Genomic DNA, 126,667 nt, shown 5'->3' with positions numbered 1-126,667 from the left:
ACAGAAGAAATTAATACATATAGTTTTGTAATGACATGAGGGTGAGTAAATAATACCAGACCTTTCATTTTTGGGTTAACTATTCCATTAACACCCAATGAAAGCCATTAGTCTTACAGAGCTTAGAGGACCTTTTTGACGACAGATGGATGGCATCCTTAGTGGTGCATATTAACACCAAATGATTTAAGATGGCAGGAATCTGACAGCCTTCCACCACACTTTTCACATCACACTGACCTGTACTGCTTGGCCCTGATGTCAAGTATAATTCAGAAAATAATGTCACAAATTTTTGTCTGACATTTTCTATTTTTTTACCACATCTGATTTAATCAGAACATATAAGTACCACCTAGTCGCATCAGTGTTCGTCTTTTTGTACATTTGCATCAAACAAGGAGTTAAATAGGGTGGCATGTTGAGGAAATGTGAAACTGCGGTTTCACAATACATGAATTACACTTACGAATAACAAATATATTTTTCTTACACTTGAAAGACGATTTACACTTTTACAAATCTTCTCTTGCGCATGCAAATTTAATTTACGCTTGCAATCTTATGTAGTTTCACAAATCCCTGCGCATGTAATTCTTCATAACATCATTTTACCTTCATAAAAGGCCCAGTTTTACGAGTGATTTGTATTTAATTGTTATTTAGGCCTTGTCCACACTAATACGTTTTAGTTTGAAAACATATTTTTTCTCTACGTTTTAGCCATTCGGCCACATTGAGATGTTTTTTTTTCAATGAAGACAGAGATTTTTGAAAACGCTCTCCCAAATGGATACATTTGAAAATGCTGTTTCGTGTGACGCATGTTTAGCCATGTGACGCATATTGTACCCGTAATATCAATGATTATATCGCCATTGTTGTGCCTGCTATTTTCTTTCATAGTCTTCTTAAAGGGATACTCCACTTTTTTTGGAAATAGGCTCATTTTACAACTCCCCCAGAGTTAAACAGTTGAGTTTTACCGTTTTCGAATCCATTCAGCCGAACTCCGGGTCTGGTGGTACCACTTTTAGCATAGATCATTGAATCGGACAGGACCATTAGCATCTCTCTCAAAAAAATGACCAAAGAGTTTAGATATTTTTCCTATTTAAAACTTGACTCTTCTGTAGTTACATCGTGTACTAAGACCGACGGAAAATGAAAAGTTGCGATTTTCTAGGCTGATATGGCTAAGAACTATACTCTCATTCCTGCGTAATAATCAAGAAACTTTGCTGCCATACCATGAGTCCAGCAGACGTAATGATATGACGCAGCGCCTGAAAATAGTCCCCAGCTCGGTAACTTCCAACGTGACCGGGACTAAGTTTGTCTAACCTATTAGACCTATTTTCAGGCAATTACAGAAAATACGTTACATTGTATCGACATTTTAATATAGAATTAACACAAACAAAATATGTGTGAAATGAGATACTAGTAACACTTTCACGGATATTGTAACAATCGATACAATGTAACGTATTTTTTCTGGCTCTTGTTTTAAATTATTTTGTTCCATTATTATGCTTGTTGTTGTCATCGGTTGACTTTGTACAAGCAGAATGTGGCGGTTGGTCGGTGTGGTATTAGTCCCGCCCCTCCTCCACTGTGATTGGACGGTTGGGTAAAAAGTGACAGTGATGAGCGCTGCGTTTTACCCAAAGTTGAACATTCTTCAACTCTTGACGACCTGTAAAAAACGCTGGACGCCCAGAGCTTCAGCATGAAAAAGACGCTCAGCGCTTCGTTACGCTCATGGCGTTTTAAAAATACAGTGCTCCCATTGAAAACAATTGAAAAAATACGCCAGCCAGGTGAAAAAACGCTTTAGTTGGGCTCTTGACCAGTGTCGGGGGTAACTCATTACCAGTAACTTGAGTTATGTAATCATAATCTAGAAAAGTAATGCATTACTTTTAAAATTTACAACAAAATTTTTAAAACATTTTCAAATAAGTAACGCAGGTTACTTTGTTTTCCCATTTATTGACTGACAGCTCTGTTGTGTTACCAGTCTAAAGTGTTACCAGTTTATGTTATCTTTTTAAGATCTTTAATACCAAGGTGTTTATTTGTGATCAGTTAAAAAAATTTTTTTTTATATTTTTAATGACACATTTGTATAATAAAAAGGAAGAGTTTTAGTTAATAATCGCTTATTGACCTGACCTATCAAGTTCTCCATTAAACAAGCCCAAGGATTTAATAATAGGCTACAACACATTTTATACAGACACTTCATATTTAATGGTATTAGATGATTTGTTAAATGCATTTGAAAGATTTTACTTTCAAGAAAGCGTTTGCAATGAGTTTGTAAAAGGTTGTTTTATGCATGTATGGCCTGAATTTCTGTTGCATTTCCACTGTTCTGACCAGCAGGGGTCAAAGCTTTTCAAAGTGATTCACTGTGGAAGCGTTCGAAACGCCACACGCTGGTGACCCCTGCTGGTCAGAACAGTGGAAATGCAACAAAAACTCAGGCCAAACATGCCTAAAACAACCTTTTACAAACCAATTGCCAACACTTTCTTGAAAGTACTTTTCAAGAAACTAACCTTAATTTTCTGGGTCGCTTTATCAGCAGCTTCCATGGTAAAGCCTGAGCTCATGCAAGGTGTTTGGCCGTGATAAAGAAAAAGCCTCCCCGTCGGGGAATCGAACCCCGGTCTTCCGCGTGACAGGCGGAGATACTGTCCACTATACTAACGAGGAGTGGCTGATACTTCAGTGTCTCTGAGCAGGTTTTGAATGCTCAACCGTTAAGAAGTCGCTTAATACTGGATATGCTTTCCATTATGGGAGTTAATATTATTTAAGCCTTTTATTTTGGCCAAGGGGGGCAGGAAGAGGAGCTCACCCTGTCCTATGGAGGAATCCACCTGCAATCCAAGGAGATGAAGGGTTTGTTTACTTAGCTTCCAGGGAGTTCATAAAAATCCCTTAGAGTTCCCTTAGAGCTGTAACTTCAACATTGCGTCAGCTATGACGCTGCGGGAACTTCTCCACTTTTGTTGAAATATTATAGGCTTACGCCAGCTTGGAACAGCTGGCCAATTGTTGCGAAGTATGCAAATACTAACAAGCTCGCGGGCAGTATAAAATGCATGGACAAATGCAATTGCGTCAGAATCTCTTTCTTCATGCAGTCATCGTTGAAGTTGCACCTGAGGACTAGTTACCTTTTTTTCCTCGCATCTGATAGATACCCTTTGCAGGATTTGTGTGGGCCCCATCGACCCGTCCGACACCTATGAGTACTGCGCCGCCTGCCTGGGCCTGGCCCACGCTGAGGCGGCCTTCTTGGACTCCACGTGCATGCACTGCGCCGACCTGCCGGTGTGCACTTGAGAACCAGGAGGGTTATTCGCAGCAAGCCACAAAACATCCTCTGCTTTTGAACAAACGCATGTAGCTCTGCTGTGAGCATAGCGTCCAAAATACCAGAAACTCACAAATGTTCCCCTCCATGGAAATCTTTAGTAAAAGGTGAAAGATTTATGCGTGGATGAAGAGAAACGTCTCCGGTTACTATCGTAACCTTGCTTTCCTGAGAGGCGGAAACGAGACATTGCATCAGCTATGAACACCTCCCTTCTCCACTTTTGTTGAAATCTTATAGGCTAACGCCAGCTTGGAACAGCTGGCCAATTGTCGAGAAGTATGCAGATACTGACAGGTTTGCGGGCAGTATAAAATGCATGGGTGCGACAATTGCGTCAGAATCACGACTGAATGCTTGCACAACTAATCGAACAGTGAGCACGACGGCTAATGCAATGTATCCTTCCCGCCTCTCAGGGAACCCAGGTTACGATAGTAACCGGAGACGTTCCCTTTCGAGAGCGGTAACTTCAACATTGCATCAGCTATGGCGCTGCGGGAACTGTATTAAATCCCACCGTGAGAGTAGTAAAGATAAGCCCAGAGAAAACAGGGCCAAGCTACACCAGCCATGGAAGAGAAAGACAGTCAGCCAATAGCCACGCCGCTAGGAGTGTTCGCATCTGATAGGCTCATCTATTCTAGACCAATGAAACATCAGCTCCAACCCATCAAACTTTGCATATTCAACACAATGAAAGCGAAGGCTGCACTGAAACCAGGGCAGACACAACACAATAAGCACTCAATGCATGAAAGTAAAACACAGTGTCAACAGCGGTAGCGGTAACAACTGTTTTAACATTAGCAGTAGGTCCCAATGTAAGTGAGGAACAAAGTATACACAGAGCCAACAGCAAAGCAGTAACAACTGTGTCAAACACTAGAACAGTTCTAAATAGAGTGAGGAAATCAACTCACCGAAGCACTTGAGACACCACAGATGGTACATTCAGCTTGTAAAATCTGGCGAAGGTGTTCAGAGAAGACCAACCAGCAGCAGCGCATATATTCTGAATAGACATACCTCTAGACCAGGGTGAGCTCCTCTTCCTGCCCCCCTTGGCCATAAAAGGCCTAAATAATATTAACTCTCGGTCTCAACGGTTGAGCATTCAAAACATGCTCAGAGACACTGAAGTAACAGCCAGTCCTCGTTAGTATAGTGGACAGTATCTCCGCCTGTCACGCGGAAGACCGGGGTTCGATTCCCCGACGGGGAGGCTTTTTCTTTTTCACGGCCAAACACCTTGCATGAGCTCAGGCTTTACCGTGGAAGCTGCTGATGAAGCGACCCAGAAAATTAAGGTTAGTTTCTTGAAAAGTACTTTCAAGAAAGTGTTGGCAATTGGTTTGTAAAAGGTTGTTTTAGGCATGTTTGGCCTTAGTTTTTGTTGCATTTCCACTGATCTGACCAGCAGGGGTCACCAGCGTGTGGCGTTTCAAACGCTTCCACGGTGAATCATTTTGCGAAGCAATTGGTTCAATTGATTCAAAGCTTTGAAAAGCTTTGTTTGCTTTGCAAAATGATTCACTTTTTCGAAGCGTTCTTAACGCCACACGCTGGTGACCCCTGCTGGTCAGAACAGTGGAAATGCAACAGAAACTCAGGCCAAACATGCCTAAAACAACCTTTTACAAACCCATTACAAACGCTTTCTTGAAAGTAAAATCTTTCAAATGCATTTAACAAATCATCTAATACCATTAAATATGAAGTGTCTGTATAAAATGTGTTGTAGCCTATTATTACATCGTTGGGCTTGTTTAATGGAGATCTTGATAGGTCAGGTCAATAAGCGATTATTAACTAAAACTATTTTAAAACAATCACAAATAAACACTTGGTATTAAACAAAGATCTTAAAAAGATAACATAAAATAAACTGGTAACACTTTACAATAAGGTTTAATCTGCTAACATTAATGTACTAACATTAACTAGCAATGAGCAATACATTTGTTACGGAATTTATTAATCTTTGTTAACATTAGTTAATAAAAATAAAAAGGTTCAACGTTTGTTCATGTTTGATCAGTGCATTAACTAAAGTTAACAAAATACAACATTTGATTTTAATAATGTTAGCAAATGTTAACTAAGATTAATAAATGCTGTAGAAGTATTGTTCATTCTTAGTTCATATTAATCGAGATGGAATCGCTAAAGAAGTTGTTAAAGTTAATTAAAAATAAAAATAATTAAATTTTGTTAAACTTCATGGAGAAATTCTTGATATTGTAATGTCCCCACTATGTTTACTAAATTCTACGAATCTTGAATGTCTAAATAGGAAAAATGAGGAAATATTTAGTTTTTTGTTTTATTATTAGTTTTATTTTATTTTTTATGACTTGTTAATTTGTTTAAAGGTTTGTAAATATTTGTCTTGTGAAGCATTGCTGTTGTATGCTGGTATGCTGGAATCAATGTTTTTGAGTCATTTATTTCAATAAATAAAAATAAAAAACCTCTTTTGTGTGTGTTCAGAAAACATTTTATTTGTGTTTTACTAAGATCCCTCAAAAAAAAAGAAAGAATACTGTTATAACTTTTTTTTTTTTTTACATTTTTGCTATTCATATAGGCCTACATGTATGTAAGTGTAACTACTAAATTAATAAATCAATCTAGAATAATCCTGTTCACCACAGTGGCACTGATCTCCAGATTCCCTCATCCTGCCTCATTTATTATAAAATACGATTTACACAGCTAAGAAGACTGTGAAGTCTTAAAGTAAAGTCTTAAAACTATGAAGTCTTAAAAGACTGAAAGAATAAGTTCCTTTCTATGTGATACGAATAGCACAGTCTCTTCTTCAGTGTTTCTGGTTGAAGGCTGTGGAAAGATGTGTCTACATTTATAGTTGATAAAACCCTTCCAGATTTTTTCATTGTTTATTTAAAGTATAATAACAGTATTAAAAAAGTAGGTGTATTTAAGTATTTGTATATCAACCTATAAGTTAAATTTCGCACAGTCTACATGCAAACTTTCCAACAAATAGGCTACCATTTTTTTTTCTGCAGCTTTCAAACAAATATAAAATTTGTATCTGTTATTAAGTTTAGTACAAATAGGTAAGCTATAAAGACCATTAGTTTATGGGAAACACTTTCATTAGCTACATTAGTTAAGAATAAATTACATTTAGGTATGCATTTTGCAAATTTCTGTTTATGAATGTAATATTTACCATGCAAGATGTAGAAGTTCACCACATATTCAAACATTTTGCTTCTGTGTGTGAAAGAACATATAACATCTTTTAGAGATAATTTATAATTCTAGTTGAGAGCTCCTGCCGCCTGTATCAAACATGTGACGTTATATCTGCGACTCTTCTCAGTGCGCATGCGCGGTGTCTGTCCGGCGCATGTCGATGATATTGAAACGACATGGCGGTGTTATTGGAAACAACGTTAGGAGATATCGTGATTGATTTATACACAGAAGAGAGACCGAAAGGTAATTAATAATAACATTAATGACAGGCGACGGGTGTAAACGTATTTGCACTGTAAGCAAGATTGCACTAAATGCTAGTTTTTTTAATACAATCAACAAAACGTCGTGATAAATATAAGACATCTCTGTAGGAACTTTTTAACGTTACTTGATAAACATGTTTATTTGCATGTACAACCAGAATTCTAGTTGTTATATTATTTAATGTTTCGCTAGAAGAGTACTAAACAACTACATGATAGCATGATATGTAATATATCTGATAACCAGAATTGTGCTTCTAATATTTCAGCCTCGCTGAACTTCCTGAAACTGTGCAAAATCAAATATTACAACTATTGTCTGATTCACAATGTTCAGGTAATGTATGTCTTACATTCTGTGTGCACTGAAGAGTGCATTTTGTGTGCGTTATTATATTGTTCAAAATGGTATTATCCTTAATGTCCATTTATATTTTTGTTTTATTTCCTATGAAACCATTAACGTTATAAGAAATGGAGACTGGTTGACTGGAGATTCAAAAAGCTTTCAGTTCTGAAAGTTACATTGTTTTCATAGAATCACATTTATCTCATAAATTCAAGGCAAAATTTTAATGATTACTGTAGGATATGCAAATTAATATTTCTACTGTAGTTATCACTGCTATTGACTGTTGGCAGTACATGTTGCATGTGTTCTTGACCCGCTCCAGAGAGACTTCATCGTTCAGACGGGAGACCCCACCGGCACGGGCCGAGGAGGAGAGTCTGTGTTCTGGTAAGAATCAGGTTCATGTTATTGTGTTTTTGTGCTGACCGAATACACGTGTTGTGTGATGGTGATGTCTGTGTGTTTGCAGTAAACTGTATGGCGATCAGGCACGCTTCTTTGAATCCGAGAAGGTGCCCAGGATCAAGCACAGAAAGAAAGGGACGGTGTCTATGGTGAACAACGGCACCGACCAGCATGGCTCTCAGGTTAATTGTGCACATATATCTAATACACAGTGTTATGTCAACATGTGGATATCATTGTCAGTGTTTGAGTGTGTGACCTTTTCTTTTGGCTCCCAGTTCCTGATCACCACAAGTGAGAATCTGGATTATTTGGATGGTGTTCACACTGTGTTTGGAGAGGTCACAGAGGGCATGGACGTGCTCTCTAAAATCAACGAGACCTTTGTTGACACTGACTTCATCCCCTTTCAGGACATCAGGTAGGACAAAGTGTTTTGAGAGAGAGAGAGAAAGACCACATTACCAAATATTTTTGTAAGTGTATGATAACCGGTGTGCAGAATCATCAATATTGAATAATTCAAGAGTGCAGCGTACAGCTGATGAGAACAAGTAATGTTTTCCCCATGTAAAGTCAAGTAGAGCAAGTCAGTAAGTGCGTTTACATGCGATTATAATGGGATTTTGGAAATATTGCATTTAAACATTACCTCACGTAAACACAATACTTTGAGTAAACGGTATGTGCGCATGTGCTTAGATGTACGCGGATGCCGTGTGTTTTTCACACAACTTCATGAACGAACTCTGTGACATTCTTCTGAAGTTTTCCCTCCACTCTTGAGTCGCTAAACTCTGTTGATGCAACTCGCAGTCTCTGCTCCGTTTCGTCATCCAGAGACTGTGAAGAAAGCAATGAAGCGTAGGCAAACCCAGTTACAGCGGCATTGCAGTGTTCATCACGCCGCAGAATAACCTTCCAGTACGTCAAATGTGTTTTGCATTTGATGAAAGTGGATTAAAACGAGGACCAGTAACACACCTACTGTATGTGAGTTCACCATTTGTAGAAAGGCAGTAAAAATAACCACACTTCTTAGTGAATAATCAGAATATAATGAAAATCGCATGTAAATGTGAGTGAAGAGTTTTGCTCGTGTCATTTATACATCTTACTGCGATTTAGTCCTTAAGTACCAGATTATTGGTGTACTTGTAAATGTAGTGGATGTTTTCCTGTTGGAAAATGCCAGGTTAGTGGCTTCAGATCTTTGGAAGATACTGAGTTTTAGGCGCTTAGCAGCAAGTTAACTAGTTATACTGAGAAATATCTGTGAAATAATTCAGATTAATTTGTTCCATTATTTTGGTATTATTTATTTTCTCCTCTAAATGACACAAGAAGTCAAAAACCAAACAAATGCTGCTTGATCGCTTTTCATTGCCGGTTAGCTGGTCTCTTCCAAGGTTGTTCTTGTCCAGAGTACAATTACAAATGTGATTTTAGTAAATTTAAACATATTAAATGACTAAAACAAGAAAGCAAAGACAAGTCACTTTGATTTAAAATGTAGCAATATTGTGCGCATCGGCAATGCCATTAGACTAGTTTTGCGAGTATAAGATAATAAGGATCTCTGATATAAACTTCAGTTGATGAAATGGTGTTTGAGTTGGTAAGTTTGTTTCTGTGAATCATTTAAAGTGTCTATTTCAGTGAAAGATTCAAAACCATGATTCAGCTATTTGTATGTGTCTTCACCCAAATTGGAAGAATCTGTGTGATGTTTTTCATGTATTAAAAAAATAAATAAAGCATTATCACATGAACAAGAATGCTTTTGTTCCGAGTATTAAACATGTTTCACAAGTTAGTCTTGGTTTTCAACCTACAGCATGAGTTTGAAATGTGACATTGCTTTTATATAGCAGTTCAATAAACGATATGTTAATATCGGGGAAGGTTTTATTTCATTATAAACACAATGTTGCATTTACTGTTTTTGCTCCAAGCAAATTAATGTTTTTTTTTTTACGAATTAAATGTTGCACAGGGTTCCCACGGGTCCTTGAAATCCTCGAAAGTTTGTGAATCTGAAAAAAAGGCCCTGGAAAGTTTTTGAACACAAACATAATAGATACAAAAGTGCTTGAATTTATTTTTATGCAAGTCCATATTATTCCCTCTGGTCTGCCAATGTGTTACTTCACCAACACTTCGTGGCCTATGCATACTAGCTTGCTCAATTTCGGTTAGTTACGGGCATTTACGCGTTACGTTAAAGGAGTAGTTCACTTTAAAATGAAAGTTAGCCCATGATTTACTCCCCCTCAAGTAGGGCTGCACAATATATCAAAATTATCAAAATATCGCAAATGTATATATCACGATATGCATATCGCAACTGGAGTCATGAACAAAAGACAGAGAAAATCAATCTCTCGGCTGAATAACTTTTATAGCTTTAATAATAATCAGTATATATGTAATTCATACAGTGAAAACTAAGCAGTGTTTTATTTTTTACATTTGATTATTCAGTTTCTGTTGTTAAATAAACCTGATGTAGGATAACCTGAAACCCTGTGGTTTACACTGATGTTAAAATTCACAAAAAGAATGTGAAACACGAATGTGAAAGCAAGCAAAGATTTAGAAGTTGCATTTCATGCATTTGTAACATCACGATTAGACTATTGCAACTCTCTTTATTGTGGTCTTCCTCAATCTCCACTATCTCGATTACAAATCGTTCAAAATGCAGCTGCGAGACTTTTGACTGGGTCTAGAAAGAGGGATCATATTTCTCCTGTTTTGGCATCGCTGCACTGGCTTCCCATTAAGTTTAGAGTTGATTTTAAGATCCTTATGTTTGTTTATAAGGCGTTGTCTGGCTGTGCACCAAGGTATATTTGTGATCTTATTGTGCCACACTGTCCTGCTAGGGCACTTAGATCTTCAAATCACTTGCTTTTAAATGTGTCACGATGTCGCTACAAATTAAAGGGTGATCGGGCCTTTTCTGTGGTTGGCCCAAGCTTTGGACTCGTCTCCCTTATCATGTGAGGTCTACGGAGCCCCTAAAGGGACGTGGTGGTGGAATTTTTTTTAGGATGGGAGATTTTTTGTTCCCACGCAAAACCTGTTTTGAGCTCGGACAGACACTTCCTGTTTAATGTCCCGCTGGCAGTGTTTCAGAGCTCCGTACGTTAATGGAGCGTTTCATAGTGTTTGAACTTGGACTCAAATATAAGAAATGCGGTCAGTGCTTATAAGGAGTTCAGTGAAGTTGGCAATATTCACATAGGCTATTCGAACTTCCCTATTCTTGAGCTAAACGTTGTTAAAACACAAACAACACCTATTTACAATCACAGTAACCTAGACAACGAGCTACAACCCAATTCTCATCAAGACGAGCTTTATATGCTAATATTCATTTCTCTAACCAGACGAATGAGAGACAAGTCCAAATAAGGGGCCGTCTGTAAAGGGCAAATCTCAAAACCCTTCTGCACATTTTATAGCCTATTATTAAACATATTCAATAGCTTCACTGTGACACACTGTACCTTTTTAGAAATAAATATTAAATAACTTCACACTGTGTGAAGTGTAGGCTTACATACAGTGTACAGTGTAATGCCATCAAATTCAGTAAGCAAATATAATGCAAAAGCTGCGTAGCCTACAGTACCAATATCATTTGTGTAAAGAATAGGCCTACTTATTTTTATGTGCAATTACTTCCCAAACTAACTGTTGCAACATTAGAGCAGTGATGTGTCATGTGTGAACTAAATTTGGTGTGTTACAGTGACGTTATTGAATATTTTTCATAATATAAAATGTGCAAAAGCAGTGTAGTATGACCAGTGGGTCACCATTGATGTGTAAACTGAATTGGGTGGCACTACAGTTTGTAACATTGAAGTTAATGACTATTTGACTGTGAGTTGATGCTGTAGTCGTTTTTGGGTTATATTGCATTTTGCAGACGGTCCCTCTCAGCCGCCTGCTCATAGAGATCAATTTAGCCTTATAAAGCTCGTCTTGATGAGAATCGGGTTGTAGCTCGTTGTCTAGGTTACTGTGATTGTAAATAGGTGTTGTTTGTGTTTTAACAACGTTTAGCTCAAGAATAGGGAAGTTCGAATAGCCTATGTGAATATTGCCAACTTCACTGAACTCCTTATAAGCACTGACCGCATTTCTTTATATTTGAGTCCAAGTTCAAACACTATGAAACGATCCATTAACGTACGGAGCTCTGAAACACTGCCAGCGGGACATTAAACAGGAAGTGTCTGTCCGAGCTCAAAACAGGTTTTGCGTGGGAACGCAAAGTTTCTCGGGGGAACGCAAAAGATTTTTTTTTTAAAAATATCTCCCAACCTAAAAAAATTTCCACCACCACGTCCCTTTAGGGGCTCCGTATAGGTCTGCTCCTTCATTGGACATTTTTAAATCTACTCTGAAAACACATTTTTATTCTTTAGCTTTTGGAAACTTGTAATTGTTGTTTTTTATAGTGTAGTCCTGCTATGCACTATGTACAGCACTTTGGATCAATTTGTATTGTGTTAAATGTGCTTTATAAATAAAGGTTGTTGTTGTTGTATGTTGGTTATAGAATTTTAAAGATATTTTAAAGATAATTTAAGTTTATTTTACACACTTTAAGCATTATCGTATCGCATATCGAATATTTCTTCAATATCGTGCAGCCCTCAAGCTATCCTAGCCTTTATATTGGGAGCTATACAGTTGCTTACAGGACATTACACAAGTTTTTATTTTTTTAACACCTCCAGATGCCACTTTTCACTTTTTCAAAAAATGGATTATAAAGGCCTTTACTCTATTTTAATGTGAAATATTGAATTTATTGGAAAAAATAATAAAATAAAACAATATATATTAGTTCTAATGGAAAAAAATAGCTCATAAAAATTGTATAAATATTGCATAGTATCATAAAATCCCTTTAAAATTCTAAATAATCAAAAAATATTATTGAACAAAAATATATTACATTGGTTTTCCTGGAAAAAAAAGAAGTTACATTTCAAGGCTTTGGTCACTTTTGACTGCGATGGAGCCAAGTGTGACCCCTAAATGAAGAGGACCAGAGGGTTAGGTCCTTGAATTTGAGGGTATTGGATCTGGAAAGTCCTTGAAAGGTCCTTGAATTTGAGGTTAACCAAGGTGTGGTTGCATGATGTCTCCAAACAACACGCAGTAGTGGCGTTCCAGAATGAATCAGTGTTTTTGAACAAATCAGTTGAATGCTTCAACGACTCAAAAGGACTTGTTGCCACCAACTAAAAATCCCTTTGACTGACCGTGTCTGGAAGGCACAAACATAGACAACTGGAGTGATGCCAACAATGAGAAGTCCCAAATGTTATATCAGCTGTTATTTCAGCACTCAGTACTGTGAGCAGAGCTGGAGTCTTCATGAAGAAGAAGCTCAATTATAAGAGTTTGTTTCACATGTTTTAGTCAGTACAAAACTTCCCACACTTTAGATTGCCTCAGTTCTGAGGTTTGGGTAGTTCAGATTCATAGACATAAGGGCTGTAGACTAAACATCAGTGTTTGTGCCTGCTAAGTTTGGGCTGCATTGTGGTTGCAGGATTAATCACACAGTGATTCTGGATGACCCGTTTGATGATCCCGCGGGCCTCCCGGTTCCAGACCGATCGCCTGAACCCACTAAAGAGCAGCTGGATGTGAGTGTCTTCATTCAAACTCACCAAATTACAATACTGCGAGGTGGCAGATTTATGCCAACTTAGTTTGTAAAAATGTTAATGATAAACTTAGCATGCAGAGTCCGCTATAAGTAAACAATGATTTCCCAGTTCAGTTAAATTTCAATCACAAGGTTTTGATTTGATTGCTTGATTTCCACAGTGCGTGACGTGACTGTAACATTCCGGGTTTAGTTTATTTTCATGTTTTTTACAATTATAAATATTTTTGGTCATCATAGGTTAGTTGTTGGTCTACCTCCTTCCCATGAATAATGAATACAGTTTGGAAATAAATTTATGTTTTTTATTTTGGGTATGAGCCACACTAAAAGAAAAGGATCATGTGTTTCAAAATAGCTTGATGATTCATTTTTTTTCCTCCCCAAAGTTTCAAAGATGAAAGAAAATGCTGATAAATAGCTATTGAACCGATTCTGAAGTGCATGAAACGAGTCAGTAATTCCAGTTTTACTTTTTCTGCTTGAACCTTCTACTTGGTAACAAATTTGCATAATGACAGCCTGTGGTCTTCATTGGCTGCCTGTGAACAACACCATCTGACCAATCAGAGCGGAGGAGGCTCTCCGTTCTCTCTCTAAACCCCTCCTTTCTGTTTCAGACACTGGGAGAAGAAATGTGACGCTGCAGTCAGTGAACATGATTAAATTATGATGATTATGATGAAATTTAAAGTGTTTTTTGACCTTGAATGCATGTAAACATGTTGTAGGAGACTCCAAAACAAAATGAGGAGCCTTTAAAATAACATAATAAAGACACTTTAAGTATTATAAAATAAGCAATGGGTTCAGTTCCTTGGAAATGCATGAACTGATTATTTAATTATGTAATTTTACTATGTGTAAAACATTTAAAATACTAGGTTGATTATTAAACTTCAGGTTAGATGTTCACTTCTAAACCCTTTAAATGTAGTGATTTAATGCCAATATAAAAATATGAATTATTATTATTGCAGTGTTAAGTGTGTGTGTGTGTGGGGGGTGCTATTCAAATCAGAAAGAGCAGGTGATGTGTTTTTGTTTTTTTAAATGTGCCTTGTTATTGATATTAGATTGAATAATCCATGCTTGTTCATGTTTTAGAGTGGTCGGATTGGAGCAGATGAGGCCATAAACGATGTTGACGGAGATGCTGAGCAGCTGGATGAACTGATAAAAGACAAGGAAGCAAAGACGCAAGCCATTTTACTAGAGATGGTAAAGTTCATCACTTCCACATGAACATGACTCACTCTAGACATCTTTTACTCATCACCTCACATGAAGATGCTGTTAACTATGTGAACATGTGAATGTTTGCTTGTTGAAAGGTGGGTGATCTGCCAGATGCAGAAGTTAAACCTCCAGAGAACGTGCTGTTTGTGTGTAAACTGAATCCTGTGACCACAGATGAAGATCTAGAGATCATCTTCTCACGTTTCGGCTCCATTAAATGGTGAGATAGTAGAATATTTTACTGCTGTATTAGTTCCAATGATAGTCAGACACTCGTCGTTGTGGTTAAACATTGTGAGTGAAGTTTAGGGCTGGGAACCGAAAGATTAAATTTTTGAACCTCTGCAAGGGTTGATCCAAGGACTTTTACCTTTTGAGCTCTTAAAGCACTTAACTAAGGTCTTAGCTAGTGGTGCTTTTCTTGTTTTACACATGAGTGATCTGTCATTAAAATTAAACCTTTTGTCTATATATAATATAAATATCGTAAATAATATTGGTCACACTTTAGATAAGGGTTCAATACTCACTATTAACAATGACTTTTAACTCATTAAACTCCTAATTACTACTTATTAATAGTTATTAAGGTAGTTAAGTAGTTTAGGTATTGGGTAGGATTAAGAGATGTAGAATATGGTCATGCAGAATAAGACATTAAAGGTATACTTCACCCAAAAATGAAAATTCTGTAAGACTTTTGTTCATCTTCGAGAAACACAAATGAAGATATTTTTTTTATGAAATCTGAGAGCTTTCTGTCGCTCCTATGACAGCTACGCAACTACCACTTTGACGCTTAAAAAAGTTAATTAAGAGATCATGAAACTAATCCATATGAATTGAGTGGTTTAGTCCAGATTTTCTGAAGAGACTCGATCGCTTTATATGATGAACAGATTGAATTTAGGCTTTTATTCACATATAAACATTCATCAACTCGCACAGCAGTTGTGGTAAACGGAAGCTCATGCAAGAACCAATGAGGTTCATTCATGTCAGTGCCCTGAAAAGTTGTCGTTAGCACCAGTTTGCTTTTCCAGACACAGTTTGATGAAAATATCCAGCTTGCCATCTGGGAGAGGGTTTGTTTTCATGTAGTCAAGACTGGTAAAACAGCTCTCAACTGCAGCAACAGCACTGAGGTCTGCTTTCTGTATAGTCTGGCTTAATGTGGCTTAATGTTCTCCTGCAGCACATCAGCCAGGAAATGACTAAATGCAACAAATGGGTTTTGAAAACCCTTTCCCCTCTGCCAGCAATGTCAGCATTGTGACTGGTTTGGGCCAAATTCTCCATGTGAATGGCAACAGCTGCGTACTGCCCATCTTGGCTTAGATCATATTTTTCTCTCAGGAAAACCTTCAGTGTAGGGGTGTGACGGTTAGTATATAACCGTGAGACTGACGGTTATAGTTGAACACCGTCATTAGAACTCTATAACCACCAAAACCATGTTATTAAAATATTTTTTAATAACATTTTTTATCATAGAGAATGTTTAAATACTAATTAAAAACAATTGTTAACAGTCTGTGTTATTATTGGTCTACGTCGTTTCCAACTGTATTGATTCTTTGCCAAGTACCCCCTGACCGACCGCCAATCATTTGAGATAGAAATAAAAGCTATGATATAGTGATGTGCCATCATTATGAGATTTATTAAACAAATGAAAAACATTTGCAATAATAAACATTAGCAATGAACATTTGCAATCGGGAGAAATGGTTTTTACCACTTAATGAAGTTTTGTTTTGTAAATCGTCAGACATGATTTTTACCACTTCATTAAGTTTTGCTTTGTAGAAAGCCTTTCTTTAAAGCGAATTTCGTTTTGTACAAATTGTATCTTAATTTTAATAAATGTTTCATCAACCAATTGCATGTATTTAATAAATAAAAAGCAAATATAGCAGACAATATAATAACCGTGACATGGAGGCGCCGGCGCGCCGCATTCACTTGCATTGCATTGCTAGAGCGCATCTCATCGTAAATGAATGAAACTCAGCGTAGGCCTATGCCTCATACATTAGCATTAAATATCTTTGCTGCATCCTTTCTAGAACAGACAAGGGCTTTCTTGCGGCTCGCATCAGCAGAGCATTGCATCGTCCATAGACCGCAAAACAATCAGCGGATGGCGGGCGGGTGCGGCTTTGAAATCTGGTCAAAAACGTTGGTGCGGATGATGAGTTTTGTGATGCGGTTGCGGATGAACTAATACCCCATCCGCATATCTCTATTGATAACAACATTGAACACTACACAAATATTAATTTTATTCAAACTAAGTTGCCCTATAACAGACGAACGTCGCAACCCCCCCCGATGACGGTTATGTTACGAACCGTCACATTTGACTCACGTCATAACCGCCATCACCAATTCTGAAAACGGCACACCCCGACTTCAGTGCGCTGTCTAAATGAGGCACCCAACATATTCCTTTCACTGGCTTTGGTTTGTAAGACGTAGATTCTTCACGAACTATCTTAAGTTCTCTTTTGCTCTTTGGGCTGAAATGGTAGGTTTTCCAAATCAAGTGCAAGGTGTCATTTACACGATTCACTTTGCCCACCTCTTTCAAAACCCCAAGTAGTGCCAGCTCCAGCCTGTGAGCCAAACAGTGAATGTCTATCAGTTTCGGATTGTCCACTCTCAGTTTTGCAACAACATCAGCTGTTTGGCCCATGTTCACGTTTGCACCATCAACACAAAATCCAACAAGCCTTTGCCCTCAGTCATCTAATCCAAATTTTGACTTTGAGGATTGAATGCAGTCAGTTACACCATCAGCATGAGCATGTGGCAGCTCTGTAACAGAGACATAAGCTAAATGATTTACTGGTAACCCATCATGTGAATACCTGAAATAGATAGTCACAGAAGAATCTGTTGCACCATCAATCATGACTCTTTCACTTTATTTGTCTCTATGTCCTGTAAATCTGCAGCAATGTTTGAAATGAGTTCAGCACAACGGACATCATTATCATACGTTGGGGAAATGTCCAGACCATTTTGTTTCTTCAGCAGAATCAGTGGCTTCATCTGAATGAAACTCAATTCCTCCTTTGCGATATAATATGCTGTATTAATTTTCACAGAAAGCTCTCATCTCTCTGCGTTGTCATTCTTTTTTATTTTCAGTTTGAAACCCTTTTGCGATCGCAGATTCCTCGGGGTCTTTGCTTAAAGCCATGATCATACTATCACAACAAGCTGCATGTCGTTTGCTGTTTGAGTGCGCTGTAAGCTTTTGACGTTTGAAACTGCGAGACCCTGATACAAAGTCCGTTTGACCTGCTAAGCTAGGTTTCGCATCCTCCTCCTCTTCATACAAAAGCCAATCAAAGTCCGACAGCCTCTGAGTCTCGAATTTTCGCTTTTCCGTGACACTTTTTGATTCTTTGAGTCTTTTCCGCCATATTTGACGTGCTTAGCTGGGGTTCTCCAGCGCATTCGCCGTCCTCTGTCTCTTTAATTTTCTTTGAAGAAAAAAAATTATCAAGCGTTTTCTGCTGAGACTGGAATTTTTTGGATCCATTTGCATCCATGGTACAACAAAGAAAGACCATTTTCAAACGCAGCACGTTTGAGCTTCCTCAAGAACCAATGAGGTTCATTCTCGTGTTACGCAGCACGTTTGAGCTTCAGCTTCAGGTTTGTTCTTGCACTTCAAGGAGATTTGGTTGAGCTTCTGTTTGTTCACTGATCAATGTTTATATGTGGATTAAATTGTTATTGTATAAAGCAATTGTGTCTCTTAAGAAAATTTGGACTAAACCGCTCAATTCATATGGATTTAGTTTTAATGAACTTTTTGAAGCATCAAAGTGGTAGTTGTTTAGGTAATGGAGGGACAGAAAGCTCTCCGATTTCATCAAAAAGATCTTCATTTCTGTTCTGAAGATGAACGAAAGTCTTATGGGTTTGGAACGACATGACGGTGACTAATTAATGACAGAATTTTCATTTTTGGGTGAACTATTCCTTTAATTTGTGCTTTATAAGTACTAATAAACAGGCAATATCCTAGTAATATCCATGATAATAAGAAACTAGTTAATAGTGAGTATTAACTATGTGTTTGCATAACTTTGCTATTACAGATTTGAAGTGAATAAACACAGTAAAAGTCTTTGTTTTATTTTGACTATGCCATGTGTTTATGTATTTCTATTTTTTTTTATATACAGTGAGGAAAATAAGTATTTGAACACCCTGCTATTTTGCAAGTTCTCCCACTTGGAAATCATGGAGGGGTCTGAAATTGTCATCGTAGGTGCATGTCCACTGTGAGAGACATAATCTAAAAAATAAATTAAAAAAATCACAATGTATGATTTTTTAACTATTTATTTGTATGATACAGCTGCAAATAAGTATTTGAACACCTGTCTATCAGCTAGAATTCTGACCCTCAAAGACCTGTTAGTCTGCCTTTAAAATGTCCACCTCCACTCCATTTATTATCCTAAATTAGATGCACCTGTTTGAGGTCGTTAGCTGCATAAAGACAGCTGTCCACCCCATACAATCAGTAAGAATCCAACTACTAACATGGCCAAGACCAAAGAGCTGTCCAAAGACACTAGAGACAAAATTGTACACCTCCACAAGGCTGGAAAGGGCTACGGGGAAATTGCCAAGCAGCTTGGTGAAAAAAGGTCCACTGTTGGAGCAATCATTAGAAAATGGAAGAAGCTAAACATGACTGTCAATCTCCCTCGGATCTCACCAAGCTCCATGCAAGATCTCACCTCGTGGGGTCTCAATGATCCTAAGAAAGGTGAGAAATCAGCCCAGAACTACACGGGAGGAGCTGGTCAATGACCTGAAAAGAGCTGGGACCACCGTTTCCAAGGTTACTGTTGGTAATACACTAAGACGTCATGGTTTGAAATCATGCATGGCACGGAAGGTTCCCCTGCTTAAACCAGCACATGTCAAGGCCCGTCTTAAGTTTGCCAATGACCATTTGGATGATCCAGAGGAGTCATGGGAGAAAGTCATGTGGTCAGATGAGACCAAAATAGAACTTTTTGGTCATAATTCCACTAAACGTGTTTGGAGGAAGAAGAATGATGAGTACCATCCCAAGAACACCATCCCTACTGTGAAGCATGGGGGTGGTAGCATCATGCTTTGGGGGTGTTTTTCTGCACATGGGACAGGGCGACTGCACTGTATTAAGGAGAGGATGACCGGGGCCATGTATTGCGAGATTTTGGGGAACAACCTCCTTCCCTCAGTTAGAGCATTGAAGATGGGTCGAGGCTGGGTCTTCCAACATGACAATGACCCGAAGCACACAGCCAGGATAACCAAGGAGTGGCTCTGTAAGAAGCATATCAAGGTTCTGCCGTGGCCTAGTCAGTCTCCAGACCTAAACCCAATAGAGAATCTTTGGAGGGAGCTCAAACTCCGTGTTTCTCAGCGACAGCCCAGAAACCTGACTGATCTAGAGAAGATCTGTGTGGAGGAGTGGGCCAAAATCCCTCCTGCAGTGTGTGCAAACCTGGTGAAAAACTACAGGAAACGTTTGACCTCTGTAATTGCAAACAAAGGCTACTGTACCAAATATTAACATTGATTTTCTCAGGTCTTCAAATACTTATTTGCAGCTGTATCATACAAATAAATAGTTAAAAAATCATACATTGTGATTTCTGGATTTTTTTTTTTAGATTATGTCTCTCACAGTGGACATGCACCTACGATGACAATTTCAGACCCCTCCATGATTTCTAAGTGGGAGAACTTGCAAAATAGAAGGGTGTTCAAATACTTATTTTCCTCACTGTATATATATATATATATTTTAATTATGTACATAATTTTTCTTTTTTCTTTTGATTGAGAGGGGGCTGAGGGTTAAGCCTGCAATACATTCATCTAGGACTATTTTAGCAGCAGGCAGTATGTATAGCACACACAGTATTTTCTGTATGCAGGGAATGCGCAAATGTGCGTTATGCAACCTAGCACACTGTGAAAACAAAACCACTAATGTAACATCCTCTGCTGTTTGAAGTGCTTATCTTTGCGTATTGGTTCACATAATTGTTTTATAGTCGGATATCCTGTGTGAAATTAACAGTATGCTAGTATTCAGTTCCGACCATAGCCTGGGCCTGAATCTTACTGTAATGCTGTTCAGGGGCATCAGTGTGTGAAAGTCATAAGGACAAATCAAAGTTCTAGTCTCTTCTGTTAGGCAAATATGTGTGTAGATGCATGTACTGTATGTTATCTGATTTGATCTAACATGGTAATGTTTATTTGCAGTTGTGAGATCATCAGAGACTGGAAAACAGGAGAATCTCTGTGCTATGCATTCATCGAGTTTGACAAGGTTTGTAAAGTTTCTAATGAAATCAAGTTAGATTAAATCATGTGTACGCGATGTCTACACTGAACAAGATCCAAATGACTTTGCTGTCTCTCTCATCGCGCCCTGTCCAGTGTAGACAGTACCACTGATTATAATGGGTTCTCTTTGATTTTGTTGTGTTGTCACACCACTCACATCCGCTGTAGATACGATATAAACATCTCAGAATTTGTGCGGTTGTTTTGACTCGAGGTTGCTTCATCAATGAATAGTCCTCCACAGCTACTGTACACTTTTAAGCAAACTTAAAAGGTCTCTGTTCTGTAAATCTGCCATATCTTTGCTTTTTAAGAAGTTGAGTCTTGAATCACTCTTAAAAGGGTTTATTGTGTGTCGAATGGCCTTGTAAATGAATTAAGTGAGTTTCTCAGGGAGGTCATCAAAATGTTCATTCAGGGCATTTACATTGCGAGCCATTTTGGAATAATCAATGCATTTGTGTATTATTTGATAAGGAGGAGGACTGTGAAAAAGCGTACTTCAAAATGGACAACGTCCTGATAGATGACCGTCGCATTCATGTGGACTTCAGCCAGTCTGTGTCTAAAATCAAATGGAAAGGCAAAGGTAAGTCTGTCCCTGCTTATTAAACGCATACCCTGTTAAATAATAGAAATGTAATTATTTGCTATGTTTCCATTTAAAGTTGTGCAAAATTGGAATATCGCATCAAACATTTTCCATCATAGTTTGTCTTATCGGATAAAAAATAAATAAATAAATAAATTAACATGTACCGCGTTAGACTAAACTGAGAAGGGTCATAGCACTTGCATATTGTTGTCATACTGTTAGTTTCACTGCTTCTATTGTTCTCATTTGTAAGTCGCTTTGGATAAAAGCGTCTGCTAAATTAATAAATGTAAATGTAATTTAATAAAAAATATATCCGCCTGTTTTTTTGATATGCACTTTTTTTTTTTGTGGTGCTGCTCAGTTATTGTTGTTTATCTGCAATGTTAAATGTCCATGTTAATAAATGCAAAACAATGAATACAACTAAACTGAAGTAATATACACAGTATATGATATATTTATTGTCAGCATGTTTCATTTCTAGGTGGGAAGTACACCAAAGATGACTTTAAGGCCTATGAGAAAGACCTGGACAACAAATCCAAACTGGCTTTGAAAGACAAAGTCAAAAGCAAGCAGGAGTATCCTTCTGATAATCTCTGGACACTTAAATCATGCTTGGACAATTGTATTTCACTCTTTGGATTTTATGCAAACTCTCCAAAAGAGGTTTACAGTAGATCCAGTGCAGAGATGGTTTGGCTTGAATCACGGGTTTAGTCATCAGAACATCACACTCTGACAAGTGTGAGCTCATGTTATTGATTTAACCGTTACACATTAATGACTATAAAGGGCGGCTGTAATCTTCTGGTTTTAACCTCTTAACCTGCTTTTCTTATAGCAGTAGCTTAAAACTGTGCAAAAAATTCAACATGTTGTGTAAATGCATTACAAAGACCTTTTCACTGGACTAAAATGCACTTGGTTTTAAGTTATTGAAAAATAGATAGGAAATCTTCCCACAAGTAAGTAGTTCTTAACTGTTTTCTAAAGCTCCCGTTATGAGCTTCTCTTGGACGAAGAGGAGGACGACAGGCGGAAGGACGACAGAGAGAAGCGAGACCGGAAACGACACTCAGACAACGAAAGGACCAAGGATAAAAAATCAAAGGTACGATGCTGTGGATTTGAATAGTTGAGTGGTTCTCAGTTGTTTTTTCTTCAGACTCTGCCTCTATAATCTTTACTTTTTTTATACAACAAAGTCAGTACTTCTATCAGCCCAAGAGCAGACAGAGGCAGGACACGAGAAGGAGGCAGGAGATGAAGTGATGGTAAACATGAGCAGATTTTATTGAATAATCTTTGTTGTGTCTTCATCTGCCCTGCACAAAATCAACAACGCAAAGACAAGCTCGAGACCTTGAGATGGAGACAGGCTCGTATCTGCTGCACACAACATGAGATTAAACGGCAATAGGAAAAATAATATAAAATGAAACATTTTTAAATGTGTCCTATATAAACGTTTATTAGATTGCATGTGTGAAGCAGCTGATTGATGCAGGTCTGCAGTATCTTAATTGATATTACTTTGCAAAAATAAAAAATAAAGGGACAGTTGCAATATTTAAAATAATATTTTCACTCTGTTTAAACGTATTATGTTATTATTATTGCACTGTTCATTTGCAGTGACTTATTGGTGTCTGGATTCCTTTGCCTGGCCCATAATCCTTATCATTTATAAATATAAGTAATATATCATTGCTCTTTTTTGGCTTGGCTAGTAATTTGTTGCACTGAACTCGTGGTCAGCACAAACCATGTTATGTTTAACCTGTATTTGTTGTAGTGGCTCTCTAGAGAATGAGGGCATGTCATGCAATTTGGCAATATACAAAAATACTGTAGACGTTGTTTGATGTTGAAAAGATACAGTGTTTTCTCCTAAATCAAATTTGATAAGCTTATTTTAGTTTGCTATTGCAATTATACATGATTATGAAGTTAGTTATGTGTGATTATTATGGGATTTTCCCTGCTACACACCAAACATGTGAACCACTGTTGCTTTAACAAATTAAGGACAGGAATGTTAGTGTTCATCTATATTTTTTATGGACTTGAGCTGCGTCTGAAATGGCGTACTGTATTGTAGGCACTGCACACATTTGGTGTGAAACGTACTTTGTGACCGTTCAAAAAGTATGTTCTGTATATTATGAATGTGTGTATGAATGCAAATCGGAGATGCTAGATCTGCCATGTTGTCATTATCATGTGACCTACCAACTTCAGCTGTGTCGCTTCACCTCCATTCACAATCCTGTCCATCGGATGCGCACTTCAGAAAGTTTCATTACTGCTGTGAATTCAGACATGCTACTCGGCTAACATACTTTTTTTTTCGCCTGCTATATAATAAGGAATTAAGACATATTTGGACACAGCGTGTTAATCTCGGGGGGAATTGACCGTTTTTTGACTAGCTGTCGAATCGGTACTGAATGAAATCTGTCTTTGTCACTTTATTCTCTTCCGTGCCTCATTATTTGTTTTTGTTTTTTCTCCTGTTTTCTAGGATCGCGATGAGAGTCGTAGAGAAAAAGATAAAGGCAGACAGCGGTCGCGTTCAAGAGACAGAGAGAGACCAAAGGACAAGGAAAGAGAGAAGGAAAAACAGAGAGACCGAGGCAGAGAGCGAGACGGCGATCACAAACGCCACAGACGAGATCGCAGTCGCAGCCCTAAGAGATCCAAGTATCACAGCTGACCAGCAGAACTGTTGCCGTTTCCGTACAACTTCCTGATCCCAGCGGAGGAAGGAGAAAACTAACCACATTTTATGATTTATTTCTCACATGTCAACAAAAAAGTCAACATGTTTGTACTTTTTGAAGATTGCTATTTCATGGAATGTTAGTAAAGTCAAAGTTCTGAAAATCTAAAATGTTTGTTTATGCAAATGTATGGATTTATAGTTCATGAGTGTTAGCATGAACACTCAGATGAGCTTTCCGTTCTCAACAAAAACTTCTGATCATTTCTGGTTTTGGAGCCTTACTCTGGCACTTCACTGTATTTAGCAAGGTCAAAAGGAAAAAATATAAAAATACACTTTGGAAATTTCTCATCAAACCCATTATTAAGCCTCATTTTCCTTGTTGGAATCATTGTTGGTATTTGAAATCAACCCAAACAAACACACCCTTGATTGCTCCGCCCCCATAATGCAAGAGTGGATGTCTGTATCATAGCATAAGCGAAGCTAAATAAAGCTTCTCGAAAAATAAAGTGAAGATAGCGAACGAATGACAAGGAAGATCACCGTACACAAGAGTATATACAAGCAAAGAGTTGGTTGTTAGTCGCCAGCAACACACTCAAAATCAACATTACTTGTGTATGGGGGAGAAACCGATCCACTTTCAACAGCGTTTTTCAGAAATCTCTTACTGCACCTTTAAAGAGAGGCGCGAGTTGGTGTCAGAGTAGTTTGTGGTTTGCTTGGGCTGTCATGCAATTAAGTTATTACAAATTGACTCATTTCTGTCTTGTTGGTTAGGATGTTTCAACAGAAATATTTCAGCGGCTATTACTGAACTTCAGTGATGAGATGCTGCCACTTTACAAACCCTACTGTGGTGAAGGCTTAGCTCATGCATATTACGCGCATGCCAACGTCTGCCCGGGGAGGGATCATCACTGGCACATGACATGAGCTAAAGAGCTGCATGCATTTACTTTAAATAGTCCCTCAAACTTGCACATGGACGTACATATTGAGGCAATCATTCATCATAGTTGCACAGAGCGGCACTGGTCTAATCCTTCATCGCAGATTTTTCAAACCAAAGATAAAACAAGGAACACGCAAACTTTTGGTGTTTGGGGAAGTGTAGGTAATCAATACCCTATTGAAAATTTTCAATTGTGCCGTAATACAGCAAATAAAAAAACTCCACACTTATTATTGGCGACTCAATTCTAATCGTAATTATAAGCTGTTGAAATGGCTTCTATGAGCAAAAATTATTAATTTTATATAGTTTTATTAATTCATAGTTCACAGAATCTATTTCTGTCTGTGGATTGTTCATAAATGTTATCGTGGGTGATAAATAGGACTTGTTAGCTAGTTTGAACCCATTATTTGACATCACACTCTTACTTATTGATATACGCCAATATATGGTCAAAAAATTAAGAAACCATTTTTATAATTTCTAAATGATAAATTCTTTGAAAGGTAAAAAAAGTAACTTGAGAAATGCAAAAAAAAATTTAAGCAAATTTTTTTAATACCTATAAATTTGAATTATGTACCATAAAATGTTAATGTAATTCGTTTTAAATTGAGTATACTCAAACCTGCCCAATATAATGTGCAGCAGTGCACTCTAGGTGATGAAACACTTTATAAAAGGATTCTTTTGCTAAAATTCGATAAAGAAATTCACAAGTACACAGTTAATAGTTATTACCTTTATTGAAAGCATCAAGCTCTTAGTACAGATATATATAGCACATCTTGACCAACCAAGGAAATAGCAAGAGAATTGGAACAGCAAAGTTTCCCCTTCCCAACTTCCCGTGACATTCCCGCAACTGAACCCTTTCTACAGAGGTCCCTTATCAACCTACACCGGCTGGGAAGAACTGGTAAAAAGATGAAAAAGGTCCAAAACATTTGAAAAGTTCACTCCCCACCTCAGAATAGGGCCAGAAAAAAAGAAAAGGTAAAGTATATAAATATAAATATATACTTGGTCCGCAACATCAATGTATAATGTGTATATGTAGAAATCCCACGTATAAAGGCCAGAAAAATGTTTAAACTACCAACCCTTCACACAAAAAGTGCTAGGTGTGATATGTGATCATGCTCGTGTTAGTTCTCCAAGCAGTGACACCTGTTGCGTCTGAACTACTACTGTAAACACCCAGAGACATTCATTACTAGACTGGCATTTTGTAGGGAGATTTCTCTAGCTAAAGATGTTTCACGAACCGATCTGCCAGCATGAAGGAGACATAACAGAAACACACACCAGCTGCACACTTCAGGTTCTCCGTCTAAATAAATACCGTACCCACTGCGCATCACACTCGGGACCAGTAAACCAAGCTGGTTACATTGTACGAACAGAAATTAAACTGGTTAACGTTACAAAGGGCTGAAGCAGAGACACTGCACAGTAAACATCCCGCTAGTCGCATGCACTGGCAAACAGACACACACACACAAAAAAAAAAAATCTTTCCCTCGATGCACAAAGAGGGCATGAACTGGAGAGGTGGACAAACCTACTGCAAAAAAAGAAGAAAATTAATAAAACTGCAGTTTCTGCAGCCGTGGGGTGTGGAATGATCCGGGTCGACCCTGACATGCTCAGATCAGTGCGCGCCTATTGTGTGCTAGCCAGCTTCTGTAGAGAAAAAGAGAGAGAACTCATTTTGTTTGGAAAAAGGAAAATGCTTTGCTGTGCGATCGGCACACGAAAGCAAAGTGTCTGCCCAACTGTTTCAATTCACCAGCGGGCCGGACAGCCCTAGGGTCCTTCACAATGACGGACCGCTCTTTCTCCCATGGCTTCTGCTACATGATTCAGAAAAATCCTTCTTTTTCAGTTCACATCGTCACCTTTCAGCTAACTAATGTTTTTTTGTTTTTTTACACTCAATACATTCACGAGAAAGGCCTTTTGAGGAAAGGAAGACGGCAGTTGAATTTCACCATAATGGTTATATATTGCAGATTATATGATGTTGTTATTATTATATAAGGCAACTGTTAAGCAACTCATCTTTTGAAACATTCACTTCCCCAGTGCTTTGAATAACGACAAAACCTGGAAAGCTAAGAAAATAAGCTAAGAAAATCAGATGAACGTGTGTATTTTTAATTTTTTTTTTGTATCTTCAAACAGAAATAGAAATATTAGCTACCTGTGCAAAGTTCAGCTCAATGCTAACGTTGCGTTTTCACTAGCCGACGTTAGACGTCTTGAGCTAAAACCAGAGCAGGCTGTCGACACTGAAGGCGACGGTTAAGTTACTCAAACTTCTACAACATTCACTTCTCTAAGTACACTGAATAAACACGACTGTCTGCAAGGTTGAAGAAAAAGATTTTTTTTTTTTTGGATATCTTCACAGAAACGTTAGCTAGCTATACAGTAGTGAGTTGCGTATATTTAAAAAACGTCATATGTATCAAACCGAAGTCAAGAGAAATTAAACGTAAATCAAAACCCCCGTTTTACAGACGGATATAAAACACGGTGGTGTGTATTGGTGGATTGGTCTGAGCACGTCAGGGTCCTTGCCTAGTGGGGCCGGAAACCCTGTCTGTGGGGGATGCGAGGGGACACTTGCAGGAAGGGAAGGGAGCGTTGCATGTATTGGGACGGTGTGACATGCCTCACACACACCACCAAGTTCAAGAACTCTACATGCACTTCAAGATCACAGCAAGAGTGGGCTAGAATATCTACAGGGACACGAGCAGAGCTTTCATGCACGATATCTACGTCATAGGTACAAGAATGCGTAAATGTTAAACTCAGGGAAGATCTACAGCCAGAAGACTCCACACACCGACACCGTCTCTCCGCCACAAGACTACACCGATCCTCGCAGCCGCACAATTTCTTCTTACGCTTCTTCATTTCAGAGGTTCAGCTCTGGTTCTGCGGCCGATTCTTGGCGTAACTGGTGAAGACGAAATTGTAGTCGTTGAAGTGGGCCAACTGGCGGTCAAGGCGGCGGAAGCCCTCGATTTTCTGAGCTGGAGAGAAAACACTGCGACATTTGGAGCTCTGTTGGGAACGAGACGAGACAAATGAGAGCGAGTTTGATCACTCAGAATCACAGCGTCAGCTGATGCCAACGGTGAAGATATTGAAGCTGCACGTCACCTCTGAATGTTCACTAACAATGGACCTTGTAAACTCCAGGCTTGACTGCAGTAACAACAGTGTAACGGAAAAAATACAATCAAACAGTGATCGAGTTATTTTTATTAAATGAAATTTATACCACATACACACTGATATTGCTACAACGGCATTGCACTGCAATTAGAAATCCAGAAACATTCAATGCATCGGTCAGGCGGTTGCGTAAATATATTCACAAGTAATATAATATTTATGAATATAATAATTGGTTACAGTTTATTGTACGGTGTCCGTGTTACAGTATTTGAGTACTGAGTAATGTTAAGTAACTAAATGTAATTACTAGGGTTAGTTGCATGTAATTACGCACAATTTATAGTAATTACTATAGTGACTACATAACAAGGACACTGTACAATAAAGTGTTACCAAAGAATTTTATTAGAGATGGATGAGGAAAATAAAGTTCCTGAAATAACTGTTCGGTTTGTCTGAAATAGAAACTGGCGTCCCTCAGCTGAAGGTGTATTACTACGACAAACATATTCAATGCGCATACAGCTCTGGAGCCGTGTTCACAAAACATCTCATCTTACTAAGAGTTCTCAGTAAAAGTTCTTGGTAGGGCTGCACGATATTGAAGAAATATTCGATATGCGATAACTCATTAAATAATGCAATATTCGATATGCGATAACTCATTAAATAATGCAATATTCGATATGCGATACGATAGTTAAAGTGTGTAAAATAAACTTAAATTATCTTTAAAATATATTTACAATTATATAACTAACATACTTTAGTTTCACATTCTTTTTGTGACAAGAAAACATCCCTATAACTTCTGAAAGTGAACATCAGTGTTTTACTGTAGTGTAAGAAGTGTTACTTCAGTGTAAACCACAGGGTTTCAGGTTATCCTACATCAGGTTTATTTAACAACAGAAACTGAATAATCAAATGTAAAAAATAAAACACTGCTTAGTTTTCACTGTATGAATTACATATATACTGATTATTATTAAAGCTACAAAAGTTATTCAGCCGAGAGCAGCGAGTGATTTTCTCTGTCTTTTGTTCATGACCCCAGTTGCGATATATCGCGATATATGCATTTGCGATATTTCGATATATTGTGCAGCCCAAGTTCTTCGGTAAGAGTTTCCTCTTAAAACCCATTCACAAAGCTGCTGAGACCAACTTTACGAAGATGTTCTGTGAATACGGCCCCTGATGTATAATCATAATACTAGCGGTCTAATGTTGTAACGTTTCTGATGCGTCACTGCGTTGCATAATGTACCTGATTGACGAAAAGCGTTGTCACAAATTTCCCTGGATTGAAGACATCCACGACCTTGCGGATAATCTCATCATAGGATGTCTGGGAGAGGTTGGTTTCAAAGCTGACATAAGAGAACTCTGGTTCAGGGGTGATGTGAATCGTCCAGTAAGTTCCCTAGAAAGAGAACCGATCTTAATCAAAACAGAGCCACTTTAGATGACGTTTCTCATGAAGAAACACAGCCTTAAATGTCTCCTTACATCCGTTTTCATTCCATTCATGGAGTATCCACAAGGGTTGAACATTGTGGCATCAATCACTGAACCTGGAATCAGGTCACGAATTCCACTCATCTGTGGAGACACCAAAGACAACATTCAAGTAGGGCTGGGCGATAAAACGAGAACCACACCAATGTCTTTTTCCTCGATCCAAGTATAACACAAGTTTGATATAATGTTAATGCACCAAAAGCGGAACGAAACAGCGCTACTCATTTGAGCCGCGCCACACAGAGCATTTATCAAACCGCAGCGAGAGATCGGTCTCGATCACATGACCACTAAACAGCGATCCAGTGAGAAACACTTATTCAGCAAGAACTCGAATGTCTCTGTGATTTAAACTAGTTCAAAGCCAGCGTTGACAAACCAGAAAGATTGTGCCATGAACGAACCAGTTAGAAGGCTTTTCAATCTACAAAATCACCATCATTTACCATGGATTTACTGTAGTGACACTCACTGGCAGGCCCACACTGTACAGGGAAAACTCCACAGTGGTTTTGTAGCAGAAATGTGGTATATTCATATCGGATTATTATTGTATTATTAATGTAGAAATGTTTTTAAAGTAGTAATGGAATGGAATTTAATGAAAGTAAAGTCCCAACTCAAACAGTCAGAGTATTTTACCCTATGCTGGTTTCATTTTTAATAGATGTTACTGTTTTTGTTAATCAACATAAATTTAAATCTGCATCCAAACTCAAGCTACTGTCAAATATGCATTTCTAAGAGACGACGCACGGAATATTAATATTGCAGCCGCCACTGCAAACTGTGCTGAAGAAACACGTCAAAGTCAGGAAACACAAACCCGATTCACGACTTTAACAATATCACCCGTTAGCACATGCAGAAACTAAGAAATAGTTTTTTCTATTGCAATATTTATTTTGATAAGAAAAAAAAGATTGAAAAAGGATTTTCCTTAAGTTAACTTGTGCATATTTTGATCATTATGAATGTTCTACCTCAGATTTGTGAGATGTTCACCTGTTTGGCAAGTGCTTGTCATGTTCTGACGATAAAGAGTCGGTTAAAGTTAGTCTGGTTTCTAGAACTGTCACTCGGGAGCAAAAAACTGCACAAATCGTGACAATTATTGATATCGATTGATAATTTTACTGTTTTACTTTTATAAGCACTGGGTCGTGCGTCCATAAACCGTGGCATTTACATGGTACTTCGATTATGATCAAAGTTCTACCATGGTCTTTGTTTGAACATTATGTGCTTTTTGAAATGTTCATAGTAAATGTTGATTTAACTAACGGACCAGTCGCTCGCCAATAAAAGAGAACGAATGACAGTGCGGAGCAGAAGTGAACCGTACACGAGTGACATCATTAGCAGAAACACCGTCTTTCATGTAGAACTGGTCCATCACAGCTGGGTCAAGGTCACTCATCAGAACTTCTAGTGTCTGGTCCGCCTGCTTATTCTCCCAGTATTCCGGCAGCTCCAGCGTAAACAAGTACCTTCAGGACACAGAGGACCAGAACACCATGTCAAATCCAAACGGATGTCAGTTTTGTGGTTTGGTTTTAGGAACAGCCAAATACTCCACTAATCTAAACTTTCCAATGCTAAAATTTGGCCTCATAGTTCCAGTGCAACACTGAACCTTTGGTAATAACGGTTTATCTGCAGTCAGATAAGATTGTGAAGTGTAGATGATGTAGAAGCTCACCAGCAGTCTGAGTTCAGACGCCCCATACAGTAGGCTGCTCCATCTGTGCACGGACAAGAAGAAAAAAAATACATCAAGATCCATTTATTACTCAATAATACTCCCTTATCACCATTTCATACACAGTTTGCTGCGTCTCATTTTCACGAAACCATACTTGGAAAAATCTGGCTGAGAAACTCGACTTCCTCCTGGAAGTTGCGGTGAGGGAACTCTTGATGGGTGGGCTTCATAAAGTTTTTACGAGAATAGAAGAAATTCTGAAATGGAAAATAAAAAGATGATCAAGTCACGTTTTCATAAAGACACGTTGTACAAACACACATGCTTACGGAGCCCCTAAAGGGACATGCTGATGGAAAACATGAGATGGGAGGAACACTTATAGTCCATGTCTGCGTCTGAAACACTCGAGTAGGTACTCCAGTAACTCACAACCGCTAAAATAAGATCTATATAGTATGAGTGTAATACGGACGTACAGTGGCCTCATGGGATAGTAAAGTGTCCATCGTACGCACACTTCAGAATCCCAGAAGGAGAAGTAGGTCATCCGGGGACTTTTCCCTACTCTTTTATTAGTACTGTGAATTCAGACACACGTCTTTTGTCACACAGTTGAAGTCTAAACTCAAAACCTATTTGTTTAACCAGAATTATCATTCATAACATGTTTTTCTTAAACATTTTCCATAACTGTACTACAGTCATAATGTTTCCTGCAGTACCATTAGTCTTCTGCATCTGACCCTTGCTTCAGCTGGCCACCTCCTGTCTGTAAACAGCGTTGTGTTTTTTCTTTGTTCCCCGTTACAGTGTCTGTTTGTATTCGACTGGAATGCGATATGCAATCGCTCATGTCTTGGACTGGGCAAATGTCTACTGTCCATTTATGATGCATGAACTGACTGTTCCTTACTGTTATTGTTAAGTGTCCTTGAGTTTGGGAAAGGCGCTATATAAATTAAACATATTACACAGTTTTTCACAACTATACAGCAGGGATTAAAGTATACGATTTGAGACGCAGCCAATGAGTTCGCGTTCCCCTGAAATATTTGAGAAGGTTTGCGATGCAACGCAAACGCATTGACACAACGTTTCCTCCTATATCATTTTATTTATTTTTTAATCACCATGTCCCTTCAGCGACATCCTGAATACCGTATTTTCCGGACTATAAGTCACACTTTTTTTCATAGTTTGGCTGGTCCTGCGACTTATATTCAGGTGCGACTTATATATTAAAATTAATTCAGACTGAGATGAACCAAGAGATGACACCAAGGATGAAGAAAATGATGTGGAATGAGATCGCGGGAGCTTGTGAACTTGTTTACTGGTAACTTGCTTGTTAGACTCGCTGGCTTATGTTAATTTAGCCTATTCAGCCTCCCAGGTATATGTTCTTTATGCTATTGTGTAGCTGAATAACTGTTAATGTGTTGCATTAACATACCGGACACCTACTCAGCCTGTTGTTCTGTGTGCTACTGTGTAGTTGAATAACTTGCCTTTCCAGATTAAATGTCTGTTCTTGGTCTTGGATTTTCTGAAAAAAAATTCTAAATAAATGCGACTTATAGTCCAGTGCGACTTATATATGTTTTTTTCCTCTTCATGACACATTTTTTGACTGATGCGACTTATACTCCGGAGCGACTTATAGTCCGGAAAATACGGTACTACCAATGACTAATTTTTATGACATCACATGCAAATTGACTCATTTGAATCTCACTCTCTTCAGTGTGACTGTAATCTCACGGGAACTCATAAACCTGATGCGTTGCGAGCGGAAATTCTTAAGTGTGTTATCACCTCGCATTACTGTGGTTGGAGATGGTGTGCAGTAAATTCCCTTCCCCAAACATAAACCTGAGTGTGTGTGTGTGTACCTCGATGGCATCAAAGCCGCAGTACTCGCGAGCCAGTTCCAGCAGTGGCACCAGTGCCTGCAGTAAGAGGGTGGTTCCGCATGTCTTCAAAATGAAACGTCTCTTGGAGACAAACATGCTACTCTCACTGACAGAGAAAGAGAGACGAGTAGGACTGGGTTACAATAATATAAAAAGATAAACAATGTGAACATCAATGATTTGAATGCACTTTTCCACACCCACTACAACCCACAACAAAAATGCCAATAGAGTTGGGAAGTTTAATTCATTTTTAGATTTTAGAATTTTGGTTATACTAAACTGATGCATACAATTATGCTAATGATTAAATATTCTTCCTTTGTTATTTATTTTTTTCAGCAAAAATACATAAACGCCAAAATCTAAAGCACTTTCTTTCGGACAGCTATGAATAGCTTTGAGCCGAACGCTCCCTTTGACCCTTCTGTCTCTCAGACCTAATAAATGGCTTAGCTTACGCTTAGCAGGACGCATTTACAACACTGCCTCTGAATCACACACCCCATGACCTGGTGAATGTCACACAGATGCCATTCATACTGGTCTTATCTCGCAGCTGAAACACTACGGTCTGCTTATCAGCGGTGACCGAGGTCAGTGTGTATTCGCATGTATCGGCGTCGAGATATAAACATTCAGTGCTTGCAGGAACACCGAGGCTTTATGCGTCCATCCAGCAACGAGCCAGTGAAATCTGTCATTAAAGTAAACGCCTTTACTTAAATAAAGCATTTGAAACATATTTAACTTAACTGAACAATATTCACGTAAGAAAAAGTCATTTTATCTTTATATCGGTTTGAGCAGTAATGTCTCACATAACCTGTTCAGACACTGGATTTATTGCACTTCTCAGTGGCGAGAAATCTTAATTTCATGTTGATTTTAAGGTGTTGGTCAATGAAAGGACAGCAGTTTTGAAACGGGCTGACGGATTAGTGCGTCATCACAATCCTGTCGTCTGACCTCAGACGGACACACAACAATGTCAAAAGCTCACCTGAGTATATAAGCTTCCTGCTTGTCAGTCTTTGTCACACTTATAATCAAACAATGCACATTCTCCAGAAGTTTGTCCCACTCAAATCTGAAAAAGCACACAGAAAGAGAAAAATTAAGACCTCACTTATTATTAGGAAACAATATTTTATTTTCTACATGAATCCGAGTAGGTAAGCTACTTTTTATATTTGAAAAATTTCACGTTTCAAACATTGCAGCAATGGCAAATATTTCCAAAGTTAGACATTTTGTAAAAAAAAAGAAAAAGAAAGAAGAAACTGATGCAGCTCATTTAGGTGAACTCGTGCGCTAGAGATCTCATCTTACACACATTTGGCTCAAGCTCAGGTGATGTTTTTTTTATTCATTCAAATGCAACATTTTACATAGACTACAGCAAAAAACATGTCAGAACGTCTAGTGAATTACATGTTATTTTATCAGTTCAGAATCATAGGAGAATCACGCAGCTCTAAAACTAGAGATGCACCGATATTAAAATATTTGCCCGATACCGATAATTCTTTATATTTGAAAGCCGATATATTGGCCGATAAATCTAATATCCAAATTTGTATATAATTTTTGAGAGCCTGATTATAAACGCAAGGCTCACCATTAAAAGCCATGACCCAAGCACACAATTATAACGCTCTCATTATAATTTTATGAAGCTTATATGAAAGACTTGCACTGCACATGTTGCACTTTACTGTATTTCCCCCTCTTCCAATCATATTTCAAGCAATTAAAAACCATCATGGCGAACAGTGCGCATCTAAAGTGTCTAAGCTGAAATAAATTTATTGGGTTTAATACATCGGCCGAATTTTCTTATCAGGCCGATACCGATATATCGACACATCGTGCATCCCTAATTAAAACTGGAACACTTTCAATCTCAAAATATAAAAATACATAATTTAAACCTTACATAATTTGAACCGTGAATAGAATATTTTAAATGAAGATTACTAATGCATAACATATTACGTGTACTTGTTGATATGAAATATGAGCCGTGATGTGAGAAGAAAACCAAGATAAAGGATTTTATCTTGATTTTAAATCAAGCTGCAATTGTCAAAACAAACAAAAACTGTGAAAATGTTATTTGACCGTGTGTATTTGTGACACATTAATCCAGCGCCAGCTCTGAAATGAGTCACTGGAGAAAGTGCTTCCTCATGCTGTAGGAAGAGGAGGGGCAGCTCCTGCTCCACGTCCTCCCGACTTATCTGTGCTCCGACACTAATGATCCTCTTTCTAGTGTCTCGGAGAGGGTTAACCAACGCTTTCCCGGAAGTAAACTAATACCCTCATCAGTCATTCAGACAGCCGTAGCCAGAGAAACCGCAGAGATCATCTTTCAGCACTTCAGAGAAACTGAAGGGACAGCTTTACGCCAGGATACTACACACACATCCGGGGAACTGATGTCCTCATTCATAATGTACACACTTATTGTCTAAATGAGCTGAAACTCTTTTATTTTAAGGTTATTAATACATTATGGCGTACTGAACCGTATAAAAAAGCACAAGAATGGTGTAAATATAAAATACACTATGAAAAATAAACTATGTTTTTGGAAACTTGTTGCTTTGTTATTTTACAACCCTTTTTTGGTAGCATCATTGTATCTTTTTATTGTTAATATGATTCATGGTATCACTACCGGATGTTTATGTAGTAATAGATTAATCTGCCAATATTTTGAGAATATCAGTACTGGCCAATAATCATGTTCATTAACAAACAATATACTTATTTATCCATTTACTAAATATCTATCTATCTATCTATCCCTGCCGACTGTAATGCACACATATTTTTAGTGAACGTAAAATAAATCTATTAGATAAAAAGTGTTTATTTTTCAGCAATTTTATTTTATGCATCTCTAATTTGTATTAAAAACACTAATTTAGCCTTGCAGACATCAAGACAAATGTTCCACCATTCCTCGATGTTGTGTTAGTGCTTAAAGCGACGATGTTGTTGTGTGTCTGCATTAATTCAGCAGTTCACAGTCATTGATCTGCAGCTGTCGAGCGCTAATGCGCACTAGAAATCAACCAATGAGCGAGCGGAACTCTCGGCCAATCACAGCGCGGGGCGGACCTTACAGCGTGTGACGAAGCCACGTGACTTTCACATGCAGGCTCTGCGGCGCAGGATCAACCGCCATGATAGTTCCCAAAAATAGAGCCCATGCAGTCATTGACATACGCATGTGTTCACATCTCTGCGATTCAAAATGTTCAGAGAGGAGTTAATTTTAAAAGTTATTGAAGAAATGAACATTTAATCCTTATATCAGGTGGTCAACAGAATAAATCCATTCATTTAAGTGCACAGATACAGCAGATAAGACGGTGTTTGAGGAGGTGTGTTTGCTATGGCGCCATATATACAAATATCAGCTAGCGGTAGCCACTAGCTAATCAATTGATCAACATTCACTCAAGCTAAAGCGCGTCAATGTCGGATTCAGACAGAAGCAGAGCTGATCCTAAAGCTTCAATCTAACCGAGTGACGACTCAAACGACAGCTGAAAATCGCAGAGCGATGATAATGGATATCAACAGATCCAGCCTAATGTTGAAAGATGCATCAAGATATTGGTAAACATGTTGTTGATGTTGGAATAATTTAAGTACGCGCTGCAGAAAAAGCTAATCGGGGCTCGAGGTTCAGCTCCAGTCATGACAGCACAAATGAATGGGTGAAAAGGGGGATGGTGTGTCAAAAATGGCCAAACCGACTGATCCACATGTCAGAGCCACATGCCACTCACCACTCTCGTTCCCGCAGAACTATTAGCTATTATATTAACATTCCTAACATCATTGTCATGTTTTAGGCAGGGTTTAATAGGCAGGGTGTGAATCAGACCAGTAAATCGGGCTCGGTTAAATCCAGCCTGATACGGATTCACCCACCTGGGGATAGTGCGCAGATCCCCGGTCCCTTTGGCCTCGTCCTGCCGGGAGAACCAGACCTCCAGGAGCTTCTCGGTCCCCTCGAAGAAGTGTGCACCGTTGTCCTCTTCCATCGTGAGACAAACAGACTCCAACAACAGAAATTAAAGCGCCGGATGGAATCCCAATTTAATTAGTCCTTTATTGGTGGTTATAATTTATTAGCTTAGTTACAGTCCTTGAGCAGTCCAGATGTAGTTGCCTTGTTTTTTTTTACCGTCTTCCCTTTTGCAGAGAATACCGTGAGCGAGTGCTAGCTAATATCGCCGGCCATACTGTGTAAGCGCAGAATGGCAGTCTGCGCGGAGCTTTTATTACCTACTAACCAACGTCATCATCGTTGTGGCCAATCACGGCCAAGAGGCGGTGCTCGTCTCGGCAGCGATTGGCTGTAACTGTTGTCAATCAAATGAGATGTTGCGTAAAGGTATGAATTCACGCGGCACATGCCCTTGTATAGACGAGTTCACATTTATAACGCTGCGCCAGTGCATAGACATAAAAAAGTAATTAGTGTCCGTTTATTCACTAGTTTACTGAAGGAAAAAGGGAGGTTTGCTCGTGTATTTTACACATTGTATTCATACTGCGTCACATTTTGAGAACAAGAGTTATTGTACTCATGCTGCAATCACAGCTAATGTTTAAACATACTAACAACCAGAAAAATGCATTTTTGAAAGGGAATGTAACGACGGTAGGAACGACGTCCACGTCGCGATTTGCGCGTTGTAGTTTTACACACGTCCTATCGTCATTAACTCAAACCGACGGGTTGATCTGAGAACACTACATTTCCCAGAAGGCCATCCGCGACAATAAATTGCGTCACCGAACATGTGACCATTAAGCGGAGCCGACCAAAATCCCAAACAAGGAAATGGTGGGGTAATAAAACGATCGGATCATTTAATTAATGCATGTAATAATTAATATTTTATTTTATTGTAAATTAAGAAATATTTATGGGTTAAAATGGACTACGACTTCAAAACGAAGCTCGCCGCCGAGAGGGAGAAGGTGGAAGATCTGTTTGAATATGAAGGTTGTAAAGTGGGTCGCGGCACATACGGGCATGTTTATAAAGCGAAGCGTAAAGACGGGTAAGAGACACGCGATTGATCGACGCGTTTCACTCACTGCACGCGCTTCTGCTGTCACTGTGTGTGTATGTGTGTGTGCGCGGGATGCTCTTGTGTATCGGGGGAATTACGCTGTAATCTCTACCCTGTGTGATTGTTTTTGTTTTCATGGACGCACTTCAACGGTCCACCCCCCAAACCAACGTGATATGTGTTTCACGTGTTTATATATCTGAATGCGCAGTAGTTCATGCGTTAATTTTTTTTATAAGTGCAGTTTTTCGTTTGTGCAGGAGTTCACATGTTCATTTGTGCAGTTCTGAATTCACCTTGATTTGTGCAGAAGTCCACACTTTCCTAAAAGGTGGAGTTCGCGTGTTTTCATGAATTTATGTTTATATAGTGTGCAGAAGTTCTAACGTGCTAGAGTTTATACAGCATGTACATTTTCGTGGGAGTTCAAATGTCCATCCGTATATGTGTTCATCATTCATGTGTTGTGCAGAAGTCACATGACGAGTTACTGGACTCATAGCGGGTTCAGCAAGTTCCACCTAGAACCAATAACCGGTGATTATGCCAGATCAAAATGGTGTTATTGTGACGTATGTGAAAATACTCTCGTGACAGCGAGGTGGCCTCGGGTTTTTAGGAAGGCCCTGCAGTGGCTCATATTATCCTCCGACTGCACAAACTGCAAGCAACATGAGAAACGACTTCATGGTGGCGCAGCTTAAAGTCCCCATGAAAACAAAAATTTATTTTTTTGGCTTCTAGTATGAATATGTTAGCCTTAAGGTTACCTAGTGTGCTTCAAAACAATGACAACATTCGCATTTAGAAGAAATAAGCGTTCCAATATGGATCAGTGATTTTGATGACATCACTCTGCACTTCAGCGTCTCATCAGATTTTCTGTCCAATCAAAAGCTCGCTTGAATCTGAAGCCCCGCCCCCAAATAGTAACTGACGCTGAAATCGGTCACTTGTTTACACATTTACCATTTTCTAAATAGTGATTGGCAGATAGTGCACTATATAGTGGATAGGGAACGATTCAGACAATGTAAATATGCTTTCCATCGGGACGGGGCGAATGGTTGGGAGACTGGTTTCATGTTAGTGTCACGCGAAGACACGACAGCATAGAGCCAATCATATGATCGACGCAGACCAGAAAACACATCAGACCTGTTTGAATTCTGAACAGAATGCTTTATTTTAAAGCGAGATGGTGGAGATTAGGAATAGAAATGGTTAGAGATTAGGAGGAAACTGTGGCTTTAACGAGCTCAACGGCTCTGGCTGAACTGTGATATAAACTAAATGCTATTGGCTATTTTAAAAAAGGGGAGGAGCTGTTCAATATGTCCCGCCCTGTCTTCCTGTTTCAGAGGAAATTACGTCACCACACTGAATAGTGCTGCGCATTTCAAGGCACTTCAGTGGGCATTTAACTTCAATTTTAACTTCAATCACACCGTTATGTATGTTGTATAATATAATATGTGATATGAATCAACCAAAATGTGATATAAAAAGACTGATTTTGGCACAGTTTAATAACTGATATAGATTACTTGTTAATCATAACAAACATAACATCTAAAAGTGAAGGCAGCAATATTTTCAAATGCATGCATTCACTTAATCGGCAACCAAGAATGTGGTCACGCTGATTGCCTTTGCTTATTATTCAACCTGATGTGTTTATGTGCGGGTGTTATCTGTATTTCTGTCTGGTGGAACTGCTGTTCAAGAAAGTTTCCACATCAATTACACTAAAAAAAACTTTTTTCTCACACAAGTCAAGACATATTCAAGTCAAGTTAAATATAGCGCTTTATACAATACAGATTGTCTCAAAGCAGCTTTACGGTGATAAACAGGAAATAACAGAATCAATTCAATTCTGCTGTAAAGCAGCTTTAAAAAAGACAATAGTGTCATAGTTCAGCTGGAAGTCTGTACAGTGATGATTCAGCTCCATTCAATAACTGTAAATCAGTTATAAAACGAGTTCATTCAGCTATGAAAAGCTGTACAGAAGACTATTGAATCATTATTCACTTTGCGTCTTTTCAGTTCAATTCAAGCAAGAAGTTACTGAGCACACCATTGACTTCATTCATGTATCCACCCACAACCTCTTCTTCACCACTATGCTAACCACAAAACTTCAACATCAGAGAAACTCTTTTAAATGTCAAGCGTAACTGAACATTAAACATCAGCAGGTGTTCACCCTTCACTCAGAAACACACAATTACACCTGAGGGGCCGGCCCGGTTGCAAAAACTGTTAAGTCAGTTACATAGAAATGTACATTGGTCGAATATGACACCCAAAAGTAAGACTGATTACTCTGAACTAACTGTTAGTTGTTCATACTAGTTCTTAAGACAGTTAATGGCTATGTTTATGTTTAACTAACTCTGATCTGGCTCTGATGCCCTGATCTGGCTCTGATCTGGCTCTGATGCTCTGATCTGGCCCTGATCTGGCCCTGATCTGGCTCTGATGCTCTGATCTGGCTCTGATGCCCTGATCTGGCTCTGATCTGGCTCTGATGCCCTGATCTGGCTCTGATGCCCTGATCTGGCTCTGATGCCCTGATCTGGCTCTGATGCCCTGATCTGGCTCTGATGCCCTGATCTGGCTCTGATGCTCTGATCTGACTCTGATGCTCTGATCTGGCTCTGATGCTCTGATCTGGCTCTGATGCTCTGATCTGGCTCTGATGCTCTGATCTGACTCTGATGCTCTGATCTGGCTCTGATGCTCTGATCTGACTCTGATGCTCTGATCTGGCTCTGATGCTCTGATCTGGCTCTGATGCCCTGATCTGGCTCTGATGCCCTGATCTGGCTCTGATCTGGCTCTGATGCCCTGATCTGGCTCTGATGCCCTGATCTGGCTCTGATGCCCTGATCTGGCTCTGATGCCCTGATCTGGCTCTGATGCCCTGATCTGGCTCTGATGCTCTGATCTGACTCTGATGCTCTGATCTGACTCTGATCTGGCTCTGATGCCCTGATCTGGCTCTGATCTGGCTCTGATGCCCTGATCTGGCTCTGATGCTCTGATGCTCTGATCTGGCTCTGATGCCCTGATCTGGCTTTGATGCTCTGATCTGGCTCTGATCTGGCTCTGATCTGGCCCTGATCTGGCTCTGATGCTCTGATCTGGCTCTGATCTGGCTCTGATGCTCTGATCTGGCTCTGATGCTCTGATCTGGCTCTGATGCTCTGATCTGGCTCTGATCTGGCCCTGATCTGGCTCTGATGCTCTGATCTGGCTCTGATGCTCTGATCTGGCCCTGATCTGGCTCTGATGCTCTGATCTGGCTCTGATGCTCTGATCTGGCTCTGATGCGGCTCTGATCTGGCTCTGATCTGGCTCTGATGCTCTGATCTGGCCCTGATCTGGCTCTGATGCTCTGATCTGGCTCTGATGCGGCTCTGATCTGGCTCTGATCTGGCTCTATGCAAGACACGCTGGCTGGGGACTAAAAGTCCCTCCACTTCTCAGTTAAGTTAATGCAACTAAAATGATTCATGTAGTCCCATCCCCAATTTAATAAACTTCAACTCGGCATATTTCAGTAGATGAATGAAATTAAGCTGTGGCTAAAATGTTCAGCAATTGTGTGGCTTGTTTTAGCTTATTTTAATTAAATAAATTGAACAAGTTTAGCTGCTCTGGCAGACAACCTTGGCATTACATTATGTGGTTTAAAAACAATGCACTCTTCTGAAGTCATGCATTAGATGATATCACGAGGAACAACGCAAAATATGCTGGTGTCTAATTGGCTGTTTGTCTTGATCTTGATCGTGACATCATAGCTCTCCAAATGGTCATGACATGTGCAACTACACTGCGATATGTGAACTGCAGGAGGGACAAATAACATGATACAAAAGAGTACAAAAGATTTAAACCACCAGCACTACACATTTGGTACTGAAACCAAATGAGTTGAATGTGATTGATTACACATATGAATGTGCGGTGTTGCATCAGCATTTATTCAAAGGTGAACAATGATTGATTTCTTTGTAATTGGTCTGATGATTGTAGGATGACGTTGATCTCCTTTTATGATTTCTAAAGGTGTGGTCAAAAATGTCTAGTGTCACTGGCGAAGTGACGTATGAAGCTCAGTTCACTCATTCAAAGCAAGCAGATCCGGTGCGTGGCTGTCAAATCTGCATTGGGAAATGTTTTCATCTTTACATGAAATTCTTGGCCTTTTGGATATCTTTTGAATTCACTGGATTTTGTCTGCTAAAATTCAGAACAACTCTAAATGTGACCACACCTTCATGGTTCTAGGGTCACGTTTTGGTACAGTTTGGTCAACAAAAAATACTACTTCTAATTACTAACTTCGAGTAAGATTGCCTGTTATCACTTTAGCATTCCGCTTTAACTTCATGCATAAGAAAATGTCATAAGAAAATGTTTTTTTTTTTCTAGAAAGACTTTTGATAATATGTGGATAAATGTACATTGGTTGGGTGGGTAAGCGAAGTAATGCCAGAATAAAGTCAGACACAACAACATTGGCTCAAACATTGATGTGGATTTGAGGCAAGACTGTTGGTCTGTTTGGCTCACCAATGGCAGACACAAGTCATTATATTTGCTGTTCTTCTTGGTGATGGAGTGGCTATTTGGAGTGGATAGAGTCACTTTCACTATTATTAGAGATATTACATTTGAGTCAGCATTGCACTTCTGAATGTTATATTTGCATGACGCACTCTTGCACATTTGAAGCGTCACATTCCCCTTGACACTCTGCACTCGAACAAACACAGGGTGCCACCCATCACTGGATACTGAGGGGAAAGACGTTTAAAAATTGATCAATTTAAAGAACTCACAGCACCTAAAATAAACACACACACATACAGTCGCCCAGGAAGGATTCGGGCACTTCAGCCACACTGGGAAATTACAAACCATCAAACCTAATATTGTTTATTTTAGAAGCATGTTGCATGTAAAATATTTAAACAAGTTTATTTTTTTAAATGATAAAACTAAAATGAAAACAAAAAAGAGACGTTTTGTGGTTGTGAGATGTTAGCAGGAAGTGTCAGAAGTTAATGTGATGACTGAGGGGAAATTGAGGGGGACTTTGTGAAATTGAGGGGGAGTAGCCTACCAGTTTAGCAGAAAAGCATGAGAAATCATGTGAATTATATGAGAAACTGCAACAAAGTTTGCTTCAGATAATATTATAAGATAAAAGTTCACAGATAATTTTGTTCATCATTCGCTTACTTTAAGAAGTTCACTACTGCTGCGATCTGATGATAGTTGAACAAACGGGATTAGTCTCGAGTTGACAAACTAACCCATCCAATCAGGCTTTGCTGACGCTAATCATCAACTTTCTCTCAGGCTTTGGTTCTGAGCTCATGAAGAACTGTGGAGCGCATGACAACCCATCACATGCCTTGAGAAACAGAAAGTGGGATTCACTCTTCGCAAGAGTGTTAGCCAATCACATGCCTTGGAGCATAAGTGACTATGGCGATGAACACCACTAAAACTCGAGCCACTTTCATGGTGCCTAAAACCCAAGGTTTGGGTATAACCGTACCTCGCTAGCCACCTAATCCGGCTTCATGGCATAAAACCCTTGATACAGAAACTGGTTGTTTTTCTGCTCAGGTGCGTAGAAGTTATGTGAAAGATTGCAAAATATTTGAATTGTCTAATGATCTTTCGTATTGCCGTTATCAAGTGTCCATACAACGGTTTATCTCAGTTTTGAGAAGTGTATCTGTTGTTTTATGAGTTAAAACCAAAGTATGTTTTTTGTTTGTAAAATAATTTGCTTTGCCAAAAACTAATATCTGTATTTAAAATATAGGCTGTATAGCCTTAGTTTGATTTAGGGTTTCTTATGCTTTCAAATTTACATACCGCAATATACTGTACACACATAAGCATACATATTTAATTGTCTTCAGTGTTCAAATACTTTTGAGAACTACTCTATAAAAATGTATTTTATGAACTGATATATTTTCTGTGACTTTTGTTGTAAACAGTCAATGTATTTAGATGAATTGCAATTTTATAAAAATATTTTTATTGCAGTAAGTAAATTAACTTTTCACATAGTTGCACATATTGCTTATTTAACACGGTATTTGTTGTAAATTAACTTTAATGATAGCTAACGTGTTAATACTTGGCTACATTGTTATTAATACTTTTAATTCCATATAATTTAATGAGAAATATATTGTTATACAAATGCCAGTATTATTGAATTAAATATTTTAATGAAATACAATAAATACTAGTTCATTAGAGTTTAATAATTGTTTAATGTTGTGACACAAGTGTTGTAATGGTATTTGTACTGTATGAGCGTAGATGTCTTTCCTCACCTTTAGTAATGCTGTGTTTGTGTTTTCACAGGAAGGATGAGAAGGAGTATGCACTGAAACAGATAGAAGGCACTGGTATTTCCATGTCTGCCTGCAGGGAAATTGCTGTAAGTTATTTTTTAAGCTACTTCTTAACTGCTTTACCCCGTACAATACATTTTTTAATCACCTCTCAGTGTGCAAAAACACTAAAAATGTGTCTACAATAATATGTTAATAGGAACCCAGCAAGTGTGCAGCACTGTGAATCAATGTTTAAAATGCAGCTTTGACACAGTTTCGAAAATATAACCATAATTCTTAAATATAATTAGGCTATATATTATATGAGCTTGTTTCCTTTAATCAACACAATGGTATGACCAGCTTTAAAAAAAAATTAAAGACTTTTATTTTTGCTTGGTACCTGTGAAAATAACCTGTGGAGGTTTAGTTTTGTCTAGGGCATTTGTGTAAACTTCTGATCTTCCCCCACTCTGATCTTGGTTAGACACTATTCTTTGTAAAGCTGATTTATAATGTGTGTTGTGAAAAGCAATATAGAAATGAAGTTGAGTTCAAATATCGGCTTTTGCAGATAGTAGTTCACTTCACCTTTAAACTTTGAAGGTTTGCTGTTAGTGCACCTAGGCATCATTTCTGTTGTAGGAAACACACAGCATCAGCAGAGGCTGTTTTGTCTTATTCTAAAGACATTACTTGAGTCGCACAAATCAACATGACAAAATTGTCTTACTGTCATATGACTAACACAAGGTCAAAACTGTGCTGCCATGTTTTTCCATTTGAAAAACACTTCTGACCTCAGTGTGCAGGGTTGCCATCTCTCACGCATTTGGCGTGAGACACACACTTTCAGGATCTGTCTCACACTCTCATGCTTGCCCAAGTGAATCTCACAGCAAATTAAAAAAGCTGACGTGCTGCACAGACCATTTGGTGTATCAGGATTCGCGAGAGCGATTCAAAAGCTGTGCTTGATGTCATATGGCGTTCGGTCTGTGCAGCGCCGTATGAAGTTAAACACACGTGTTGACAAGGTATGGGTTTTTAACGAGACCAATGAAGACCTGCAACCTCTTGATTGGACCAGTCTGCGCCAATCACATTTTCCCCACACCGCACAGGGTCACTGTATATAAGCTGCGGACTCCCACCTGTGCAACGATCATCGAAGATGTTTAGGTGGCATTGTGAAACACAGTATTTGTGCACACAAAGCAGATTTACACATCTAAGATAACTATTATTAATTTGAGTTGTTCATTTTAACCTTTACTTACATTGCCAGCTGACAGGACTCCCTGCATGTTTACAGCATTAGTTGAGAGATGTTTTCCTTGAGAAAATGAAACATGTAGCTACTGTACCTGATATTTATCCAAATGAATTGATATTGAATCAAGACCGGAACCCTTCCATAATTCTCCAAAGTTGGCGACCCTGAGTGTGTTCCAGTCAATCACTTGTCACAATCACATGTACATCACACCTCATACATATACAGACCCTTTCCAAAGAATTAGAATATCATGGAAAAGTTTATTTATTTCCATAATTCCATTCAAAACGTTAAACTTCCATAGATTATAGATTCAGGGCCCACGACTTAAACGATTTCAAGTATTTAGTTGTTTATTTGTACATAATTTGGGCTTCCAGCTCATAAAACCCACGAAAACAGGATTTCAAAAAAATAGAATATTACATGAAATCACACAGTAATTACACAGTGATACCATGGTCACTGAACCAGGTTTTGGTTCTTTTGCCAGTGTGGGCAGGTGCAAATCCTGCTGGAAAATGAAGGAAGCATGAAGTGCTCTGGAAATGTCCTGGTAGACGGCTGCGTTGACTCTGGATTTAATAAAGCACGGTGGACCAAAGTCCTCTTTTCTGATGAGAGCATCTCATTTGGAAACCAAGGTCCCAGAGTCTGGAGGAAGAATGGAGAGGCTCACAATCCAAGATGCTTGAAGTCCAGTGTGAAGTTTCCACAGTCTGTGTTGGTTTGGGGAGCCATGTCATCGGCTGGTGTTGGTCCACTGTGCTGTCCACTCAACGCAGCCGTCTACCAGGACATTTCCAGAGCACTTCATGCTTCCTTCATTTTCCAGCAGGATTTGCACCTGCCCACACTGCCAAAAGAACCAAAACCTGGTTCAGTGACCATGGTATCACTGTGTAATTACTGTGTGATTTCATGTAATATTCTATTTTTTTGAAATCCTGTTTTCGTGGGTTTTATGAGCTGGAAACCCAAATTATGTACAAATAAACAACAAAATACTTGAAATCGTTTAAGTTGTGGGCCCTGAATCTATAATCTATGGAAGTTTAACGTTTTGAATGGAATTATGAAAATAAATAAACTTTTCCATGATATTCTATTTTTTTGGAAAGGGTCTGTATTTGTTATTAAATGTGCAAATCATGGCCATTCATTGATAAAGGCGAAGCAAGACACAAGACAGGGAGCACATGGAAAAAACAGGAAAAAACAAAACACATGTAAGACCAATAAACCCTGAAACTGGGAAACAGCCAAATGGCTGTTAGGATTAAACACACATTACCTTGAGTAAAACACACTCAAACGGTTGATACAGCTGCCAACTCATTGCATAACCACTGCTGAAATAAAATGCTTTCATTTCATGGAAACCAAGTGTTATTTCCTTGAAGATAAAATACTGCAATTTGTTCTGGTATTATTGTTTAGTTAGGCATAGGGATGGGTATCGCGAGGGCTTTAACGGTGTTACTACTCTTACCGATACTGCTTATCGATCCGGTACTTGTAACAGTGTTCTTATCGTTCATTTTTATTATTTTTTAAGAATTAAGAACATAATAAAGATAGCTTTATATTTTGAAATGTAAAATAAATATCTATAGCAAAAGAAAAAAGTTACGCTTTAACAAAACAAAATTTTTTGTGTGTATTTTATATACATAAGATAGGATAAGATAAGCAAAAACAAAGTACAAACACATGGTCAAACAAAACAAAATAAAATAGGAATACAATAAAACAAAGATACAAATTACAGTATATACATAGAGCTTTAATTTCTGGGAGGTCTACCAACATTACTGTTCAGGTAAGTAATATGGCCTAAAAAGAAAGTAATCAAATGTAAAATAACACTACATAGTTTATCGTAGATAGATTGATGCTTATTAAAGCTAAAGTTATTCTATAGCTGTGAGCATCACGTCAGAGGCCCACACGGAAGAAAGTTAATAGTTGAATAAAGTCGTTATTTTTGGGGGGTTTTGCGGACAAAAAGTATTCTCGTCCCATTTCTAGCTTAACATGTCCTCTTCTATAATACTTAATAAAACTATAGTTACCTTTGACAAGAAATGCCACAAGCAAACAGAGTGAGTCAATCGGTGAGTCATTTCAGCGGAATATGTGGCTTTTGGGGCCGATTTTGGACACAGCACATGTTTTTTAAAGCCCTCAGTTTTCCTCGTAAATGGTTAACTTAATATGTGTATTGTTTCATGTTCTTGGTGTTCATTATAATTATCTTTCATTGTTCATTCTGCATCATGCATCCTCTTTGTGGATTATACTACACGCAATGCCTCTGTGAACAATTTTATTTTATTTTTTTACTATATGCCCAAAGCCTTTTCTTAGCATTTTTTGGTCACACTTTAGATTAGGGTCCAATTCTCACTAAAAACTATTAACTACGACTTTTGCCTCAATAAACTCCTAATTACTGCGTATTAGTAGTTGGGTTACACTTTATTTTAAGGTGTCATTGTTACAGTGTAATTATATATTTATATTTATGTACTTACTATAGGGTTAGGGTAGGATTAGGATTTGGTTGAGGGTTAGTTGCATGTAATTATGCAGAATTTGCTGTTATTACTATGGTAAGTACATGTAACATATGTAACAAGGACACTGTAAAATAAAGTGTTACCGGTAGTTGTTACGTTTAGGTATTGGGTAGGATTAGGATTAGAATAAGGCATTAATATCTGCTTTATAAGTACAAATAAACAGCATATATCCTAGTAATATGCGTGCTTATAAGCAACTTTAATAGTGAGTATTGGACCCTGAACTAAAGTGTTACCCATTTTGTTCTTGCAACCTATTTATTATTTAGAATTTGTATGATTTATTAATGAAATGTTCAATGCTAACTGCATTGTTTGGGGTGGAACTAATGTGTCACAGTTTAATACTGCTATATCTTCAATCACAGATTTGTACATTATCTGAAGAAAATGTGAAGTGTACTAGGTCAGGCTTCGGTGTTTGGTGGCCAGTTTTCAGAGTTAGCTGTGCAGTTGCTAGAGGCTGTTATAGATGGTTAATTTATGGAAGCACACATGGCATAGATGTTTAATAATTAAGTCCTTAGCAATAGTAGCAATAGTAATAGTATTTTTTTTTCCCTAGTTGGCATTAATATCCAAATAAATACATGCTATTTCTAAACCTCATAAAAAGAGAACTTCACAAACAAACAAAAAGTGTTTATTCACTTGACTACAACTCTGCATGCCAAGTTGTCCTAAACACAGAATGGGTTCAGTAGCAGCCTAATCTGCCCAGGTCTTTCCTGAGATTGAAAACAACTGCATAACAACATTGTTGTTGGGTTTAAATGTCATGGGTGTAGATGTCTCAAAAGGCCACATTATGCGTCACGCAATCACTGAGCATTGTTGTTCTGATTGCACACCATTTGCATATTAAGTCATGTTTAAATTGTTTAAATCGGAGTGATTCTTTGTCGTGTTGCTGACATACAGTTCACATTCTGTTTAAATACCTGATTGGACTTATGTTACCATCAAACTAATAAGATCAAACTCTCTTTCTCTCTCTCTCTCTCTCTCTCTCTCTCTCTCTCTCTCTCTCTCTCTCTCTCTCATTTTCCGACCTCTTTTTTTTACATTGGTGGAAAGGCAGAACATATTGTTCCAGGGCTGGGTGAAAGGAGACAGGTGTTGAAGTTAGGTTGGAAATCGTACTTTAAATTGTACTTTGGCTCATTGATTTGAGGTCTTTTTTATAGCTAAATATTTAATGCTGTTGATTATTTTTTCTATTTCATTTAGTGTAAAAAGAATACCTCTAAATAAATTAAACCATATAGCTTCAGATGATATTGTTTGTATTTAAAAATATAAATGCCCCCTTAGCTCCCATGTAAAAAACAAAACAAAAAAAGGTGTTGTAGTTTGTGGCAACAAATTTTTTGGAAGTTAGCCTTGATGTTAGAGGTTTAGCAGTTGCTTTATGTCACGGAATGGTGAATTAGCGAAGAGAGGATTCAAGTGCGGGAAACGAAGCAATTTTAATAAGTAATCAAAATAAAACAAAACTACAACAAAAACTCCCCGTAGGGCAAAACAAGACAGGCATTACTGGAAACACAAGGGAACACAGAACAAGATGGGAGGGGCTAGACAATTGACAGGAGAGCACATGGCACAAGGAAATACATGACAAGCCATGTGCTCACAACAAACCAGACTATACACAGACACATGACAAACCGGGAGTGTCAGAGCTCTGTCACCAAACCAAAAGGTGACAGAACTCTGAGACTTTAACGTGTATATTCTGTTATGTTCAGTTTTAGTCTTGTTTGCTTTGTTTCTGTTTCCTGCCTGAGTTCTTGTTAGCCTCCTCGATGAGTCATTCTGTTCAGCTGTTTCCTAATTAGTTCCCTTTGTTTGTTTCACACATTTAAGCCCTGAGTTCTCCTTAGTTCTTTGTCCGTTCTTGTTTGTGTTATGTTGGCTGTTTCTCAGTTCTCCTGAGCATTTTGTCATTAAAGACAATTGCGATTCATATACGGCAACCAACCTTTACAGTAGTTGCATAGGCCTACTTTAAAATTGAACAAATTCTTACCAAAAGGAACACTAAGCACAGAGTTTTTTTCATATTTTCCGTCTCTGCGTTCTCTCCGTATTTACGATCCTCTGCCGCCTTTAGCCGCTACCTAAACCGAAAATAACTCACTAAAGGCGGGCATACACTGTGCGATCTCTGTGCGATTTCAGCAAGGAACCTACTCACACTGAAAGAGTAGATCGCATGCGATGTAAAGCCAAAGCTCAGGATTTATGTGCTCACACTGTACGGTCCGAATGTCGAGCTGCGACTTGACTGCTCACACTATACGTGTGAAATATGCGCGAATCAGCGCGATAAACCCTTGTGCCGGGTTGCGCCTATGGACGATATCATGTAGCTTATCCAGAGATATTGTCAAAACAAGCATCAGCTATCAATATCAAGAAGATTTAGCATTTCCAATTTATATATTAAATTATTAGTAGGCTAGTATTATTGCTTTATTACTATTATTAGGGAAGGCTACTTTTATTATTAAACTGATAGGCTATTATTATTAAATAGCCACGCAACAATTTCATAGCGCATCACCGCATAACCAATGCGCTGTGAGGATAATAAAATATTAGCCTACATAGAAGCTTTACTTCTCATTAAAAATTGTCTAAAACATTTAGGTCGATTACAATGAATTATATACATATAATTAATTATTAACAGTCTATAATATGTCCGAACACTGCAATAATTCATCAATGAAAATTAAAAACTGCTTTATTTCAAAAACATTTTTTAATAATAAAAGAGGCAAAGTGTAGCCTACTTCGCAGGTGGCTTGGAAGAAGTGGGTAATGGTTAATCCATTTTGCAACACGAACTGGAGGTAAGCAACAGTAATTTGTAGCTTTGAACTACAGAACTTAAAGATCTCCCTTTTTTCGTTTTTTTTCTTTCTTTTTTTTTTTTCTGCAGATGAAACTGTTTATGCGCAAAAAACACTGAGTTTAGGGCAGTCGGTTCGTAGCTCTGCTTCAACTGTGCGATAATAGTCACGAGGAGCGACCAAAATTTCTAACATGCCAGAAATTCATCCGACCATCCGATTACCGGTCGTGAGAGGTTAATCGCCTCTCGTTTCCCCCTGTACACTGCACGAACACTGCACGACAAACGACGCACGACAAAGCTGAAAATCGGCCCGACCCGAAAAAGAGTCGAAAATCGCACAGTGTATGCACTGTAAATGCAAACATCGTATTTAATTAAAAATAGTAAATTGACCTTAATCATTTTTTTCAACCTGCTATTAACACTCACTTTTAGTAAGTTACTTGTACTTTGAGGTTGAAAAATTGTACCAGCTTAGTCTACTTGAGCTGGATTCATTTAGAAAAAGTAAGTTTATGACCTGAGGGCATGCACAGATCAGTCCTCTCTACGCTAGACGGCGATATATGGCCACGCCAAGACTCGCCCTTCAATAGCTACTATTGGCTGAAGGTGAAAACCGTAATTTTAAGCCACCATTGTGGTGATTAGTGTTTGTTTTAGTTGGGCTCTTGACCATTATATCATTAATTTAACCTTTTGTTTGACTGCTGTATCTGAGTTAAAAGCCAGATGAACAAACAGAAAAGGTGATCTGATGTTGATGGTTGTGTTTTAACATAATCGGTATTTCACAATCATTTGACCTGATTCACTGAACTCATATAGTTCAGAGTTAATTTCTGAGTTAGGTTTACTTTATTAATTATAGCGGCACTGTCCTGGTACAGGATATTTTTTTTAGCCATTTCAATGAAATCCAAATAATCAAATAAAAAACTTTTTTTTTTAATGTAGGCACACAGACATCAATAATTAGCGAATGAATCTCAGCAATGGTGACAAACAGATCACCCTTGATCATAAGCTCATTATTTATTCATGCAGCAATGCATGATGGGAGCCATGAATGAGTTTTGATTGGTTGCACCCAGAATGCACTGCAACATGCTTTATAATTGTCACCATTGTTGAGATTCACAGGCTTATTATTGATGTCAATGTGTCTAAAAACTAAATTAAACAAATTTTTTTTTTTTTTTTTGTATAATGGAAACTTTTAAGAAATTCTAAATATTATGCTGTACAAGGACAGTGCTATAATTAATAAAGTAAACCTAACTCAGAAATTGGTTTCTTTAGTTTAAGTGAACTTGAAAAATGAGTGAGCAGAACTAAAAGTGTTAAGTTGTAGGTATTTAGTTATTCTAAGTGGGGTTAAATTTATATCAAGCAATCCACACAAAATGAAAAAACTAAGTTAACACTAATCATGACTATTAAGTTACATGAACATAAAAAAAACGTGCTAGTGGTACTACTTGATTTAGTACTGCACACTTAAAATAAACAAGCTTTTCTAACTCACTAATCTTAAGCTTACTTTGCTTAATTTTTTTGAGGCAACGAGTTTGCATACTTTTTTTAAGTAGGGTCAACTAATTACATTTTACAGTGTGCCCGCCTTAATGCTAAACGTTTTCTCTTTGAATCCTTGCACCCAGGAACAATACAAGTCGACACCATTATGAGTAAAAGTTTGCTTAGAAGTATGTCTTACTCAAGCAAGGCGGTATTTGACTCTGGTAGACGTATCCAGAGCAGATTGGTACACTGTAAAAAATTGCTGTAAAAAAACATGCTGTTTTCCATTAAAACAGCAATATACCGTTTAAAAAATGCATTCTGGGTGATATATGTCGTTCTCGAGAAAGTAGCCTACAGGAATATACTGGAATAATTAACAGCGCTCAAAGTCGACACTCAGAGGCTGTGTTCCCAATCACACCCTATACCCTCATTCACTATTCCCTACATTAGTTCACTAATATAGTCCCCTTGACTGAGTGAATAATTTCATAGTTAATTCAGTTCAATTTTGAAGTTAATTCAGACACTGATGAACACCTGCTGTTAACAATCAGAATCATTGAAGGAAAGAGGGACAACAAGAACAGAAAAAAAGATCAAATCAACTGAAGATAAAATACATTAAATCTCTGAAGATCTTAGCAGAGGAGGATTAAACAACTCCACAAACAGCATTACCAGCTTCACTTATTACTAACCAGACTGACTTTACTTCTGTCAGACGTCTACAGAAGTTCTTATTAAAAGGTGACAGAGGTTTAGATGTCATTTTATTTTCATTTGATGTTACCATGATGGTGAGCAGTGTTTGCTTTAGTTGGGCTCTTGACCCTTGACTTTTGAACATTAGTTTTTATTTGGCTGTGGTAGCTATGTCTTACATTTGCTATTTCATAAAAAGCTGAAAGAAAACAGCATTAGATGACAGTGACTATTTGTTAATGGTCACAATCATCATCTAGTGGTCCGATGCACTGATCTTTTTATTGTCTAATGTATTTATTTGGGTGATGTTTTGTATATATGATTATGGTATCACTGTGATTTTACATATCAATATCTATCAGAGTTTTGACAACCAGAAAAAATAAAGGATTTTAAAAAGTGAATTTTTTAAGAATATTTCAAACTTCAATATCAGACAGATACACACAGACAACAAGAATCGGCATATGAATCTCAACAATGGTGACAATCAAAAAAGTGTCATGCTGTAATGCATGCTGGGTACCAGCATAGTACAAAAACAATTGTGCATGACTCCCAGCATGCATTGCAGCATAAATAAATTATGCAGCTGAATTGTCTGGTTATTTTCTTTAATGTTTACTTTTTGCTTTTATTTTTGCTGTTTGTTTTGTGTTGACTTTAAGTAGTGTGTTTTGTGATGTTCAGATTTGATGTTATCTTTTTTTGTTAATTGTCACCATTGTTGAGATTCATTGGCTGATTCTTGATGTTTGTGTCTAACTAAAGTTGCAGTTCACATTTTTTTAGTGAATGATGAGTTTAACCTTCGTAACTGATTGTGCAGGCTGCTTGATCTTTTGCTGTAGTTTCACAATGCAGAAATATAACATTAAGCTGTTTTAAGATAAATGATTAGACTCTGGATGAGATCGGTGATCCAAACATTATGTGATGACGAAATATTCAAAACATAACCAGCAACACCTGATTTAATTTTTGTTGACTTTGTTTCTGCTTCAACAAATGTGTCTTAAAAACACAGTTACAGCAGCCAAAGAGAAACTAATGTTACAGTCAAGGGTCAAGTGCCCAACTAAAGCAAACACCGATCTCTATAATGGTAACATCAAATGAAACAAAACAACTTCTAAACCTCTGTTAATTCTGAATTTCTGTAGACGTATATGAAAAAATCAAATAAAGTCAATCCGGTTAGTAATAAATGAAGATAGTAATGTTATTTTTATAGTAGTAATAGTAATGAGTTGTTTAATCCTCCTCTGCTGAGATCTTGAGAGATTTAATGTCTTCTGTGGCTGCAGTCAGTTGTAGTTCTTGTCACGTTAACTAAAGAAAACTAAGGGAGAGGACTCAAGTGCAGAAAGAATGATTTATTAAATAAAATAAACATAAAATGAAACAAAAACCCACAAGGGGGAAAACATGATATCAAACAAAACAACAACTTCAAAAACAACACATACCGGGGTTTCACAGGAGAGCGGGAGACGTAAACAAGACAACGATCCGACAAAGACTGCAAACACAAAGGAGCTTATAAAAGGGACAAATCAGGCAGGTGATGAGGGAACAACAGGTGGGACAAATGAAACCAATAATGAGATAACAAGGAGGGTGGGGTCAAAACAGAGACAGGAACACAAACACCACATGTGCTACACGAGACAGGACAGGCATGTGACAGTTCTTGTGTTTCGCTTTTTATCTTCTTGTTGTTCCTCTGTCCTTCAGTGAATCTGCTTGTTAACATCAGGTGTTCATCACTAATGCTCAATCATCACTTAATTAATCACTGAATTATATCATTAACTTCAACACTGGTTCAGTGTTACTCCATAACACTCTTGTGGACACACAAGTGTTCATTTAAAACTGAAGTGGGGTTGAAAGGGTTAAATGTGTCCAAAAAAAAAACACAGAGTGAAGCGTAATTTAACGGTAATCAACTGTAAATTCATTTACGGCATAAAACTGTAGAAAAACAGCAATTTACTGGCAACCACAGCTGCAAGTAGATTACTGTAAAATCAAGGAAAAACAGTAATATACTGTAAAATGATTTACTAAACAAAAGAAGTTCATTTCACTGAAATATTAGTAAACGTTTATAGAAAAAAGTTATGCAAAGTCAATAACTGATAAGGAGAGTAAAAAAGTGTTTTATGTGTTTTTGCACAAGATGATATAGGAGAGCTCTGTTAGTTTAATTCATTAGTTTTGTGTGTCACCATTGTGCTGGAGAGTAGAGCCTGTGCTTCAGTCAAAGATGAGCAGAGAAACACTGATGTTATGCTGCCGGTTGCTTTATTTAAAGACAGTAACTGTGTATTGCTGATGCAGTGACAATCTCCTTGCTAAGTACTTTAGCACATACATGTATGCTAATGTTCGCTAAATGCGAACTGCAAAGGTTTTAGTTAAAGTCATGTTTTTAATTAATTCACTATTACACATTAGGTGTTTGCAGTTAAATATTAAGAGATATTAATTTTCAGTGGACTCAAATGAAGTCACTTCACAGTACTATCAGTATAAATACTAGTTTTTAAACTCGAACTGTTTGAAGCAATCGGTTTCCCAAATTATATGAGTTACCTTCCATGGTATTTTTACGGTAACATACTGTAAAAAGGGAGAGCTGTATATTAACGGTAGAGGGCTGTAAATGAACAGTACATTGCTGGCAACCACAGCTGCCAGTAGATTACCGTTATTTTACAGCGCAATTTTTTACAGTGTAGGAGTGGCCTTGGACTGCAACATGCCCAGTGCATTATGGGTGTTGAAGTGTTGATGCCTCTTTGGCAAAAGAAGACAACAGCCTTTTTTCCTGTTTTCTGTAGTTAGGTAGCACCTTTCTACTGCATAGGCATCCAAGTTTTATTGAAAGTCCATTTTGCCAGCGGTGAAGTATCCCTTTTAATGACCTATTAACAGTAGTTATTATTTATTATCAGACCGTTTTATTGCAGCGACTTACAGCAGGGCCTACAGTTCTTAGACAAAACATTTTCATATGACGTGTTTTTAAATCACTCACCATGTTTTAATAGGCTTACATTTAGGACTTGGCTTGGTCACCCTATGTACAGCATTTCTCTATTTTATTTTTTGAATATCTGTTGTTATACATAGTGAATATTTTGGTAATTAGATACTCTACTAATAATGACTCAAATTGTTTTCTTTTTTAAATGTTCTACTGTCAACTCTTGGTGTATATTTACAAGACATATGCTTCAGTCAAGGTTTTTACTTTTCTTACAAATTTCTGGGAATCTGGTGGTGAGATTGGGGTGTATTGCTGGAACCCTCATTTTCATAGTTTTTTATTTTATTTCCCCAGTATTACTGTAACTGTAGCAATTGTTTACTACTATACTCTTCTGTTAATTTACTGCTTTGATTTGAATAACAATTGCTTGGCAACATCCTTTTGGGAGTTTTAGATTATACATATAACCGTTCCACTGTACCCAGATAGCAACATTGTTTCGGCCCAGATCCGGCCCACATCTAGCACTTGTGGAATGCGGATCTGGCCCACATGCAGCGTGGAATGACGGCACTTGAGCGGACCGCTCCTGTTTGCCAGATCTGGGCCACAAGCAGGCCATAGCAATGCCACATGTCAGCCAAGAGCAAAGAAATAAACCAGAACTGGACCTTATCTGAGCCACAAAATCTGTGTATATTAAATATACACCATTGTTGAGATTCATACGCTGATTGCTGATGTCTGTGTGTGTCATATTAAACTGACTTTTTCGTGCTCATGTTTTTTAAAGTCTTCTAACTGATTGTTATATTATTGCTGGATCTCATGCTGCAGTAACACAGGGTTTGTGATGTGAACATATTAATGGATCAACACAATTGTTAGATTCCTAAGACATCAGTGAAACAGGTTATTTCATGATGATTATAAATCCATCAACAGGTAACCATCATCACCTGATCTCGTTTCACTTTAGCTTTCTTTGCTGCTGCACGTGTTTGACAAACACACTGTCATAGCAGCCAAAAAAAGACAAAAGATATAATAAGAGTTAAGAGCCCAACTAATGGAAACACTAATCACTGTTATGGTGACTTCAAATGAAACACATTAGAGTTACACCCCTGTTAATTCTGAATAAAAACTTCTGTAGACGTCTGACAGAAGTAAAGTCAGTCTGGTTAGTAATAAGTGAAGCTGGTAATGCTGTTTGTGGAGTTGTTTAATCCTCCTCTGCTGAGATCTTCACAGATTTGTCTTCTTTTCTCTTCAGTTGATTTCATCTAAGACTGTGTCTGAAGTCAGTTGTAGTTCTTGTGTTTCTGCTTGTCTCTTTTTCTGTTCTCTTCTTTCCTTCAGTGATTCTGCTTGTTAACAGGCTTATTAAGGCTGAAATGACTCTATATTTAATATACACAGACTTTGTGGCTCAGATAAGGTCCAGTTCTGGTTTATTTCTTTGCTCTTGGCTGACATGTGGCATTGCTATGGCCTGCTTGTGGCCCAGATCTGGCAAACAGTAGCGGTCCGCTCAAGTGCCGTCATTCCACGCTAGATGTGGGCCGGATCTGGGCCGAAACAATGTTGCTATCTGGGTATTGTATTGGACTGTACTGGAATTGTATTGTATCAGACTTTGTGTCTGACTTGCACTTCGACAAAATAAACAAAAACACGGAGTGATTTTGCTAAACTAACAGTTTAAACTAAACTAATACAAGATGAAGGCATCAGCTACCACAACATTAAAAAGTTACCATAGTATAAAAACCTATAATATTGAGTTAATACATCTCACAAACCACATTCTCACCTATGAAAGATTATCCCATCTCTTCGAGAATTTAAATATCAGCGGATTCACAACCAGAAGCTGCGCGGTGTTGTGGCATCATTCATTCTTACTGTGAGTGACAACACTCACGTGTCTGAAGCAGTCGAATGTGGAATCTAGGTATACATATCTATGGTTCAGTGTTTGTTCTGCATTATCTGATGTAAATGCCCTGTACAAAATACATGTATTTGTATCAAAGGTGGGTAACACTTTATTTTACAGTGTCCCTGTTACTAACCATACATGTACTATAAGTTAAATATAGTAAGTAAAGTAAAAGTATGTATAAGTAAAAATGTATAAGTAAATTATGCATAATTCCAAGCAACTTACCCTAAACCAAACCCTAACCCTAATTATGTAGTAAGTACATGTTGCTAATTAATAATACTCAGTAATTAAACGTATAATTACACTGTAACAAGGACACCTTAAAATAAAGTGTAAGCCAAAGATGTTTGGAGAATAAACAGGTGAATAAATGATAATGTTCTTTCTCTGTCTGCAGTTACTGAGAGAGCTGAAGCATCCAAATGTCATCGCCCTGCAGAAAGTTTTTCTTTCTCACAGTGACCGCAAGGTCTGGCTCCTGTTTGACTATGCTGAGCATGACCTGTGGGTGAGTATATACTGTATGCAAACGTTTTGTATTTTAATACTTTTTTACCATGTACATTATTAGGTTCAGCAATGCTTTAATAGTTACACTTTAGTTTTTATCTTATGCACCAATTTCTATTTCTTTTTTCCACCCCCATTTCATTTTGGGTTCAGTTTTGTATGACTTTCTTTCTTTTCTTCTTTCTTCTAAACACAACAGCAGATGTTTAGCAGAATGTCTGAGATGTGCTCTTCCATGCAATGTAAGTGGATTGGGACTGGGGTTCAAAAAGCATCACAAAACAAGTCCATACTTGTAAATTATATTCAAGGTCATCTAAATTCATACGATAGCTTTGCGTGAAATTGACTGAAACTTAAGTTATTTCAGGTATTCACACAACATTTTCCATTGAAAAGGTAGCTTAATAGCCCTAGTTGCCATTCACTTTCATTTTTAGGAAGAGAGCAACTTGGACATTCTGCCATAACAAACTCTTTTTGTGCTCCACAGAAGAAAGAAAGTCAAATGAGTTTCAAAAGACATGAGATTGAGTAAATGATGAGTAAATTAAGTTTTCGTTTTTGGTTTAAATAATCCTTTGAGAAATTAGCTGAGGAAGCTACTGAACAATTTACTAGTTATTTATATCTAAAATATTCAAAATCTTTGAGAAAACAAGTCACAAAAGCTTTCATAGCAACACAACGTTTTAGTTACACCTTCAATTTAGTTTGTGTACCGTATCTTAGCGCCAGTCCACACAGAAAGCATTTTTTTGATCCACTGCTCTGCTGTGTCATTGTTTTTCTATGTAAACATGAGCTAGACGACCTCTGCGGATTATGTGTCACTCTGTCAAGTTAAAAGAAGTTCAACTTTGTCAGAGCTGATATCCTCATGAACATGTAGTGCAGTTGCGCTTCAGAGTTTGAGTGCCTTCTGTGTCTGAGCTTCTGGTCCTTTCCAGATCCTGTCTCCTGTCTTCCACTTTTCGTACAGTCCAGCTCCAATAAAGGCAAAAATACCACAAAAAAAAAAGTTATTCTTTTAAAAACATATCTCTGGCTTTTTATTTATCATCATTGCAGCTCTGCAGTTTTGTTTCACACTAATGTGTGGGATCTCACGTTTTTAAAAACGAAAACACATTTGATGCAAACAGCTTATCTGTTATTCTTTAAAGGTTTTAAGTATATATATATATATATATATATATATATATATATATATATATATATATATATATATAATTATTTTATTTTTTTGTATGCAAATATCATGAATTATTTATTCATAAATATCATTTCAGTAGTATTTGTTAAACCGGTTTTTATGTAAACTGTTATTTTAAGAGAACTTTGACCTTGACACTCAGTCATAAGACATGCAAGTGATCCTCTCTCTGTGATAGCATTGTATCTGCATATTGATTTAACTGATGGTTGTCACCTGATCAGTGAAAAAGGTTGCAAAGTCATCCGTAATGAGAGAGAAGTGAGGTGGAGGAGGACAGGAGAACAGTTCGCAGGTGTTACTGGTAAACATCACTGATCTTGAATTGGTTGTGTGTGACCTTGGCAGCAGAAACACAAGAGGAAAAAGATTTCTTGTGATCATATAAGAGCTCATGCCTATTCACAACTGTCACAAACTCAGTTTTTACCCATTCTTATGTTGCAGCACATCATAAAATTTCATCGAGCATCAAAGGCCAACAAGAAGCCCATGCAACTACCGAGGGGGATGGTGAAGTCACTGCTTTACCAAATCTTAGACGGCATCCATTACCTGCATGCCAACTGGGTCCTGCACAGAGACCTGGTGAGTACTAAACACAAGGTCATGGTCACAGAGGCTGATGCACAGATCCGATCTTTCAACGCGTATCTGATTTATTTTGTTCTGCTTTTTTACATTCACTTGGAATTGGTTGACAGTGTGAATGCTTTATCGTTTATTAGAATGCTGTCACCATTGTTGAGGTTTTTATAATAAGTGCTAAAGTGTCTCAATGTCCATTTAAACAATTTAACAACAAAAGATGTAGTCTTTGAAAGATTATCGCTGTTTATGTTGTCACAATGTTAATGCATTAATTATCTTTTTCACAACATCTGTATTTAACATAATTCTATTAAGTACCACATCTTCTTACATTCATTTGAATGTTACAAATGCATACAACTTTAATTGATCTGCTTTATCTTAAATCGCTATCTTTGCCAATGCATAAGTGTTCTCTGATAACACTATTGCATTTGCTGAAAGAGAATATATTTACTTAAAGCGCCCCTATTATGGATTTTTGAAAATGACCTTTCATGTAGTGTGTAACAGCTCTAAGTGAATGAAAACATCCTGCAAAGTTTTAAATCTGAAAGTGCACCGTATATAAAGTCTTTCAAAAGTAAGAGTCGACTCTGAGTCAATGAAATGAAAAAGTCATAAGCCGTTTCGTTGTGACGTCAAGACGAAACATTAGCATATTGCAGCCCAATTATTGCGCGCACAGAGACACCAGGGAAAACTTGAGCCTCAAACACTGCAGCTGATTCCTGTGGATAATGGATAACATTATGTCGAGAAGACTCTGTGCTCTACAATGTGAAGGTACAGACAGTTTTGTTTCACTGCCCATGGATGAGCATGTGAAGAATCAGTGGTTAAAATTAATCTTTACCACGATATCACAGCAGTATAATCCTAAACTTTTGCTGTGTTCCCTTCATTTTACTGACGACTGCTTCTCAAATCTTGGAGTTCAATGCAGGATTTGCAAAACGCTTGAAAGATGGTGTTCAAAATACTTAGTTTTGATTTTATATTGTGTAGGTGTCCTGCTTCTGGCTAACTCACGTTATCACTGTCTTACTGAAATACTTCTGCTGATCAGTTGTGGGCCACTATTACCTATAACTGTGTCTATTAATGCGGATTGTCTGTCGTTCTCACTACTTTGAGGAAAGATTAAGCATGGAGCGAGATTTGTTTTACCAACGTTTGTTACATCAGTCATTCACGCTAGAACTCGGCTAATGTGTGCACAGTTATACAGTTTCCACATGTTCACCGCAATAAATTAGAAAAATACTCTGTAAATAAATAAGTATAAGTAATGCTGATGGTGAGGAATATCAGTTGCAACATCTCATAATGTCCCTCAAACTGAGTAGTGTATCACTGAGAAACGTCCTGCTCGAGTCGTCCTGGCGATGGAGGTTCGGGTTAAATAACTATTTCTTTAATGTTGTTTCATCATTGGACTCGATATGGTAAAATCGACGTCATTGTTCGTTACTGTGTTTAGTTTACGGTGTAGGAAGCCTCAGGACAGCTGACGTTGTTATGGCAATGGGCGTACACGCGCGCTGTACATGGTAAACCAATCACAACAGCAGAGTAGCTCGCAGAAAGGAGGGATTTAGAGAGATTGATTCATCTGACGAGTCGTTTGAGAATCATTGAAAATGTGCAAATGTATATTATGAGAAAATAGTTTTTTGACCTTTGATGCATGTACACCTGTTGTAGGAGGCTCCAAAACAACATTAGGAAACTTTAAAATAGCATAATAGGGGCACTTTTAAGTCAAGGGTCAAACTAAAGCAAACACTGATCTCCACAATGGTGACTTCAAACAAAACTGACTACGTCAGACTTCGTACTTCCGCTCAATTTCATTTCGCTTCTGTACTCAGTCTGAGACAGCTTCAGAGCTTTCTGTTTGCCACCGGTCTGGAAACAGCCGGGCCAATCAACGAACAGAGGGCGGGCTGAGAGCCGTGACGTACACGCTGATTGTACCGTGGATGCGTAGATTTACTTCACATAATCTGCAAAAGTCGTTCACAGACATGTTTACTCCGGTATTTCGCTCGATGGTTTTGTTTTCGCATCATACATGTGTTTACAGTGAAAGTTAAATGCGGCTGAGCATGCGCATAACACACGCCATAACCAAACGTTATGTGATTGGCTTACGGGTAACCAATGATTTTAAACTTCAGACAAGTGCCCCCTAGCAAGAGAGAAAACACTTCTCTGTTATGCCATTCCAGACTCTGTCTACGAAGCAAAGTGAAGTAGCAGAGTCTGGTATTACCATGCTAGGTCACCCCTACAAAACATTCAATAAAACATCATCCTCTGTTAATTCTCTATAGGAACTTCTGTAGACGTATGACAGAAATAAAGTAAAATCATCCTTTGCTGAGATCTTGAGAGTTGATTTCATCTAAGGCTGTGGTGAGAAGACTGTTGTAGTTCTTGTTTCTGCTCGTCTCTTTTTCGGTTCATCTTGTTCCTCTTTCCTTCAGTGATTCTGCTTGTTAACAGCCGGTGTCTTCAGTAATGGTTAAATTATCACTTATTTATCAGTTAATTATACAATTATTATCCATTTACCATGCCGGGAACTAGACATTTTCTATAACTCATTCAATGTGAGTTCTGTTTCAGTTATTGAGTTCACATAACTTCAGTAATATTTGAGTGCAATAAACTCATTAGTTAGTACATTTAACTGTTAGTTAAATTTTTATTTTTATTTTAGGTTTATATATATAGATGAATTACGGCAGTCAGAAGAGAGAAATATGTCAAATCTCCCTCAGCAGAAGTGTCAATCAGTTTTCATTGCTTATTTAAATTGTTTTGTACAACATTTAATGAGATACAGGCAGGATTATGCACTAAACAGATGCTCTGGATTTGATAAAGTCTGACAAAATGATGAAAACATCTACATAATCTACATACTATATGTCTACATGTATTGAAGGTGTTTTGACTTATTTAAAACATTGCCCATTTTCCAACCATCTATGCAAATTGTTTTGCATAAGAAAATAGTTTACAGTCTAAGTAAGAAGAAAGTAAAGTTGTATTTTTTGACTGTATTAGGCTCTGTATTCTGGTTTTGTTGCAGTGATAGACACTGAAACAGAATTTTACTTACTCAGTCCATCCCTGGATCTTCCAATCTTAACTAAACTAAAATATGTGTGTAATGTTCAGCTGCTGTTAATGGTGACTGATATGGATTGAATCCAATGGAAAGTTGTCGCTGTCTGATTGTCTCTCCGCTGTTGTGTAATCCCGTCAATCCATGGTGTGTGTGGATCAATAGCATACTCTGTGTCATTAACCCAGTTGTATATACGAGAAATAGACTTTGTTAGACTGCTCAACAACTGACTTAGAGTCAACATGAATTATAAATGTGATCTGTCAGCAGGATATTCAATGCTTTTGTATTTTGGAAGCATGTTTCTTTTTACTGTCCTCAGACACAATTCGTGCAGTTTACAGTGTTAATGGAATAGTTCACCCCAAAAAAAGGAAAATTATTTCTTTATTTACTTTCATTCCAAACCCATATGCTTTTTCAGACAACAATATTGCATATAAACTATATATGTCAAGCTCAACAGCATATGGATTACATGAAGGTGAGTAAATAATGATAGAATATTTATAGAATATTCTATTTTGGGTAAACTATTCTTTTAATGGAGGCAGCGAACGTATTTCAAACTTGCATAGGACTAATTATATACAAATCTCCAGTGATGTCTGTCATCATTTACTCAACCTCATGTCGTTCCTGTCACGATTAGGTGGCTGTAATCAACTGCCAGACGATAAAGACTTTAATCCAAAAAAAAAAACATACAACCACATATCACATAGAACTCTAAATATTACAAGACAAGGAACAGGCAGAAACAGAGGGTTTAAATCAAAGCAAACAAGAGGAACTAACGAGACTAATTAACACAACATACCTGAATTGAGGAACCTAATTAATTAGTAACCAAGGAGACAAACAGGTAGGGAACAGAGGAGAACTGATAAACAGACAAGAAGAACAACACAACACACCTGCACACCTGAAATGAGGAACCTAATTAATTAATTTAGACTAGAAGTTCAACTAACTCAGAAATGAACAGGGAAACATATCAAAAACAAACATAACTCTGACAGTTCCACACTTGTAGGATTTTCTTTCTTCTGTTATAGAAGATATTTGAATATCCCCCCCCCCCCCCACCACCACCGTTGATTGAATTGCAGAAACCTTATGGTTGCTGTTCCCATAGCAACATACCCTCGTTAAGACTCATAGAAACTCAAGAGTCTTGGAATAATTAGAAAACACTGACCATTACTGATGCAACAATCAGTCACCCGCCACCACATGCAGTAATATCGTCTCTGTGTCTTTCTGTCCGTACGTTTTATTTGATTATATTTAAAGGTAAAGTATATCATTTCTGTGCTAGTGGCACCAAACATACAGAAATAATTTGTGATCTCTTGAAAACATTACAGAAAAATAATTTTGTGCCGTTTGGAAATGTAATTATTTTTGCAGTTCTGTTTGGTGCTGCTAGTACTAATCCTACTAAATAATATATTAAAAAAATGTAATATGAGAATCTATGAAATATAGTATGCTTTATTAGAATTGTAAAGTCATTTTTAGGTTTCATGCAGTTAAAAAAACTTGTTTTCTCCAGCATAGAAAGTATATTCACTTCAACATGGCCTGCAGAATTAAGGCTCAGTATCAACAGTGAAATTAATATTTTGACTATATTATAATAAAGATGACTTCTCCCACAGGTGTGTCATTTAGAAGAGCAATAGCTCAGCATCTGCCTCTACAGCCTTCAGCTTCCCTGTGAGACACAACATTTCCATAAACAAAATAGAGTCATGGCTGTGTAGCTCACGCAGGTGTGAACAGATATACAGCCGCTAAGAGGTCATGAGGCAAAAATATGATTAGCTCATCCATTTGATGAGGATGTTTTGCCGTAGCACCACAAATTCACATGACATATATAAGAAACAGATATATAATTTGTGGTCATTTGTGACCTTTCTTTTTCAGAAACCTGCCAATATCCTGGTAATGGGGGAGGGCCCAGAGCGAGGAAGAGTCAAAATTGGTAAAAAGCTGTACTGGCTACATATAATTGCAATATAATTATCAGGACTATATTAGGCTGTCTTAGTGAAAAATGCCTTCAATTAGAGTTTTATAGCAAATTATGTGGGGAAAAGGGGATATATTATGTAATTCTGCTGAACCTTTTCTTTTTTGGCCTACTTTATTTTCTTTTTAGGTGATATCGTCAAGCTTTAGAGAGCTTAGGCGGGCTATAGGTTCAGTCTGGGAAAATGTGAAGCCATTGTCTTACATAAGGCACTATTCTGGGTGATGACTATTGAAGACTGTGGCTGCTATTTTTATCACTAGTGGAATTTGTTTTTGTGTTTGGTTACTCTGTGGCTTTCAATGTTTGCTTGAGCATTGGAGCCACTTTACTTAAGCAGCACAACTTATAATTTAATCTCTCACACAACTGTATATCCCATTAAATTTTGAAAATGGCAACATTTCAACTTTTTATATTAATCAAATGATCCTTAGAATGTTTTCAATGTAAATTTACCACATTAATTTACCATGACACCACATTATCACTAGCCCTGAAACCACCTGTCAAGAGACCATAACACAGTCCTTTACCTTGATTAAAATGCATACAACAACTGGTCATTATTAGCAGATAATCTTCTCTTCCTCTGTAAATGAAAAACTAAATGCAAAGCTGAGTACCTGTGATCAGAGTGGGGATATTTATTATGTTAATGTGTTTGTGTGTCATAGCTGATATGGGTTTTGCTCGACTATTTAACTCTCCACTGAAGCCTTTGGCTGATCTGGACCCAGTGGTCGTCACATTCTGGTACCGAGCACCCGAACTACTGCTCGGGGCAAGACACTACACCAAAGCAATTGGTAAGTTATGCACTGTGTGTATTTCAGGCTGCGCTATTCGTATCTAATCCGTATTTAATATTCTGTTTCATTTTAGATATTTGGGCAATAGGCTGTATCTTTGCAGAGCTGTTGACGTCAGAACCAATCTTCCATTGTCGACAAGAGGACATAAAAACCAGCAATCCTTTCCATCATGACCAGTTAGATCGCATATTCAGCGTCATGGGCTTCCCAGCAGGTGACTGACCCTTAACTTATCGCACACCCACCTTTCTCACTACATTATTATAGTCTGTGAATTCACTGGATTTCATTCTAATTAAATCAAAACACTTTTTCATCACCACTTTAATCTAAACTGATCAGTTTAATATATCTAAATTGGAATAATTTGTGCCATGGCAGTTTCTGTTCTTTCCTCGAAGCCTAAATTAGTTTGTTTGTTTGTTTGAGGGCTTGGGTGGACCCTCTTCTCACATGTATTTGAGTTTCAACAAGTTTTATATATAACTTGCATAAATGAATAGTTCAGCCATGGTTCTGATTGGTTCTTTCAATGAAACTTCCACAGCCAGTTGATTTCACGTATCCATTACTACTTCTCTTTATAACCACAACACATCCAAACGAATACACTAACTGTCACACACCTCAACGGCACTACGTTTCCCAGCATTCCTACTGATTCCCACCTGCACTCAATCAGCCATCACCTGATCACCTGCACGTCATCATCTCTGTGTATTTAAGTTCCTCCTTGTGTTCACCTCTTGGTCCGGTATTGTTTGTGTGTAGCACACTGTCTCGCATTGTTGGCTCTTTTGTTAGTACTTGTTTAATAAACATTGGATTTATCTTCATCTTCATCTTCATCTTCGTCTACTGTGGATATCAGCGTTACACTAACTCTGCGCACAATGCAAATTCTTATTTTACCCCTCCGCCTCCCCAGCACCACCTGCCTAGATCTTCAATGGTTTCCATTGATTTTATGGTCTGAGCATTTCAGCAGCGTAGCAGATCTAGTCTTTTATTGTTGATTTTTAAGCAAAATCCGTGATTATTAAATGACTCATACCATAATATAAGTTTTTAACATCTAAGTGCTCTCCTAGTTTTGGGGACTGTGCAGGGAAGGCCGTGTGAAAGAATCTTTAAACATTTTGATTTAGAAAATGATAGGCTGTTATAGGCACAAGTACAACATAAACACATTTCTGCTTCTCTGTTGATTTGTTCTGAATGATTCATGACTCATAAGCAATGTTCTTTTTTATATTATCTTATTACATTTTAGCATGTAATTGATTTTTTAATGCTTAGAGATATGTTAGGTCGAGCTTTTGGAATACATTTAGGGTTATGGGTTAAAAGTGTAATTACAGTTGTAACCAATGTAACAAATGCTTATTTTGACTCTTAGCCTAGTTAAATGTCACTGCGTGCTATTATATAATGTTTGTTTGTAATTCCTAGATAAAGACTGGGAGGATATCCGGAAAATGCCAGAATATCCTACTTTACAGAAAGATTTCAGAAGAACCACGTGAGTACTGTGCTCTGTTCCAGAGTAACACCAAATGTATTTTTAACAGCAAAAACAAAATAAATGTTGATAATCACGATTTATATTAATTTATGTGAGTGTTTAACTTTAAACAAGTCTATCAATTCAGTGCTGTACTGTTTGAACACAGCTAACTTAGTATATATATATTTCATGTAATGATGTAAAAGGCTATACTTAGAATTTGCAAACAAAATTAAATAGTATGTGCACATCCCAAAAACAATTTGAGCAGGTGCGTGACCAAAAGCTTTTAAGAAGGCCTTCAAATAAGAAGTAAATGACAGCACAATCCTCTCAAACATTCTATAGTAGACAAAACATTTTTTTTTTTTTTGCTACCACGTTTTGATGGGTAGTCGAAAATATTACAACTTAAAAGTCTTAAAATACTTTCTCTTTGTAAAACTAAATTGTAGATATTACCCACTTTTCTTTGTATATTAAAATACGGTAAAGAGGGCAAATTCTGTTTCACGAGATTAAAATGGATGGCAATGTGATACTTCTCATCATTCAAAGGGTTTAAATGTTAATTCTCTACCATATATATATATATATACTGAGTTTGAGATAATTGTGGCAGTGTGCTGCCCTTTTGTCCTTTTGTGTATACCTAGATTTTTTACCACTGAGTGTGGTAAAAATGTGTTTTTACCTGAATGTGTTTTACAGATATGCCAACAGCAGTCTCATCAAATACATGGAGAAACATAAAGTCAAACCAGACAGCAAAGTGTTTCTATTGGTGAGTCTGTTGTACACTTACACTTGTCTCAACTTTTACTTTTATGTACAACATTATATGCTTCACAAAAACATTTATTTTAAGATGGTTACTTATGTATATCCTTAGTTCCAGTAGTAAATTTCAATACTTTTGCAAATATTGCAATAATCCAGTAAGATTTTTGTGAAGGACTCCTACAACCGATACTGGTATTGTCCACACAGAGATCTGGCTTACATAGACTTACACTATAAGAACACCAACTGGTTATCTAATCATTCAGAAAATCCCACCAACTCGATTATGCGAATTTGGTTTTGCACATCCTTAGAAATTGTCACGGCTGGGCTGAGGATGAAGACCAGGCAGCGAAGCGGATCAATAAGCAGTGTACTTTACTGAATAAAATGAAGAGTAATTCAAACAAGTGGTAGGGCAACGTAAGACAACACCAGACAGTGAACTAAAGAAACTGAGGGCATTTTATACACAGAGAACTAATCATCAAATTAGGAATAGGTGTGAGCAAATCAATGAATAACCATGGCGACGGAAGAAAAAAGACATAGAAAATGACAATAAACAAACTTAAAGTTCTTGAAAACGGAACAGAAAACACAGATTGTGACAGTAGTAGTAATGAATATTAATCTAATCTAGCTCCAGAAATTGCTGACGATGGACCCCACCAAAAGAATCACTTCTGAGCAGGCACTGCAGGACCCTTATTTCCTGGAGGACCCCTTACCTACATCTGAGTAAGTACATCCCACACGCACACACATTTAAATGCATGCCGAGTGATCTCAAAGGATTTATGACCTAAAGTACTGTATGTGGACAGTGGACACCCAAACTCCACACCCATATGTGTTTGAGCATGCACTTTTCAAAACCATTAGCATTAATAGGGAGTTGATCTGTCCTAAAGGCTTCCACTTGATGTAGAAACAAGGCTTTGGGGATTTGCTTCCGTTCAGGACTATCAATGAGCTCAGCCACTGCCACTGGGCGATGGTTCTGGCTTGCTCTCAGTATGTTTATCTAACTCATGTTCAGTGTGGCTCAGGTCTGGACTTTGTGCTGGCCAGTCTAGTTGTTTCACACCAGACTCAACATCAGATCATTTTTTTATGGATCTCACTCTGTTAGAGGAGAAAAGGACCAAATTCTCTAGAGTGTTATTCTGTGTTTTTTGCAGTAAGATTTGCCTTTATGAACTTAGCCAAACTCTTTAATTAGAAGGGGGTGTCTGCTTGTTTTAGGCCATGTAGTGTAGCATACCACAAATATTCCTGTTTTTCCTTTCAAATTGCTTTTATAGCAGCTTAAACATGAACTCTAGTCATTCACCTGTTATCAGTTGTCCATATGTATATGAGAAACAGTTGCAGTTCCTATAAAAGTAGTTTTAATATTTTATTTGTGTGTGTTTTTAGTGTATTTGCAGGATGTCAGATTCCTTACCCCAAACGAGAGTTCCTAAGTGAGGATGAACCAGAGGAGAAAACAGAGAAGGTAACAATGCTTGATTAAGAAACTTCAGTTTTTCTCACACTGCATCCAGTTCTGAATTGTTTTCCGGATGTGATCTATAGCACTGACTTTCCCCTCTCTAATTTTGCAAGACATTAAATCAGATCATTTTGTTTGCATAGTGTAGTCAGTATCCATCATATCTACATTGGTTGCGATAACTATGACTTAAAAGGATAGTTCACCCAAAATGTAAAATCCTGTCATCATTTACTCACCCTCATGTTGTTCCAAACCTGTATGAGTTTCTTTCTTCTGTTGAACATAAAAGAAGATATTTTGAAGAATGTTTGTATTTGACGGTAGCCATTGACTTCCATAGTATTTTTTTCCTACTATGGCTTCCGTCAACTGTCTGTCAACTTTTTGGGAAAGTTTAAAATGGGATTAATATAAGCAAACAAATTGCTTCTTACTATTCCGCGTGAACACTCATAGCTCAAAGGTGAACATGTCTTTGTTGTCCAAGTCCAAGGTTGTGAAAAAGAATTGACGCATAAAATTAAGGGCCCTGTTATACACTTGGTGCAAGTGTTTTTTGCTAGTTTCAGCCCGACGCAGTTTTCATTTTCAGGTCCTGCGCCACATTGTTTAAATAGCAAATGCATTTGCGCCCATCTGTTCTTTGGTCTATAAACAAGGTGTGTTCAGGCGCATTGTTGGCGCGTTGCTGTTTTGAGGAACTGAAATAGACTGAGACATTGAACAATTGAAACCTGGTCTAAAGTCAATGGTGCAGTATTTTTATTTTATTTAAAGGGCGCATTAGTAATATGAGCCTATAGGCGGGTCCACAACGCACACACACTGCTTATTAAACACAGGGTGCAGCAGCACACAAACATGCCAAATATTAAAAATAAAAGAATTACAATGTAAGAGATTATTATTGTGTACATAAAGATATGGTGGAATCCGGTTTGTCCTGTAGATGATCTGCTTGCGTGCTTTAACCTCGCCCACGAGAAGATCTGTTTGCGCTCTGGAGAAATGTTCAGTTTTTCTGCTTGCAAATTCCGTCATGTAAATAGCGAATCCGCCATGGCGCTTTTAAAGGTAATGGGAGATGAGACTCTGATTGATTTATTGCTGAATAGGTTTATTACCTATTCCTGTTACGCCAAAACACAACCATTACTCATTAAGAGAATAGGGACAACCCTTTTAGACCATGATGCGCTGGGAGCGCCGACCATTATTCCCTTCGTTAAACTAGCAAAAGTGGATTTGGACATGCACAAAGTGCGCTTGCGTCCTGCGCTTTAGACCATGCGCTTAGATCGGTAAAATAGGGCCCTAAAGCCTCCAGTACTGTTACTTCTTTTAAAGGTCAATTAAAATGTTTTTTTTTCTTTTCTTTTTTTGCTTTGGCATTTAATTTGTGCAACAAAAAAAAATCAAAATGTTTCTGCCAGCCTGAACAGCCTAACCCACTAAACAGTGGGTTAGTGTAGGTATAAGCAGTTTTGACGCTTTCTTTAGAAAAGTTGTTGATGTCAACCCTGCACAGGACATTGTGACCATGAGCAGGGCACTTTGGTCCTTCAGGGAGATTGTCCCTGTAAAAAGTGTACCGTAAACTACTTTAGATAAAAGCTTCTGCTGAAATGACTGCTTTCTTACCGTTTCTACAGCTAATTTCTAATGTTACTCATTCCAGTGGAACCAAGAGGGAAGCTGAGTGTAAGAAATGAGGGAGCAGCAGAGCAAGCTGCTCAGATAGCAGTGTTGTTAAGCTGTGCACTCGGGCAATGAAGGATGAAAGGTATCCAGGCAAAAGGCAAACAAATGCAAACAAACAAACACACGCAGCATAAAGCAACCATCTCACTTCTCCAATGCTTGATTGAGCCAATATTTACTCTTACATTTAGTGACTTTAGCCAACTCATATAATGTTCATGTTTTTCTGTGTAGTACAATATCTGGATGGCTGTGGGTGTGTTTGACGAAATGAACTTGGCAAACACACGCAAACACGCATCCATCATTACACTCAGAGACCTACAGAACTGGATTGGGTTCCTACCACACAAAGTCCCTTATTTACCAAAGATTTGCATGTACAAAAAACATGCACACATGAAAGCACACGTAATGGTAGGCTACTTAAGGCTGCGTCTTTCATTCTATTGTGTCATTTTCTGTGTGTTTCCCCCACAAAACACAAGGCATTGTCATCGCATACCCAGTGCATTCCTGTCGGTATTCAATAATTTCCTGTGTTTTGTTCAGAAGTATATTTATATTTTAAGATAAAATCATAACGACGCTTTGACAGCCTCAAACCACGGCAGCGCAGCATGTCAATAAATGAAATGTTATGATATTTTCTATATATAATCCTACATAGCCTATGTGACTTGCTTGTGTCCATTGAGTAAGCAAATGGTCATTGATCTTACAGATTCATTTGATTGATCAGAGATCTGCATATCTTGGCTATTTTACAGCAACTCAACCAATCAGATTTTAGAGCAAGACATTTATGTTTTTAATTAGTGGTTGAATCATATTGATTTTTTTGCCTGTATCTTCTGGGTTTGGCTCTTTTAAAATGAACTATATGTAAAAAACACCCTTATAGAGCGGGATGGTGGATAAACGACATAAATTATATCACACTATTTAATTTAAAGATTGTAAATATCACATAAATAACAACTTCATTAATGAAATGTATATTTATTTTACATAATATTTAATAAATAAAATAATTTCAAAATCTATCCATTTGATAACTTTATAGCAACTTTTTGATTCTGTAATCCTAGTATAGTGTTTTCCAAAAATAAAAAAATTGTTAAAAACCTATATATATATATGGGTATATACAGTATATATATAAAATGTTTTTTTGGTTTTTTTGGCGACAGCAAACATGAAAAATGTAATGATATGCACAGTTGTATATGTTTCAGTTACATAGGTTTATAAAAATAATGTATTCTATTTCTATTGTTACTAATAATATTTTAATATTATCTGCATGTTTTAATCTAAATAAAATGGGAGGGATCTCTTTTTAGTTGTTGCAAGCATGTTTTCTTTCTATTGACCTCTCCGTTATGCATTTCTGTATTACTTTTTTTTGACGTAGCCTTCCCTGGCACAAGACCTTTTCACATCTATATATTACTATATATAAAAGCTAAATTAATCCTGATCGTTTTTAGATCCTAAAAAGATCCTCGAGATCCTGATCATAATTCACTTAAACCATTAATTTCTCTCTCCATGTATTCTGACACAGGACAATCAATGGTTGCAAAACTTGACAGTATCTTATGGGAAAGGGCAAAAAAAATGTTTTTAATTTTTTGTTTATTGTCCACCCTGAAATAAAACTGTGAATACTGAACTGCGATCTTCTTGTTTAATGTGGTCATAGAAAAGTTTTGGTGTTTGATATTATGAAATAATAAAAAAGAATAATGAAAAGAATAATGTCCAGCTTTCAATGCTAAAAGAAAAATCAAAGATATCCTTCAAACCACAGTGATATTGTGTGTGTCCTCTAGAACCAGACGCAGCAGCACCAGCAGACGGCAGCGCAGACGCAGACACAAACACAGACACAGCAGGCTCCAACCCAGCAGAGCTCAGCGCAGACCAACGGCACATCGGGCACTGCAGGGGCCAACACGGGCTCCTCCCTACAGCACGGCCAGGACCAGGGGCCACCAAACAAAAAACCTCGCACCTCAGGAACCAGTGTTCTTCAAACAGACTACCAGGTAAGAGAAAGAAACGTCAGAGGTAGCCATTTTCTAGAGTCATTTTCATTTGCGTCAGGTTGTTTAAATAGCAAATGCATTCGTGCCCATGGGCGTGTTGATCTGAAAACGAGTGTTCAGGCGCATTGTTGGCGTGTTGCTGTTTTGAGGAACAGAAACAGACTGAGCCATTGACCAACTGAAACCTGGTCTAAAGTCAATGGTGCAGTATTTTTTTTGTTATTTAAAGAGCGCATTAGTAATGTGCGCATATAGGTGGGTCAACAATGCGCGTACACTCTGCTTATTACACACACAGGGTGCAGCAGCACACAAACATGCCAAATATTAAAAATAAAAGGAATACAATGTAAAAGATTATTATTGTGTACATTGTTCTCGTCGTTAAACTAGCAAAAGTGGAGTGCACTTGCGCCCTGCGCTTTAGACCATGCGCTTAGATCGTTAGAGGGCCCTTAGACTGCCATACCATAATAAAATTGCCAATGTTAAAACAAAACTTTAACTTGGACAGTCTCTACAGATAGAACAGGCGTTGTTGGCCCTTTTTACAAACCATCTCCACACTGAAATTAAAATTCAACTTATTATCAATCATACAGCCCAAATACTTTCCACAACCTCAACATCCTGCACTTTGATAGTTGTGCTCTTTAAAGTGATTTGATTACACCTGAAATCAATAAGCATGTCCTTCGTTTTAAACACATTTATCTACAGGAATCACACCACTGTACAAAATCATCTACAACAGGGCCATGGTCATTTTTGTCGGCGCAGAGGAGGCTGACAATAGCTGAATCATCTGCTGATTTTAAGATAAATCTTTTATCATGCCTGGCAATATAAAATATACAGGAGTGGAGAAAGGACACATCCCTGTGGATGAGGACAATACCTCAGACAAACAACCACTCAACCTTACTCTCTTAATTTGATCAGTTGGAAAGTCAAGGATCCAACCAACCAATGCTAAAATCAAGACCAAAGCTCAATATGAGGTCGTATCTTATTAAAAGCAGATGAGAAATCAACAAATAAAATCTAGCATGGGTCTTGCTTGGTTCCTTCCAAATGCTTAAGTACCGAATTAAACAAAGTGGCCGTATCATCCTCTGCAGTGTAAAAAACAAAAACAGCAGCTGTGGTTGCCACTATTTTACCGTAAAAAATATGGTAGCAACCTATTATGTTTTACAGTACTAAAACCCTCGCTTGGCCCTATATGCAAACTGAAGAGGATCGAAGGAATCTTCTACCTTCATAAGAAGCTCTTTTTTCAGCAATCTCTCAAAACTCTTCATTACGAAGGAAGTCAAGGCAACTGGCCTGAAATCATTTAGCACTACTGGGTGATTATTTTTAGCCACTGGAATGACTGTGGAGGTTTTCCATAATCTCTGATTAAAAAAATAGATCCCAACTGCTAGGCAGAGGAAATGAGCAGCCGATCCTCTATATTATCAGGGCTCGGGTTTTTCCTGGCTGTAGAATGTTTAAACATATTAATTACATCCTGATCAACCTCCAGATAAACTCCTTTTCTGCTCACAAATAATATTCCTAAAATCATGTGCATCAAACCTCACATAAAATTCATTACTCGCTTGCGCAAGCTAATAATCATCTCTGTACTCTTTCAATGACACCTTAGAATCTCTTTTAGGCTTTGTACCAACAATGGTTTTCAGGTCATCCCAGACTAAGCCCAAATTACTGTTTTGTTTTTTTAAACTCCCATTCCATCTTTTCTTTGTAGCGCAGCATTGCCTTAGTTATTTCCAAATTCACTTTCTTTTTTAATCAATTAATCTAAAAAAAAAGATTTCCTTCCTGAAATACATGCTGTCATTTTTTTAACAGTATCTTGAGTGATTTAGTTATCCATGGGTTGATGTTTGGATATACCTTTACAGACTTTTCAGGAGCATTATTATCAACAAAGACAAGACGCATAGTAGCTAACAACATCAGAAATCATCAATGTCAGCACAGGACTGACTCCTGTAGTATTCTCGTCGCTTGATAAACTTAAGGTTGAGCCACTGTAGTCACTTGGACTATTTTAACATGGTCTGTACTAACTTTTCTGAACCTGCAGAATGAAATTATCTTGCAGCCTATGAAGGAGTGAGACGGCTCTCAGATTTCATCAAAAATATCTTAATTTGTGTTCCGAAGATGAACGAAAGTCTTACGGGGTTGGAACAACATGAGGGAGAGTAATTACTGACAGAATTTTTGTGTGAACTAACCCTTTAAAGGTATAAATAAAATAAACTAAATAAACTAAATTTGATATTTAAAAAATAGCTTTGACTAATTAATTATATTGATTCCTGACCCACTCCACAGGTGATGATGTAAATAATTATTCACCCATCAAATATTACCATGTGCATTACACTAAACTATGCCATATGATTTCTTTTGTAATGACTGCTGGTGATACAACAAAGTTGAGCCAAGTTCATCTTAAAGCTTATTATTATCTAAAGCTTAATACAACTTTGTATAGATAACTTGTGTGTTTGTACAGGTAACCAGAAAATATGAGTTATAGTAACTCAATTTGACAAGTTGAAATTAGCTCAGCCATCTTAGAGATATAAGTGTGATTCACAAAATCAAGTTAAAAAGAAGACTCAGTTACCAAAAACATTTGAGTGACCTTGTTACGTTCCACCCAGTCTAGGATAGGGGAAGCAATATTAAAGGTAATGTTAAAGGAACACTCCACCATTTTTTGAAATAGGGCTTATTCACCTTCTTTCCTACATAGGTGGGCAAATGCATTTTTGTCTCAGTGCATGCATTGTTTTAGTTTGACGGTCGGCGCTAGCTTAGCTTAGCTTAATGAATGGAATCCTTTGTTGCCAGCTAGCATGTCCGGAGTAAAAGTGATAAAAAAATAAATAAAAAAACACCTAATTACTTCTTGTGGCCTGCGTATTCACAACGAGTACAAATAGCGATGCAGATTAACACTAGGCGATTTCCTAGGCAGATATTGACTTGGGACTATATTAGGGGGAAGCACAGGCGAAGCACTGCTACTTGGGCGCAGAGATACCACGCAACACATGAAATGTGAATATGTGGTATAATATGTGAATGTGAATACAGGTATAATATGGGTCGATCTATACATGCGTCATGTTTAAAATAATCACTTACTCTGTGGACAGCTGTCCATTTGGTCCATTCGGCGTGGGGCTTTTTTTCCAGTTCACTTTATCACACCGGAAAAAAAATCGAGTAGGCTACTGCAGGATGGATCAACGTCGTGAAATCCTCGGTAGCTGTGACAACTGCGGGCACGCTCATCTTGATCTGATGCGCTGAGCCTGGTCATGTTGACGGAAGTCATGGAATTTCATGTGTTGCGTGATATCTCTGCGCCCAAGTAGCAGTGCTTCGCCTGTGCTTCCCCCTAATATAGTCCCAAGTCAATATCTGTCTAGGAAATCACCTAGTGTTAATCTGCATCGCTATTTGTACTCGTTGTGAATACGCAGACCACAAGAAGTAATTAGGTTTTTTATTTATTTTATTTTTTATCACTTTTACTCAGGCCATGCTAGCTGGCAACAAAGGATTCCATTCATTATGCTAAGCTAAGCTAGTGCCGACCCTGTCAAACTAAAACAATGCATGCACTGAGACAAAAATGCATTTGCCCACCTATCTAAATGTAGGAAAGAAGGTAAATAAGCCCTATTTCAAAAAACGGTGGAGTGTTCCTTTAAAATATTAACAAAACAAATGTTTGGCTCCAAAAGTTACATACCAAGAACAACAGAAATGTGGTACAACAAGGTTTATTGGTGTAACACAAGTATAGGAAGTTTTAAGACTTAAGGAGTGGGAAAACCCAAAAAAAAAAAAAAAACATACATAAACAAAATACCTCTAACTACAGGGACCCAATACCTTAAGGAAAGAAAAAGGAAAGAAACAACAAAATAGTTCCCTGACTCCCTCTCTACTTTAAACAGGAGAAAAGCAAAAATAAAAAAGGCACCCACTCCCTAGAACTTCCAAGTTTGGTCTATACAACATTTACAAGAGAAACATCAGATAAACAGTTTATCAGTTGGGTTCAGCAACAAAAAGTGTCTTCATCTACGTAACACTATTTATAACAATATTACGTACACTTTTAACAACAAAAAGATATAAAATGGGTAAGTTTTGAAATAAATCACAACTGAACAGCAGCAGCAATGTACAGAAACAACAAAGAAATCCAACCAGCAGAAAAACAAGCCTTCCTTCAGTGGAGATCAGTGAGGCTTTATACTCTTCTTTTCCTTGAAGAACAGTCCCAACCGAGCAGTCATCAGCAGAGGTGCGCACCCTCACCTGGCTTTACCTGCACAGAAGAAGGCAGAGAAACGGCCACTACTGCCACCTAGTGGCCTGGCACGCATAACATACAAAATTATAAAATAAAATTACACCGCAGGACGTAACAGATCTTTTCTAATTATTCTGAGCCACAAGTACTATGCTGTCTCCCAGAGTGCATTGCGGCAATAATAAATTATGAATTCGCTTTGTTTGACTTTTTTCTGGCTTTTATTTGCCACTTTATCATCTTGGGCTTTCTGAGTATAGGGACCAAATAATAATAATTTTTTATTTATTTATATAGCTCCTTTTCAACACCCAAGGTTGCTTTACAAAGATAGGTTAAGGAACAGAAGCAAATAAACATCGAAGCACAATACACACACCAAGGGGAGAAAGTAATATACAGAGGTCGATTGCAAAGTTAAGTTAAAGATACAAACAAAGAGGGATTCAAACACATAACATATCCATAACAAGGTACAATTTACAGACCGAGAGCTTAAGTGTAATATTCAGAGAAAGAGTTTTAAAGAGGTTTTTGAAGGAGAGAAGGGTGGATGCTTGACGAATGTCTTGAGGAAGAGCATTCCAGAAATAGTACAGATTGTTAGTTGTTGTTTTTTTTACGATCAAGTTCAACAAATTGTTGTATATGTAGTCAACAAATTGTTTTAAATTAGGACATTAATTAGGTTTTACAGTGTACATAAAAATATGCAATAGGGGTGTAACAATATACAGGGTTCCCGCGGGGTCTTAAAAAGTCTTAAAAAGTCTAAAATTCTGAACTTTAAATTTAAGGCCTTAAAAAGTCTTCAAAACGGCCATATTTTCATCCGCGGTCTTAAATTTCATTTAGTCAGGTCTTAAAAAGTGTTTACCCTCGTTTATTTCCAGAAACGCTGGCCGCAGAAAATTATTATAAAGTAGCAAAAAGTATCGAGTCGTAGCCTACAAAGCGGAGCTCTAGTGCTGGGGTCTCCAACACGTCGCTCGCGGCCTGATTGAAGGTCGCTCGCCAAGAGGCCGTTCACATATCGCGTCTTTTGCGCGCTCAAGTTCGTTCAAATGTAGGCGCGCGGTAAGCGTGCTCATAATAGAAGCGACGCGCTCGTTTTTTCCAGGCGCTGTCTCAGTCAACATCAAGGATGGGGGTGCACCCAAACACTACGGGTGTTTTTCTCTTCTCCGTAAATAAATCTTGTGGCAGAGCTACAGCAAGCGTTTTTCGGTGGTGGAAATCCATTAGCCACTAAAACTTCTTTGTCATTGTGGAGACGCAGGGCATGGTTGCATAGCAACGCCAGACGCCAGACGGGAAAATAGGACCGAATTTTACTATTAATAATAAAAGATAAGCTAAAGTGCATTGTAAATGTCAGTAATTTATCTTTTTGGACTCATTCTTTTTATGAAAAATTATTTAAAGTCTGAAATATTTAGGTTTATCTTTTTATAAAACCTTTTTTGTCAAACCTTTATTTTAACTTGTACATATATAGTATATGTTAGTATAACATGCACAACACTTTAAAAATGTTAATTTTTAATGGTATTATTTTAATGTTTATGTAAACAAAAAGTGCATATTGATGCTAAATTTGTTATTTGCTGGTTTTCGACATAAAACTTCATTGTGTAGTATTAATACTTTTTGAACAGGATTCTGTGATAACCATGATCATTTTTGTCACTATAATCATGAAATTAAATGTTCATGCCATTTCATCTCTAGTTATTATCAACTATGATCAACTAAAATCAACTAATTATGTGGGGTTTTTTTTACAGTATACCGGTAATATGCAAAGTACAATTTTCTATAAAAAAAAAATATATCTGATTCTGTTCTGACACGCGTTGTTGGGTGTGGAGGAAGGTTGCTAATGTGATTTATTTGTAAATTAAATGAATGCTTTTTCAATTACTGAATTCACTGAAATAAAATGAATTCTTTGATTTGAACATTTATTTGGTAATGCGTCGTGTAGGTCTTAAATTTCAATCTTTATGGTCTTAAAATGTCTTAAAAAGGTCTTAAATTTGACTAACTGAAACCTGCAAGAACCCTGAATATATCATGTCACAATATATCGCGATACAAAAATGCATCAGTATGTATTGTGGATAGTGACAGTATGTATTGTGTATAATTCACCCAAAATGAAAATTACTGTGAGAAAAACTTCAAGTTTACAGAGTTTTAGTGTCAGTACTACATTAAACTACAATATATAATGTTGAATATAATGTATAATAAGGCAGTGGGGGAATATTTGTGAGTCCTGATAAGGCCAAATGTCTGTTACCAGTAAAAAGTGTCCAACATGATTTTAAATATATCTAGTCAGTGACAGAGTGCAAACATATTCGTCTAAAATAATTCTGTATTTTCAGCCTCAGAATCATGAATATTTTTATTCTGGCGTCTCCATTTCTTTTACACCCCCAATGTAATACCAAATTTAGCATTTTAATCAACAGTGAATTTTTTGTTAACCTTTTATCATATGTCTTGGAGTATCGCAATAACATGGTATCGTGAGTTCAGTATGGTGATATGTATCGAATCGTGACATGAGGGTATCGTTACACCCCTAATATGCAATAAATAAACAAGACCCATAATATTACAGTTCGCTTTCAGCTCAAATTACAGACAACACTTAAATCATGCTGAATGCTTCATTTTTTATAATAATTTAACTTTTTTCTCACTTTCTTTCATTACAGCACTCCAGTTCTCGGCTTGGTTACCAGAGCAATGTCCAAGGCTCCACCCAGTCGCAAAGCACTATGGGATATTCGTCCTCATCTCAGCACTCTCATCAGTCTCATCGATACTGAGACTCAAAACCATACATAAGCACTTCAAAGAAACATTAACCACGAGCATAAAACCAGGCAAGTCTGTGTTGTCGAAGAAAAGTCGGGGTTTGTCCCAATATAAACATAAAACCCAATTTTTTTCCAAATCAAAGCCGCCTGCCATCCTACAATTCTCAACAAATGCCACTCCAATCAAAGCACAACTTAGCAATCCCTTCCCCTCAAACACCTCTGAAGAACCAGATCCATAATCAACAATCAACATTGAACATTTGCCTCAATATCTCAACAGTATTTCAATACATTTAAAAAGTTTACCAGCTCCAACACCAACTATACCATCTGCTGACTGTTTAGCATTTTCACACTCTCAGAATGATCAGCCAAATGCTATTCAGGTCGTAGTTACAGAAAGAAGTGACACAAGGCTTGTTACAATGGCTTTTTAACGGTGGTGTCCCACTGGCAGACTCTCAAGGGTGTCACATCTACCAAATCTCAGCCTCTTCTGGTGTTCCAGTGAAACGTAATATGTCCATCCTCACTGAATGTGAAACTTCTGCATGACATGACAGAGATATTTCATGTTTGATGTAGAGTTATGATTTTGGACCAGTAAGTATGTTGGACTACCCATCGCAATGTCCTGTCACGGTTGTGCTGGTTAGGACAAAATCTCAGATTAACTTGGAACAGACAGGAAGTAAACTACATCTGAGGTTGCGGCATGGTGTTAGGATACAATTCCTGGAATTATTTTACCCTGTAAATGTATGTGATGGTGTATCTGTCCCTTTGGGACTGATATGTGTGCTTACAACGGAAAATTGGCTTGTGGGTTGATTCTACCACCCATTAGTGTTGATTTATCATCTCAAGCCTTTCTGAGACGCCCCCATACGACACACCTGAAACTAATCAAATAGAGACATTTACGGTATATAAGCAATTGTACATAGGAACTGAAATCCCCTTTTATCTTTCTCCTTCTCCTGTCTCCTAGTAAAGCGAGCTGCCTGCATGTACAGACAGTAGAGCAGAGACTGGATTTGTGTAAAATATGTGTGTATATTATAAAGACTGAAGAAGAAAGAGCACTTATTGAAAGAAATGAAACCCAGCATGACTCTGTGTGAGTGGAGAACATCTCTCAGCTACCGTGCACCACTGCATTACTACACACATCTTCTTTTGTTGTGTAAGAGAGTTTTTTATTTAATTTTTATTGTTTAAAATACACTATAAAAATAACATCAGCTATCAAAGAACAAGGACATGGTTTATTCTTTTTCTTTCTTTTTTTTACAGAAGAACATGTTTTATGATTTTGGTCAGGACTAAAATCCCTAAATCTGTGTGTGTGCGTGTTTGTGTGTGTGAATTTGCACGTGATTGACTTGCATGTGTGTCTCATCTGAGGCAGCTAGCAGTTGAACTGCTTCTGTGACTTATTTTGTCTCCTGTTTGTTTAGTGTTTTATATGCTTTTATAATCTGATTATTGTTGGTTTTTGTTTTTGAAGTGCAGTTATTTTTTTGTGTTATTTGAGCTCAGTGTGTGAACTGGAAGCGTTTTTTTTGTTTTGTTTTTTTTCATTAAGAAAAAGTTCATTAAAAGTTGGATGTCTCATCAGGCAAAGATGAGGCTTCAGCTGTATATCTTACAGGTCCTTCCAAGCTGTCTTTGAAACACTGAAATTTTGTGGTGTGTTAGACAGCTGCAAGTCATTTCTGTTGCACAATTAAGCGGCAACATGGGGAAAAATACGAGCTCAAACGGGATTCTAAGGAAATCTTGAAACAGAGTCTTTAGACTATCTCTTGTTTTAAGCTTTATGAAAGTGAGTCGGTTTAAAAGACCCTGAAGGATAATGTTACCCAAGTGTATTGTAATCACCCAGCAGAAATTGTTGAGACTGACAATTGATTTCAATCAAACTGTTCGTAGAAGAATGTAGCTAATGGTCAGTTGCTGCCATCATACTCCTGAGTCTCTCTTCTGTCCCATTTTAATTTTTGTGCATTCTTTTTTTTGTTTTGTTTTTTTTGTAATATACTTTGTATTTCTTGTGAAAGTGATCAAAATCAAATGCCCCCCCCCCCCAACTATTTTCCACCCTCTCTTCTGGGTTTCTTCATACATCAAAGTAAAGTGTACATAGGGTACTTTTCTTTATGAGGATGTGACATACAAAGTATACACATTTCTGATTCTGCACTCTTCTGACTGTATGTGTTTATCACATTTTCTGATATTTATAAGTCTCAAACTAGGAAACACAGAGGGTGGATTTTTTATGTCCAGCCACCATTGTTTGAAATAATGATGGAATAACATTAGTTTCATATGATGTTTTTTATTTCATCAAAGATTTTCATCATAAGATGATCTATTGTACAGTATAGTTGGTGCATATCATATTTGGTGTCATATCTTCATTTTAATGTTTCAGCTTTCTTCCTGGACATTTCCTTTGTTTTATTACAGTTTCCCCATATTTTGAGCAAAATAAATAATGACAAACATATTGTTTCTGTAGATTGTGACATTTACATGTGAAATTACAGTAAATAACATTTAATTTTTTCAATGAGAAACCTTTAACATCATAAGACTGACATGAAGGTCATGAGAATTTATGTTGGGTCATAATTTTGTCATGTTATGTTGAAATATGATTTTCAGTTTTATCAGCCACAACATTTTTAGTTACATTACATTATTAAGTATATATTTTGAGCACCTAGCTCGAACCCTAGTTCTAAACTTAACCATTTATCAATATACTACAATGTAAAAACATTATAAAACATGTAACAGGCACAAAGTACAACTAATTAACAAATTACAAATACTCCAACAAAGTCTTCCAACCCCAAAGTTTTGTATGAGGAAAATACCCAAATTCGATCATCTTCCCCACCCAATTTAATGCTCAAACCCTGCATGCATGCAAAAATGACACTAAATGCGAAATGAGAATGAGTTGTCTGTGGGCAACAGAAAATGGACATTTACAGTGACAGCAAAACACCTTTTCTTTGTCATATGGGCGTCTCTCTAGCTTACCTAGCTAGCTATCTTGGGTCTATCCTGGATAAATCGGGATTCCTGGGAAGGCCTGGTCTGGCTTCCACTATGCATGGGAAACAAACTTTATATGCCCCTGCTATAAAAACACGCTTCAACCAGCCTAATATGATTTTCTGGTATTAGCTGCTGTTAGACAGTCTCCCAGCCTGGCTAAACTGGCTGATTTATGATGTTTTTCAGCAGGGAGTTCTATGCAAAAAAAAAAAAAAGAAAGAAAAGAAAATCTTACTGAAAAGACCAACATTTTAACAAAACATCACAATTTATTTTATAACCTACAATTGTACTATTGAATCACTGAAGGTAATCATATGTTGTACAGTCATTTTGGTAGATGTTTAGAAACATAGGCTATTTGACTTTACTTTTTCATATAACTCAATATATGACAAATTAGCATTGTCACTAAATGTCCTCATTCTTTCCTGCTGTAAAAGACTGCACTGTGGGAAATATACAGTGTGTGTGTGTGTATGTATATATATATATATATATATATATATATATATATATATATACATATATATATATATATATATATATATATATATATATATATATATATATATATATATACACACAGTGCAGTCCAGAATGCAACAGTGTTGATTGGCAGATATTTTCCTGCATGCTTACAGTGATGAGTAGGGATTTTTAGGCCAAACTCATAGTCTGATTCAGTTTTTACCTAAAGTAACCGGAATAGGTTTCCCTACATATATTGATTTGTCTATTTAAAAAAAAAAAAAAAAAAATCCATGTAGCATGTCGTATTGGTTAAAGCATTCAGGTTTTGCTTTAGGATGCATATTTTACAGTAGACATCACATATGGAAAATGCCCTTATTTTATGATATGGTTAGTTGTATCTGCCATTGTTTTTTTCCCCTGCTGTTCCACAACTCTGTCATAAGAGACCCATTTGTGGGTCATGACCCCCCACTTGAGAACACACTGGTTTAGAGATTTGGCTCTAGCATCTGGTGAGCCAGTTCTTTGCACTTTCTACCGGTCAAGTCTCTTTTTGAGCAGCCCAGTAGTTCACGGCAGCCTGTTGAGTGTCTTCTACGTCTAATTACAAGTTGCTTACATTTTGTATATTATGGTGTTTTAGAAATAAGGGTGTTTATCTATCTCTCCTTGTAACCTTTATACTGAAAAATGTCAGCTCATGGATTTTTTTCCCTTTCTTTTTCAATTAATTTTTATTGTCTTCTGCAGAATGTCTTTGTCTTTTTAATACTGTTTTTGGTAACCATGGTGTTATTTTCAATACAACTGTTTTGTGATTGGATTTATGATTGGTATAGAAGACAGAAATCAGCTTGATTCTCTTCAGTCATGATCTGTGCAAGCTTGAAGGAGATGCCCATATATTATTGTCCTATTTATAATTCTTACTAATGATTATGCTTTCTGAAACGGGCTTCAATGAATGTTTTTAAAATGAGTTTTATATGTACAGCATTTAAAATAATTGCCATGTTATGATATGTTGCACTGTAATTACGGAATTATTTAGTGGTAAATGTAAAGTATTCCTTATGAATATGATGTTTGGTTTTTATTGTTGTATTTTTTAGACACTATAACATATGGCTTTAATGATATAGTAATAAGCAAGAAAATACACTTATATATGTATTTACATGATAGAGACCTCTATGTTTAGACATTTGTCCTCTGATGGAACATTTGCATGTGTTTATTAATATTTTTATTCCAAACCTTAAACTATTTAATTTTTCCACATATTCATCCTGTTGGCTTGCTTTTCACAATGCCTCCCCATGAATTCTTGCTCCCTTTGCAGGTATTTTTTTAAAGATTGGATTGGAGCAGTCACTGAAATATACCTGTAATATATTATAGATGTTTCCTTCTAAAATATTTAGATGCAGTAGCACTTTATTACCAGTTACATTACACAGTCATTACGCATGCATTCTGATTATGAGAGAGACAGGGGAGGGCATTTTATTGTCAATGTGAATGCACCAGAGAAATTTTAATAACTTTATAAAGTCCCATAGAACAAGGCCCATAGAATCAACAACATCTGATTATGTGGAATTTTTAGCCAACATGATGATATTGTTTTTTTAGGCAACAACTCACTCGCTCTCTCTCTCTCTCTCTCTCTCTCTCTCTCTCTCTCTCTCTCTCTCTCTCTCTCTCTCTCTATCCATCTATCTATCTTATCCACCCGTTTTAGAGGCACTATTACAGTCATCTGTCCCTGGTGTTACAGGCTGACTAATTACAATAGTTGACAGTGTAAATCAAATACTTGCAAATTACATAACATGGCCTTTTTAGACATAGGAGATTATCTCACATTGACTCCCTTGTATGCGTATGTGCAAAAATGCAGACAACACATTCTTACTCTCTGTTTTTTCAAGTTATTTCTTCATTATTTCAGTGTACAAATGACTGTTATATGAGAAAATATGCATATTTATTTTATATTCTATATTGTAATAAAATCCCTTTGCTTCATGTAAGTTTTCTGGTTTATTCACAACTTTATACGTTTATTTTACACAAATATATGATTTGCATATCAGGTTCACATTCAGCTGCTCATCAAAGAATCATGTTTTTACAGTATAATACTTTCCAAAATGCATTGCAATTTATAGTATTTTGGAAAAGAATACATATAAATCTAAAAATTGGCCTGTCTTTTTTCCTTCAGCCAGATAATATCCTTGTTTTGCTTTGCATACATGATTGATGAGGGCACATTACAACAATGTAGTGTTACAATTCCAAATGTTTATTGTACATAAACATACAGAGAAACAAACAAAAAAATGCTTCCTTCCTTAAAAGCCTAATAGAATGAGCAGACTAGTGACAAAATAGCTACAAACTTGATGTGGTTAAAGCAATCCTACGACCAAGGTGAGAAAACCAGAAAACTATTGGTGTGGAGGATAAAAAGATACAAACTATCAGAACTTAGCTAAATAATGGACAAACCTTGACTGATCCAATGGAAATTAATAATGCTTTTACAATTATACTATGAAAATGTATATCCTTCTGAATGCTTGGACGCTTCAGCTTCAAAAGATACAAAACTTAATCTGGAAAACAGGATAAGTATTGAAGAATTGATGGAAGTGGTACAAAGTATGAACAGTGGATAAGCTCCTGGGCCTGATAGTTTGTATCTTTTTATCCTCCACACCAATAGTTTTCTGGTGTGTTTCTCCACACCAGTAGTTTTACAAACTACTGGTCGTTACAGCTGTGTCCCTGAGCAGTACGGCACTGTATGCTCAACCGTTGAGAAGTCACTTAATACTGGATATGCTTTCCATTATGGGAATTATTATTATTTAAGCCTTTTACTTTGGCCAAGGGGGGCAGGAAGAGGACCTCACCCTGTCCTATGGAGGAATCCACCTGCAATCCAAGGAGATGAAGGGTTTGTTCATTTAGCTTCCAGGGAGTTCATAAAAATCTCATGCGAATACTACCACTGGTCTTCATCAACATACTATCGGCTTCAGTGACATCCTCTTAGACAGGGTTTGCGGTCATCTGGTGATGGGGCAGATTCTTATTACATTTGCTCCTTCCTCTAATGGAAATGGCTGTATTATTGTTTTGTTTTGTTTTTAAAAAGGAAAAAAAAGCTGGCTGGGCGGAGCCTGCACCAGACATTACCCTTGCTGAGCATGGTGGCATGTGCATGGGAGCACATTGTCCCAACGTCTCATGGGCATAGCTCGAGTTTCTCTTCATTCACGCATAAATCTTTCGCCTTTTACTAAAGATTTCCGTGGAGGGGAACATTTGCGAGTTTCTGCTATTTTTGGATGCTCTGCTCACAGCAGAGCTATCTGCGTTTGTTCAAAAACAGAGGACTTTTTGCGGCTTGCTCCGAAGAACCGCGGCGGTTTGGGCCAGCGTGGCAGAAAGGGTTGGCCGTTTTGTCCACGTCTGGGGCTGGGTGGTCGTCAAACCATCGCCGCTTTCCCAGTTCACAACTTCAAGTCTTGGGTCAGCTGCGTGATGCTTTCCATTATGGGAGTTATTATTATTTAAGCCTTTTACTTTGGCCAAGGGGGGCAGGAAGAGGAGCTCACCCTGTCCTATGGAGGAATCCACCTGCAATCCAAGGAGATGAAGGGTTTGTTCATTTAGCTTCCAGGGAGTTCATAAAAATCTCATGCGAATACTACCACTGGTCTTCATCAACATACTATCAGTGACATCCTCTTAGACAGGGTTTGCGGTCATCTGGTGATGGGGCAGATTCTTATTACATTTGCTCCTTCCTCTAATGGAAATGGCTGTATTATTGTTTTGTTTTTTTAAAAAAAGGAAAAAAAAGCTGGCTGGGAGGAGCCTGCACCAGACATTACCCTTGCTGAGCATGGTGGCATGTGCGTGGGAGCACATTGTCCCAACGTCTCATGGGCATAGCTCGAGTTTCTCTTCATTCACGCATAAATCTTTCGCCTTTTACTAAAGATTTCCGTGGAGGGGAACATTTGCGAGTTTCTGCTGTTTTTGGATGCTCTGCTCACAGCAGAGCTACCTGCGTTTGTTCAAAAACAGAAGACTTTTTGCGGCTTGCTCAGAAGAACCGCAGCGGTTTGGGCCAGCGTGGCAGAAAGGGTTGGCCGTTTTGTCCACGTCTGGGGCTGGGTGGTCGTCAAACCATCGCCGCTTTCCCAGTTCACAACTTCAAGTCTTGGGTCAGCTGCGTGATTGTAAGGTTTACCAAGCTCAAAAGGGTAGTGATGGGAGAAACAAAGCTTTTCAAAGCTTTGAACCGATTGCTTGGCAAAATGATTCAATGTTTCGAAGCGTTCGGAACGCCACACGCTGGTGACCCCTGCTGGTCAGGTTGGAAATGCAACAGATTGGAAATGCAACAAAAACTCAGGCCAAACATGCATAAAACAACCTTTTACAAAGCCATTGCAAAGGCTTCCTTGAAAGTAAAATCTTTCAAATGCAATTAGCTAACCATCATCAGGTGAGTCTTGAACGGCGGGTTGGCTTTATCAGCAGCTTCCACGGTAAAGCCTGAGCTCATGCAAGGTGTTTGGCCGTGATAAAGAAGAAGGCCTCCCCGTCGGGGAATCGAACCCCAGTCTTCCGCGTGACAGGCGGAGATACTGTCCACTATACTAACGAGGACTGGTCATTACAGCTGGGTCCCTGAGCAGTACGGCACTGTATGCTCAACCGTTGAGAAGTCACTTAATACTGGATATGCTTTCCATTATGGGAGTTATTATTATTTAAGCCTTTTACTTTGGCCAAGGGGGGCAGGAAGAGGAGCTCACCCTGTCCTATGGAGGAATCCACCTGCAATCCAAGGAGATGAAGGGTTTGTTCATTTAGCTTCCAGGGAGTTCATAAAAATCTCATGCGAATACTACCACTGGTCTTCATCAACATACTATCAGTGACATCCTCTTAGACAGGGTTTGCGGTCATCTGGTGATGGGGCAGATTCTTATTACATTTGCTCCTTCCTCTAATGGAAATGGCTGTATTATTGTTTTGTTTTTTTAAAAAAAGGAAAAAAAAGCTGGCTGGGAGGAGCCCGCACCAGACATTACCCTTGCTGAGCATGGTGGCATGTGCGTGGGAGCACATTGTCCCAACGTCTCATGGGCATAGCTCGAGTTTCTCTTCATTCACGCATAAATCTTTCGCCTTTTACTAAAGATTTCCGTGGAGGGGAACATTTGCGAGTTTCTGCTATTTTTGGATGCTCTGCTCACAGCAGAGCTACCTGCGTTTGTTCAAAAACAGAGGACTTTTTGCGGCTTGCTCCGAAGAACCGCAGCGGTTTGGGCCAGCGTGGCAGAAAGGGTTGGCCGTTTTGTCCACGTCTGGGGCTGGGTGGTCGTCAAACCATCGCCGCTTTCCCAGTTCACAACTTCAAGTCTTGGGTCAGCTGCGTGATTGTAAGGTTTACCAAGCTCAAAAGGGTAGTGATGGGAGAAACGAAGCTTTTCAAAGCTTTGAACCGATTGCTTGGCAAAATGATTCAATGTTTCGAAGCGTTCGGAACGCCACACGCTGGTGACCCCTGCTGGTCAGGTTGGAAATGCAACAGATTGGAAATGCAACAAAAACTCAGGCCAAACATGCATAAAACAACCTTTTACAAAGCCATTGCAAAGGCTTCCTTGAAAGTAAAATCTTTCAAATGCAATTAGCTAACCATCATCAGGTGAGTCTTGAACGGCGGGTTGGCTTTATCAGCAGCTTCCACGGTAAAGCCTGAGCTCATGCAAGGTGTTTGGCCGTGATAAAGAAGAAGGCCTCCCCGTCGGGGAATCGAACCCCAGTCTTCCGCGTGACAGGCGGAGATACTGTCCACTATACTAACGAGGACTGGTCGTTACAGCTGGGTCCCTGAGCAGTACGGCACTGTATGCTCAACCGTTGAGAAGTCACTTAATACTGGATATGCTTTCCATTATGGGAGTTATTATTATTTAAGCCTTTTACTTTGGCCAAGGGGGGCAGGAAGAGGAGCTCACCCTGTCCTATGGAGGAATCCACCTGCAATCCAAGGAGATGAAGGGTTTGTTCATTTAGCTTCCAGGGAGTTCATAAAAATCTCATGCGAATACTACCACTGGTCTTCATCAACATACTATCAGTGACATCCTCTTAGACAGGGTTTGCGGTCATCTGGTGATGGGGCAGATTCTTATTACATCTGCTCCTTCCTCTAATGGAAATGGCTGTATTATTGTTTTGTTTTTTTTAAAAAAGGAAAAAAAAGCTGGCTGGGAGGAGCCTGCACCAGACATTACCCTTGCTGAGCATGGTGGCATGTGCGTGGGAGCACATTGTCCCAACGTCTCATGGGCATAGCTCGAGTTTCTCTTCATTCACGCATAAATCTTTCGCCTTTTACTAAAGATTTCCGTAGAGGGGAACATTTGCGAGTTTCTGCTATTTTTGGATGCTCTGCTCACAGCAGAGCTACCTGCGTTTGTTCAAAAACAGAGGACTTTTTGCGGCTTGCTCCGAAGAACCGCAGCGGTTTGGGCCAGCGTGGCAGAAAGGGTTGGCCGTTTTGTCCACGTCTGGGGCTGGGTGGTCGTCAAACCATCGCCGCTTTCCCAGTTCACAACTTCAAGTCTTGGGTCAGCTGCGTGATTGTAAGGTTTACCAAGCTCAAAAGGGTAGTGATGGGAGAAACGAAGCTTTTCAAAGCTTTGAACCGATTGCTTGGCAAAATGATTCAATGTTTCGAAGCGTTCGGAACGCCACACGCTGGTGACCCCTGCTGGTCAGGTTGGAAATGCAACAGATTGGAAATGCAACAAAAACTCAGGCCAAACATGCATAAAACAACCTTTTACAAAGCCATTGCAAAGGCTTCCTTGAAAGTAAAATCTTTCAAATGCAATTAGCTAACCATCATCAGGTGAGTCTTGAACGGCGGGTTGGCTTTATCAGCAGCTTCCACGGTAAAGCCTGAGCTCATGCAAGGTGTTTGGCCGTGATAAAGAAGAAAGCCTCCCCGTCGGGGAATCGAACCCCGGTCTTCCGCGTGACAGGCGGAGATACTGTCCACTATACTAACGAGGACTGGTCGTTACAGCTGGGTCCCTGAGCAGTACGGCACTGTATGCTCAACCGTTGAGAAGTCACTTAATACTGGATATGCTTTCCATTATGGGAGTTATTATTATTTAAGCCTTTTACTTTGGCCAAGGGGGGCAGGAAGAGGAGCTCACCCTGTCCTATGGAGGAATCCACCTGCAATCCAAGGAGATGAAGGGTTTGTTCATTTAGCTTCCAGGGAGTTCATAAAAATCTCATGCGAATACTACCACTGGTCTTCATCAACATACTATCAGTGACATCCTCTTAGACAGGGTTTGCGGTCATCTGGTGATGGGGCAGATTCTTATTACATTTGCTCCTTCCTCTAATGGAAATGGCTGTATTATTGTTTTGCTTTTTTAAAAAAAGGAAAAAAAAGCTGGCTGGGAGGAGCCCGCACCAGACATTACCCTTGCTGAGCATGGTGGCATGTGCGTGGGAGCACATTGTCCCAACGTCTCATGGGCATAGCTCGAGTTTCTCTTCATTCACGCATAAATCTTTCGCCTTTTACTAAAGATTTCCGTGGAGGGGAACATTTGCGAGTTTCTGCTATTTTTGGATGCTCTGCTCACAGCAGAGCTACCTGCGTTTGTTCAAAAACAGAGGACTTTTTGCGGCTTGCTCCGAAGAACCGCAGCGGTTTGGGCCAGCGTGGCAGAAAGGGTTGGCCGTTTTGTCCACGTCTGGGGCTGGGTGGTCGTCAAACCATCGCCGCTTTCCCAGTTCACAACTTCAAGTCTTGGGTCAGCTGCGTGATTGTAAGGTTTACCAAGCTCAAAAGGGTAGTGATGGGAGAAACGAAGCTTTTCAAAGCTTTGAACCGATTGCTTGGCAAAATATTCAATGTTTCGAAGCGTTCGGAACGCCACACGCTGGTGACCCCTGCTGGTCAGGTTGGAAATGCAACAGATTGGAAATGCAACAAAAACTCAGGCCAAACATGCATAAAACAACCTTTTACAAAGCCATTGCAAAGGCTTCCTTGAAAGTAAAATCTTTCAAATGCAATTAGCTAACCATCATCAGGTGAGTCTTGAACGGCGGGTTGGCTTTATCAGCAGCTTCCACGGTAAAGCCTGAGCTCATGCAAGGTGTTTGGCCGTGATAAAGAAGAAGGCCTCCCCGTCGGGGAATCGAACCCCGGTCTTCCGCGTGACAGGCGGAGATACTGTCCACTATACTAACGAGGACTGGTCGTTACAGCTGGGTCCCTGAGCAGTACGGCACTGTATGCTCAACCGTTGAGAAGTCACTTAATACTGGATATGCTTTCCATTATGGGAGTTATTATTATTTAAGCCTTTTACTTTGGCCAAGGGGGGCAGGAAGAGGAGCTCACCCTGTCCTATGGAGGAATCCACCTGCAATCCAAGGAGATGAAGGGTTTGTTCATTTAGCTTCCAGGGAGTTCATAAAAATCTCATGCGAATACTACCACTGGTCTTCATCAACATACTATCAGTGACATCCTCTTAGACAGGGTTTGCGGTCATCTGGTGATGGGGCAGATTCTTATTACATCTGCTCCTTCCTCTAATGGAAATGGCTGTATTATTGTTTTGTTTTTTTAAAAAAAGGAAAAAAAAGCTGGCTGGGAGGAGCCCGCACCAGACATTACCCTTGCTGAGCATGGTGGCATGTGCGTGGGAGCACATTGTCCCAACGTCTCATGGGCATAGCTCGAGTTTCTCTTCATTCACGCATAAATCTTTCGCCTTTTACTAAAGATTTCCGTGGAGGGGAACATTTGCGAGTTTCTGCTATTTTTGGATGCTCTGCTCACAGCAGAGCTACCTGCGTTTGTTCAAAAACAGAGGACTTTTTGCGGCTTGCTCCGAAGAACCGCAGCGGTTTGGGCCAGCGTGGCAGAAAGGGTTGGCCGTTTTGTCCACGTCTGGGGCTGGGTGGTCGTCAAACCATCGCCGCTTTCCCAGTTCACAACTTCAAGTCTTGGGTCAGCTGCGTGATTGTAAGGTTTACCAAGCTCAAAAGGGTTAGTGATGGGAGAAACGAAGCTTTTCAAAGCTTTGAACCGATTGCTTGGCAAAATGATTCAATGTTTCGAAGCGTTCGGAACGCCACACGCTGGTGACCCCTGCTGGTCAGGTTGGAAATGCAACAGATTGGAAATGCAACAAAAACTCAGGCCAAACATGCATAAAACAACCTTTTACAAAGCCATTGCAAAGGCTTCCTTGAAAGTAAAATCTTTCAAATGCAATTAGCTAACCATCATCAGGTGAGTCTTGAACGGCGGGTTGGCTTTATCAGCAGCTTCCACGGTAAAGCCTGAGCTCATGCAAGGTGTTTGGCCGTGATAAAGAAGAAGGCCTCCCCGCCGGGGAATCGAACCCCGGTCATCCGCGTGACAGGCGGAGATACTGTCCACTATACTAACAAGGACTGGTCGTTACAGCTGGGTCCCTGAGCAGTACGGCACTGTATGCTCAACCGTTGAGAAGTCACTTAATACTGGATATGCTTTCCATTATGGGAGTTATTATTATTTAAGCCTTTTACTTTGGCCAAGGGGGGCAGGAAGAGGAGCTCACCCTGTCCTATGGAGGAATCCACCTGCAATCCAAGGAGATGAAGGGTTTGTTCATTTAGCTTCCAGGGAGTTCATAAAAATCTCATGCGAATACTACCACTGGTCTTCATCAACATACTATCGGCTTCAGTGACATCCTCTTAGACAGGGTTTGCGGTCATCTGGTGATGGGGCAGATTCTTATTACATTTGCTCCTTCCTCTAATGGAAATGGCTGTATTATTGTTTTGTTTTTTTAAAAAAAGGAAAAAAAAGCTGGCTGGGAGGAGCCTGCACCAGACATTACCCTTGCTGAGCATGGTGGCATGTGCGTGGGAGCACATTGTCCCAACGTCTCATGGGCATAGCTCGAGTTTCTCTTCATTCACGCATAAATCTTTCGCCTTTTACTAAAGATTTCCGTGGAGGGGAACTTTTGCGTGTTTCTGCTATTTTTGGATGCTCTGCTCACAGCAGAGCTACCTGCGTTTGTTCAAAAACAGAGGACTTTTTGCGGCTTGCTCCGAAGAACCGCAGCGGTTTGGGCCAGCGTGGCAGAAAGGGTTGGCCGTTTTGTCCACGTCTGGGGCTGGGTGGTCGTCAAACCATCGCCGCTTTCCCAGTTCACAACTTCAAGTCTTGGGTCAGCTGCGTGATGCTTTCCATTATGGGAGTTATTATTATTTAAGCCTTTTACTTTGGCCAAGGGGGGCAGGAAGAGGAGCTCACCCTGTCCTATGGAGGAATCCACCTGCAATCCAAGGAGATGAAGGGTTTGTTCATTTAGCTTCCAGGGAGTTCATAAAAATCTCATGCGAATACTACCACTGGTCTTCATCAACATACTATCAGTGACATCCTCTTAGACAGGGTTTGCGGTCATCTGGTGATGGGGCAGATTCTTATTACATTTGCTCCTTCCTCTAATGGAAATGGCTGTATTATTGTTTTGTTTTTTTAAAAAAAGGAAAAAAAAGCTGGCTGGGAGGAGCCTGCACCAGACATTACCCTTGCTGAGCATGGTGGCATGTGCGTGGGAGCACATTGTCCCAACGTCTCATGGGCATAGCTCGAGTTTCTCTTCATTCACGCATAAATCTTTCGCCTTTTACTAAAGATTTCTGTGGAGGGGAACATTTGCGAGTTTCTGCTATTTTTGGATTCTCTGCTCACAGCAGAGCTACCTGCGTTTGTTCAAAAACAGAGGACTTTTTGCGGCTTGCTCCGAAGAACCGCAGCGGTTTGGGCCAGCGTGGCAGAAAGGGTTGGCCGTTTTGTCCACGTCTGGGGCTGGGTGGTCGTCAAACCATCGCCGCTTTCCCAGTTCACAACTTCAAGTCTTGGGTCAGCTGCGTGATTGTAAGGTTTACCAAGCTCAAAAGGGTAGTGATGGGAGAAACGAAGCTTTTCAAAGCTTTGAACCGATTGCTTGGCAAAATGATTCAATGTTTCGAAGCGTTCGGAACGCCACACGCTGGTGACCCCTGCTGGTCAGGTTGGAAATGCAACAGATTGGAAATGCAACAAAAACTCAGGCCAAACATGCATAAAACAACCTTTTACAAAGCCATTGCAAAGGCTTCCTTGAAAGTAAAATCTTTCAAATGCAATTAGCTAACCATCATCAGGTGAGTCTTGAACGGCGGGTTGGCTTTATCAGCAGCTTCCACGGTAAAGCCTGAGCTCATGCAAGGTGTTTGGCCGTGATAAAGAAGAAGGCCTCCCCGTCGGGGAATCGAACCCCGGTCTTCCGCGTGACAGGCGGAGATACTGTCCACTATACTAACGAGGACTGGTCGTTACAGCTGGGTCCCTGAGCAGTACGGCACTGTATGCTCAACCGTTGAGAAGTCACTTAATACTGGATATGCTTTCCATTATGGGAGTTATTATTATTTAAGCCTTTTACTTTGGCCAAGGGGGGCAGGAAGAGGAGCTCACCCTGTCCTATGGAGGAATCCACCTGCAATCCAAGGAGATGAAGGGTTTGTTCATTTAGCTTCCAGGGAGTTCATAAAAATCTCATGCGAATACTACCACTGGTCTTCATCAACATACTATCAGTGACATCCTCTTAGACAGGGTTTGCGGTCATCTGGTGATGGGGCAGATTCTTATTACATCTGCTCCTTCCTCTAATGGAAATGGCTGTATTATTGTTTTGTTTTTTTTAAAAAAGGAAAAAAAAGCTGGCTGGGAGGAGCCTGCACCAGACATTACCCTTGCTGAGCATGGTGGCATGTGCGTGGGAGCACATTGTCCCAACGTCTCATGGGCATAGCTCGAGTTTCTCTTCATTCACGCATAAATCTTTCGCCTTTTACTAAAGATTTCCGTGGAGGGGAACATTTGCGAGTTTCTGCTATTTTTGGATGCTCTGCTCACAGCAGAGCTACCTGCGTTTGTTCAAAAACAGAGGACTTTTTGCGGCTTGCTCCGAAGAACCGCAGCGGTTTGGGCCAGCGTGGCAGAAAGGGTTGGCCGTTTTGTCCACGTCTGGGGCTGGGTGGTCGTCAAACCATCGCCGCTTTCCCAGTTCACAACTTCAAGTCTTGGGTCAGCTGCGTGATTGTAAGGTTTACCAAGCTCAAAAGGGTAGTGATGGGAGAAACGAAGCTTTTCAAAGCTTTGAACCGATTGCTTGGCAAAATGATTCAATGTTTCGAAGCGTTCGGAACGCCACACGCTGGTGACCCCTGCTGGTCAGGTTGGAAATGCAACAGATTGGAAATGCAACAAAAACTCAGGCCAAACATGCATAAAACAACCTTTTACAAAGCCATTGCAAAGGCTTCCTTGAAAGTAAAATCTTTCAAATGCAATTAGCTAACCATCATCAGGTGAGTCTTGAACGGCGGGTTGGCTTTATCAGCAGCTTCCACGGTAAAGCCTGAGCTCATGCAAGGTGTTTGGCCGTGATAAAGAAGAAAGCCTCCCCGTCGGGGAATCGAACCCCGGTCTTCCGCGTGACAGGCGGAGATACTGTCCACTATACTAACGAGGACTGGTCGTTACAGCTGGGTCCCTGAGCAGTACGGCACTGTATGCTCAACCGTTGAGAAGTCACTTAATACTGGATATGCTTTCCATTATGGGAGTTATTATTATTTAAGCCTTTTACTTTGGCCAAGGGGGGCAGGAAGAGGAGCTCACCCTGTCCTATGGAGGAATCCACCTGCAATCCAAGGAGATGAAGGGTTTGTTCATTTAGCTTCCAGGGAGTTCATAAAAATCTCATGCGAATACTACCACTGGTCTTCATCAACATACTATCAGTGACATCCTCTTAGACAGGGTTTGCGGTCATCTGGTGATGGGGCAGATTCTTATTACATTTGCTCCTTCCTCTAATGGAAATGGCTGTATTATTGTTTTGCTTTTTTAAAAAAAGGAAAAAAAAGCTGGCTGGGAGGAGCCCGCACCAGACATTACCCTTGCTGAGCATGGTGGCATGTGCGTGGGAGCACATTGTCCCAACGTCTCATGGGCATAGCTCGAGTTTCTCTTCATTCACGCATAAATCTTTCGCCTTTTACTAAAGATTTCCGTGGAGGGGAACATTTGCGAGTTTCTGCTATTTTTGGATGCTCTGCTCACAGCAGAGCTACCTGCGTTTGTTCAAAAACAGAGGACTTTTTGCGGCTTGCTCCGAAGAACCGCAGCGGTTTGGGCCAGCGTGGCAGAAAGGGTTGGCCGTTTTGTCCACGTCTGGGGCTGGGTGGTCGTCAAACCATCGCCGCTTTCCCAGTTCACAACTTCAAGTCTTGGGTCAGCTGCGTGATTGTAAGGTTTACCAAGCTCAAAAGGGTAGTGATGGGAGAAACGAAGCTTTTCAAAGCTTTGAACCGATTGCTTGGCAAAATGATTCAATGTTTCGAAGCGTTCGGAACGCCACACGCTGGTGACCCCTGCTGGTCAGGTTGGAAATGCAACAGATTGGAAATGCAACAAAAACTCAGGCCAAACATGCATAAAACAACCTTTTACAAAGCCATTGCAAAGGCTTCCTTGAAAGTAAAATCTTTCAAATGCAATTAGCTAACCATCATCAGGTGAGTCTTGAACGGCGGGTTGGCTTTATCAGCAGCTTCCACGGTAAAGCCTGAGCTCATGCAAGGTGTTTGGCCGTGATAAAGAAGAAGGCCTCCCCGTCGGGGAATCGAACCCCGGTCTTCCGCGTGACAGGCGGAGATACTGTCCACTATACTAACGAGGACTGGTCGTTACAGCTGGGTCCCTGAGCAGTACGGCACTGTATGCTCAACCGTTGAGAAGTCACTTAATACTGGATATGCTTTCCATTATGGGAGTTATTATTATTTAAGCCTTTTACTTTGGCCAAGGGGGGCAGGAAGAGGAGCTCACCCTGTCCTATGGAGGAATCCACCTGCAATCCAAGGAGATGAAGGGTTTGTTCATTTAGCTTCCAGGGAGTTCATAAAAATCTCATGCGAATACTACCACTGGTCTTCATCAACATACTATCAGTGACATCCTCTTAGACAGGGTTTGCGGTCATCTGGTGATGGGGCAGATTCTTATTACATCTGCTCCTTCCTCTAATGGAAATGGCTGTATTATTGTTTTGTTTTTTTAAAAAAAGGAAAAAAAAGCTGGCTGGGAGGAGCCTGCACCAGACATTACCCTTGCTGAGCATGGTGGCATGTGCGTGGGAGCACATTGTCCCAACGTCTCATGGGCATAGCTCGAGTTTCTCTTCATTCACGCATAAATCTTTCGCCTTTTACTAAAGATTTCCGTGGAGGGGAACATTTGCGAGTTTCTGCTATTTTTGGATGCTCTGCTCACAGCAGAGCTACCTGCGTTTGTTCAAAAACAGAGGACTTTTTGCGGCTTGCTCCGAAGAACCGCAGCGGTTTGGGCCAGCGTGGCAGAAAGGGTTGGCCGTTTTGTCCACGTCTGGGGCTGGGTGGTCGTCAAACCATCGCCGCTTTCCCAGTTCACAACTTCAAGTCTTGGGTCAGCTGCGTGATTGTAAGGTTTACCAAGCTCAAAAGGGTAGTGATGGGAGAAACGAAGCTTTTCAAAGCTTTGAACCGATTGCTTGGCAAAATGATTCAATGTTTCGAAGCGTTCGGAACGCCACACGCTGGTGACCCCTGCTGGTCAGGTTGGAAATGCAACAGATTGGAAATGCAACAAAAACTCAGGCCAAACATGCATAAAACAACCTTTTACAAAGCCATTGCAAAGGCTTCCTTGAAAGTAAAATCTTTCAAATGCAATTAGCTAACCATCATCAGGTGAGTCTTGAACGGCGGGTTGGCTTTATCAGCAGCTTCCACGGTAAAGCCTGAGCTCATGCAAGGTGTTTGGCCGTGATAAAGAAGAAGGCCTCCCCGCCGGGGAATCGAACCCCGGTCACCCGCGTGACAGGCGGAGATACTGTCCACTATACTAACAAGGACTGGTCGTTACAGCTGGGTCCCTGAGCAGTACGGCACTGTATGCTCAACCGTTGAGAAGTCACTTAATACTGGATATGCTTTCCATTATGGGAGTTATTATTATTTAAGCCTTTTACTTTGGCCAAGGGGGGCAGGAAGAGGAGCTCACCCTGTCCTATGGAGGAATCCACCTGCAATCCAAGGAGATGAAGGGTTTGTTCATTTAGCTTCCAGGGAGTTCATAAAAATCTCATGCGAATACTACCACTGGTCTTCATCAACATACTATCGGCTTCAGTGACATCCTCTTAGACAGGGTTTGCGGTCATCTGGTGATGGGGCAGATTCTTATTACATTTGCTCCTTCCTCTAATGGAAATGGCTGTATTATTGTTTTGTTTTTTTAAAAAAAGGAAAAAAAAGCTGGCTGGGAGGAGCCTGCACCAGACATTACCCTTGCTGAGCATGGTGGCATGTGCGTGGGAGCACATTGTCCCAACGTCTCATGGGCATAGCTCGAGTTTCTCTTCATTCACGCATAAATCTTTCGCCTTTTACTAAAGATTTCCGTGGAGGGGAACTTTTGCGAGTTTCTGCTATTTTTGGATGCTCTGCTCACAGCAGAGCTACCTGCGTTTGTTCAAAAACAGAGGACTTTTTGCGGCTTGCTCCGAAGAACCGCAGCGGTTTGGGCCAGCGTGGCAGAAAGGGTTGGCCGTTTTGTCCACGTCTGGGGCTGGGTGGTCGTCAAACCATCGCCGCTTTCCCAGTTCACAACTTCAAGTCTTGGGTCAGCTGCGTGATTGTAAGGTTTACCAAGCTCAAAAGGGTAGTGATGGGAGAAACGAAGCTTTTCAAAGCTTTGAACCGATTGCTTGGCAAAATGATTCAATGTTTCGAAGCGTTCGGAACGCCACACGCTGGTGACCCCTGCTGGTCAGGTTGGAAATGCAACAGATTGGAAATGCAACAAAAACTCAGGCCAAACATGCATAAAACAACCTTTTACAAAGCCATTGCAAAGGCTTCCTTGAAAGTAAAATCTTTCAAATGCAATTAGCTAACCATCATCAGGTGAGTCTTGAACGGCGGGTTGGCTTTATCAGCAGCTTCCACGGTAAAGCCTGAGCTCATGCAAGGTGTTTGGCCGTGATAAAGAAGAAGGCCTCCCCGTCGGGGAATCGAACCCCGGTCTTCCGCGTGACAGGCGGAGATACTGTCCACTATACTAACGAGGACTGGTCGTTACAGCTGGGTCCCTGAGCAGTACGGCACTGTATGCTCAACCGTTGAGAAGTCACTTAATACTGGATATGCTTTCCATTATGGGAGTTATTATTATTTAAGCCTTTTACTTTGGCCAAGGGGGGCAGGAAGAGGAGCTCACCCTGTCCTATGGAGGAATCCACCTGCAATCCAAGGAGATGAAGGGTTTGTTCATTTAGCTTCCAGGGAGTTCATAAAAATCTCATGCGAATACTACCACTGGTCTTCATCAACATACTATCAGTGACATCCTCTTAGACAGGGTTTGCGGTCATCTGGTGATGGGGCAGATTCTTATTACATTTGCTCCTTCCTCTAATGGAAATGGCTGTATTATTGTTTTGTTTTTTTAAAAAAAGGAAAAAAAAGCTGGCTGGGAGGAGCCCGCACCAGACATTACCCTTGCTGAGCATGGTGGCATGTGCGTGGGAGCACATTGTCCCAACGTCTCATGGGCATAGCTCGAGTTTCTCTTCATTCACGCATAAATCTTTCGCCTTTTACTAAAGATTTCCGTGGAGGGGAACATTTGCGAGTTTCTGCTATTTTTGGATGCTCTGCTCACAGCAGAGCTACCTGCGTTTGTTCAAAAACAGAGGACTTTTTGCGGCTTGCTCCGAAGAACCGCAGCGGTTTGGGCCAGCGTGGCAGAAAGGGTTGGCCGTTTTGTCCACGTCTGGGGCTGGGTGGTCGTCAAACCATCGCCGCTTTCCCAGTTCACAACTTCAAGTCTTGGGTCAGCTGCGTGATTGTAAGGTTTACCAAGCTCAAAAGGGTAGTGATGGGAGAAACGAAGCTTTTCAAAGCTTTGAACCGATTGCTTGGCAAAATGATTCAATGTTTCGAAGCGTTCGGAACGCCACACGCTGGTGACCCCTGCTGGTCAGGTTGGAAATGCAACAGATTGGAAATGCAACAAAAACTCAGGCCAAACATGCATAAAACAACCTTTTACAAAGCCATTGCAAAGGCTTCCTTGAAAGTAAAATCTTTCAAATGCAATTAGCTAACCATCATCAGGTGAGTCTTGAACGGCGGGTTGGCTTTATCAGCAGCTTCCACGGTAAAGCCTGAGCTCATGCAAGGTGTTTGGCCGTGATAAAGAAGAAGGCCTCCCCGTCGGGGAATCGAACCCCGGTCTTCCGCGTGACAGGCGGAGATACTGTCCACTATACTAACGAGGACTGGTCGTTACAGCTGGGTCCCTGAGCAGTACGGCACTGTATGCTCAACCGTTGAGAAGTCACTTAATACTGGATATGCTTTCCATTATGGGAGTTATTATTATTTAAGCCTTTTACTTTGGCCAAGGGGGGCAGGAAGAGGAGCTCACCCTGTCCTATGGAGGAATCCACCTGCAATCCAAGGAGATGAAGGGTTTGTTCATTTAGCTTCCAGGGAGTTCATAAAAATCTCATGCGAATACTACCACTGGTCTTCATCAACATACTATCAGTGACATCCTCTTAGACAGGGTTTGCGGTCATCTGGTGATGGAGCAGATTCTTATTACATCTGCTCCTTCCTCTAATGGAAATGGCTGTATTATTGTTTTGTTTTTTTTAAAAAAGGAAAAAAAAGCTGGCTGGGAGGAGCCTGCACCAGACATTACCCTTGCTGAGCATGGTGGCATGTGCGTGGGAGCACATTGTCCCAACGTCTCATGGGCATAGCTCGAGTTTCTCTTCATTCACGCATAAATCTTTCGCCTTTTACTAAAGATTTCCGTGGAGGGGAACATTTGCGAGTTTCTGCTATTTTTGGATGCTCTGCTCACAGCAGAGCTACCTGCGTTTGTTCAAAAACAGAGGACTTTTTGCGGCTTGCTCCGAAGAACCGCAGCGGTTTGGGCCAGCGTGGCAGAAAGGGTTGGCCGTTTTGTCCACGTCTGGGGCTGGGTGGTCGTCAAACCATCGCCGCTTTCCCAGTTCACAACTTCAAGTCTTGGGTCAGCTGCGTGATTGTAAGGTTTACCAAGCTCAAAAGGGTAGTGATGGGAGAAACGAAGCTTTTCAAAGCTTTGAACCGATTGCTTGGCAAAATGATTCAATGTTTCGAAGCGTTCGGAACGCCACACGCTGGTGACCCCTGCTGGTCAGGTTGGAAATGCAACAGATTGGAAATGCAAGAAAAACTCAGGCCAAACATGCATAAAACAACCTTTTACAAAGCCATTGCAAAGGCTTCCTTGAAAGTAAAATCTTTCAAATGCAATTAGCTAACCATCATCAGGTGAGTCTTGAACGGCGGGTTGGCTTTATCAGCAGCTTCCACGGTAAAGCCTGAGCTCATGCAAGGTGTTTGGCCGTGATAAAGAAGAAGGCCTCCCCGTCGGGGAATCGAACCCCGGTCTTCCGCGTGACAGGCGGAGATACTGTCCACTATACTAACGAGGACTGGTCTTTACAGCTGGGTCCCTGAGCAGTACGGCACTGTATGCTCAACCGTTGAGAAGTCACTTAATACTGGATATGCTTTCCATTATGGGAGTTATTATTATTTAAGCCTTTTACTTTGGCCAAGGGGGGCAGGAAGAGGAGCTCATCCTGTCCTATGGAGGAATCCACCTGCAATCCAAGGAGATGAAGGGTTTGTTCATTTAGCTTCCAGGGAGTTCATAAAAATCTCATGCGAATACTACCACTGGTCTTCATCAACATACTATCAGTGACATCCTCTTAGACAGGGTTTGCGGTCATCTGGTGATGGGGCAGATTCTTATTACATTTGCTCCTTCCTCTAATGGAAATGGCTGTATTATTGTTTTGTTTTTTTAAAAAAAGGAAAAAAAAGCTGGCTGGGAGGAGCCTGCACCAGACATTACCCTTGCTGAGCATGGTGGCATGTGCGTGGGAGCACATTGTCCCAACGTCTCATGGGCATAGCTTGAGTTTCTCTTCATTCACGCATAAATCTTTCGCCTTTTACTAAAGATTTCCGTGGAGGGGAACTTTTGCGAGTTTCTGCTATTTTTGGATGCTCTGCTCACAGCAGAGCTACCTGCGTTTGTTCAAAAACAGAGGACTTTTTGCGGCTTGCTCCGAAGAACCGCAGCGGTTTGGGCCAGCGTGGCAGAAAGGGTTGGCCGTTTTGTCCACGTCTGGGGCTGGGTGGTCGTCAAACCATCGCCGCTTTCCCAGTTCACAACTTCAAGTCTTGGGTCAGCTGCGTGATTGTAAGGTTTACCAAGCTCAAAAGGGTAGTGATGGGAGAAACGAAGCTTTTCAAAGCTTTGAACCGATTGCTTGGCAAAATGATTCAATGTTTCGAAGCGTTCGGAACGCCACACGCTGGTGACCCCTGCTGGTCAGGTTGGAAATGCAACAGATTGGAAATGCAACAAAAACTCAGGCCAAACATGCATAAAACAACCTTTTACAAAGCCATTGCAAAGGCTTCCTTGAAAGTAAAATCTTTCAAATGCAATTAGCTAACCATCATCAGGTGAGTCTTGAACGGCGGGTTGGCTTTATCAGCAGCTTCCACGGTAAAGCCTGAGCTCATGCAAGGTGTTTGGCCGTGATAAAGAAGAAGGCCTCCCCGTCGGGGAATCGAACCCCGGTCTTCCGCGTGACAGGCGGAGATACTGTCCACTATACTAACGAGGACTGGTCGTTACAGCTGGGTCCCTGAGCAGTACGGCACTGTATGCTCAACCGTTGAGAAGTCACTTAATACTGGATATGCTTTCCATTATGGGAGTTATTATTATTTAAGCCTTTTACTTTGGCCAAGGGGGGCAGGAAGAGGAGCTCACCCTGTCCTATGGAGGAATCCACCTGCAATCCAAGGAGATGAAGGGTTTGTTCATTTAGCTTCCAGGGAGTTCATAAAAATCTCATGCGAATACTACCACTGGTCTTCATCAACATACTATCAGTGACATCCTCTTAGACAGGGTTTGCGGTCATCTGGTGATGGGGCAGATTCTTATTACATTTGCTCCTTCCTCTAATGGAAATGGCTGTATTATTGTTTTGTTTTTTTTAAAAAAGGAAAAAAAAGCTGGCTGGGAGGAGCCCGCACCAGACATTACCCTTGCTGAGCATGGTGGCATGTGCGTGGGAGCACATTGTCCCAACGTCTCATGGGCATAGCTCGAGTTTCTCTTCATTCACGCATAAATCTTTCGCCTTTTACTAAAGATTTCCGTGGAGGGGAACATTTGCGAGTTTCTGCTATTTTTGGATGCTCTGCTCACAGCAGAGCTACCTGCGTTTGTTCAAAAACAGAGGACTTTTTGCGGCTTGCTCCGAAGAACTGCAGCGGTTTGGGCCAGCGTGGCAGAAAGGGTTGGCCGTTTTGTCCACGTCTGGGGCTGGGTGGTCGTCAAACCATCGCCGCTTTCCCAGTTCACAACTTCAAGTCTTGGGTCAGCTGCGTGATTGTAAGGTTTACCAAGCTCAAAAGGGTAGTGATGGGAGAAACGAAGCTTTTCAAAGCTTTGAACCGATTGCTTGGCAAAATGATTCAATGTTTCGAAGCGTTCGGAACGCCACACGCTGGTGACCCCTGCTGGTCAGGTTGGAAATGCAACAGATTGGAAATGCAACAAAAACTCAGGCCAAACATGCATAAAACAACCTTTTACAAAGCCATTGCAAAGGCTTCCTTGAAAGTAAAATCTTTCAAATGCAATTAGCTAACCATCATCAGGTGAGTCTTGAACGGCGGGTTGGCTTTATCAGCAGCTTCCACGGTAAAGCCTGAGCTCATGCAAGGTGTTTGGCCGTGATAAAGAAGAAGGCCTCCCCGTCGGGGAATCGAACCCCGGTCTTCCGCGTGACAGGCGGAGATACTGTCCACTATACTAACGAGGACTGGTCGTTACAGCTGGGTCCCTGAGCAGTACGGCACTGTATGCTCAACCGTTGAGAAGTCACTTAATACTGGATATGCTTTCCATTATGGGAGTTATTATTATTTAAGCCTTTTACTTTGGCCAAGGGGGGCAGGAAGAGGAGCTCACCCTGTCCTATGGAGGAATCCACCTGCAATCCAAGGAGATGAAGGGTTTGTTCATTTAGCTTCCAGGGAGTTCATAAAAATCTCATGCGAATACTACCACTGGTCTTCATCAACATACTATCAGTGACATCCTCTTAGACAGGGTTTGCGGTCATCTGGTGATGGGGCAGATTCTTATTACATTTGCTCCTTCCTCTAATGGAAATGGCTGTATTATTGTTTTGTTTTTTTAAAAAAAGGAAAAAAAAGCTGGCTGGGAGGAGCCCGCACCAGACATTACCCTTGCTGAGCATGGTGGCATGTGCATGGGAGCACATTGTCCCAACGTCTCATGGGCATAGCTCGAGTTTCTCTTCATTCACGCATAAATCTTTCGCCTTTTACTAAAGATTTCCGTGGAGGGGAACATTTGCGAGTTTCTGCTATTTTTGGATGCTCTGCTCACAGCAGAGCTACCTGCGTTTGTTCAAAAACAGAGGACTTTTTGCGGCTTGCTCCGAAGAACCGCAGCGGTTTGGGCCAGCGTGGCAGAAAGGGTTGGCCGTTTTGTCCACGTCTGGGGCTGGGTGGTCGTCAAACCATCGCTGCTTTCCCAGTTCACAACTTCAAGTCTTGGGTCAGCTGCGTGATTGTAAGGTTTACCAAGCTCAAAAGGGTAGTGATGGGAGAAACGAAGCTTTTCAAAGCTTTGAACCGATTGCTTGGCAAAATGATTCAATGTTTCGAAGCGTTCGGAACGCCACACGCTGGTGACCCCTGCTGGTCAGGTTGGAAATGCAACAGATTGGAAATGCAACAAAAACTCAGGCCAAACATGCATAAAACAACCTTTTACAAAGCCATTGCAAAGGCTTCCTTGAAAGTAAAATCTTTCAAATGCAATTAGCTAACCATCATCAGGTGAGTCTTGAACGGCGGGTTGGCTTTATCAGCAGCTTCCACGGTAAAGCCTGAGCTCATGCAAGGTGTTTGGCCGTGATAAAGAAGAAGGCCTCCCCGTCGGGGAATCGAACCCCGGTCTTCCACGTGACAGGCGGAGATACTGTCCACTATACTAACGAGGACTGGTCGTTACAGCTGGGTCCCTGAGCAGTACGGCACTGTATGCTCAACCGTTGAGAAGTCACTTAATACTGGATATGCTTTCCATTATGGGAGTTATTATTATTTAAGCCTTTTACTTTGGCCAAGGGGGGCAGGAAGAGGAGCTCACCCTGTCCTATGGAGGAATCCACCTGCAATCCAAGGAGATGAAGGGTTTGTTCATTTAGCTTCCAGGGAGTTCATAAAAATCTCATGCGAATACTACCACTGGTCTTCATCAACATACTATCAGTGACATCCTCTTAGACAGGGTTTGCGGTCATCTGGTGATGGGGCAGATTCTTATTACATTTGCTCCTTCCTCTAATGGAAATGGCTGTATTATTGTTTTGTTTTTTTAAAAAAAGGAAAAAAAAGCTGGCTGGGAGGAGCCTGCACCAGACATTACCCTTGCTGAGCATGGTGGCATGTGCGTGGGAGCACATTGTCCCAACGTCTCATGGGCATAGCTCGAGTTTCTCTTCATTCACGCATAAATCTTTCGCCTTTTACTAAAGATTTCCGTGGAGGGGAACATTTGCGAGTTTCTGCTATTTTTGGATGCTCTGCTCACAGCAGAGCTACCTGCGTTTGTTCAAAAACAGAGGACTTTTTGCGGCTTGCTCCGAAGAACCGCAGCGGTTTGGGCCAGCGTGGCAGAAAGGGTTGGCCGTTTTGTCCACGGCTGGGTGGTCGTCAAACCATCGCCGCTTTCCCAGTTCACAACTTCAAGTCTTGGGTCAGCTGCGTGATTGTAAGGTTTACCAAGCTCAAAAGGGTAGTGATGGGAGAAACGAAGCTTTTCAAAGCTTTGAACCGATTGCTTGGCAAAATGATTCAATGTTTCGAAGCGTTCGGAACGCCACACGCTGGTGACCCCTGCTGGTCAGGTTGGAAATGCAACAGATTGGAAATGCAACAAAAACTCAGGCCAAACATGCATAAAACAACCTTTTACAAAGCCATTGCAAAGGCTTCCTTGAAAGTAAAATCTTTCAAATGCAATTAGCTAACCATCATCAGGTGAGTCTTGAACGGCGGGTTGGCTTTATCAGCAGCTTCCACGGTAAAGCCTGAGCTCATGCAAGGTGTTTGGCCGTGATAAAGAAGAAGGCCTCCCCGTCGGGGAATCGAACCCCGGTCTTCCGCGTGACAGGCGGAGATACTGTCCACTATACTAACGAGGACTGGTCGTTACAGCTGGGTCCCTGAGCAGTACGGCACTGTATGCTCAACCGTTGAGAAGTCACTTAATACTGGATATGCTTTCCATTATGGGAGTTATTATTATTTAAGCCTTTTACTTTGGCCAAGGGGGGCAGGAAGAGGAGCTCACCCTGTCCTATGGAGGAATCCACCTGCAATCCAAGGAGATGAAGGGTTTGTTCATTTAGCTTCCAGGGAGTTCATAAAAATCTCATGCGAATACTACCACTGGTCTTATCAACATACTATCGGCTTCAGTGACATCCTCTTAGACAGGGTTTGCGGTCATCTGGTGATGGGGCAGATTCTTATTACATTTGCTCCTTCCTCTAATGGAAATGGCTGTATTATTGTTTTGTTTTTTTTTTAAAAAGGAAAAAAAAGCTGGCTGGGAGGAGCCTGCACCAGACATTACCCTTGCTGAGCATGGTGGCATGTGCGTGGGAGCACATTGTCCCAACGTCTCATGGGCATAGCTCGAGTTTCTCTTCATTCACGCATAAATCTTTCGCCTTTTACTAAAGATTTCCGTGGAGGGGAACATTTGCGAGTTTCTGCTATTTTTGGATGCTCTGCTCACAGCAGAGCTACCTGCGTTTGTTCAAAAACAGAGGACTTTTTGCGGCTTGCTCCGAAGAACCGCAGCGGTTTGGGCCAGCGTGGCAGAAAGGGTTGGCCGTTTTGTCCACGTCTGGGGCTGGGTGGTCGTCAAACCATCGCCGCTTTCCCAGTTCACAACTTCAAGTCTTGGGTCAGCTGCGTGATTGTAAGGTTTACCAAGCTCAAAAGGGTAGTGATGGGAGAAACGAAGCTTTTCAAAGCTTTGAACCGATTGCTTGGCAAAATGATTCAATGTTTCGAAGCGTTCGGAACGCCACACGCTGGTGACCCCTGCTGGTCAGGTTGGAAATGCAACAGATTGGAAATGCAACAAAAACTCAGGCCAAACATGCATAAAACAACCTTTTACAAAGCCATTGCAAAGGCTTCCTTGAAAGTAAAATCTTTCAAATGCAATTAGCTAACCATCATCAGGTGAGTCTTGAACGGCAGGTTGGCTTTATCAGCAGCTTCCACAGTAAAGCCTGAGCTCATGCAAGGTGTTTGGCCGTGATAAAGAAGAAGGCCTCCCCGTCGGGGAATCGAACCCCGGTCTTCCGCGTGACAGGCGGAGATACTGTCCACTATACTAACGAGGACTGGTCGTTACAGCTGGGTCCCTGAGCAGTACGGCACTGTATGCTCAACCGTTGAGAAGTCACTTAATACTGGATATGCTTTCCATTATGGGAGTTATTATTATTTAAGCCTTTTACTTTGGCCAAGGGGGGCAGGAAGAGTAGCTCACCCTGTCCTATGGAGGAATCCACCTGCAATCCAAGGAGATGAAGGGTTTGTTCATTTAGCTTCCAGGGAGTTCATAAAAATCTCATGCGAATACTACCACTGGTCTTCATCAACATACTATCAGTGACATCCTCTTAGACAGGGTTTGCGGTCATCTGGTGATGGGGCAGATTCTTATTACATCTGCTCCTTCCTCTAATGGAAATGGCTGTATTATTGTTTTGTTTTTTTTAAAAAAGGAAAAAAAAGCTGGCTGGGAGGAGCCTGCACCAGACATTACCCTTGCTGAGCATGGTGGCATGTGCGTGGGAGCACATTGTCCCAACGTCTCATGGGCATAGCTCGAGTTTCTCTTCATTCACGCATAAATCTTTCGCCTTTTACTAAAGATTTCCGTGGAGGGGAACATTTGCGAGTTTCTGCTATTTTTGGATGCTCTGCTCACAGCAGAGCTACCTGTGTTTGTTCAAAAACAGAGGACTTTTTGCGGCTTGCTCCGAAGAACCGCAGCGGTTTGGGCCAGCGTGGCAGAAAGGGTTGGCCGTTTTGTCCACGTCTGGGGCTGGGTGGTCGTCAAACCATCGCCGCTTTCCCAGTTCACAACTTCAAGTCTTGGGTCAGCTGCGTGATGCTTTCCATTATGGGAGTTATTATTATTTAAGCCTTTTACTTTGGCCAAGGGGGGCAGGAAGAGGAGCTCACCCTGTCCTATGGAGGAATCCACCTGCAATCCAAGGAGATGAAGGGTTTGTTCATTTAGCTTCCAGGGAGTTCATAAAAATCTCATGCGAATACTACCACTGGTCTTCATCAACATACTATCAGTGACATCCTCTTAGACAGGGTTTGCGGTCATCTGGTGATGGGGCAGATTCTTATTACATTTGCTCCTTCCTCTAATGGAAATGGCTGTATTATTGTTTTGTTTTTTTAAAAAAAGGAAAAAAAAGCTGGCTGGGAGGAGCCTGCACCAGACATTACCCTTGCTGAGCATGGTGGCATGTGCGTGGGAGCACATTGTCCCAACGTCTCATGGGCATAGCTCGAGTTTCTCTTCATTCACGCATAAATCTTTCGCCTTTTACTAAAGATTTCCGTGGAGGGGAACATTTGCGAGTTTCTGCTGTTTTTGGATGCTCTGCTCACAGCAGAGCTACCTGCGTTTGTTCAAAAACAGAGGACTTTTTGCGGCTTGCTCAGAAGAACCGCAGCGGTTTGGGCCAGCGTGGCAGAAAGGGTTGGCCGTTTTGTCCACGTCTGGGGCTGGGTGGTCGTCAAACCATCGCCGCTTTCCCAGTTCACAACTTCAAGTCTTGGGTCAGCTGCGTGATTGTAAGGTTTACCAAGCTCAAAAGGGTAGTGATGGGAGAAACAAAGCTTTTCAAAGCTTTGAACCGATTGCTTGGCAAAATGATTCAATGTTTCGAAGCGTTCGGAACGCCACACGCTGGTGACCCCTGCTGGTCAGGTTGGAAATGCAACAGATTGGAAATGCAACAAAAACTCAGGCCAAACATGCATAAAACAACCTTTTACAAAGCCATTGCAAAGGCTTCCTTGAAAGTAAAATCTTTCAAATGCAATTAGCTAACCATCATCAGGTGAGTCTTGAACGGCGGGTTGGCTTTATCAGCAGCTTCCACGGTAAAGCCTGAGCTCATGCAAGGTGTTTGGCCGTGATAAAGAAGAAGGCCTCCCCGTCGGGGAATCGAACCCCGGTCTTCCGCGTGACAGGCGGAGATACTGTCCACTATACTAACGAGGACTGGTCGTTACAGCTGGGTCCCTGAGCAGTACGGCACTGTATGCTCAACCGTTGAGAAGTCACTTAATACTGGATATGCTTTCCATTATGGGAGTTATTATTATTTAAGCCTTTTACTTTGGCCAAGGGGGGCAGGAAGAGGAGCTCACCCTGTCCTATGGAGGAATCCACCTGCAATCCAAGGAGATGAAGGGTTTGTTCATTTAGCTTCCAGGGAGTTCATAAAAATCTCATGCGAATACTACCACTGGTCTTCATCAACATACTATCAGTGACATCCTCTTAGACAGGGTTTGCGGTCATCTGGTGATGGGGCAGATTCTTATTACATTTGCTCCTTCCTCTAATGGAAATGGCTGTATTATTGTTTTGTTTTTTTAAAAAAAGGAAAAAAAAGCTGGCTGGGAGGAGCCCGCACCAGACATTACCCTTGCTGAGCATGGTGGCATGTGCATGGGAGCACATTGTCCCAACGTCTCATGGGCATAGCTCGAGTTTCTCTTCATTCACGCATAAATCTTTCGCCTTTTACTAAAGATTTCCGTGGAGGGGAACATTTGCGAGTTTCTGCTATTTTTGGATGCTCTGCTCACAGCAGAGCTACCTGCGTTTGTTCAAAAACAGAGGACTTTTTGCGGCTTGCTCCGAAGAACCGCAGCGGTTTGGGCCAGCGTGGCAGAAAGGGTTGGCCGTTTTGTCCACGTCTGGGGCTGGGTGGTCGTCAAACCATCGCTGCTTTCCCAGTTCACAACTTCAAGTCTTGGGTCAGCTGCGTGATTGTAAGGTTTACCAAGCTCAAAAGGGTAGTGATGGGAGAAACGAAGCTTTTCAAAGCTTTGAACCGATTGCTTGGCAAAATGATTCAATGTTTCGAAGCGTTCGGAACGCCACACGCTGGTGACCCCTGCTGGTCAGGTTGGAAATGCAACAGATTGGAAATGCAACAAAAACTCAGGCCAAACATGCATAAAACAACCTTTTACAAAGCCATTGCAAAGGCTTCCTTGAAAGTAAAATCTTTCAAATGCAATTAGCTAACCATCATCAGGTGAGTCTTGAACGGCGGGTTGGCTTTATCAGCAGCTTCCACGGTAAAGCCTGAGCTCATGCAAGGTGTTTGGCCGTGATAAAGAAGAAGGCCTCCCCGTCGGGGAATCGAACCCCGGTCTTCCACGTGACAGGCGGAGATACTGTCCACTATACTAACGAGGACTGGTCGTTACAGCTGGGTCCCTGAGCAGTACGGCACTGTATGCTCAACCGTTGAGAAGTCACTTAATACTGGATATGCTTTCCATTATGGGAGTTATTATTATTTAAGCCTTTTACTTTGGCCAAGGGGGGCAGGAAGAGGAGCTCACCCTGTCCTATGGAGGAATCCACCTGCAATCCAAGGAGATGAAGGGTTTGTTCATTTAGCTTCCAGGGAGTTCATAAAAATCTCATGCGAATACTACCACTGGTCTTCATCAACATACTATCAGTGACATCCTCTTAGACAGGGTTTGCGGTCATCTGGTGATGGGGCAGATTCTTATTACATTTGCTCCTTCCTCTAATGGAAATGGCTGTATTATTGTTTTGTTTTTTTAAAAAAAGGAAAAAAAAGCTGGCTGGGAGGAGCCTGCACCAGACATTACCCTTGCTGAGCATGGTGGCATGTGCGTGGGAGCACATTGTCCCAACGTCTCATGGGCATAGCTCGAGTTTCTCTTCATTCACGCATAAATCTTTCGCCTTTTACTAAAGATTTCCGTGGAGGGGAACATTTGCGAGTTTCTGCTATTTTTGGATGCTCTGCTCACAGCAGAGCTACCTGCGTTTGTTCAAAAACAGAGGACTTTTTGCGGCTTGCTCCGAAGAACCGCAGCGGTTTGGGCCAGCGTGGCAGAAAGGGTTGGCCGTTTTGTCCACGGCTGGGTGGTCGTCAAACCATCGCCGCTTTCCCAGTTCACAACTTCAAGTCTTGGGTCAGCTGCGTGATTGTAAGGTTTACCAAGCTCAAAAGGGTAGTGATGGGAGAAACGAAGCTTTTCAAAGCTTTGAACCGATTGCTTGGCAAAATGATTCAATGTTTCGAAGCGTTCGGAACGCCACACGCTGGTGACCCCTGCTGGTCAGGTTGGAAATGCAACAGATTGGAAATGCAACAAAAACTCAGGCCAAACATGCATAAAACAACCTTTTACAAAGCCATTGCAAAGGCTTCCTTGAAAGTAAAATCTTTCAAATGCAATTAGCTAACCATCATCAGGTGAGTCTTGAACGGCGGGTTGGCTTTATCAGCAGCTTCCACGGTAAAGCCTGAGCTCATGCAAGGTGTTTGGCCGTGATAAAGAAGAAGGCCTCCCCGTCGGGGAATCGAACCCCGGTCTTCCGCGTGACAGGCGGAGATACTGTCCACTATACTAACGAGGACTGGTCGTTACAGCTGGGTCCCTGAGCAGTACGGCACTGTATGCTCAACCGTTGAGAAGTCACTTAATACTGGATATGCTTTCCATTATGGGAGTTATTATTATTTAAGCCTTTTACTTTGGCCAAGGGGGGCAGGAAGAGGAGCTCACCCTGTCCTATGGAGGAATCCACCTGCAATCCAAGGAGATGAAGGGTTTGTTCATTTAGCTTCCAGGGAGTTCATAAAAATCTCATGCGAATACTACCACTGGTCTTATCAACATACTATCGGCTTCAGTGACATCCTCTTAGACAGGGTTTGCGGTCATCTGGTGATGGGGCAGATTCTTATTACATTTGCTCCTTCCTCTAATGGAAATGGCTGTATTATTGTTTTGTTTTTTTTTTAAAAAGGAAAAAAAAGCTGGCTGGGAGGAGCCTGCACCAGACATTACCCTTGCTGAGCATGGTGGCATGTGCGTGGGAGCACATTGTCCCAACGTCTCATGGGCATAGCTCGAGTTTCTCTTCATTCACGCATAAATCTTTCGCCTTTTACTAAAGATTTCCGTGGAGGGGAACATTTGCGAGTTTCTGCTATTTTTGGATGCTCTGCTCACAGCAGAGCTACCTGCGTTTGTTCAAAAACAGAGGACTTTTTGCGGCTTGCTCCGAAGAACCGCAGCGGTTTGGGCCAGCGTGGCAGAAAGGGTTGGCCGTTTTGTCCACGTCTGGGGCTGGGTGGTCGTCAAACCATCGCCGCTTTCCCAGTTCACAACTTCAAGTCTTGGGTCAGCTGCGTGATTGTAAGGTTTACCAAGCTCAAAAGGGTAGTGATGGGAGAAACGAAGCTTTTCAAAGCTTTGAACCGATTGCTTGGCAAAATGATTCAATGTTTCGAAGCGTTCGGAACGCCACACGCTGGTGACCCCTGCTGGTCAGGTTGGAAATGCAACAGATTGGAAATGCAACAAAAACTCAGGCCAAACATGCATAAAACAACCTTTTACAAAGCCATTGCAAAGGCTTCCTTGAAAGTAAAATCTTTCAAATGCAATTAGCTAACCATCATCAGGTGAGTCTTGAACGGCAGGTTGGCTTTATCAGCAGCTTCCACAGTAAAGCCTGAGCTCATGCAAGGTGTTTGGCCGTGATAAAGAAGAAGGCCTCCCCGTCGGGGAATCGAACCCCGGTCTTCCGCGTGACAGGCGGAGATACTGTCCACTATACTAACGAGGACTGGTCGTTACAGCTGGGTCCCTGAGCAGTACGGCACTGTATGCTCAACCGTTGAGAAGTCACTTAATACTGGATATGCTTTCCATTATGGGAGTTATTATTATTTAAGCCTTTTACTTTGGCCAAGGGGGGCAGGAAGAGTAGCTCACCCTGTCCTATGGAGGAATCCACCTGCAATCCAAGGAGATGAAGGGTTTGTTCATTTAGCTTCCAGGGAGTTCATAAAAATCTCATGCGAATACTACCACTGGTCTTCATCAACATACTATCAGTGACATCCTCTTAGACAGGGTTTGCGGTCATCTGGTGATGGGGCAGATTCTTATTACATCTGCTCCTTCCTCTAATGGAAATGGCTGTATTATTGTTTTGTTTTTTTTAAAAAAGGAAAAAAAAGCTGGCTGGGAGGAGCCTGCACCAGACATTACCCTTGCTGAGCATGGTGGCATGTGCGTGGGAGCACATTGTCCCAACGTCTCATGGGCATAGCTCGAGTTTCTCTTCATTCACGCATAAATCTTTCGCCTTTTACTAAAGATTTCCGTGGAGGGGAACATTTGCGAGTTTCTGCTATTTTTGGATGCTCTGCTCACAGCAGAGCTACCTGTGTTTGTTCAAAAACAGAGGACTTTTTGCGGCTTGCTCCGAAGAACCGCAGCGGTTTGGGCCAGCGTGGCAGAAAGGGTTGGCCGTTTTGTCCACGTCTGGGGCTGGGTGGTCGTCAAACCATCGCCGCTTTCCCAGTTCACAACTTCAAGTCTTGGGTCAGCTGCGTGATGCTTTCCATTATGGGAGTTATTATTATTTAAGCCTTTTACTTTGGCCAAGGGGGGCAGGAAGAGGAGCTCACCCTGTCCTATGGAGGAATCCACCTGCAATCCAAGGAGATGAAGGGTTTGTTCATTTAGCTTCCAGGGAGTTCATAAAAATCTCATGCGAATACTACCACTGGTCTTCATCAACATACTATCAGTGACATCCTCTTAGACAGGGTTTGCGGTCATCTGGTGATGGGGCAGATTCTTATTACATTTGCTCCTTCCTCTAATGGAAATGGCTGTATTATTGTTTTGTTTTTTTAAAAAAAGGAAAAAAAAGCTGGCTGGGAGGAGCCTGCACCAGACATTACCCTTGCTGAGCATGGTGGCATGTGCGTGGGAGCACATTGTCCCAACGTCTCATGGGCATAGCTCGAGTTTCTCTTCATTCACGCATAAATCTTTCGCCTTTTACTAAAGATTTCCGTGGAGGGGAACATTTGCGAGTTTCTGCTGTTTTTGGATGCTCTGCTCACAGCAGAGCTACCTGCGTTTGTTCAAAAACAGAGGACTTTTTGCGGCTTGCTCAGAAGAACCGCAGCGGTTTGGGCCAGCGTGGCAGAAAGGGTTGGCCGTTTTGTCCACGTCTGGGGCTGGGTGGTCGTCAAACCATCGCCGCTTTCCCAGTTCACAACTTCAAGTCTTGGGTCAGCTGCGTGATTGTAAGGTTTACCAAGCTCAAAAGGGTAGTGATGGGAGAAACAAAGCTTTTCAAAGCTTTGAACCGATTGCTTGGCAAAATGATTCAATGTTTCGAAGCGTTCGGAACGCCACACGCTGGTGACCCCTGCTGGTCAGGTTGGAAATGCAACAGATTGGAAATGCAACAAAAACTCAGGCCAAACATGCATAAAACAACCTTTTACAAAGCCATTGCAAAGGCTTCCTTGAAAGTAAAATCTTTCAAATGCAATTAGCTAACCATCATCAGGTGAGTCTTGAACGGCGGGTTGGCTTTATCAGCAGCTTCCACGGTAAAGCCTGAGCTCATGCAAGGTGTTTGGCCGTGATAAAGAAGAAGGCCTCCCCGTCGGGGAATCGAACCCCAGTCTTCCGCGTGACAGGCGGAGATACTGTCCACTATACTAACGAGGACTGGTCATTACAGCTGGGTCCCTGAGCAGTACGGCACTGTATGCTCAACCGTTGAGAAGTCACTTAATACTGGATATGCTTTCCATTATGGGAGTTATTATTATTTAAGCCTTTTACTTTGGCCAAGGGGGGCAGGAAGAGGAGCTCACCCTGTCCTATGGAGGAATCCACCTGCAATCCAAGGAGATGAAGGGTTTGTTCATTTAGCTTCCAGGGAGTTCATAAAAATCTCATGCGAATACTACCACTGGTCTTCATCAACATACTATCAGTGACATCCTCTTAGACAGGGTTTGCGGTCATCTGGTGATGGGGCAGATTCTTATTACATTTGCTCCTTCCTCTAATGGAAATGGCTGTATTATTGTTTTGTTTTTTTTTAAAAAGGAAAAAAAAGCTGGCTGGGAGGAGCCTGCACCAGACATTACCCTTGCTGAGCATGGTGGCATGTGCGTGGGAGCACATTGTCCCAACGTCTCATGGGCATAGCTCGAGTTTCTCTTCATTCACGCATAAATCTTTCGCCTTTTACTAAAGATTTCCGTGGAGGGGAACATTTGCGAGTTTCTGCTATTTTTGGATGCTCTGCTCACAGCAGAGCTACCTGCGTTTGTTCAAAAACAGAGGACTTTTTGCGGCTTGCTCCGAAGAACTGCAGCGGTTTGGGCCAGCGTGGCAGAAAGGGTTGGCCGTTTTGTCCACGTCTGGGGCTGGGTGGTCGTCAAACCATCGCCGCTTTCCCAGTTCACAACTTCAAGTCTTGGGTCAGCTGCGTGATTGTAAGGTTTACCAAGCTCAAAAGGGTAGTGATGGGAGAAACGAAGCTTTTCAAAGCTTTGAACCGATTGCTTGGCAAAATGATTCAATGTTTCGAAGCGTTCGGAACGCCACACGCTGGTGACCCCTGCTGGTCAGGTTGGAAATGCAACAGATTGGAAATGCAACAAAAACTCAGGCCAAACATGCATAAAACAACCTTTTACAAAGCCATTGCAAAGGCTTCCTTGAAAGTAAAATCTTTCAAATGCAATTAGCTAACCATCATCAGGTGAGTCTTGAACGGCGGGTTGGCTTTATCAGCAGCTTCCACGGTAAAGCCTGAGCTCATGCAAGGTGTTTGGCCGTGATAAAGAAGAAGGCCTCCCCGTCGGGGAATCGAACCCCGGTCTTCCGCGTGACAGGCGGAGATACTGTCCACTATACTAACGAGGACTGGTCGTTACAGCTGGGTCCCTGAGCAGTACGGCACTGTATGCTCAACCGTTGAGAAGTCACTTAATACTGGATATGCTTTCCATTATGGGAGTTATTATTATTTAAGCCTTTTACTTTGGCCAAGGGGGGCAGGAAGAGGAGCTCACCCTGTCCTATGGAGGAATCCACCTGCAATCCAAGGAGATGAAGGGTTTGTTCATTTAGCTTCCAGGGAGTTCATAAAAATCTCATGCGAATACTACCACTGGTCTTCATCAACATACTATCAGTGACATCCTCTTAGACAGGGTTTGCGGTCATCTGGTGATGGGGCAGATTCTTATTACATTTGCTCCTTCCTCTAATGGAAATGGCTGTATTATTGTTTTGTTTTTTTAAAAAAAGGAAAAAAAAGCTGGCTGGGAGGAGCCCGCACCAGACATTACCCTTGCTGAGCATGGTGGCATGTGCGTGGGAGCACATTGTCCCAACGTCTCATGGGCATAGCTCGAGTTTCTCTTCATTCACGCATAAATCTTTCGCCTTTTACTAAAGATTTCCGTGGAGGGGAACATTTGCGAGTTTCTGCTATTTTTGGATGCTCTGCTCACAGCAGAGCTACCTGCGTTTGTTCAAAAACAGAGGACTTTTTGCGGCTTGCTCCGAAGAACCGCAGCGGTTTGGGCCAGCGTGGCAGAAAGGGTTGGCCGTTTTGTCCACGTCTGGGGCTGGGTGGTCGTCAAACCATCGCCGCTTTCCCAGTTCACAACTTCAAGTCTTGGGTCAGCTGCGTGATTGTAAGGTTTACCAAGCTCAAAAGGGTAGTGATGGGAGAAACGAAGCTTTTCAAAGCTTTGAACCGATTGCTTGGCAAAATGATTCAATGTTTCGAAGCGTTCGGAACGCCACACGCTGGTGACCCCTGCTGGTCAGGTTGGAAATGCAACAGATTGGAAATGCAACAAAAACTCAGGCCAAACATGCATAAAACAACCTTTTACAAAGCCATTGCAAAGGCTTCCTTGAAAGTAAAATCTTTCAAATGCAATTAGCTAACCATCATCAGGTGAGTCTTGAACGGCGGGTTGGCTTTATCAGCAGCTTCCACGGTAAAGCCTGAGCGCATGCAAGGTGTTTGGCCGTGATAAAGAAGAAGGCCTCCCCGCCGGGGAATCGAACCCCGGTCATCCGCGTGACAGGCGGAGATACTGTCCACTATACTAACAAGGACTGGTCGTTACAGCTGGGTCCCTGAGCAGTACGGCACTGTATGCTCAACCGTTGAGAAGTCACTTAATACTGGATATGCTTTCCATTATGGGAGTTATTATTATTTAAGCCTTTTACTTTGGCCAAGGGGGGCAGGAAGAGGAGCTCACCCTGTCCTATGGAGGAATCCACCTGCAATCCAAGGAGATGAAGGGTTTGTTCATTTAGCTTCCAGGGAGTTCATAAAAATCTCATGCGAATACTACCACTGGTCTTCATCAACATACTATCGGCTTCAGTGACATCCTCTTAGACAGGGTTTGCGGTCATCTGGTGATGGGGCAGATTCTTATTACATTTGCTCCTTCCTCTAATGGAAATGGCTGTATTATTGTTTTGTTTTTTTTAAAAAGGAAAAAAAAGCTGGCTGGGAGGAGCCTGCACCAGACATTACCCTTGCTGAGCATGGTGGCATGTGCGTGGGAGCACATTGTCCCAACGTCTCATGGGCATAGCTCGAGTTTCTCTTCATTCACGCATAAATCTTTCGCCTTTTACTAAAGATTTCCGTGGAGGGGAACATTTGCAAGTTTCTGCTATTTTTGGATGCTCTGCTCACAGCAGAGCTACCTGCGTTTGTTCAAAAACAGAGGACTTTTTGCGGCTTGCTCCGAAGAACCGCAGCGGTTTGGGCCAGCGTGGCAGAAAGGGTTGGCCGTTTTGTCCACGTCTGGGGCTGGGTGGTCGTCAAACCATCGCCGCTTTCCCAGTTCACAACTTCAAGTCTTGGGTCAGCTGCGTGATTGTAAGGTTTACCAAGCTCAAAAGGGTAGTGATGGGAGAAACGAAGCTTTTCAAAGCTTTGAACCGATTGCTTGGCAAAATGATTCAATGTTTCGAAGCGTTCGGAACGCCACACGCTGGTGACCCCTGCTGGTCAGGTTGGAAATGCAACAGATTGGAAATGCAAGAAAAACTCAGGCCAAACATGCATAAAACAACCTTTTACAAAGCCATTGCAAAGGCTTCCTTGAAAGTAAAATCTTTCAAATGCAATTAGCTAACCATCATCAGGTGAGTCTTGAACGGCGGGTTGGCTTTATCAGCAGCTTCCACGGTAAAGCCTGAGCTCATGCAAGGTGTTTGGCCGTGATAAAGAAGAAGGCCTCCCCGTCGGGGAATCGAACCCCGGTCTTCCGCGTGACAGGCTGAGATACTGTCCACTATACTAACGAGGACTGGTCGTTACAGCTGGGTCCCTGAGCAGTACGGCACTGTATGCTCAACCGTTGAGAAGTCACTTAATACTGGATATGCTTTCCATTATGGGAGTTATTATTATTTAAGCCTTTTACTTTGGCCAAGGGGGGCAGGAAGAGGAGCTCACCCTGTCCTATGGAGGAATCCACCTGCAATCCAAGGAGATGAAGGGTTTGTTCATTTAGCTTCCAGGGAGTTCATAAAAATCTCATGCGAATACTACCACTGGTCTTCATCAACATACTATCAGTGACATCCTCTTAGACAGGGTTTGCGGTCATCTGGTGATGGGGCAGATTCTTATTACATCTGCTCCTTCCTCTAATGGAAATGGCTGTATTATTGTTTTGTTTTTTTTTTAAAAGGAAAAAAAAGCTGGCTGGGAGGAGCCTGCACCAGACATTACCCTTGCTGAGCATGGTGGCATGTGCGTGGGAGCACATTGTCCCAACGTCTCATGGGCATAGCTCGAGTTTCTCTTCATTCACGCATAAATCTTTCGCCTTTTACTAAAGATTTCCGTGGAGGGGAACATTTGCGAGTTTCTGCTATTTTTGGATGCTCTGCTCACAGCAGAGCTACCTGCGTTTGTTCAAAAACAGAGGACTTTTTGCGGCTTGCTCCGAAGAACCGCAGCGGTTTGGGCCAGCGTGGCAGAAAGGGTTGGCCGTTTTGTCCACGTCTGGGGCTGGGTGGTCGTCAAACCATCGCCGCTTTCCCAGTTCACAACTTCAAGTCTTGGGTCAGCTGCGTGATTGTAAGGTTTACCAAGCTCAAAAGGGTAGTGATGGGAGAAACGAAGCTTTTCAAAGCTTTGAACCGATTGCTTGGCAAAATGATTCAATGTTTCGAAGCGTTCGGAACGCCACACGCTGGTGACCCCTGCTGGTCAGGTTGGAAATGCAACAGATTGGAAATGCAACAAAAACTCAGGCCAAACATGCATAAAACAACCTTTTACAAAGCCATTGCAAAGGCTTCCTTGAAAGTAAAATCTTTCAAATGCAATTAGCTAACCATCATCAGGTGAGTCTTGAACGGCGGGTTGGCTTTATCAGCAGCTTCCACGGTAAAGCCTGAGCTCATGCAAGGTGTTTGGCCGTGATAAAGAAGAAGGCCTCCCCGTCGGGGAATCGAACCCCGGTCTTCCGCGTGACAGGCGGAGATACTGTCCACTATACTAACGAGGACTGGTCGTTACAGCTGGGTCCCTGAGCAGTACGGCACTGTATGCTCAACCGTTGAGAAGTCACTTAATACTGGATATGCTTTCCATTATGGGAGTTATTATTATTTAAGCCTTTTACTTTGGCCAAGGGGGGCAGGAAGAGGAGCTCACCCTGTCCTATGGAGGAATCCACCTGCAATCCAAGGAGATGAAGGGTTTGTTCATTTAGCTTCCAGGGAGTTCATAAAAATCTCATGCGAATACTACCACTGGTCTTCATCAACATACTATCAGTGACATCCTCTTAGACAGGGTTTGCGGTCATCTGGTGATGGGGCAGATTCTTATTACATTTGCTCCTTCCTCTAATGGAAATGGCTGTATTATTGTTTTGTTTTTTTAAAAAAAGGAAAAAAAAGCTGGCTGGGAGGAGCCTGCACCAGACATTACCCTTGCTGAGCATGGTGGCATGTGCGTGGGAGCACATTGTCCCAACGTCTCATGGGCATAGCTCGAGTTTCTCTTCATTCACGCATAAATCTTTCGCCTTTTACTAAAGATTTCCGTGGAGGGGAACATTTGCGAGTTTCTGCTATTTTTGGATGCTCTGCTCACAACAGAGCTACCTGCGTTTGTTCAAAAACAGAGGACTTTTTGCGGCTTGCTCCGAAGAACCGCAGCGGTTTGGGCCAGCGTGGCAGAAAGGGTTGGCCGTTTTGTCCACGTCTGGGGCTGGGTGGTCGTCAAACCATCGCCGCTTTCCCAGTTCACAACTTCAAGTCTTGGGTCAGCTGCGTGATTGTAAGGTTTACCAAGCTCAAAAGGGTAGTGATGGGAGAAACGAAGCTTTTCAAAGCTTTGAACCGATTGCTTGGCAAAATGATTCAATGTTTCGAAGCGTTCGGAACGCCACACGCTGGTGACCCCTGCTGGTCAGGTTGGAAATGCAACAGATTGGAAATGCAACAAAAACTCAGGCCAAACATGCATAAAACAACCTTTTACAAAGCCATTGCAAAGGCTTCCTTGAAAGTAAAATCTTTCAAATGCAATTAGCTAACCATCATCAGGTGAGTCTTGAACGGCGGGTTGGCTTTATCAGCAGCTTCCACGGTAAAGCCTGAGCTCATGCAAGGTGTTTGGCCGTGATAAAGAAGAAGGCCTCCCCGTCGGGGAATCGAACCCCGGTCTTCCGCGTGACAGGCGGAGATACTGTCCACTATACTAACGAGGACTGGTCGTTACAGCTGGGTCCCTGAGCAGTACGGCACTGTATGCTCAACCGTTGAGAAGTCACTTAATACTGGATATGCTTTCCATTATGGGAGTTATTATTATTTAAGCCTTTTACTTTGGCCAAGGGGGGCAGGAAGAGGAGCTCACCCTGTCCTATGGAGGAATCCACCTGCAATCCAAGGAGATGAAGGGTTTGTTCATTTAGCTTCCAGGGAGTTCATAAAAATCTCATGCGAATACTACCACTGGTCTTCATCAACATACTATCAGTGACATCCTCTTAGACAGGGTTTGCGGTCATCTGGTGATGGGGCAGATTCTTATTACATCTGCTCCTTCCTCTAATGGAAATGGCTGTATTATTGTTTTGTTTTTTTTAAAAAAGGAAAAAAAAGCTGGCTGGGAGGAGCCTGCACCAGACATTACCCTTGCTGAGCATGGTGGCATGTGCGTGGGAGCACATTGTCCCAACGTCTCATGGGCATAGCTCGAGTTTCTCTTCATTCACGCATAAATCTTTCGCCTTTTACTAAAGATTTCCGTGGAGGGGAACATTTGCGAGTTTCTGCTATTTTTGGATGCTCTGCTCACAGCAGAGCTACCTGCGTTTGTTCAAAAACAGAGGACTTTTTGCGGCTTGCTCCGAAGAACCGCAGCGGTTTGGGCCAGCGTGGCAGAAAGGGTTGGCCGTTTTGTCCACGTCTGGGGCTGGGTGGTCGTCAAACCATCGCCGCTTTCCCAGTTCACAACTTCAAGTCTTGGGTCAGCTGCGTGATTGTAAGGTTTACCAAGCTCAAAAGGGTAGTGATGGGAGAAACGAAGCTTTTCAAAGCTTTGAACCGATTGCTTGGCAAAATGATTCAATGTTTCGAAGCGTTCGGAACGCCACACGCTGGTGACCCCTGCTGGTCAGGTTGGAAATGCAACAGATTGGAAATGCAACAAAAACTCAGGCCAAACATGCATAAAACAACCTTTTACAAAGCCATTGCAAAGGCTTCCTTGAAAGTAAAATCTTTCAAATGCAATTAGCTAACCATCATCAGGTGAGTCTTGAACGGCGGGTTGGCTTTATCAGCAGCTTCCACGGTAAAGCCTGAGCTCATGCAAGGTGTTTGGCCGTGATAAAGAAGAAGGCCTCCCCGTCGGGGAATCGAACCCCGGTCTTCCGCGTGACAGGCGGAGATACTGTCCACTATACTAACGAGGACTGGTCGTTACAGCTGGGTCCCTGAGCAGTACGGCACTGTATGCTCAACCGTTGAGAAGTCACTTAATACTGGATATGCTTTCCATTATGGGAGTTATTATTATTTAAGCCTTTTACTTTGGCCAAGGGGGGCAGGAAGAGGAGCTCACCCTGTCCTATGGAGGAATCCACCTGCAATCCAAGGAGATGAAGGGTTTGTTCATTTAGCTTCCAGGGAGTTCATAAAAATCTCATGCGAATACTACCACTGGTCTTCATCAACATACTATCAGTGACATCCTCTTAGACAGGGTTTGCGGTCATCTGGTGATGGGGCAGATTCTTATTACATTTGCTCCTTCCTCTAATGGAAATGGCTGTATTATTGTTTTGTTTTTTTAAAAAAAGGAAAAAAAAGCTGGCTGGGAGGAGCCTGCACCAGACATTACCCTTGCTGAGCATGGTGGCATGTGCGTGGGAGCACATTGTCCCAACGTCTCATGGGCATAGCTCGAGTTTCTCTTCATTCACGCATAAATCTTTCGCCTTTTACTAAAGATTTCCGTGGAGGGGAACATTTGCGAGTTTCTGCTATTTTTGGATGCTCTGCTCACAGCAGAGCTACCTGCGTTTGTTCAAAAACAGAGGACTTTTTGCGGCTTGCTCCGAAGAACCGCAGCGGTTTGGGCCAGCGTGGCAGAAAGGGTTGGCCGTTTTGTCCACGTCTGGGGCTGGGTGGTCGTCAAACCATCGCCGCTTTCCCAGTTCACAACTTCAAGTCTTGGGTCAGCTGCGTGATTGTAAGGTTTACCAAGCTCAAAAGGGTAGTGATGGGAGAAACGAAGCTTTTCAAAGCTTTGAACCGATTGCTTGGCAAAATGATTCAATGTTTCGAAGCGTTCAGAACGCCACACGCTGGTGACCCCTGCTGGTCAGGTTGGAAATGCAACAGATTGGAAATGCAACAAAAACTCAGGCCAAACATGCATAAAACAACCTTTTACAAAGCCATTGCAAAGGCTTCCTTGAAAGTAAAATCTTTCAAATGCAATTAGCTAACCATCATCAGGTGAGTCTTGAACGGCGGGTTGGCTTTATCAGCAGCTTCCACGGTAAAGCCTGAGCTCATGCAAGGTGTTTGGCCGTGATAAAGAAGAAGGCCTCCCCGCCGGGGAATCGAACCCCGGTCTTCCGCGTGACAGGCGGAGATACTGTCCACTATACTAACGAGGACTGGTCGTTACAGCTGGGTCCCTGAGCAGTACGGCACTGTATGCTCAACCGTTGAGAAGTCACTTAATACTGGATATGCTTTCCATTATGGGAGTTATTATTATTTAAGCCTTTTACTTTGGCCAAGGGGGGCAGGAAGAGGAGCTCACCCTGTCCTATGGAGGAATCCACCTGCAATCCAAGGAGATGAAGGGTTTGTTCATTTAGCTTCCAGGGAGTTCATAAAAATCTCATGCGAATACTACCACTGGTCTTCATCAACATACTATCAGTGACATCCTCTTAGACAGGGTTTGCGGTCATCT

General features: G+C 40.4%; 3 protein-coding genes across 7 annotated transcripts; 2 read left to right on the top strand and 1 right to left on the bottom strand.

Moving 5' to 3' along the window:
* Positions 1 to 6,738: 6,738 nt before the first annotated feature.
* On the top strand, positions 6,739 to 24,648 carry ppil4 (peptidylprolyl isomerase (cyclophilin)-like 4). 2 transcript variants are annotated; one of them, XM_084090343.1, is made up of 14 exons: positions 6,739 to 6,865; positions 7,158 to 7,225; positions 7,563 to 7,627; positions 7,710 to 7,827; positions 7,924 to 8,066; positions 13,227 to 13,323; positions 14,454 to 14,567; positions 14,681 to 14,805; positions 20,883 to 20,949; positions 21,444 to 21,555; positions 22,049 to 22,145; positions 22,561 to 22,678; positions 22,773 to 22,841; positions 24,092 to 24,648. In XM_084090343.1, the coding sequence occupies exons 1-14, from the start codon at positions 6,796 to 6,798 to the stop codon at positions 24,281 to 24,283; spliced, it is 1,455 nt and encodes a 484-aa protein (XP_083946469.1). In that variant the 5' UTR covers positions 6,739 to 6,795; the 3' UTR covers positions 24,284 to 24,648. The 2 variants fall into 2 exon arrangements, with proteins under 2 accessions (XP_083946469.1, XP_083946470.1); XM_084090344.1 differs by lacking the exon at positions 22,773 to 22,841.
* Positions 24,649 to 25,980: 1,332 nt separating this feature from the next.
* Positions 25,981 to 37,887, bottom strand: amd1 (adenosylmethionine decarboxylase 1). 2 transcript variants are annotated; one of them, XM_084090345.1, is made up of 10 exons: positions 37,545 to 37,887; positions 34,597 to 34,683; positions 33,573 to 33,699; positions 31,832 to 31,934; positions 31,675 to 31,717; positions 31,318 to 31,462; positions 29,961 to 30,053; positions 29,719 to 29,874; positions 28,431 to 28,475; positions 25,981 to 28,331 (listed from the first exon to the last, which is right to left on the bottom strand). In XM_084090345.1, the coding sequence occupies exons 1-10, from the start codon at positions 37,655 to 37,657 to the stop codon at positions 28,191 to 28,193; spliced, it is 1,053 nt and encodes a 350-aa protein (XP_083946471.1). In that variant the 5' UTR covers positions 37,658 to 37,887; the 3' UTR covers positions 25,981 to 28,190. The 2 variants fall into 2 exon arrangements, with proteins under 2 accessions (XP_083946471.1, XP_083946472.1); XM_084090346.1 differs by lacking the exon at positions 28,431 to 28,475.
* Positions 37,888 to 38,408: 521 nt separating this feature from the next.
* Positions 38,409 to 84,572, top strand: cdk19 (cyclin dependent kinase 19). Of its 3 annotated transcripts, none has more exons than XM_084091711.1 (13): positions 38,409 to 38,686; positions 45,113 to 45,188; positions 59,399 to 59,509; positions 61,175 to 61,315; positions 66,396 to 66,453; positions 67,179 to 67,310; positions 67,387 to 67,530; positions 68,769 to 68,838; positions 69,535 to 69,607; positions 70,250 to 70,347; positions 71,029 to 71,107; positions 74,647 to 74,862; positions 81,952 to 84,572. In XM_084091711.1, exons 1-13 carry the CDS (start codon positions 38,559 to 38,561, stop codon positions 82,063 to 82,065), a joined length of 1,440 nt encoding a protein of 479 aa, XP_083947837.1. In that variant the 5' UTR covers positions 38,409 to 38,558; the 3' UTR covers positions 82,066 to 84,572. The 3 variants fall into 3 exon arrangements, with proteins under 3 accessions (XP_083947837.1, XP_083947838.1, XP_083947839.1); XM_084091712.1 differs by having other exon boundaries at positions 38,428 to 38,466; XM_084091713.1 differs by lacking the exon at positions 38,409 to 38,686 and adding an exon at positions 59,711 to 59,753.
* The last annotated feature ends 42,095 nt before the right edge of the window (positions 84,573 to 126,667 follow it).

The sequence above is a fragment of the Abramis brama genome, assembly GCF_963993115.1.
Source record: "Abramis brama genome assembly, chromosome: 18".
In the NCBI taxonomy this organism is placed as follows: Eukaryota; Metazoa; Chordata; class Actinopteri; order Cypriniformes; family Leuciscidae; genus Abramis; species Abramis brama.
Note: the sequence above shows the minus strand (reverse complement) of the source record. Positions and strands in the feature narration are given on the sequence as shown.

Coding starts and splice junctions, on each gene's coding strand:
- ppil4 (XM_084090343.1), top strand. CDS start 6,796: ATGGCGGTGTTATTGGAAACAACGTTAGGAGATATCGTGATTGATTTA. Junction 8,067..13,226: donor ATCCCCTTTCAGGACATCAG/GTAGGACAAAGT, acceptor TTGTGGTTGCAG/GATTAATCACACAGTGATTC. Junction 20,950..21,443: donor CATTCATCGAGTTTGACAAG/GTTTGTAAAGTT, acceptor TTATTTGATAAG/GAGGAGGACTGTGAAAAAGC.
- amd1 (XM_084090345.1), bottom strand. CDS start 37,657: ATGGAAGAGGACAACGGTGCACACTTCTTCGAGGGGACCGAGAAGCTC. Junction 31,463..31,674: donor CGTCTGAACTCAGACTGCTG/GTGAGCTTCTAC, acceptor TGTGTCCTGAAG/GTACTTGTTTACGCTGGAGC. Junction 30,054..31,317: donor CTGCTAATGATGTCACTCGT/GTACGGTTCACT, acceptor GTGTCTCCACAG/ATGAGTGGAATTCGTGACCT.
- cdk19 (XM_084091711.1), top strand. CDS start 38,559: ATGGACTACGACTTCAAAACGAAGCTCGCCGCCGAGAGGGAGAAGGTG. Junction 66,454..67,178: donor GCGAGGAAGAGTCAAAATTG/GTAAAAAGCTGT, acceptor TGTGTGTCATAG/CTGATATGGGTTTTGCTCGA. Junction 74,863..81,951: donor TTCTTCAAACAGACTACCAG/GTAAGAGAAAGA, acceptor CTTTCATTACAG/CACTCCAGTTCTCGGCTTGG.